The 131,746-nt window shown below is 41.4% G+C and overlaps 3 protein-coding genes across 4 annotated transcripts; 1 reads left to right on the top strand and 2 right to left on the bottom strand.

Annotated features, from left to right (window-relative positions):
• The first annotated feature begins 2,681 nt into the window (after window positions 1-2,681).
• Window positions 2,682-54,108, top strand: peli1b (pellino E3 ubiquitin protein ligase 1b). Its single transcript, XM_012872831.3, has 7 exons — window positions 2,682-2,958; window positions 33,043-33,348; window positions 43,850-43,979; window positions 46,617-46,718; window positions 47,145-47,342; window positions 47,480-47,668; window positions 50,465-54,108. Exons 2-7 carry the CDS (start codon window positions 33,266-33,268, stop codon window positions 51,032-51,034), a joined length of 1,272 nt encoding a protein of 423 aa, XP_012728285.2. The 5' UTR covers window positions 2,682-2,958; window positions 33,043-33,265; the 3' UTR covers window positions 51,035-54,108.
• An 8,653-nt stretch (window positions 54,109-62,761) lies between these two features.
• On the bottom strand, window positions 62,762-97,283 carry ugp2b (UDP-glucose pyrophosphorylase 2b). 2 transcript variants are annotated; one of them, XM_012872792.3, is made up of 10 exons: window positions 96,995-97,283; window positions 91,741-91,868; window positions 87,821-87,928; window positions 81,658-81,843; window positions 73,662-73,795; window positions 72,036-72,333; window positions 71,705-71,902; window positions 66,369-66,611; window positions 65,992-66,096; window positions 62,762-64,504 (listed from the first exon to the last, which is right to left on the bottom strand). In XM_012872792.3, exons 2-10 carry the CDS (start codon window positions 91,837-91,839, stop codon window positions 64,397-64,399), a joined length of 1,479 nt encoding a protein of 492 aa, XP_012728246.2. In that variant the 5' UTR covers window positions 91,840-91,868; window positions 96,995-97,283; the 3' UTR covers window positions 62,762-64,396. The 2 variants fall into 2 exon arrangements, with proteins under 2 accessions (XP_012728246.2, XP_012728245.2); XM_012872791.3 differs by lacking the exon at window positions 96,995-97,283 and adding an exon at window positions 96,241-96,801.
• A 2,009-nt stretch (window positions 97,284-99,292) lies between these two features.
• mdh1ab (malate dehydrogenase 1Ab, NAD (soluble)) lies at window positions 99,293-106,389 on the bottom strand. Its single transcript, XM_012872793.3, has 9 exons — window positions 106,288-106,389; window positions 105,710-105,808; window positions 105,159-105,255; window positions 103,240-103,415; window positions 102,911-103,033; window positions 102,648-102,824; window positions 102,087-102,200; window positions 99,996-100,085; window positions 99,293-99,876 (listed from the first exon to the last, which is right to left on the bottom strand). Exons 1-9 carry the CDS (start codon window positions 106,288-106,290, stop codon window positions 99,754-99,756), a joined length of 1,002 nt encoding a protein of 333 aa, XP_012728247.2. The 5' UTR covers window positions 106,291-106,389; the 3' UTR covers window positions 99,293-99,753.
• Window positions 106,390-131,746: the final 25,357 nt, after the last annotated feature.

Consider the following 131,746-nt stretch of genomic DNA (forward strand, 5'->3'; position numbering starts at 1 on the left):
AAAGGTGAAAAAGGTTCTCTGATGTTTCAGTCGAAGTCACGATCCTGCCCTGTTCATGTTGGATCCAAACACATTTTTTAACCAGGGTTTTGCTTTTCTGAGACATTAAAGTCCACTACTTGCATGTGTATTGTCACTTCTGACAACATCCTCCTGAAACTGGTGCTGCGAGTGTTGCTTGTGAACTTTAACAGTAGCATTAAGATGTGTTAAATCTTTCTGAAAATACAAGTAACAGCAATAAGCAGCAACGGCAAAGGAAAAAAAAGCACCTTTTTTAGTTCAATCGTATTCTGGATCTGGGGTTCAGTGGAAGAAGTGTTGAATATTCTCACTCCTTCATTCAAAGACAATGTTTACATCAAAGGTCAGTAAATGATATGGACCTAAAAGAGTTGTAAGAATTCCCCATCAGATTAAAACAACAGTTTGTGATGTTTAATCATGGGCCACAGTAAGGCAAGTTTATTTGTATGGCACATTTCAGTACAAGGACAACACAAAGTTCTTTACATCACTAAAACATGGGGAAAACAAAAAAAGCAAGTTAAAAAACGATTTTTCACTTAACAGTTTAACTAGAACAGTCAAAAGTAATCGTAAAAAAAATGAATTTTTCATCTTGATTTTAAAGAACTTTTGACTAAATCTCTCTGAAACACAGAATTTGGACAGTAAGTCACTGTCCAAATTCTACTGATCAAATTTATTTGTAGAATGTGACCGGGATGAGAGCAGAGATCTTGGGAGGTTACAACTCTCCATCATTCAGGTGTGTTCATAAGTCACAAGAGAGGAGAGTCTTCAGCAATGACCTGGAGAAGTAGATGGTCCTCACGCCGCTTTGAGTTATAAGACAATACCCATACCGAATAGATTTCAGCATCTAACAATGAGGATTTTCATTAAGAACAAAGAATTGAAACCAGTTGTGACTCTTACCCACGATAGACTTCCAAATGGGTTCACCCCAAGGTCAGACCACATCGTATTCGGATGTGTGAAGTTAGAACTCTATCTCACCCTGCAGACCTCGGTAAACGTGTTAAATGGTAAAGTTCATGTCACACCATTAGAAAAAGACAAGAGCAAGTGTGGTTTGTTTAGAAGGGTTGCCAGGGGGCATACTCTTCAAAAAAGGAAAACAAAGCCACATCTGAATGAACCACAACACTTCTGCAACAGTCTTCTTTAGACGGATGCAACCAAACCAAAGAGGCACAGTAGCACAAACACCAGCTGTCATGCATGGTGTGGAGGGGTAATGATTTGGGCTTGTTTTGCTCACTCAGGCAGGTAGGCAGTTGTCCACATAGCTTCTCTTCCTATATAATTTCGTATCCTTTCTCACCTACGCTGGAAACACAAAAAAGCAGAAAAAAACAAAACAAAAATAACATATAGTTCCTCGTGGAGCCAAAGATAAACTTCCTAGAGTGCCAGATACGTATCACTGTGTTTCTGTATCCGACCACATGCTGGTATATTTCTACACCTGCAGCTACATCTAAAAAAAATCTGAATTTCACGAAAATGCACAATATTTTTGTCACTGGTTTCAGAAAGTGAAACTGATAAGTTGTATAGATTCATCACGCATACTGTAGAGTGAAATGCGTCCAGGCTTTGTTTCTTGTAGTTTGGATGATAATGGCTCACAGACAGTGTCTCAGAAAATTTAAATATTGTGAAAACGTTAAATATTGGAAACTTATGGTGTCCCACCCTAATGAGCCAAATAACCCTACAGAGGTTTCCTGAACACAGTCCTCAGGAAGACTGCTGTCTGGACAGATAACCAGAGGACAGTCACTCACACCCTGCACAAGGAAGGAGGAGCCGCGAAACATCACTTTGCTGAAGAAGAGAATTCTGGACATTCACAAGTCTGATTCATCTTTGGGTAGAGCTTCCAGATGCCTGAAGATGCCACGTTCATTTGTTTAAATATTAAAGAATATTAAGTAGAAATACTGAACCAACATCTCAAGACAGCCAGTGAGTTAAAGCTTTGACCCAAATGGGTTTCCCAACTGGGTAATGCTCTAATCATGCCAACATGAATTATTTACATAGTGGCTATTCGAACAATAAATGGAGAGGTCATCAAAAATGCCTACAGTCCATAGAAAATTTGCAGGGCTAAAAAGATGTGTGACAAATTAGGCCAACAAAACCTTACTCGGTTACACCAGTTCTATCAGGGCAAATGGGCCAAAATTCGAATGTGGCAAACCTGTGGAAGGATGAGGGAAATGGTATATTTGTGTCCCCTTAAAAGTAGGAATTTGGAGAATAATTGTCTAAAAATCAAATAAAGTTAAATAAAGGTTTTTTTAATGTATAATTTGGCCGATAACAGGCCATGCTGCAAATCTTATAATTTCAGTGTTTCAAACGTAGAGATAAGTTAAAACCTTAAAAGAAAAAAAAACACACAAAAACAACACATAACACGTGAAGGTATCTGTGGATGATCAAACCAACTCTAGCTCTATAAATCTTATAATAATTTAGTTTTCTCCCTGGCAAGCACAGATTCCGAGTTCCTGGTGTCCCTGAACGCGGCGGCAGCCTGGTTGCCTTGCTGAGCTTAGAATACTACAGCTCCCAGCATCCTTTGCCGGGCTGTCCTCCTGATGCGCACGCTCACAGAGGCAGAGAACGACTCCGCTCTGTGTTTACGTTGAGATGCTCACAACAAAGGACAGCGCAACACGGAGAGGCTGCTCTCTAACATAACGCACCGCGGGCGCACATTTCTCCAAAGCTTCGCTCATTTTTACTGCGAAGAGAGGCCAACAAATAATAATTATATATATTATAATAATAAAACATTGCCTTCCGCTTTTTTTTTTATTACGTGGTTTATAATTTCTGGCTAACGAGCTCAGATAGGCGGAGAAATTAATGTGAAATCTCCTTCGGAGCGCCAAGGACTTCATCATCCGTATCGCAGTAAGTATACGCTGAATTATCCTGGTAAAGATAACAGGCGCGGCGGTGTAGGAGCGACCCGTTTATCCCTCTGTGTTTTCTGAGCGTCACCTGCTTTGTCCAGCCAGCCTCTTACCTCATTTGGTAATGTCCTATCACTCTGCTGGGAAGTCATCAGGCAGCGCTGCAGCTGCAAACAACTCGCCTCTGATAAGTGTTTTCTCCACAGAGACGCATGCATGAGCATGCACCTGCTTTGATTGGTGCTTTTTAAATATATATATATATATATATATATATATATATATAATTTTTATTTTATTTTTTTGCAGAGGTGAAGCTTTTATATGTTTATGTTATTGGCCGGGTTTGCGCCATATATGCATCCTTTGCACCGGGCGATCTGTGAACCTTCTGCAGGAACCAAAGCAAATGCTTCCCTCAGCCTGCTTCAGTCTGTCCTGGTTTGTGACTGAAGCTGGTAGACCTTCCAAGAAGGAGGGCCGTGTTGTATTTGGATTGCCTGCTTGTTATGAAGCTGATTGTTTACTCGTCTAGGATTGCATAAAATATTGGTGCTACCCCTTTATCCAGCACTGAATTTCAATGAAGCAATTAGGGCGACCGAAGTAAAGTAGCTGTAGGATGTCAGTGCGTGCTCAGAGCATTGTACACAGGAGGATGCAGTGGTTATCTGATAACTTCTTTTGAAGTAATTTGGGTTAAAAAGAAAAGATGCATGTTGCAGAACACATCCTGATAAAGGTTTGCGTTGCATTGGGGGAGAAATTATCTGCAGAGCTCTGAATAAAAAGGCTGCACAGGGAATCTAGTGATGCTTCTTTGAAAGATGAAGGAAGTTGAGCGGAGTTTATTTAATTTTTTTTTTTGCAGAAGTTTAGCATTTCATCTAATGAGAATTTTAAGGGCGACGGGCTCAGGTCCCGATGTCTGTTGTGTAGGTGTTGCTCAAACACACGTTTGCACATTTTTGGGAGGGCGTGTTTCCCGCAGGCCTCTTTGCGGATCGCCTCCATGGTCGGTGCGGGGAGTCTCAATTTCAGGGAGGAAACTCGAGTCGGTGGTGTCAGTGCGGGCGTTCAGAGGGAGGGAGAGCTTGGATGTCCCAATGGAGGCTCAACGCTGCCCTGTATCCTTAGTAACCCTGTCTGTTGGGACACAGACGAGCCTCCCGGTCCTGACATGGTCCGAACTGGCCACGAGAAAAAAAAAAAAAAAACACATTCCTTCTCCCATTTAGTCAGTTTTATTTCAATACATTTAACGTTTCAGCTTTGTCCAATTACAACTTCAAAATTTATTGCACTTTATTAGGATTTAGTGACAGAAAACTCTCAAGCTCGGTAAGGAGCGTCGCACTCAGAGGCCAAGAGGTCGTTGGCCACTCTGGAAGAGCTGCAAAACTCCACGGCTCAGGTGGTAGAAGCTGTCGACAAGGTAACTATTAGTCTTGCACTACTGAAATAGTTTAAAGAAAGCCAGATGAAGTCCTGTTTTAGGTTTACCACAGGCCATAGGGACGGGGCAGGCATGTGGAAGGGAGGTGCTGTGGTCAGATGAGACCAAGATGCAGACCAGATTCAGCTACATTTGCTGAATCCCCGCTCAGACGGATGAAACGCGGGATCAGCTTTCTCCGTCTACAGAATCCTATGAAGATGAACCATTTGGTGTCTGCTGTGTTTCTGTCGGCGCGTTCTTCGTTCACTGACAGTTATGAAAAACATCTACTCGGTGGATTAAAAGCAACCTGTTGGAAGTTCCAGGTACATAAAAGAATGGACCATTACGTGAAACCTAATCAGGTTTTTGATCTTTACATCCACGCCCTGGAGCCAGCGCCTTGCGTGGTAGTGACGTTATCGTGGACTGTAGCGCTCATACGCGCTCGTCAAAGAGCTTTTTGGTCTCCGCATTCAGCTACGATGACAGACTTGATGTGCGTGCACTGGGCCGCAGCAGCTGATAGCGGGTCATTTTCCCTGTAAATTGTGTAAAGTGAGCAATAACCTCTACTGTTTTTTAAAAGAACACATGTTAAAGCAACAGTAAAGAGTTGCAGGGTCGTATTTTTTTTGTTGCTGAACTGATTTAGGTGGCGTTTGTTGTGCGAGGGTTTTGCAGTAATCTCTGGGTGTGCATGTGCCTGCGCTCTGAGGCTGCTTGTCGGAGCGCTGGTTGTAATCGTGCACGCAGCTGAGCAGCAGCTTTTCTCCCGCTGAGTTTAGAGAAGCTTGGCTCGCTGCGCCCGGCCCGGCCCGGCTTTACTCTCCGCCGGGCCGGGGAGCAGGCTGAAGTTTGTGCAGGGGGAGATTACGTCTGTCATGGAAAGTGGGTCAGACGGTGGGCACGACTTTATAGCCTTGTTTCTGTTCAAGGTGGTGAAGGAAAGAGGAGTCAGGGGTGGGAGGGTTGGGGGGGGGGGGACCATTAAACCACCAGTCCTTTTTCCATAACGTCGCTCCAGGAGCCTCCTCATGTTCTCCCTGTGTTGTAACTCCCTGTACTGTACGTTCTCTGACTAAACATTCGCGAGATGGTTCAGTGATGTGGGGGGGGGGGGGCTCAGCTGGATGCTTCAGGGAGAGCGGGTGCCTTTATCTGACTTTATAAGCCCTGAAAAGAAAGAGGAAAATATTCCCCCAGACACAAAATATAATTTCTGTTCAACAGAAAACGTAGAGAAAGGGATAAATTAACGCCGCCCGTGATCAGATGTCGAGGATCTGTGATGCTGTGGGCCTTTTTTCTCCTCCGAAGGCCCCAGTGACATCGCTGCAGCACATGGCATCCTGATTTCTTTAAAAAAAAAATCAGGAGATTCTAACAGTCTGTGAGTGGGTCTTTTAGCGAGGTAATCATACTAAATGTATGGTTTTAATCAGAGCAGAAATGCGTCAATAGACACAAAATAAACTTTATTTCAAGATAACCACGGTTGCCAGACTGAAATCCTACAGGAAACCCAGGGGAGTCGATCCAGAGAGGTTGTGCTTAGAAGAACGGTCAGATTCTTCTCGCTGAATCCTCCAACTTTGTGAAATGTTCTCAGAGAAAAACCAAGTGCTGGCCCGTTTGCAGAAGGCACCCCTGCTGGCAGTACCAAGTATTTACAGAATGGGTGCCAATGATTAGGATTTTGTCCAAAACAATAATTTAAAATCGATGACTTTTTCCCCCTGCTGAATAAATGTACCCAAATTGAAGGCGGGATTTTCTTCCATTTTTTTTACTGTGACATTATGCTGCTGCATTCGGAAATGGGGTTTATTTTAAGGAGTGCCACTAAATGTGCTAGACACTATATGTGTCAACAAGAACATCATTTAAACATGGACAAAATAGTAATCTATGCAAAACTATGCAGATGCTAAACCTTACATATTAGTCTCCTGTTTCTTTCCATGCCTTATTTTGCTTATTTGCATACAGCGCGATGTTACTATTGGATAGGATGCATTCCTCACACTGCAGATGCTAATTTGGTATATTTTTAGCACAGCTCAGGTCAAAATATCTAAAGATAAAAGGTTTTACCTGTAGGTTATTTAAGGAGCAAGTTATCCGGCTTATGTAAGACAGATTTGGATAGAAAATCAGCCTTTTTTTTTTCTTTTCAGACTCAAACTGTTTCTGTGGGGACCCTCACTTTCTATTCGAATCATCAGATTTTGTTTTCTACAGAAACAGCTGAGACAGTGCTGCTCAGGTTGTGCAAAATAAGGTTGTGAGATCGTTGAGATGTCATCTCTGTGGTTTCCTTGTTTCGCTGTATGTTAGAATGGCCTAGTGGTATTTAGCTCCCAAAAAAAAAAAAACAAAAAAAAACCAAATGTGCAGACACATTTTCTTAGGCACGGCCTGCATTTCTCAAAGCCCCTGTGATCATGCTCGATAACCATTTCCTGCCTCTCTCCCCAACCTTCCTGTGTCAAATGAGCTTGAGTGAACGCTGCTAATCAGTCTCTCACACAGATTGGTTGAGTGTGGAGCTTGTTGACGTTGTGGCTTCCCCGCTGAGTGCTGCTGCTTCTGCTAATGCACAAAGACACTGAGCTGTAATGCCTAAACAAACCCATAAATTAGTCAACCAAGCAAATGCTCAGAGAATGGCTCTTATCATTTAGCTTCCAAGGATTCCAAGGAGTTTCGTGTAATATTTTAATATAGTAGTGATCAATATTTCTCCAGGCTTTCAGGAGGAAAGTTTCTTAGGACATTAGCTGTGTTTCCATCAATGTTTTTTTTATTCACATTTTTAAGTATCACCTTAAAAAAGGTTGAGGGAAACGGTCAAATTTGAAATAACTCGTAAACAGTTTTTACGCTCACTTGAGGTGGTTTTTGGATTTAGCGAAGAAGAGTTAATGCACAAAACCGGAGATGGAAACACATTTGCAGAATAAGTTCTGATGTAGCAAATATTTACCTCACATGACAGATCAGCTGTTTCCGCTGTCAATGTCCTCGCGGATATTTCCATTACATGGACAGAATTGCATTTCTTTCTATACGTTTCAGGACTGCAAGTAACATCAACGCTAGCTGACATGAAAGAATAATTACGACTTCCCGGATAGCAGCATGTTTCTTCAAATCTCTCTCCTTTTTTTCTCAGATGTGTGCTCCATGCTAGTTTGCAACTTCTACCTCCTGTTTATTACAGTCTTGCATAATGTCAACTTCTGACTAAATTACGTTTTGTGTAGCCTGGTTAATTCCCTCCAAACCAGTAGATGGAAACATGCCTAATTTGCATTTTCTTTTCTGCAACATTTTAAAGGTTCGCTCAAAATTTGCATGACTATTGGATGGAAACATGGGTATTGGCTGTTTTTTTTTTTTATTTTTTTTTATTTTACTAATTTTCAGTTCAGTATATGACTTGTTAAGTCTTAATCTCGGCAGCTCCTCCAGAGTTGTGATCGTCCTTTTGGGTGCTTCTCTGCTTAATGTTCTCCTTGCTGAGTCAGATAGGTGGATATCCATAATGCTCTTTGTACTCTAGTGTTGTCTAACAAACCTTGGAAACAGCTGGGTTTATACCGAGAGTAAATTACACAAGGGTGTACCATATTTACTAGAGGATTTCCAAAACAATTGGTTGCACTGAATTGTGTTTAGTGGTGTCAGAGTAAAGGGGGCTGAAAGTTCTTCAGAGATGATATATGCAAACAGATTATTAAAGCAAAGGTTCATTTTAAGGCCCTGTTTACACAACTTTTCATGAAAATGGAACAGTTTGGTTGTGTTTGTACTTTTCATTAACATGACAACAATAGATGTCCAGCCCAGAAAACAGATTTTTGTACACATGCAAATTTTGAGTTTCAAAGAACATAGCATCGACTAGTGGCAATAAGAGGGAATTACACCAATTTCAGGTCTCTTCTGTTGCTCTGTAGACAGAGATTGCAATTAGAACGTTGTCGTCTAAATGTGTTAACAGGAATGGGAAATAAACCCCTTTTTCAATGGATTGTTGTCATGTAAACGGGGACTAAGTCCCACTAAAACTTAGTAAACGGAGAATGAAGTCATTCATCTTAGTTGAAATATTTTGCATTCACTCTCAGAGTTTTCTGTAATCCTTTAAAGTGGTCCTGATCAATAGTTCTTCAGGCATCTTGGATGTCTTTCAAAGTTTTCCTTTGTACTTTGGCTGCCTTTTAACTTAATTTCAATGCAGCGCTAGACCCATTTGTTAAACTACCATCTCTGACCTATGAGTAATCCAAACATAAACACGCTCAAAGGGATCAATTAGTGTTACTTGTGTTTGTAACTCAGAAAAGAACCAACGCTAAATTGGAGGTTTGGAAATTTAAGTAGTAGCCTGTCAGAAAGATGCAATTTGTTCAAACCAAGAATCACAATCCCAAGGAGCAATAAGGTGAAAACTTATCAACATATTATCTACAGAGAAATGATGCCCCTCTTGGGTCCTGTGTCAGACCCTACCTGGATTTCTTTTCCTATGTTTGATAAAGGCATGACTTTCAGATGCTGCTTATCATATGTTGTTTTGTAAAGCTTGCCAGTTGTTTAGGTTGATCATTTCTAAAAGCAGGGAGCCAAAAAGAAAAACTTTGGAAGCCTTTCTGAATACCTGGTGAACTATAAACTTCTTTAAAATATCTTAATATCATCTCTAGCCTGAAAACAATTAATTATGGGTCACTAACATAGCATTATGTCCACACATATGAACACTTTCGGTTTGAGTTGTTTTAAACTGCTAAATTGTGGCATAATATTCTCTACACTTTAGCTGTTTATATTTTCAAAACCCGTAATGTTAAAGGACATCAGTTTACTACATTTAAAGCTATAGTTGGTAATCCTGTTCAGAAACACTTTTTGTTGTACTGGGTAAAATGGTCCATCCTGAAAGTAGTAAATACATTATGTATTCACAAAAAGGAGCTTTAAAATCAATCTCTGTGGGAGCTGCACGCTGCAGTGTAAAAACTATAACCAATCTCTGCCGTTCAATCCGAAGGGCATGGATTTGTCAGAGTTTTATTGCTGCTCTCACCCATAGACGTTGTATACTCTCCCCCTCTGGTGTTCAAGTTCAGGGAGTATCGCCTTATCTATTGGTTGTCCCACATTTAAATCATTCTGACGCGTTCACAAAACACCAGTGTCCGTGCTCTTTTCTTCCTGGTCTCTGCTTGCTGGCTGCACATGTGCACTTCTGGTGTTTATGTATCTGGTTAGCTTAGTGGCTAGGCTAGCGGTTAGCCGTTTTCTGTAGCTCTGCTGCTCTCACTGTAGACTTTGAACATGGCTGAGAATCAAAAGAAGCAAACTGCATTCTTGTTTATGAGAAGAAGAGGAAGACCTCAGTAGAAAGAAATAAGACCAGAGTGGATTTGGGAGATTTATTTCATGCGATCCCCCTGAAGAGCGGAAGAGCGATGTAAGACGGTCTTGCGCATGTATTCAAAACGGACTTGAGGAAACTTCCGGAAAAATCGCAGACTCTAGCTTTAAGGTAGCTATTTCTGAAAATAACTTCAGAGAACCTCACGTCAAAAATTCCAACCTAACCCGTTAATTGGGCTTCAGTCAGCTTGAGAGTTTCATGGCCTTTTTGTAGCCAATCTTTTTGTAGCTTGAATGGTTTAATCAGAAAAGAGCTGAATGATTAGTTTTGTGTAGCAAAGCAAGCTAGTTCGGAGTTTCGAGTCAACTATGCTGAGGATCAAATGGCAGGACTTTCTGTCAGTGAAGACTACAGAACCAAGTAAGCTGAAAAAGTCCTGCTGGGGCTGATGTATCTGACCTTCTTAAAAAAAAAATCTCAATGCAAGATAAAATTAAACTTCCTCACCAAAATGAACTTGCCCATTCTTCCCATGACCTAGTGAAAGGAAATGACAGAAAAACAATGACGTAACTGTAAGAGTAGTTAGTTATAGGTCAAATCTCTGGGAAGAAAAGTTATCTAATTACAGATAAAACTGATGGTTGCTTGTATCATTTAAAATAATAAATGTTTTTTAAAGAAAAAGTTGCAATACCCTATTCCTGAATAGTAAGGTTGGTCCATTTGGCTTAAATAACTTCAGCAAGATGCTTCATGCATTTTATATTGCTTAAATGTTTTTATATTGTTAGAAACATATATAAAATGTATCCAAATAGGGTAGAAAGACACAACAGCTATCCCATTTTTTTCAACTTCAGCTATAAATAGGGTATATTATTCAACACAGTTGAATGTGTCCTCTTGAATCTCTCAGACCGATGAGAATTGGCTAAATGTCGAGGTGAAACAAAGCAGAGTAGTAGAAGAACACAGCAATCACTGTCACATCCATCTAATACACAATATCATCTCAAGCTTTTCCTAAGAGACAGCAAAGGGGTATCACGGGTGTCTGTTTCAGTGATTTCAACCATAAAACACTAAGAACTGTGCAGAGAATCAATGAATCTGTATTTAGAAAGGTTTGTCAGACTGTAAGAACAGACTCTCACACACAGCGCTGCCGCTTGCTTTCAGGCCGGTCATAGTGCATATTTTAAACTGTCTAAAGATGACGCTTGGCCTTGTAAGCGGTGCTGTGGGACATATATGTGCTTGTATCATGTGTAAACTCAAGCATCCCATGTTATTGATATTTGTTAGAGAAGCTTTGCAACATGCAGCCACTCACTGTAAGTTGATGCTTGATTCGCATCTATAAGACTGGAGAAAATAAGCCTTCGAAGTCAGAGATTTTTCACGCTCACCATTGCAATGTTCACGACATGCACCAGGGTCTGAAGGCATGCAACTTACAGGCACCTGGGCGCTTCTTCTGCGCTGTAACAGTGTTATGATTTTTGCTTGTGCCGATCCAAGACCTTGCTTCTTTTCGTCATGTCCAACAAGACCATTAGTTGTATGTGTACAGTATACAGCAGTCTGCGTTCTGCCTTCTGAATCATTGATGAGGCTGTAATTCGAACACCAACCCGCCCTGCCGTCTGTCATCAGATCGTCTCCTCCAGGCGCAGCTCTCAGGAAAACCAGTGGGTCGTTCTTTCAAAGAACCGACTAGGGAAACCAGCCCCGGAAACTGCAATCAGAAACTCTTTGTTACAAGATGGACACGTTACAAAAGACTCACTCTCTCTGAAACATTTAGAGTAAATTGCGTCTCATCTTTGGGTTATATCCAGACATGAACTATAAATGCTCACATTTTCTCCATGAACCCCCTTCTCCCTCTGTTCCATTTAGTCCAAACATCACGGTATCTGTGCTAATGGTCAAGGGGTTTTGGTAAATGGAATTGCAGCTCAAGAATGTAAAGTAAAATCCATCACTGTGATTTTTAAAAACGGTTTTTCCTTTGTTGGAAATATTTGGCACACAACAAGAAGAATAAAGTGCAACCAGAGTCGAACCCAACCAAGACCAACCAGGGTTCACAAGCTGCGAGCTGCCACCCTCATCTGCCTTTAACACAAACATAAACCCAAAACATGAACAAAATCAGGCTGGAAAGTCATTATCGGCTTTTAAGTAATGAAGCTTCAAGTTTTAAAATGTCCCCTGAGCTCCAACAACACTGATGTAATGTAATGTATAAACAGTATTTAAGAAAAAATGGAAAAAAATATATATACATATATGAATAATCACATATTTTAAACAAGGAAGAATTTATTATTCTATGGCTTCAAACACAATGTAAAACGCATATGTGGCCACGGAAGTGATTGGAACACCTGATTTAGATTATTTGGATGGATTAGTGGATACTTTTGACAGTACAGTGTATAATTGGTCACAGGTTCACAATCAAACACCAAGCCATGCAGACTGTTTCCACAATCATTTGTGAAATAATGGGTCACTCTCAGGAGCTCAGTGGACTCCAGCGTGGTTCTGTGACCGGATGTCACTTTTGCAACAAGTCTACTAGTGAAATTTCCTCACTCCTAAATATTCTACAGTGAGCTGTCAGTGGTTTTATAACAAAGTGGAAACAACTGGGAACGACAGCAGCTCAGCCACGCAGCGTTAACTTGCGTAAACTGAACGAGCAGAGGCAGTGGATGCTGAAGTGCATGGTGCGTAGAGGTCACCAACTTTCTGCAGAATCAAACGCTACAGACCTCCAAACTCCATGTCGTCTTCAGGTTAGCTAAAGAGCAGAGAGTAGAGAGCTTCATGGAATTGGTCTCTGTGGCCAAGCAGCTTCATCCAAGCCATACATCACTAAGTGCAAAGCAAAGCGTCAGATGCAGTGGTGTAAAGCACGCCGCCACTAGACTCTAGAGCAGTGGAGACACGTTCTCTGGACTGACGAATCACGGTTCTCCATCTGGTAATCTGATGAACGAGTCTGGGTTTGGCGGTTGCCAGGAGAACGGTACTCATCTGACTGTGCCACGTGTAAAATTTGGTGATGGCCGTTCCTCTTCCAGCATGACTGTGAACCAGAGCACAAAGCGAGGTCCATAAAGACATGGATGAGAGAGTTTGGTGTGGATGACCTTGACTGGCCGGCACAGAGTCCTGACTTCAGCCCACAGAACACCTTTGGGATGAATTAGAGCGGAGACTTAAGAGTCAGGCCTTCTCATCACAGCATTGTATTGTGTTTGGTTTGGTGCTCCATATGGCTTGGAGATTGTTTCCCAGATGTTGTTTATTCTCACAATGAGCTTTGTGTCTATTTTTTCCTGACAGTAGAGAAAGGTGCAGGGAGTATGCCAGCATGATGAATAGTTTACTTTGTTTTATGGAATAAACTTGTATTGTGTTTTTTTTGTGCTTCTCTTCCAAATATCTACAACGTTATTCATAGAGAAACAGAAATAGAACCACAAATGTTTTTAATAACTCTTTCCGAAGCGGAGGAAAGGAAATAATTAGATGACATTAGTCACGAGTCAGATTCACCTCTTTGCTCCACTAATTTAGCCTCTGACATCTGCTCTCATCCACTCAGCTTTCCCTCAGTCTGAAGTTGAACACCCACCTCCTCTAACAGGGAACCCTGTCTTGGTGGTGTCCTGTTCATGATCCTGGACACTGTGGAGATGCCAGTGCCACGGTGGCTCCAGAGCAACCGGTAGTTTGTTATGAAGAGTTAATTTAATGCCCAGCAGGAATTTGGCGCCAAAGGGTCTGACTCCAGTCTGTCTTTTTAGGACTGGTGGGTGGAGATAAGACTAGTGACACTGAGCGTTGGGAAAGGCCTTGTCCTGGTTGAATTAAGTTGAGGTTAAAGATGTCTATTTCAGAGCAGCACCGATGGGTTACTCTGGGCTATAAGACTCCAGGCAGCTTTTGATGCCACTGTTACAACCTTCACATCAGCTTTCAGCGCTGCGGCTCGGGTTTACATTCCTCACCTTGTTCCTAATGTCCAAGTCCTTCTCCTGACCTGCTCGACATATTTCATGTCTAGTGGTTCACAGTTGACGAGAATATTGTTGTGGCAACGCTTCCAGGGGTCAAGTTCCTGGAATCTGGCCCAACTGGGTCCGTTTTAATGTTTCTTCTTCTGAAAGGTCTTTTTAACGTTTTTTGTCCTTGGACTCTGGCTGCTTTTCCCTTAATTTTCTGACCCTTTTCAGAGGATTGTTTTTTTGCTTATGGCTTTTAACTCTGACCTATTCAGATACACAAGGGCTCCTAAACACCAAGGATAAACTAGTGTGAACTGATTTTAAATACTATCTTTAGGCACTTTGTTACAAGCAGCTTTTCACAAAGCCCAAATTGTGTTCCCATTTATTCAACAGAATCTCTGAAAAAATACAGAGTATAAAAGTTTGATGAACCTTTGAGTCTCTGCTGGTTTTTCCTTTTAAAACGTATTTTTCAGATCCTGTTTATGTGCTAGAGAAAGCTCATTTCAGGCCTGACACTTGCCCTTAACTTGTCCACTTTCCTCACATCTTCAGCGCGCACCGAGCACTTTGGTCTCATATTGATGCACAGAGAAAATAATAACTTTGAAAGACCTTCAGAAATCATGAAAATGTACTGAGGACATTTCTTAATAATACCCAGGTTTGATTCTTTGGAAGGAAATACATTGAAAGGAAAGGCGGTTTGAAACATTTGTACAGCGCATAGAGTAACTGTTTTGGCAATAGCATGTGTAGATATGTTTTTCTTGTTTCTGGGAGTTTATGAGATCCCTGGTGTGGCCTAATGGCTGTCCCAAAGAGCCCTGATTCCACTGACTGTGGATTTCCTGTAAAACTATGTTTTCATTAAAGTCGGGGAATTTAGCCCCTCAACGCATAAACATGACAAATGATGTAAGGCTAATTGAATTCTTAGTTGCCCTTGTGGAGAACATGTGCTTACCATCATGAGCGAACAGGATGTGCATCACTCATTTCCCTGAAATCAACCATTTTATTAACTTTTACATTTATGGCATTTGACTTTCTGATGAGTAACAGCTTTGCTCAACTTTCAGACAGAACGGCATCAGTCCACTGTTGACAGATTTGTGCATGTGGCGGTTAATGAATTGTCCTTTAGACTTTAAGCGGCTTCTCATGGTAGAATATAAAGTCTAGACATAGGACACCATCATGAATGCTAGAAGCTGCTTTGATATGTATTTTATGTTTTCTGACATTCAGTAGACTGATAGTTCTCAAGCTTTTTACTATAAGAAGCACCTCAGTATTTTAACAAGAGTTCAGTTTTTGTTATAAAAACAAAACAAAAACTCTGCAAGGATGTGATTTAATTCTATTTTTTTTATCAAAATTTGAAATTTCCAAGTTTGAAGTCGAGAAAACAATGAAAACATACAGAAAGTAGGGATGATGAATGGGAAGAAAGTTTCAGGACCAAATCTGTCCTCAATTTCCAATATGGGCGCCCTGCGTGTGAAAGTTTGCAATGGTTGCAATAAAAGGAACAGTTTATTGGTATTTTTGACTATTTGTATCTCATTAAGTCTTTTACACACAGTGCTAGCGAAGCTAGCTAACACTATAGCGACATGTTGCTAAAGTGTTTGAAAGCACAGAATACAGAGAAATGGGTCTAATGCATTGCTAGTAGAAAGTAGCTCGGTCATTGAGTGTATATTGGTCGCTGCTCTTTGGAGCCGACAACACGCAGCACACGAGAAAATGAACATTAACAGTTAAGATTATGTGGGAGTAGCTTTTGACGCATCACGAGGGATAGTCATTTTATTAGCTTGCGCTCCCCTCACTTTGTTTTGGTATCATTGCAGTGCGCGTGGTTCTGTGTTTCAGTGAAGTATCTTTAAGGTGGAATGTTGTATCTAAAGACCAATCCATATCGCTAAAACAATGATTCTCAACGACTCTTGATGGTCAGAGATCTTTTGCGGTTATAGTTGGAATGAGCTTCGTAATTAGCTTCACCTTTTCTGACTTAGTCAGAATCTTTAGCATCGCTGTTTTAATGAAGTTCTGGTTTCCCGTGGCAGGAAACATCCGCTGTTTTCCTTCCAATTCTGGGTCAAAACCTGTAATCTAGTTCGTCCTGAAAAGAGATTTGCTCTTAATTTCACACATCTGGCATATGACAGATGTTTTCTAAATGATTTTCTTTTCTTCACCATAAACACAAGATAATCAAGTTTTGATGTTTGTTAATCGGGTCAGAATCACCCTTGTCCGCATCTCTATGTAATCCCCCCACCCCACCACCACCCTGTTATAGTGCGAATGAGGACTACACTTTTACTAGTTTTAACAGATTATCTTTTTGATCATTATAAAGTATTAGTTGTGTTGCATTGTCAGTGTTTAATATTTTAAGCCTATAGTAAGAAGAAAAATCTCGAGGCACTGTGAAACGTCCCGTTTAGTCTCCAGTGTTCTCCAAAACTAATGTTGATCCCTGTCGGTCCACATTTCCTCTTCTCTTTCAACCCATGTCTAATCAGACTTATGTAGCTGATCTCTGTGTCTATCGCAGTGCAAATAGAAGACCTCTTATAGCCGCACATTCAGAGGCACAGTAGAGACCACCTCCGGGGACCAGTGAGGATGAGAGGAGAGAGCGTGTCCGAGAGTGGGCAGGGAATTGGGACTTCCTGTGTGCATCGACACGCTGGCTCGGCGTAAATCACCTCTGAGCAGACTGAGCTCCAGGGAGAAATGTTGGCTTTAGGGTTAGGCTTTCAGAATCATGTGACGATAATCTAAAAATGATGATGTTTTTTAAATCAGTTTTTCATTTCTTGCTGCTGCACAGCAACACGTCAGGACTTCACACTTAGATTTGTGTCCCTAATTAAGTCTTATCAGTCTGTGTACACCAGGCGGACCTTCAGGAGTTTAATTCACGCTCCATTTATTTTCTGTAACCCTGCATGAGCAAGCACGTTTTCTTCATAAATTGCTCTGCCGATCTAAGGTTTCTTTGGATCAGAAACTGCTGTATACTGTACCAGCTCACCCTAAGACTGTACATCTGATGTGGGAGTGAAAATGAGTCTGATCGTGTCTCTGTGGATTTAAGACTGTCCCTATTTAAAGACAGCCGAACCCATAAAACATCTCTATATGCAAAGATGAGGAAAATTGGATTTTAAAAATGTAGGAGGTGTTGCAGCCTTGCTTCTGAGATCCAATTCACACCAGTAAAAGAAACCGTGAGCAGGATGAAGAATTAACACAAGATGTTTGCCAGAAACAGATTTGAAATGTTCGGTTTGGCAGAGAACCACCTGTTCTGATGGTAAGAGCTGAAAAAGGGTCATCATTTCTTTATTCTTTATCGCCAGCATCATTGTCCTTTTGGATAACGTGCGCAACATACCAGAAAGTGAAGGTCATATATCTCCATAATACCAAAAACAAAAAAAAACAAATGCTACATGGTAAAAGAGGTCCTTTTCTTTCATTCTTTGAGTTTCGTTCCATATATACCTTTTCTTTCTGGCAGAACGAGCTGCTACTGTGTCAAACACTTCATCACAGTAGCTCATAAAAAAAATAGTGTTCTCACACATTTTAGTGTTGAAGAAACAGCCAGCAGCAAGCATGTGACAAAGTAACAGGCTTTTTTTTTTTTTTTTTTATAATTGTGATCATTTCTGCCTGGAAAATCCTACTAAAATAAATCCAGGGGTGAAAAGACACTTGCCAATTACCACTATTAAGATATACAGAGGATTTAAATAGAACCGGTTTTAAAAGCTACTAAAATGTTACGTACAGAGTAAAGCAAAGCTGCAGCTCCCTCACCTGTTGCTGTGCACTGACAGTCAGCTGGCTCACAGCCGCCGCTCTTATTCAGGCACCGCTTTATAAATATACAGCTGGTGAACTACGAGCAGCAGCTCTGGCTATCAGAGCAGATAGCACGACTAATCAAGCAGCGAATATCAGCTCTTCTACCCGTTTTAATCTATGAAGAACTTGAAAAAGGTCTATTTTTTCAGTTTAATAAAAGATAAAAATATATATATAAAAAAAGAAAATGAGAATTGGGAAACTACTACTTTATTCTATACCTTTATTGAAATAGCCATAAATATATGGTTGTTGTAAGTACATTATACTAGTATAAAATTATTATTGTTTCCTGTAGCAGCAGTAGGAATACTTGTTTTTCAGTTAAAATAAATAAATAAAAGGATACATTTTTCCTTTAAGTCAGAATATCCCGAGCCTTTTGTGAAGCTGCACCTATCAGGCTTTCCCTCGCTAATACCGATTTTGTCAGATTTTAATTTCCTTCCTATAGATTCACAACACTTAAGGAGAAAAACATGTATTTCGTCTTCTTTGAATGAGATGCGCAGTTTAAACAAAACATGAAGGCATTAAAGATTATCACCATATATGCATTAAAGCACAGTTCTGACTTATCTGACTTTTATCAAACTCAAAAAAGCTATTTCAAATGACATCATACATTTTTTACATTTTAAATGGTGGGACTTCTCAGCTCCCATATATGGCCACATGACCGGTGCGTCTCTGGACTTTTCTAACGACACCTCTAAGATTTTCAGCTTAAATCGCTTGGAATGACTGCATAAAAAAATAGAGTAGTAAAACTAAAACAACATAAAAAAGTAGCATGACTCTTTATTCTCATAAATAATAATAATAAAATAAATGCTAATGTCAAGGCCTGTATCCAGACAACAGGCCCTGACACTCATCCTTTCTCCGTGTCTCGGGGGAAAATGAAGTCATTGACTGAGTGAGCTAAATCAAGAAGACAAAATGGAAGGTAAAAAAAAAAGGGGGGGAAAGAGGATCCGGCTTCAGGTTTGTCAGACCCACCTCATGGATCAGTTTCCGAGGCATCAGGAGTCTAATCTACCAAATGTGTAAAACAATCCCTCTCCCCTGACCCAGTGCTGCAACCCTACCCACAGACACAAGACCCAGAGAGTTGGAAATCTAGCTTGCATCAACACAAATCCTTACACACGTGCATTGTATCTAAAACTCTCTTCTTGTTTGCAGTGTGTACCGCCTCCCACGCTGAAATGGGAAGAAACTGCCCAACGGTTAATTGTAGGGTTTGCAACTCAAGTGTTGTTAGAGTTAAACTGTTTGAAAGACCAACACCAAGCATGAGGTTTGTGGTCAGACGGCGTAGGCCGTTAGCATGATGCGCTGCATAGTGCTCCATATTCAAGTCCTTTTGGAAAAATAGCTAAACCTATTCCAAGAAATTGTAGGAAGCCTTCTATTCCAAGTCCTCACACAGACGTCTGTCTCCCACATTCATAGAAACAGCTTTGTCCTCTTCCATTTGCATAACGTTCTATATAATATTCAACATTTGGCAACAGTCTGTTGTAGGTTTAGTTTTGTTGCTACAGATTAAAGTTTATTCTCTGATCACAAATAAAAAAAAAAATCACATATTTTCTGCTTTACTTGAGAACATGAGTTAGTTTTTAAGTCTAACTAACCATCAATGACGACAATGCCAGCTCTGCGCTTTAAGGCAGCAGCTATAACACGTCCAGAATTTGAAAGGCGGCACACTGGGATCGGCTGCTGCTTGACGCAGGAAGTTGAGGTTTTTGATTCGGGGCGCTGACGTAGGATGGGCTCGCTTCACTTGGAGCTCCTCTCCTCTGAACAACAAAAAAAAAGAAGCTTTAATTGGAGGTATTTTAAGTTAATTATAGATGGTTACGCCACCATTTAAGTTGTGAGCATTGGGTCTCTTTGTAGTCGTTTGCAAAGCTGTTTTATCTAAATATCCCCTCACTAATTAAACTATTTTGCAGCTTTAAAACTGGCAAACGGGAAAAGTTAGTTTAAACCTCTGGTTCTTTTTCCAGAGAACGAAAGACTGTTAATGTTACTGTAGAAAAGTCGTCGAACAGGAAAAGCTCAGCAAAGTAATGAAGCAGTTGATGTTTTTGAAGTCGGCTCCAATTATTGGTTTTTGTGAAGGTCTGACCTGCCCATTTAGGTCTGATTTCATTCTCAAACTAAACCTGACAGCGTAGATATGTTTGTTCATTCATTTCTGCTCTAATAATCATTTTGACATCATCATACATATTTATGGTAAATAAGTTTATTTAATCACATTAGGTTATTTTCTTCTCCTTCACTAGAAATCTGCAAATAATGACCTCCAGGTTATTGGATAGAGTTATTAACAGAAAAAAAACAAACAAATGAAAACAACGAGTGTGTGTCTCACTTCAGTGACCTTTTGCTCACTGGGTTTATTTTTTTCCCCAAAGAGTTTTTTTAATTCTCAGTGTTGTGAGGTTAAGCACGTGGAAATGCCTTTTTTCCCATAATGAGCAGGCTCACTTTTTGCACTTTACAAGTGGGACATGGTTCAAGTGGATTGGAGCTGCTTTCTGAGGGATTTTGAAAAAAGGGAGCTTTTGTTTAGGGTGACGTCCGTTCTCAGCGGGTGGTGGCAGCTGAGCACGCTCCTTTTCCTGACATTGAGCCTTTTTATGATCTGTTCAACCTCTGAATGTGTGGAAAATATGTGTGTGTGTGTGTGTGGGGGGGGGGGGGGGGACAGCAATTTCCTTAAGTATTAGCTTGACCTCTTTAGTTTTAGACATTTTGGTTTTCAATTCCAATTTTTAAGTATATTTCTTTTTGTTAATAGATTTTATTTAGCTGAATTTATTTTTGTTTGTCTTTTTTGTGTGCGTCTCCCATTTTATTTCAAGAAAACCGCCTTTAATCATTTACGATGTGTTTGGTGTAAACAGTTGTTGTTGTTTTTTTAGATTTACAGATGTTAAGTAATCTATCAGGAGTAATATTGGTTTGATTAAGGGTTACAGTCCGTCATATTTCATGAGAATCAAATAGGGATCTGAACCACAATCAGTCTAAATAGGCTGCAATACCAGAATACAATACGGGAATAAAATTTAATATACTTTAGATTTCAGGATATTTACGTCACATCAGGGATCTGCAGCCTGTGGCTCCGGGGCCACCTGTGGGTCTCTAGGACTCCACGGTGGCTCCTAATAACGTTTGCCAATAATGATGCAGTCTTTTGATACGCAAAAATTACACATTTTTCAGAATTATTAAACATGCAACTCAGGAAAAATGTGTATATGCTTTCGTTGTAAAAGTCCAAATTTTTCTTCTTAGTTTTAAAACAAAGGAAATTTATGAATTATGAATCATAAAGGCACATCTAAGTTTTGCAACTGCAGGCCAATTATATTTAGTCAAAGTGGGCATAAAGGGCAGTTAAGGTTGTTGATTCCTGTTACAAAGCCTGCAGAGCACATATGCCCACTTTTTCCTTCCCAGATGCAACAATCCTTAACATGATGTTATTACTATCTCAGTGAAAGCAGATTTTAAACTAATACCAGATGCTAAAATGTCACACACATTATCAAGAATCTTTGAAACTGAGATTTCTGATTACCATAACGCGTATGTGGCTCCATGAAGCTGTTAGAGAGACAGGAAAAAGCGTGTCTCGTGTTTTTTAATATAACGCAAAAAGCTGATGTGGGTGAGACTTTCTTACTACCAGATCCTGGCAGGAGAAAATAACTGCCAGTGAGATCATTCCTGAAATATTTATTTATCATCTTCCTGCAACACGGCCTCCTAAACAGCTGTCAAAAGAACAAGTCTGTAAGAGGACCTGTTGAATCACGCTAAAACCTTGAATTTCCATGTTGTTAGATGGGATATTCAGACACACTCCCGGCTGCGCTCCCAATCATTCAGCATTTATAAACTCTGCCTAACTATTTCCTTTCTGACCCGCACACGGTTCTGACGTCCAGAGCATTATATGCTGCTGTTCAGAGCCGCCCGTCGCTGCTGACGGCTGGGTCAGAAGAGACACAATGTTTGGAAGTCTGATTGGACATATCTGGACGGGAACGGGCCGCTCCGTCCTCTGCTTCCAGCTCTCTCTCCTCCTTTTTCCATTACACTTTGCTCTGTGATTGCCTTCAGTTCGCCCTGACTCACATCAGCAGAACACATGTTGGCCTTCCCGGACACGCGGACCTTTGCGGACCCATGATCTGTAGCGTAGCGGCGGAGAGCGCGTTTTTCACGTCCTGTTCTGTCCCTCATTGCCATGTTAGCAGCCTTGAAGGGAGCTGTGGGCAGGGGGGCCTGGGAATATGACGCTTTCCCTTCATATTGCGTAGAAGATGAAAAAAAATGTAGTAAAAGCCCTATCTTATCAACGGCTCGTAATAGCGGGAACAAAGCGGCAGTCGTGGGACGCAGAGATGAGAAGATTGCAGAGGAGGGCCGACGCAGACTTTCTGTTTTGGGAAAGCGGTTGCCGTGAGCTTTTGAAGCGCTTTCTGGCGCTCAGCAGCTGGGGAGCTTCAGAGCCTCGGTGTCGCTGCGACTCATGCCGGTGACATGAAAAGGTGCGAGATGCCTTAGAGCCGCAGTGTTTTGAGGATGTGGTGAAAGCCAGCAATACCGGGATGATTAGATATCTGTTGGGCTTATTCATAAAGGGCTCTGACAGAGATCACAGCAGCCACAAGTCCGGAGATGAGCTTGTTGTTTTTTCCTCCTTCAGATTTCTGCTTTTTTTTTTTTTTTTTTTTTACGCAACCGTCATCCGCCCTCAGCTTAGATTGTGCTAAATAATGCCAGATTTCAGCGCAGCACGCAGAACTTCAGTAGCTCCTTGAGTGATGTATTGAAACTGAAGTATATGAATTCATCACCAGCGCGTTTCTGCAGATGGTTAGGAGACGGCACCGATGCTCCAGTTAAGCTGTTTGTTTGCAGAAAGCAGTTTGCTGGAAACTTTGATTAAAGTAAGTGACAGATGCTGGGTCCAGCCGTAGAATCAATTCCAACCTTCGTGGCATTTAAAAGGAAATACTATGTACACGAAATTATAACTTTAAAGTTTGAACAAAGCAGATCAGAAACATTGTTATATTTAGTATTCTCATCCTGTGTTTTGTAGTTTTTACACAGCGACAAGCCCATTTCATCGTGAATCTATCTGCATGCCCTGTACACCAAACTAAAATCATCACCTCTGAACATCTGTAATTATTTATTAATCATCTGACCCACTTTAACATGAGGAAACGTTTCAGCGATGAAGACCAGAACCATGTTGGAGAGCTTCTCGTCTAACTATTGTTCTTGTCGTTTCTGTCGTTTCTTCCTTTCCTTGCAAACGTGTTGTGAAAATTAAAATTAATGATTTTGGGTGTGGACATATTTATTTTTTAAAGGTTTTTATCAGAGATGAGTTATTTTTTCCATTGAAGAAGTTTGATGTCTTTCTGTTTCTATGATAAAATTACCGCGGGTACAAAATCTAAACCAAATCGCACTTGTTGAAACTAAATGTCATAGTAGATGATCATGTTTTATACCAGAAACGCTGTTCTTATTTATGCGTGACTTTAGTGCCAAACATAGTTTAAAAGTCGTTGCACCACTGTTGACCTTTAAAGGTTTTGCTGAGTTTTATATGTGGGTTAACCCCAGCAAGTATCACAGCCCCCAATATTGAAAAAGCAATCACATTTGGTTTAAAGCTTATTTTACAATTAATTTTCATCCATCCATCCATCCATCCATCCATCCATCCATCCACCCGTCTTCTTCCGCTTATCCGGGGTCGGGTCGTGGGGGTAGCAGCTTCAGTAGGGAGGCCCAGACGTCCCTCTCCCCACCACTTGGGCCAGCTCCTCAAGAGGAATCCCAAGGCGTTCCCAGGAGCTCCTCACCCTATCTCTAAGGGAGAGCCCAGACACACTACGGAGAAAACTCATTTCAGCCGCTTGTATCCGGGATCTCGTTCTTTCGGTCACGACCCAAAGCTCGTGACCATAGATGAGGGTAGGAACGTAGATCGACCGGTAAATCGAGAGCTTCGCCTTTTGGCTCAGCTCTCTCTTCACTACAACGGGCCGGTACAGCTCCGTTAATTTTCACTTGAACCAAAAGCGTAAACCACAAGTTTTCTGCATGACAGACCGCAGATTTTGCTGTTTCACCAGCGCAAGAGTTTGTATTAGAGGAGCTCTTTCTCTAGGATCTTAATGAATTATTCTTAGAAATACATCAAGAAATTGTCTTGAGTTTATTTTTTCCAGGTTGACCCGCCCTGACTGGTGATGAGCCTGACAGCCTTCGGTGAGGAGGTTGTTACTGAAGGAAGTAGGCATAAACCTGACCCATTTTCTATATCAGCCTAAAGGGACGTCAGAACAGGCTAAAAGACTGTAAGAAGTTCTTTAAAAAAATATTTTTATCGAGGTATGTCAGCCACTCATTCAGACTGCTAATTAAGAAGGAGAACACGACACCAGCAGATAACAGGAATATTGAAGGAATATTGAGTACAGCAAAAAAGAATATCCATGTATCTGACTTTTTATGGAGAATCCTGCATTGGCTTATGTTGGAAGGCTTTTGCAAAGCTAAGCGTTAAGATCTGTTGAGTGCTGCCATTGCCACTAACTCAGTTAACCGTGCTAATATCAGATGCTAAAATTTGTTTTAAATAACCGTAATATTTTAGTCTGTTTTAAAATGTCAGTAAACCCCTGCTGGAAGTGGAGGCAGGGGTAGCAAAACTCCGATCAGCGAATCTTATGTCATTTTCTCTCTAAAAATTAAAACTGCATACAACCTCCGTTCACCCTGGCTTTACGCGCCAGGCAGCACCGTCCGTGAACTCATTTTGTGACATTTTAAGCCGTGCACGCCTTTTTAAGCTAGCATGAAAGCATTGGACGAGAAACCGCAATCCAGTTAAGAAACTGGACTGAATGCAGTGTTTGTCTGTATGTGCTGAAGAGGATAGTTGGACGTGTTTGCAGGTTGGCATGGTGATGCAATAAACAGAGGTGCAGCTGCTCCTTCCTTTCTGACACGAATCAAGGTGTTTCCTCCTGCGGCTCGCGTCTGTGCAGCACGAGCGGTCCAGTCAGGTGCCGAGCTCCGTCGAAGTGGCAGGTGTCACCTGCGCCCGCTGGCGTGGCGGTGAGACACCATGAAGGTCTCTGCAGGCGCGAAGTCGCTATCTGTGCTGTCAGCAGCTCGCTGCTACAGTCTGTGACCTCAGCCTGCAAGCTCAGCCTCTCTGAGCTGCGGCGCGATTGTTGCAGCGCTGTGTGTCTCTGTAGCTTAGCAGCAGTTGGCAGGCGGCCACGCCGGGCTTTAGTGTCATGCAGACCTGCAGGGCTTCGTCAGACGCACTCTTCAGAAACTGTGTACACACACCCAAACACGCAACACGGTGGATAAAAACCATGGGAGAAGAGATTTGTTTTGTGATCTCCCCCCCCTGTTTTTAATAATCAAAAGGCACAGTTCTTCAGATTCTTTCAACCGCATATTGTGGGTGAAATCATAATCATAGGTTAAGCAAAAAAATAAATAAAACGTTTGTTGTGATTCCTTTATGGATATACTCTTTGGTCATTTATCTCTTCGGCTTTACATGACGTTCTTTCCTTCTGATCAGCCGACTGCCTCACATTACTTTCGCATCAACATGTTTTGAGTTGATTCTGAAAATTCATTTCTGTTTTTGCTCCTGCTGTGAATGTACCTCGCTACCAACCAGACTCGTCGCACTGTCTACAAACAGCGTGTAAAAAAACAAAAATGGCTGTAAAAAGGAAAACGGTGCAATGTGGATTTTTGTTTGTAATCTTTCCTAAAAAAAAAAAAACTTACAGCCCAAAGAAGCAATGGGGAGATGAAGGAAACAACTTGTATTCCTAAACGGAAATGTAGACAAAAAGACTCTGAAGCATTCTGGCTCTGGTGTTTGGTGCGGGAGTCGCAGCAGCCGCGTCTATTAATCTTTTTTCCCTACGCTGTCTGGATCCATACTCAAGCGATCAATTCCTGGCAAGTCAGCTAAACGGCTCTATCCAGACCCCCATGTGCACTCACGTGTGTCTACATATTTATACACACACACAGTGCAGCGCATTATGTAGTGTAGATCCACTGATAAAGCTGCGTGCATTTCTTACTAAGTATTAGTTTGTGGGATTAAGACCTTTTTTTGTAGGAGAAGCAGCTGAGGTGTTTCTGCCCTCCCCCAACCATCTGCTGAACTCGGTTACACGCTCTTGAAGGTGCTGCTGCGGAAGAGCTGGTTTCAGTTTGAACGCGTTAAACAATGGCGTTATCTCTGTGCGCTGCTAATTGTTTCACCTCCACCTTGTTGTAAGAGGAGGCTAGCTCATCGCTCCATTGTCAACAGTGGCTTTTAAAAATAGCTCAGAAGTGAAACAAGTGTTAAAACTCAAGTGTTACAGCTTCATGGCGTTTAGTTGTCTTGTCTGGAGAGCTGAACGTCTCAATAAACTGCTGACCGGTGTTTCAGCCTCATCATTAACGCATGTTCAGACATATTTCATTATGCATATGGTCACATTAAGAAACTGATCACAGAAGGCAGCACTGCAAAAACGGAACTAAAAATAAATAAAAGAAGGTAAATAAGATGATTTGCCAATGGAATACGATTTTTGCACTTAAAATTGGAACAACTCATCTCCATCATCTTATTTCAAGTGCAGGATGTCTAATTATCTTATTTTAGGGGTTAAAATACTCATTCCATTGGCAGATAATCTTATTTACCTGCTCAAATCAAGGACAAATACACTAATTTTAAGAATATTTTACTTATTTTTAGATCCATTTTTGCCATGAGAGAGAAAGGAATCCTGACAACTATCTTTAACCTCTAAAGCCTGAGGGTCTATTTTCCAAAATAATACATACTCCTACTTTATAAGGCATTTCTCAACTTGTGCAATGCCTAAAGTGCTAATCGTGTTATCAACTTACATAAAGGTCCTGGAGGATGATGTGGATGTGGAAATTTGAGAGTAATTTATTCTGAGCTTGAGTAAAGGAGATTTAAATGTCCAAAAATAAATTCAAAACGTATTAAAAAAAACAGATGTTTACATACAAAACTTCTTACTTTTGCTGTAAAGAAGGAAATAAGCACAATAGATTGTTATGAGATCTTGTTTACATCTAGGAGTTTGGTGTCCACACAACAAGCAATTGAGAAGTCATACATGTTTAGATTGAAAATAAGACAAACAGACAGAACCCATACTGTTTTGTGCCATTTTGGGCACAGTTTTTGAAATTTGCAATATATTCTTGAAATTAAAAAAGTGGGGCGTGCTCCATATACGGAGGTCTTAGTCCTCGACGCAGTCGACCCGGGTTCAAATCCGACCCGCGGTCCTTTGCCGCATGTCTCTCCCATTCTTCCACCCCCTTCCTGTCAGCCTACTTTCATAAAAAACAAGCCACTAGAGCCGCAAAAAAATCCCAAAGGAAAAAAAATGTTAAAATTAAAAAGTGGGAAGCTGTTATATATTTTGTTAGATACGGTGTGGATATGATCATAAAGGCGCAGGCACAAGGCAACCTTTTAGGTGAGTAGAAACTGCTCCTGGTCTATAATTAATGATAAATAAGGAAGTTCTTTTAACCTAAGATGTAATTGAAACATAAAAATACTCAACACTGGTTCTTAATCTTCATGTCAGAGATTGACAAAGATAAGTTTAAAAAATAGCTACATGTAATGGTTTACCTCAGGGATGGAGAGAAGAAGTGGTTATTGGTTTGGGGGTGCGACCCTCCTACGTGTTGATTTAACCTGCTCTGGAGCACAAATCCAGCACTGCTAATTTCTTCTTTTTGCCTAAACCACTTAATTTCAAATAACAATTTATCTCCACTTTCTCAATCTGAATTTTGAAAAACCTCTTTTAGTCCGATTGGGCCCACCTCCTGCAGTAAAAAATCACATTGTTTTCAAATGTAACAACATAAAAAAAAACAATAATTAAATAAATAAATACGTATGTAGTTTCTGGATTCTTTCCCAGATCTTTTCAGGTTCATTACTGATATGTGCTCTTGAAATCATCTCTGGAATGTGTTTTGTCTTCTCTCTCTCCTGAGGGAACGATGAGATGTTTATCAAGAGAACGTTCGCCGGGGGGGATCGGTACTAGAGCCGAGACATTTTAGCATCACAGGGTCAAGTGAAACTCTTCTGCTGTGATTATACCAAAACTAGTCAACCTAAAAGCAGCTGCTAATGTTAACACGCTCTAACTTCCTGTGTCTGTGTGGGAACCTTTCAGGTTCACTCGCACAGCTCAGTGAGTCATCATTTTGAAAGTGAACCGCAAGATACTTTCTAAATGTCCCTTTTAAAATAATAGTTGTCTTTTTTTTCTCTCGAGTGGGGCTTTTGGTGTACCAGTGCTACATGCCACATTCTCACAGACATCCTTCTCCCTAGCCACATCCTTTAGCTCCTTCTGAGGGATCCCCGGGGTCTCCTCCCAGGGGCACACGCTGTAAAACCACCCAGGGGGCATCCTGATTGAATGCACAAACCAACTCAGCTGGCTTCTTTAGATGCAGAAAAGCTGCACTTCAACTTCAGGCTGGATGTATCTGAGATCTTGTTCTTTTGATCATGATCCATATCTCGTGACCATAGGTAAGGGTCAAAATGTAGATGGACCATTACATTAAGAGCTTTGCTTTTTGGCTCAGCTCTCATTTCACCAAAACAGACCTGAGCACCGGTTGTGTTACTGCAGAAGAAGGCCCAGTCCACCAGTCCACCTCCCGTTCACGAAGAAACATTTAAAGGTCCACGTTTACCAGAAAAACCTCAAGCTTAGAGGAGTTGACTCTTCTCCCGGCCGCTTCACATTCTGCATTGAACCGCTCCAGGGCTCGCTGTAGGTCATGGCCTGAAGAGGCCAACAAAACCACATGGAAAGGTGTGTGCGTGTTTGTCATGCCGTTTGTGGGATTTTGTGAGTAATAGCCAAAAATCTGTATTGCTAAATCACAACACAAACCACAGTGAACTGCATGGTGCAAAAACATTTAAGTTGTAATTTATATTCTTTGCGCGCGTCTGACCAGGACAGCTGGTGCTGTTGGAGCTTTAGTGCACATTTGGCATACCTCACAGGTGTCACTGAAAAGCACTATTTATTGTGGTTTTTATTACTTATCAAGTGCTTGCACTGCAAAAACGTATCTAAAAATAAGCAAAATGTTCTTAAACATAGTGTTTTTGTTCTTGATTTGAGCAGATAAATAAGATCATCTGCCAATGGAATGAGTATTTTGACCCCTAAATTAAGATAATTAGACATCCTGCATTTGAAATAAGATGATGGAGATAAATTGTTCCTATTTTAAGTGCAAAAATCTAATTCTATTGGCAGATCACCTTATTTACCTGCTCAAATCAAGAACAGATACACTAATTTTCAGAAAATTTTACTTATTTTTAGTTCCGTTTTTGTAGTGTGGATGATTATTTCATCCAAAATGTTGTGGACTTTAGATGTCTGAAACGTTTACTTGGAGGGCCCCTGCATGAACTTCTCCCACTCAGTCTGGTGGGACTGCATCACTCTTCCTGCCCCCTGCCCATTCTCACTCATCACAAAAACACTTTACGTCCTACACTTGTGCATTTGTGGTGGTGGATACTCCCAGCAGATGAGCACTCTGGGAATCGTAGGAGAAATATTCTGCTTCGCCTGTTGCAGACTGCCTGTACAGCCACGATGATGTTGTGTCGAAAGATAGCTTAAATTAAAAATGTCTCCTTTTTTTCTGTCACGTCAGTGGGGGAGAAAGGAGGGATGTAAAATAAAGGTCATGAGTTAACCTTAAACCCGTGTAGATCTTCAGAGGTTGCAGCAGGAAATCCATCGCCTTCTGTTTGCCATGTCCTCGTTTCTTCTCTCTGTGATTTCCTGCCTACAGAAAGTTGTGCATAAATGCCGACTTCAGAGGATGACTCAAAAACAGCCCCTGCAAAACAGCATCAATAACTGACTATAGTTCTTATTTAATAACCCTATTGAGTCATCTGGTCATTTAAAGCTGCAGTTGGGGGTTCTGAGAAAATTTGAACAGGTCCCTCCCCCTTGTTCTCTGCTGAGCTGCAGCCCTCCCTCCCTCATTTTAGTTTGGGCTCCATCTAATTCTTTCTTTTTATCGTGCTCTTCTTCTGTTTACCTGTTTTTGTTTTCTGAGCAGATGCCACTAGAGAAGTGTGCAGTTTTCCTGTAACGTAATAGGCCATTCAGACAGGACGCAGTTTGCGCTTCGCTTGTTGCGGGGCTCAGCGTAGCGATGGGCTGAGCTCCACACTGCCTAAGCGCACATGTTAATTATTTTGTTGTCAGCAGCAAATACGTATTTGTCCCGTGCTAAGGAGCTAGCGCTAGCTCTGCTAGTTAGGAGCAGCAAGGAATAAAGGTGTGGGGGTACGGTCTAGGAATCAGCCCGGGGAGTTAGGACTTGATAAAGAGCTCCATTTCCACAGCAATACGGTCTCAAACTCGGGTCATACAGTTCAGGGAATTCTCCCCCATTTTGCTTCCTGGTCTTTTCGGCTGACGGTCGGATGGCCCAGTTTCTACTGGCCACACGTGCATTTGGCCACGCGGGCATTTTCACAGCGGGGTGCTTTGCTGGACGCTGGGCTTTTGTGCCGTTGCACGACGCATACTGCTGAAAATAATGGGTTTCGGAGCGGCTCATTGGTTTTGTTTCTCTCATCTTGAGCTGAAACGACACGGTACACGCTGTGTGGCAGAAGAGGTGTGAGCAACACGTAGATGACCGTGACTGACACTGCTACGACCTTCCTCCTGGCTCTGATTGGTTGTTTCTGTCTGGGAGCGGTGGATTTCTGTAAAGCTTAGCAGGACCACTGGGAAGAGCCAGAGGAGCTTGATTTCCCCCCACAGATTATCTGGCTCATATTATACTATCAGTGCACAGTGATAAAAAATGTAAAAAAGAAAAAAATACATTTTACCTACGGAAGCTTTAAAGGGGTAAGGTATAAGGGTTGCAACATATATATAGTACATTTATCATTGATGCAATAATAGTTTATGCAACATGCATATCTCAAAGAACTGCTTGAACTGAATTAAATGTTAACTAATTATTTAAGTGCCATGCTTTTAGGCACTCTATGCCTGTAATTGTGTTTGGTAACTCTACCTGTTTAATGAAGCATGAACAGTTTTAGAAGGCAAAGAGGTGGTGAAATCATTAAGAAACTACGACTAAGTTGTTTTATTGCCAGAACAACAGACATCAGCCAGAAGCAGCTTTTTTAATCAAACCTTGTTGTTGAGATGGAAATAATGTTGTTTTTTCCCCAGTAGTTGGATAGACTCCTTATTATCTGGGGTCTGGTTGTGATAAACCCATACCTGAATGACAATAACAGTTTTTAATTATTTGTTTATGACAACGCATATATTTTTGGTAGCAATCACCAATATTACCAGGCATCGAATGTTTTCCTAACATTATGCAGCACTGTTATTAATGCAGCTTCAGGTATAACATAGATCTAATTTCACTAATAGATCTTTGCTTAAAAGCCTGTCAGATGTTCAAACTCTGCACTAGAGATATTAGAAAACCCACTTTTGGAAACTCTAGACAAATCCTACTGACAAAATCAGTGAAAGGAAAATATAGACCTAAATAAAAATAACTTTTCATTAGGTTTCCTTAAATAACTTAACAGCAATGTATGAAACAGAAATCTGAAAGGCTCTGTCACATTGATATGATTATATCATATAATACATTTATTTGGAGGCATTGTTTTCTTTAGAGGTAGAGCTGTAGCACAACAGTGAAGGAGCAGGAAGAGCCTACTCGGTGTTTTATCACATTTTTATCACAACTCTGTTATTTAACTGAACAAATTGTATAGTACTTGATTTCTAAGCCTATTTATATCAAATTAGCTGTGGAGCCACAAATAAACTTATATCCTTTCAGATGGCGACATCTCCGATGCAGATCTTGTCATTTATTTGGGTTTAACTGTTTATAGTCAGGTTTGAAACAGCCTAAGTCTAGATGCAAACATTTTAAAATTATTTTTAAGAAACAGAAACTAAAGCCAACCCAAGAATAAGTAAACTGAGCTACTGATTGGCTCCCCCAGGTCAGCAGGGGGCCACCATGGTTGGTAAGAAAGCAACAACAAATAACTCTTTACTTTGTTGTCATTTGTTCTGTTTATTCAAATTTGTAACGAACTATTTTGTTACCTTTAACTTCAGATAAATCTAATATTTATATTTAGTTGGGATTTCGGGAGTTGACAATTGTTTTATAAATAAATGCTCAAAGTAAACATTTAAATTCAGTTTAAGTTTTGTTTATCTCTGGTCAGATTATATTTCATGCACACTGCAAAATAATCTTGATTGTATATATTAATTTAACCTTTATTTTTACAGGAAATAAGTCCATTAAGATTATTAATCTCTAACAGGGATGTCCCGTTTAAAATTATTTTTTACAATTAATGACTCCTTTCTATGACTATGAATCTGTATAAAAACTGTTTAAAACTCTTACTTTCTGAAACACTTTATCTCAAGTTCAATTTATGTAATAAATAATGCAAACTGATTTGCATGATTGTCATGATTGCAGTCAATTTAAGGATTTATTTCTTGACTGAAAAACAACTTAAATGCATGTAAACAGCTAAACAGGGTGGTGTTGGGTTGGCCGGTGGCCTCTCAAATCAAACTCTGCCCGCGGCCACATGCCACCTTGGACTGGCCCTGCACTTTTAACTGTAGCAGTGAAACTGTTTATTTTGTGTCAATATTTAAGGCATTAATACGGTATAGAGTGGGCAGCAGTGAGTCGGACCTACTGGTGTTGTGTTTGACCAAATGTAGTTTACACATTTACTAACCACAATTCATTTGTTTCTTTTGAAAAAAACAACAACATAAACAGGTGTTTTTGTGCATGAAACATTTACACATATAAAACTAACGTTAAACACACAAAACAACCATGTAATGAAAATGTATATAGTAAATAATTGAATCAGCAACAAAAATCAGAAACTTTCAAGATTATTTAATTGCCACTAAATATTTTTTTTGAGGCAGGTGAAATTGCAAATTGCAAAGTACTGTATTGTCTGTAATCCAAACGAGAAATCAGTTTAATTGTGTCCCTTCCTTTCACGTCAGTGTAAATGAAACGGCTAATCTTTATTTGCGTCTGTCCTCTGTCTCTCTGCAGGGCAGGATAAGCGGCGCTGCGACAGGCGAACACATGGAGCATGAAAGGGTGGAGCTGAGCTTCAGCTGACCCCTCTCCCCTTCCGTCTCCTCCTCCTCCCCCTCTTGGTCCCGTTGATCAGCGTCTCCCCCCCTCACCTTCCTTCTTTAGCATTACCCCTTCCTGCCTCACCCTGTTGGATCACATCCAACCTCCCCCTGCAAGCCTCAGTCAGCAGGGCCCCATGTATTCCCCGGAGCAGGAAAACATCTCCACCACCTCGTCCACCAAAGTGCCAGTGAAGTACGGGGAGCTCATTGTGCTGGGGTAGGCAAAAACAACCAAACGTCTTCTATTATTCACTCAAAAGTACAGTTTTACAATTCTGTTGGGTCATTTATCACAGTAAATATCCTGAAGGGTGAAAATTCAAACAGCCCAATCAAATGTTGGAGGAGCGGACAAAAACAGTCTAACTCATATGTGTGGGGAATATTTCGATCCTACGAGATCGGTAGGTTGCAGCCTAAAAACAGAGTATTTATACTCACTAAAGTCACAAAATAAAATGTTCCCATGCTGTTTCTTACACAGGAGCGTGATATATCTGACCATTTATCAGCTGGCTGAACACAATGCCCCCCGCTCACATCCAAATGTTTTAAAGGAAGATTTACCAGTTTTCTGCTGTGGTCATGGTTTGCTGTCAGTAGATGGTGGCGGGTTATTTCTAAACGGTCACGATTTGTGACGTTGCTTTCTCTAAGGCTGCAAGCCCTTCTTGTGCTTTCCTTCTGTTACTGAGGCACAGGAGAAAAATAGGGGGCCTGATTTGGAGAGTGGCGCAGCGCTGAGCACCGTTTGATTGGGCGATGCTGTTGAGGTTGTTGGAAAGCTGACGTAGCGCTGTGATGTGGTCACAACCTGAACTTTGTCACCCTAACCCATAACACAGGCAAGCTTTTCATCTGCTGACCCACAAAATAACACTCATGGTAATATTATGCTAAACAGATCATAGCATATTTAATGTCATTTAGATTTTAATAAAGATGCTCCCAATCCCAACTTTGGGAAGAACTGTCATAGCAAACAAGCTCCTCCCTCTACTTGGAAATACAGAAATATATTGCTAGTGTGTATATGTGTACCTATGGATATATTTCTCTCAATTTGAGAAGTAGTTGTAATTAGACCAAACTAAACAGTTTTACTATGGGCAAATTGGCAGGAATAAACTTAACAAAGCACAACAAGATATTAGTAATATATTTGGGGAAACAAAGAATTTCCTATTTCATTACTGTTTTAATGAACCTGTCAGTTTTGCTATTTTATATTTCAAAGATAATGAAGTGCTGTCCAAACTATTTGAAGGACAGTGCCGCACAAATGATTTTAGCGCTGTCCTGACAAGAATTACCAACCTTTCTTTTTCAAAATAAGAGCGTCAAACATAGCCACAGGGTGGGAAGCTTAAAGGTACAGACCTACCTCTCTGGGCCTCGTCGCAGCAGCTTAGACTGCTGCAGCTACTCTGTGGCGCCTTGCCAGACAGGTTTCACTTTGACCGCAGTCGCCGTGGCCTTTTATCATCACTACGTCTTCTACCACAACATGCCAGCATGCACATTTCCAGACTCAGGGAAAAATGTGGAGCACTCGGAGAGAACCCAAGCATGTATGGGGAGAACATGCAAACTCCACGCAGAGATGTCCAAGGTCGGGATTTGAACCCAGGACCTTGTTGGGTCCAAGGCAAAGGTTCTTGCTGCCAAATGGCACACAATAATTGCACATTTTTAGATATGTCGGTTCAGTGATGCTCTCATGGAACCAGCAGTAGATAAAATGTTGGAAAGTGTTTGAATGAGCTTGTTAGTTTTGTCGACCTGATCCGTTAAAAGTTTACAGTCAACAATAAATTTCACAGTCCCTGGTGGTGGTTGCTGCTTCCATAATTGACCTTCCCGTTTACAACATGTGTTTAGGCTTTCTGACTGTGGTGCTAACTGGTCACTTGTAAACAATTATCTCATTAAACTAATAGGATGATGCTCAGCCAGTTCTCTCAGGACATCCATAGACATATGATAACTCTGGTTGGCTTCCCCACTACCACCTTTCCAAATGATAAAGTGCCTCCATGTAGCTGTTGTTTACAATGCTCACCTAAGGGTGATGAGAAATACTATTAGCAAGCAGATTTCATAGTAATATCTAACCGACGGCTACAAGGAAGCTGTTTTCTATTGGTTTTGGTTTGCTCCATAGATCCAAGACTTTCATACTCCAGGCACGTATCACGTATCACGTCACTACTGAGTTGCACTGATTGCCTGTAGCAGTGATGGAAAATGAAAGCAGCGCGTAGAACCGCTGCACACACTGCGCTTTAGAGAGAAGCCTAAACGGCAGCTTTATTTACATTTCTTCACTCGGGTAAACAGCCTGATGCAGACACGATCCGAACAATATGTGGGACGACGGCACAATTCTAGCATTGTTCCTTTGTTTGCACCGAAGGGCCAAGACGGCTCATTATACATTCAGAGGTAGTCGCAGAACAATGGGGGTGTGGGCAGCGGGCTACGCAGTGCCAAACGCAGCGACTCTGCTGCCCTTTGGGGGCGATGGGCGTGTATTGAGTCAGCAGATTAAGCTTCTTTAGGATTGAGTTGGACGCTTTGCCAAATAATCCAGCTGGAAACTGTTCCCACATAGGAGAGAACACACACACACACACACACACACACACACACACACACCGGGGATATTTTTGTCCTGTTGCACAGTCGTGCTCCAAAACAGAACAGTTACTTCTGCAGAAGGAAATGAACTTCCCTGCAAGATGAGATAACTTTTGGCGGACCGCGGCACCGGATACGATCAGGACAACTTTCTTTCTCTTTCATCAGATATTTGTTTTACTTTCATGGAGGTTGGAACAAACCCTCCACTCCACCCTTCTTCTCCTCGGCACAGAAGACGTTTAGCGTCACGCTGACCCAAACGCCCAGACAAAAGCCGACTGTGACGGGCGTCCGCAGAGATCTTCCTCCTCCCTCCCTGTGCAGAGCCTCTCCACACAGCGCAGCGTCAGAAGGTCTCCTGGTCGTCCTGTGTGTGCGCACGGGCCGCTGTTTCATGTCTCGCGCAGACAGTCCGTGTCACAGCTGACTCAAAGTTTGTTGTTCTGGGTTGTGCTGGAGCAGCATTGTCAGGGGGAGCTGACCGTGGAAAGTTTCCCTTGTGGAAAAAAAAAAAAAAAGAACCCATTAAGCCATAAACGCAGTTCCATGCCTTTAAAAGGGAGAACCCCAGTTTTCCGTTTGCTGTGCTTTTTCCGCCCATGGTTTTTTCATTCTAGGTCAGGCCAATTCTTTCTTTTTGTTTTTTTTTTATTCTTCCGAAAAACGATTGAGGGGGTGCGGGTGAGGGGGGGGGGGCGCTTTTTATGCCCCGCAACAGGAGGCGTCACCGTCCTGAGCTGAAAGTCAAGCTGCTCTTTAAAACTTTAAACGGTTCCATCATGTGAGTCGAACCCTTAACCCTGACCTCCATTCCCTGACCTACTGCGGGGAAATGGCTCCATTACTGTGCTAAACCAGACCGGCCGCTCCCATTAATCTGTCCCATCTGCAACACAAGCCCTCACTGGGTAATGGAAACTGACACGCTGAGCTGAATTGTAGGAGGTGCACAGATATTTGTTGCTGTAAACATTTCAGATTAGCGCTGGACTTCCAGCGAGAAGCCTGCTGTGACGCTCAGAGAGCCCAGCAGCTACTGCGCATCAAGGTAGAGATGCTGATGAAGGTAAATAAAAACCTGCTGCTTTCAGCCAGCATCAGTGGGAAGGACAGACTTGATCACGTACAATAGCAGCAGTAGTGTTGGATGTTATTTAAAGTTTTAATCATTATTCATGTTTATAGAGATGTGCTTACCATCTTTTATATCCATTTTTTACATGTTGAATAGCAGAAAAATGTGAAACTAATGGAAGTGTGTGTGGAATCTATGTTGCATTGTCCACATTTACTTTATAGCATGTTTCTGCTCTTCCTCCTCACACATGCACAAGAACCTGCTCAGAAAGACAAACTTACCTTCAGGCATAAACGATCTTAGACTGTCACAGAAAAGTTATTGGAATCAAAAGAAAAACTGGTTCATAAATGAGCTTTAGAGACTGACTTTACGTTTCAGTGAAGCCTTTTATACAGTGGTAAAAAAAAAATAGATAAATAAATAAATAAAGTTATGCTAAAGATTTTTATAAGCCCCCGATCGCCAGGAGACAGACAGGTAAACAATATTGACCATACAGGTTTTAGCTGATATGTTGAAAATGTGGTCGCACCTATGAGATGCAAAACCTGCAGTTAGGTGGAAGAAAACGGACAGAAAGCTCTAAAAGAAGGTTTCCTGCTTCCTGCGACAGGAGAAGCTACGTCTACTTTGTAGCTTCTCCTGTGTTACCATGGAGAGGTTGATTTTTTTTTTTTTTTTGATGGCGATGAAGGCGCCATTTGATCAAGTACGGAGGAGGGGTTGGCAGCTTGTTGTGGATGAGAAGTTTAGTGGCACACTGCTAAGCGGAGGGGCCAGCCAGGCAAAGCGTGGATGCACGGGATGCGGTGTGCTGGCAGAGAGAGGCTGGGCAACAGGTTCTCCTCCCTCTACTGTTCATACTTTGGGTAACAGGGTAGATGTATCGTGTAGGCCCACAAGTAAGAGAGTGGAAGGTTTTTGACCGTCTCAACAACAACAACGTCTGCAGCAGAGCTGAAAGCTAACTTCCTATCTTCCAGGCCACAGCGCAGTGGGTGAGCCGAGAGCGATCCTGGTGCTGTGGTGCATCGTGGTATGTGGTACCAAGTCGTGAAGTTAACGACCGCCACTTTAGTACACCAGTTGTCTACCACTGAAACTGAACACAGGCCAGAGAGGAAGCATTGCTGACAGAGAAGTCAGGAGTCTTCAGCAACTGCAGCTGCTGGGGCAGCGGTGCCAGAGGCTCATTGATCCCATAAGATCTGGAAGTCCTCGCCATCCTCACCCATTGCTTTCTGTTGCCTGAGCTCTGACTCTGGACAAGAGCAGTACCAAAATGTTGGGTAAAGCGAAGGACTTCACTTCCTCTTTACTGCCCCTGCTCTGGAACACGAGACACATGATTACATTCAGTTGTACCATATATATATATATATATATATATATATATATATATATATATATATATATATATATATATATATATATATATATATATATATATATATGTGTATATATCTGTGTCTATATCTGTATATATGTGTATAATATGTATACTATATGTATCTCATTCTCCTCTCTCTCTCTATCTCTCTCGCTCTCTCTTATCTCTCTTCTCTTGTGTCTCTCATCTCTCGTCTGTCTCTCTATCTCTCTCATCTCTCATCTCTCTCTTCGTCCTCCTCTCTCTCTCTGTGCTCTCCTCTCTCTGTCTGTGTGTCTCTCGTCTCTTCTCTCTGCTCAGTGTCTCTCTGTGTCTCTATCTCTCATCTTCTCTCTCTCCTACTCCTCTCTCCTCTCATCGCTCTCTCTCTCTCGTCTCTCTCTCTCGCTACTTGTCTCTCTCGGTCCTCTGGTCTCTCTCATCTCATCTCTGTCTCTCTCTGTCTCTCTCTCTCTCTCTCTCTCTCTCTTCTCTCTCTCTCTTCTCTCTCTATCTTGCTCTCTCTCTCTCTCTCCTCTGCTTGTGTGTCCTTCTCCTGTGTGTCTCTCTCTCTCTCTCTCTCTCTCCTCTACTCCTGTCTCTCTACTCTCTCCTCTATCTCTCTCTCTCTCTACTCTCTCTCTCGCTCTCATATATATCTATATGGTCAACTGAATGTAATCATGTGTCTCGTGTTCCAGAGCAGGGGCAGTAAAGAGGAAGTGAAGTCCTTCGCTTTACCCAACATTTTGGTACTGCTCTTGTCCAGAGTCAGAGTATGTGTATATGTATATGTATATATATATGTGTGTATATATATATATATGTATGTATGTGTATATATATATATGTATATATGTGTGTGTGTGTGTGTGCATGTCAGTACACGTTACCTTGAGTTGGACTTAAATTGAGTTATCATATTTTTAATTTTCTTTCCAAAATTGTTGACGAACATGTTCGTGCAAAAGTCTGTTTATCCATCTGAGTCAGAGGACTCGTATTTTAAGTTCTTGCAAAGATTTACAAATAGAAAGAACACTGTTAAAGTATCCATACGGAAAAAACAAAGCTTTTTTTTGTCATTTTTACTATTTCAATGTATATTTTAAAAATAAATGTGAAGACCAGACAGCCTCTGCCTTCGGTGTAACATCTTTGTCACCATAACCATAACCTCTTTGTCTGACAAAGAGGAAAGCATGAGCAGCAATATCCCAAATAATCCATTTAATGTTCCTCCACAGTAGTTGCGTATTGTTGTGTAGCAGACTTCAGTTCCTTTTTTGTGTGAAGGAACACGCTTTCATAACATTACTGGTTATTCTAGGACAACGTTGTGCATTAGGAGACAGCGTGTGTCTCAGCTCCAGGTCTTTCCGCCCCCCCCTGAATGAGCATGAACAGACTGTGGGTTAACGCTGACAGACTTCCTGTAAATCTCTGGTCCCTCCGCTTTGGGGGAAGTTTTGGATACATGTAGGTACACAGTTCTGCTTCCCACCACAGCCCGTCTTTGAACTGCCTGCATCCCTCTGGGCTCCGCAGCAGTCCCCTCTGGCCTCTCCGTGGATACCAGCTAAACTTCCCCATGGTTACGCTCTTGCCGTGACAACTCTTCCCAAACGTTGCTCTCTCACCATGGTTACACATAAATCCTCGTGATGTTGTTTGATTTTCAGTGCCGCGGCTCTCTCAGAGGAAACGTTTAGCCCCGTAGGCTGGGCGTCCTCACAACATGCCTGAGCTACCTTTACTGGATCTGAAGGGGGGGGGCTCAAGAATCTGATTGGCCAAAGACTCGCTCCAGCCACACTGAAGTGTGACACACGATGACTGGTACTGGTACATTTTACCCCTTGCCAACAGAACATTTTTTTTTTTTCACATTAATGCTGCGTTCTTCATTGCTGCCAAAATGAAGCTGTCCAAATCCTTGTCAAGAGCGCTCTTGACGAGGATTTGGACAGCTTGTTTTTTGGGAAGTCCACAACTACTGGTTTTCTGTTATTTAAATTTTTTAGCACAAGGCTTAAATTTGCTATTTCTAAACTTTTTTTTTAGTTTCAGGCACACACAATTACAAATTTTTACAAACACTACTAACAAGTTGAGATGATCAAGAGCAAACCTCCTCCTCCCACCCTCACCGTTTTCTACTGAGGAGCCGTCCAGCTGCATCTCCGTCTGGTCTGAGGCCTGCAGCGCCTCAGACTGGAAACGTGCAGAGCGAGAGGTGAGGAGAGGACAGCAGGGAGACGCATCGTGACGGCGCTTCCCTCCAACCATGACGCTGCCTGACCAGGGCCCAGACAACCCTAAAAGACCCCTCACACCCCCCCATCAGACTGTCCTCCCTGCTGCCCTCTGGCAACAGGTTCAGCAGCTTCAAATGCTGAACAACCAGATTCCACAGCAGCTTCATTTCACACGTCATCAGACTGCTAAACTCCCAATAATGCCCTCTTCCCCATACATACAAAGCTATTCACTTTACATGCTCGCTGTGAACTCTGTTGCACTGATAACTGTACTACCTGCAACATCATATGTCCTGTTCCTAGTTGCAATACTCCATATATTTGTACTATTCATATCGTCTTATACATAACTTCTCTGTGCATGTATAATGACGTTTTGATTTGCCGTTACATTCCTGACACATGACAAATGCTTATACTTATGTTTCTCTTTAGTCTTGTTTTTACTCGGAGCCTTGCAACAAAATTTCGCTCAAATTTACATTGTGAATGTGCTGCTGAATGATAACATAAAGAAGCTCAACTATTTATCAATTTTAAAATTTCTGGTTTATCTCAAGGCCCAGGCTGGGTTCCAACCTCTTAGCTTCCAGCAATGTTACAGCCAATATTTTATAAACAGATATTGTATTTCACCTCTACATCTGTGCTGAACGTGCCATTCGAGTCAAAAATGCTGTTGTACCTACAGTGTCAGCAGGTGGGGATACCGTCAACATTAATCCCAATAAAATTCAAAACTAGACCATCCAGAGCATTGCTAAAGCGGATTATTTAAAACATTAGTAACTGGTGATTCCTCAGATACCGTTTAACCCTGAATAACTCAGCTTGCATCTGGTGGGGATCTTAGTAATGTCTTTAACAACCGCCCATTACTAAGGGGTGGACCTGTTTCTGTTGAATTTGCATGTTATTTAACCCATTACAAGGCCTTTGTTTGGCAGTAGTATAAAGCTTGGTACTGCACATTACTCCAGACTTTTTGAATTGAGAAAACTTCCTGGAGAGGAAGCGAAACAAGTCCAGTTGCTTTGTTTTTCACTTTTTTTTTTGGAACTATCAATAGGTTAAACATGCGTAGCAGCCATTTTGCATTTTGAAGCTAGGTCTGATTGTCAGGATTTGTTTACCGATGAACTCAGAACACACACGGGACAAAAGTTTAAGAGATTTATTGAAGGGAAGATGATGAAACCAGAGGAGCAGGAATACAGAGGCTCAGGTGATGGCAGGAGCTGACGGCCCGGAGCGAGAGTCTTTGTAGGCAGAGACTGGTAGCTGGATCCACAGGAGGCAGGGAGACAGTCTGAGCCTAGCAGGGTTCACAGGAGGCAGAGGGCTAGCCAGAGCACAGCAGGCTTCTCTGGGACACCTGGGCACAGAGCAGAGCTTCTCCAGGGCGGCTAGTAAGGTTAGCAGTTCTTCAGCAACACACAGCAAAGTTCAGAGTCTTACAGAGAGTCTGGCAGAACTAACCTTAAATGAGAGCGCAGAACATAACTTCCAAGGCAAACGAAGACTGAAGACGGACCAGCACTAGAGTGAGGCAGAGGGAGGCTTAAAGATGAAGGCTAGCAGGTGAAATGTGTCTGATTGATTAATTACAAACAGGTGTGACTGACTGCAAGGAGAGTGAAGTGAAGGCTGAGTGGAAGAGAAGGAGGAAACTAAAAACTAACAATGAATAAAGTCAAAACCTAACTAAAAGCCAAACAAGGTGGAAAAACTGAGAACAACAGTAAACCAAAGCCGAATCAAAACTAAACCATGACACTGATGAGAAACATTCAGCTTTTCAACTTGGAGCGCTGACCTTTGTTGTTTCTTGGCCAAACTTTAAAACTTGCGGAAAAAACCAAAACCACTTAACTAAACCGCATCCTTCGATCAAATAAGCAGTGCCAATAAATAGGAACGATTGTTTTCTTTTCTTTTTTGTTTTTGGACAAAACTCAAGAAAATGAAGTCCACACCCTGCTGTACTGCAGCTTTCAAATGTCTGGCTTGTATTGTTGTACTCGGAGAGCTTTATACTGTTCTAAAAGGATAAAGAACAATGGTTTGATTTAACAAGTTCGCACACGTTCACGGCAACACGTACCGTCGAGGATCCACACTGAGGCGCAAAACTTCCACCAAAAGTAAAAAGTAGGACTGAGAAAGGTTTTCCTCATGTTTACTTTCTGCTGCTTTTCTGCCTCACAGCCAGAAAATTACTCAACAGGGTGGATTTAAAAAGAAACTTGCAGGGAAAAAAAAGTGCCAAAAAAAAAAAAAGCAATAGATGGAAGGATTTCAGAATGAAACAGAGAATCAGGAAGAATCTAAACAAACATAATGTAAATGGAAAAGACAGATCACTACAGGACCTGCAGAGCTGGAACTAAAGAAGAAAATGGACCAAAACTAACCTTATAGACCAGAACATGGCAGATTTTAGACTGGATACTTAGAATTAGTTCAAATAAAGGTGAACTAATTCCTGTTTATGTTATCATAATAACATAAATGGCCTCTTTTCATTATTACACAGCTAAAAAGACACACGTGCATGTGAGCCAACACATAATGCACATTGTGCCCTCTAGCTATAGCTAAATGGTGAGATTTTATTCTGCTTTAATAAACACACACACAGTGAAGAGAAAGTTGTGCACCAGCAAAGCTGTTGAATAATTCCCCTCAGTCCAAAAACTAACTCGTTTAAAGTTAATTGTCCTGATGAGATCGAGTCGTTGGAGCTTCTCTCTCCATTTAATTTGAATTCTCCGGGACGTCTTCACCTCCATGCAGCAGGTTCATAAAGCCTTGCTGCTTACAGGAATACGACTTTGCAACGGTCAGAGCTGAAATTCAACACTTCTTCTTTGCAATGAAACATTCGGAAGTTACCAAAAAAAAGAAAGAAAAAAAGGCCTGGAGTCTGGTAGATGGGGATGAGGAATGTTTTCTGAAAGTTTTCATCCTAAGGTTAAGAAATGATTAACTCTCCCTGGCTGCACAGTCGGGGTGTAGCTGAGGGCCAGAGACTCTGCTCTGTTTGTTCTCCTTTCCTCAGACAAATATGAGGCTAAATGAGTCTCTGTTTATATTCCCAGCCCCCCTGGTCTGACACTTGGAGCGGACTTTGTTGTTTGTAATGACATGCTGTGCTTTTGTTAAAATGCATGCATGAAAACTGTAAGCACCAGTTTGTGGATATGTCTGAGTGCACGAAAATGCCTCAAGCCTTTTCCACTGTGACTGTTATTCCTGCGTGTTATCCAGCTGCCCAGACAATAAACGCCCTGTTGTTCTCTGTGTGTGTGTGTGTGTGTGTGTGTGTGTTTGTGTGTGTGTGTGTGTGTTTATGTGTGTGCAGGTACAATGGTTCCCTGCCCAATGGGGACCGAGGCCGACGCAAAAGCCGCTTCGCACTTTATAAGAGGCCGAAGGCGAACGGGGTGAAGCCCAGCACAGTTCACGTCGCCTGCTCTCCACAAGCAGCCAAGGTAAAAAAAAAAAAAAACAACTCCCACACTCAAACACTTTACTGTGATCTAACTCCTCAGACTCTGAAACACTGATGTAATCTATGGCCTCGTCGTCATCTGCTTCAGCTTTTCTCCCCTTCAGTTGAAAATAAACATGGTGATACAGCTAAAGGTAAAAATGATTCATACCCCGGGCAGATTGAGGATTACAGAGTTCCAGTGTTTTCATTCATACGGAAGGCCTCCTTGCCATCACCCTAATCTTTAGCTTCTCTATCAGATTCAAGTCAGGGTTCACATTAGGAGACTCGAAAACCTAAAAATTCATCCCGGTCAGAAGAAACATGTTTGTAAAAAAAAAAAGGCTGCTCAGGGGTGTGAATCCTTTTGACTGCATGTAAAGATTCACAGATCAGATTTTTGTGGCCAGTTTCGTGAAGCTTTGATCTGCCGGTACGACCTCCCGATGTCTTTTTTTAGAACGGTAATATAGAATATATATAAGGGCTACATGCAAAATATTCTGCTAGCAATCCTCTCCTTCATTCAGGCAGAGGCGACGTCACAAGGAGAAAGTGGTTACTGCAAGTTTTTAACACATTTTAAACTGTCTTTGTTTTCTTATGTCAGCGGCTGGTGTGGCTAGCATAGCCAAAAAACGCTTTCTCTGTGTGTATTTGTTAGGGAATAGAGACCTTTACTCTGAGACTTCCTAAAGCCTGTCAAAATTTCCCGTTATTTCCATACATTCAGTTTTCCTGTTGTCTGCTGAACTGCTTGCTCTCTCTGAGCCTGAAAGAAGCACAAAGACAGCTTAGCTCGCCATAGAAAAGTGGCTGAAACTGACTCAACTTCAACCTAACAGCAGTCCTGTCGGTGCGGCCTGGTGGCTCTTATGGTTCTTTCAATGGTCTAAAGATGATCCTCCAAATTCCCCACGAGTGTCATGAGTCAGGAACATTCGACGACATCTGTGAGATACTTACTCTTCTGCTCCTCCCTGACTACCACGCCTCCTTTTGGGAGGCATCTTGAACGTCTTTTACCAGATGTGGCTGAACACCTGATCCGCAGTTTCCCATCTAGGACAGAAGCGGCTTGAGCCTCGTAAATCTGACCTGGGACGAACAGCCCCCTCCTCGAATCGCCACCTTACCGTGGTGGAGGGGTTTGAGTGCCTCGAGGACCCCAGAAGCTATGTTGTCGGGGGCAGGTTTGCCCCTGGTAGGGTCTCCCATGGCAAACTGGTTCTGGGTGAGAGGCCAGACTAAGTGCGATTCAGTGGCTTTTTGTTTTCCAGAACAGAAGGGGAGAGATCTGGTCATCGACAGCAGGGCCTTGAGCCATTCCCTGGGGACAGACTCCCTGGTGAGGAACCACCAGGTCCTGCAACTGAGGAGTACAACCAGGCAACAGTCGGAGGTCGAGCCTTTGGCAATCCAGTACCAAGTTGCTTAGCATTCTCCCAGCAATGTTTGCTAAGACGTCTAAATCTGACCTGAAAATCACTCAAACATAAAACCTCAACTAATACACCGGTGTTGTGTCAACAGCAGACAGACGATTTAGCAAGGAACCTATTTTAACTTGGATATTTAGGCCGTTTATTTCCAGCTGAAAGCGACAAGGACACCATTTTCTGCCAGTTCTTCAGTGATACTTATATAAGAAACACCAAAGATAACAGTTTGACAGAAGAGAATAGGATTTTAGCTCCGTTAAGGTTATTCTCAAAAGAACTACATGCTGGAAATCGTTTTGTTTTTCCTGTTTCATCTGCCGTGGATCGATTTATAATCCTGACATTGCTCCTTTTGTTTTCCATCTGTCCTGTTTCTCTGTTCTTCAGCACAAACTGTGAAATGCGCTTTCATTGCCAGGTACTGCGTGGGTGGGTTGGGGGGGGGGGGGGCATCCGAAGTTCAAAGAAAGACTTTGGAAGACCTTCAGAAAGCCTGGAAAACTACTAATAAAGGCCACTTTTAAGAGGATAAGAAGCGGGGCTGCGTGGAGGAGAGAAATTAGGGACAGTTTAAGAGTTTTGGCCGTCACTGCTCAGAAACACACAAAGCTCTGCGGGCCTGGATTCTCCACCAAAGGTTTGTTTCTGTGATACTGAAGAGCATCAACAAGACAGGAAGATTGAGCAGGCGTTTTTTATTTATTTTATTTTTTTACGCAGCGTTTAACTGGAACACTGTGAAGGTTTTATAAGAGAAAGCCGTGTGAGCGGTTCAGTGGACGGTAACGGTGCGTTTTGCTGCTGAGTCGGGAAGCACGTGTTTCCACCATCCAGATCCTCTGAACCTATGAAACGGCCAGAGAAAGGTCTTTAAGTCGCTTTTCTAATGGTTTAACATCTGTAAGCTGTGTGCTGACTGTGAACACGGCTTGCTGGAGCAAAACTCACAGGCTAATAAGAGGCATCGTGGTCCAGTCGTGCGGGTGGTCTAAGGTTTGGTCCACTCACTGACTACACATCTGAAATCTGTTCTTCTCTGTAAACTCTTTAAAGCCCTTCTTTTTTTTTTCTTCCATCAAACCGTGTTCAAATCTAACGTAATACCGTGACAAGATCTGCAGTTGTTTTCCTCTCCTTCTCTCTCTCCACTGCCTCTGTGGTCATCCATCATCCCTTTCATTGTGTCCCATCAGGCCATAAGCAACAAAGACCAGCACAGCATCTCTTACACTCTGTCCCGAGCCCAGACGGTGGTGGTGGAGTACACTCACGACAGCAATACCGACATGTTCCAGGTAAAATAGTCCAGATTCCATCACCCGGCCTGTGCTGGGGCTTTAAAACGCGAGACTAAAGCTTAAGAGGGGATGGCGTTTTCATTTACATCTCTTTACAAGAGCCGCAGGATTATAGAAGGTCATTAAGGCATTGTGTTTTTAAAGAGTATGTCGTTTTAAGCTGTGTGTTTAGAAGTAAAGCACGGCAAACATCTTTATTCCAGTGACGGTTGGGGATGGTGTTTTCTTAGATTCCCCTGCTCTGTGCTCGGGTAGCGACACAGCCTCAAATCAAGGTTACCACTCTACCACTCTAAGCATTAAAGCGTTTATTCTCTGCCTTCATCAACGCTAGCGTCTCCAACGGGGGGAGAGATGAAGAAACGCTCTTCCTCTCCAAGGTTTACTTTATTTCTTACTGACTACTCCATCCACCGTCGGCAGATCGGCCGATCCACGGAGAGCCCCATAGACTTCGTGGTGACGGACACGGTGGCCGGCAGCCAGAGCAACTCGGACACTCAGTCGGTCCAGAGCACCATCTCCCGCTTCGCCTGCCGCATCATGTGCCAGCGCACGCCGCCTTACAGCGCTCGCATCTACGCCGCGGGCTTCGACTCCTCCAAGAACATATTCCTGGGGGTAAGCTTCCTCTTCAGACACGAGTCGGAAAAACACAAACTGACTCCTTATATAAATGTTGTTTCTTTACAAGCTCCAGCTCTTACTTCTGTTCTTCAGAACGAACCTCTGACTTTCCACGTCACTTTTCCCGTCAGGAGAAAGCTGCGAAGTGGAAGACGGCCGACGGACAGATGGACGGGCTGACCACCAACGGCGTGCTGGTGATGCACCCTCGCAACGGCTTTACGCAGGACTCCAAACCAGGAGTCTGGAGGGAGATCTCAGTGTGTGGGAACGTCTTCACCCTGCGAGAGACCCGCTCGGCGCAGCAGCGCGGCAAAATGGTGGGATCATTTTTACCACTTGGCGCAGTCATTGTTCCCCAAGTAATTTTCCTTGTGTGTCCATTTGCAGCAACTTTTCAAACTATTTACGCTTCAACTCTTACCTGGAATGGTTTTAATTATGAGACCTCGGCGGTAAACAACTAGTCCAGCTGCAGAAAATTCTGAATAACCCAGAAAAGGCCTGCTTGGTTGTTGAATCAATGATGACTCTATCCCGTTTAACTTCTCTTCCAATCCCTTGTCACCATCTTTTTTCACACTCTTGTGCGTGACTGTGCCCTGTTGAACCCTTACGCCATCAGAGGGTTATCTGGATGCCATCTCCACGGCAACAGTTTGCCAGTCAAAGCTGTGAGTAACACGATCCAGCATGGGATCCTCCAGCTGTCTCTCAGCCTGTCACAACGCCGCCTCTGCCTCGTGAGTCACTTAGGCGACTGGATTCAAGGCGCTGGTGCTTTGCTTCATTGGGTTGTTTTAGGCAGAGGAATGCGTTGTGGTTAGATCGTGGTGGATATCGCACATGCAACGCTTGGTAAGTTCCAGTCAAACCTCTACGAGGTCGCACCGACTCCTAGTCGCTTATTTTATGAAGAAATGCAGCTTCACAGGATTGAGACTAGAAGAAATTGGCCTTTTTTACGACTGAGCCGCCATGACCTGCTGACTGGTCAGCAGCTGACAGATGCAGTCTTTTTCCAAAAACTGAACGGACTGGACTCATGTGCTGCAACACGGCACTGACAGCAATGCTTTGTGTCGGCCGATCGCTGCGGAAAGACCCAGAGGCAGCTATTTTCTGTGTTCAGTGATTAAGGATGAACTCAGACACGATGTCAGAAGCTGTGTAAAGTAAACTGAGTTGTCTGCTGTTCATTCTGGCTGCAGCGGAGCGAGAGAGAGCAAGGCTTTACGTATATGCTAATAGGTCAGTCTGAACAGAGTTGGAAACGTTGCTCTTTTATCCGTTGACTTTTCAACTTCTAATGACGGCTCACGGCAGTAAGGCTTGAAAACATATTTTGACTCGCGGTCCTCTATTTTGTTAAATTATAGCTCCTGAATAGAAGTTAAAATCGGCCTTGGTGGGTCAAAGCATTACAAAAACCCACACACTGTCAATTGGTCATCAAGTTTATATAGGTTAATCTCTAATTCAGATGTTTTAGCCAGTGCTTTAGATGTAAAATGTTTCTTTTTAAGATGTTGAGCCACATTTTTAAAGATATTTTCTTTCCCTTTTGAGACAACTCCCAAATTATTTACAGCCTACATGCAGACCTCCCACACGATTAGGCGTCGCACATAGCTATTTACGTACTGATCTGCTCCTGCACTGATAACGCTACACCGTACGAGAGCAGCTCATTTGCATTTACCCATCTCTTTCCGTTTTGTAAAACGACGCCCCACCCGTCTCCTCATTAGATCGTGTTCCAGCTAAAAATATCAGAAAATGTGTTTGAGAGATGTCGTCTTCAAAAAGGAGGTAATTTTAGTTTTTTTTGCAGAATATATCACACAGGGAAGCTGCAGGGTTTCATACAAGCTTTGAGGTTGGTAAATAATTTGTTTCCGTCTAATTTGATAACATGTTTGAAAAGGGGAGAGGAGCCAAGCTTTAAACAGATCCCAAATGTAAAGGTCTTGATGGACAGATTGAATGTGTGTATCTTGAAGGACTGACACACGCTGTGCAAACATTCCCTCTCACACTGAGATTTCTGCACAGTCACGTCGGGCGCGTCCGCCAACGTTCCCCCTGAGTGGAGCAGCAACTTCAACACAAACACCTGGAAGCTGCTCCTCTTATCTCCCCATCGCCGTCTCCCCTGTGATTCATGCCTAGCTTTTTCCACCCCGCTCTCTGTTTTTTCCCCCCACTCCTCGTGCAATCCGGTTATCTAAACATGGAATTTCCCTGCTCAGTCCGATCACACAGAGCCAGGCCGAGTTCTGCCTCGACGCCCAACTCATTGGAGAACTTTCCAGCAGCTGTCCGCGCCGCCTTCCAGCAGCCCGGACATCAGCTTCCTCGTGCTGTCTTCCCTCCAGCTGCCACTCTCCTGCTCCTCTGGCAGCCGCACATCTGTCTGCAGAGAGGGGCGGCTTTGTTAGGCCGCCTCCTGCTGGGCGCAGAGCGGCTCTGCAGGAATAACGTTGGCGTCTTTTCAAACTGCTGCTAAATTCTTTACTTTTGATTCTAGGAAATCCGATTTTTCTGCTTCAAGGTGCAACTGGCAAGATAAAACATTACTTATTTCTGATTTCTCTTTGAATTTGAGGGAGATTCATTAGTTGTGGACTCCAGCTTGTAGATGTGTTGGTACGTGGGCTTCAGTCGTCACGTTTTCTTGTTGAGAGCCACTCCTGAACCAGAGACAGTGTCAAAGCATGTTTCCTGAGCCAAGGAGAAAAATCTGAAGACTGTTGCTCAGTGGTCCGAAGTCCACTCTTTGGATGTAAATAGATTTTGTGTGGAAATCAGGGTCCCAGAGGAGAAGGAGTGGGGAAGCAGGGAACAGAGCTGCTTGAGGTCCAGTGGGAAATTTCCCGTAGCCAACAATGTGAGCAGGAGTTAGTTCTTGAGCTGATGCTATTTTATGATGGTAGCCACTGGGTTATTGGGAGGGAGCAGTTTTGAGCTTTGCAGAGCTCGTTGCTCGGGCCCATGGGTCTGTGGTCCTGTTTCAGCCATGCTGCTGAGCCGTGGCCCCCTACCTCGTCCTTTCTGAAAGTCTGCATTAGGTGGAACCATGTCAGGGTGTGACCCGCTCTCATCTCGTGTTCCAGGTGGAGACGGAAACTCAGGAGCTCGTCGACGGCTCGCTCATCGACCTGTGCGGCGCCACCCTGCTGTGGCGCACGGCCGAGGGCCTGTCGCGCACCCCCACCCTCAAACACCTGGAGGCGCTGCGGCAGGAGATCAACGCGGCGCGGCCCCAGTGCCCCGTGGGCTTCAACACGCTGGCGTTCCCCTCCATGCGGCGGAAGGACACGCCCGACGAGAAGCAGCCCTGGGTCTACCTGCAGTGCGGCCACGTGCACGGCTACCACAACTGGGGCAACCACCGCGAGGAGCGGGAGGGCCGCCTGAGGGAGTGCCCCATGTGCCGGGCGAGGGGCCCCTACGTGCCGCTGTGGCTGGGCTGCGAGGCGGGCTTCTACGTGGACGCGGCCCCGCCCACGCACACCTTCAACCCCTGCGGACACGTCTGCTCGGAGAAGACGGCGGCCTTCTGGAGCCAGATCCCGCTGCCGCACGGCACCCACACCTTCCACGCCGCTTGCCCCTTCTGTGCCCAGCAGCTGAGCGGCGAGCGGGGCTTCATCAGACTCATCTTCCAGGGACCCCTCGACTAGCTCCTGGGGGGGGGTGACTCCTCGGCATGCTTCGGTGGAGGTCCCCTCCTGATGGTTCCCCCTGATGGTTTTCTCTCTGGACCTTTTTGCCTCCTTTTTAAGTGACCTTTGTATTGCTTTTTTCATGAATGACAAACAGATTTCTATATTTTCATGAAACCAGAGACACAAAAAAAAAAAACAACCAAACAGAGAACACTGCTGGGTAAAACTTTGTGTCACGGAGAGGACTTTCAACAGTATTTATCTAAATTGCCGGCACGCCGTGGTGCAAACGTGCGGCCCTCGTTCATGTATTTGTTGCAATACACACGTGTACATCTCTCAGAGCTTATTTAAAGAAATGTGTTTATTTATGACCCAGGACATCGCTTCGACCTTTATCTGTCAGAAATCCCTAATTCCTATGTGATTACCTTTTGAAAATCCAGAGTATTGCTAATCAGACATGAAGTTTTCTGTGTGTTCCAGCGGTTTCCGTGTTTTCTTTCCCTCTCTCTCCACGTCGACCTGTCAAAGCCATTTCATGTATCGATGCAGCCCATGTCCTGGTGCTCGCTCTGGTCGGTTACTGTCACGGGCGTTTTCCCTTTCACAGCAATAGATCTGCAGCAGAAGCCTCCCCACGCATTAAGGGAGCCTCTGAGGCGTCTTTGTCTATGCCTGCACAGCCGCTGCCCTCCCTTTAACGAGCGAGTCTCTCCTGATTACCTGTTAGCCATAAAAACGCAACTATGTAGCGGTGGACTCCCACTCTACCCTGAACTGTTTTGTTTATTGTTATTTTAAGCATAGAGGGCGTCTCAGACAGCAAATCGTGGTACTGACCTCTAAGTGATGCGCATGACGTCGTGATTCAGCCTGCTTGGCCGCTGTGATGTTGGTGGGGGTCACGAATGTGTCGGATTCTGATTGGTCGTGTGAAACTTAGCACTGATGGATCTCCAAACGCTTTCGGTGCCTCTGTGAGCTCCAGTGCGCTGTGCTGGTGGCTGGGAACGGCGCGCTTCATTTCCTTCAGCAGCCTTCGTGTTGAAACAAACTCAGAAGTCTGTTTCTCTCATGTCAGCTTCAGAGATGCACCGATTCGGCTCGTCATGGCCGATACCCAGTTACGTTTTTCTTTGATGTCGGACTTTCGATCCCAATTTTGGCAGATTTTATTTCCCCCGGACACTAATACACGTAAGAGGAAAAAATTTACCACGGGTGTTTTGATAGGGGGCCGTAGGTTTTGAATATAATAGAAGATTAGAGAATTACCAGCTCATTCCCATTTATACATTAGTATATTAGCCCGTTTTTCCTAGTAGTTGATGAATTCAATGACCGAAAGTGAGTTCTTAGTTTTGAGGCGTTTGATGGATGGGGCGGGTCATTTTTTTTTAGAACTGATCAGAGAAGAATAATCTGATCCGGTCCAATCTAAGGCTAATTGATTGGTGCATCTCTTCTTGGATTAAATAATCCCAGTGCAGGAATCTTGCTCATCTGATGGACTGGAGCCGACCAAGGTTCAAAGTCTGCGTAGAAGCGTGCGTTGATTTAATGTTTTTTTTTTTTTTGTTTTTTTTTCAGGGCTTTGTGACAATGTGTGCTTTTCAGACCGCATCTTGATGTGATTTTCTGTAAACATCATAGGGCACTGGATATCAGGGCTGCCTGTGCTGACATTTCTTTTCTTTTGACCAAAACAGCTTTTATTAAGGCTAGATGAGAATAACAATGACAGAAGTGACGCGGTATTGACCAGTACGAGAGTCCTAAAATACAGAGAAACCTTAGCAGAAACACAACAGTATTATGGATTTTATAACAATTTCTAACTTTTTATTTAAAACTCAAAGTACATCAATGTACAGTTATATTAGTTATAATAAGGCTATTTATTTTTTAAATATATAGAATGAACAGCGCCTGAGTTTAGTAGCCATTTCTAATTGCTCACTGCGTAGGATATCAGAAAAGTTTGCTGTTTAGTTCTTTATGTGAGAACACGAGGTAGATATTAGTTACACGCCTGCAGCCTGCTGCTGGTCGTTTGCCAATTATGCTTTTGAAATAACGTTTTAACCAGAAGTATTTCCCAAAATCTGAATTTGTCTTTCTCATAAGCAAGGAAAAAGTGTGATAGTTTAGTTTCAGCCAGCTGAAACTAAATCATTAAAAGTAACTCACGGCATAGGAATGGTTGAGGAAAAATGTGAACCAGGAAGCGTTATATCCCTGTGAGCGGCCCATTCCTACTGTTAACCACAAACTCTCTGTTTTGATTATGCATTTATCCTCTTCCAGGCAGCCTGGAAAACCATCCGTGGTTTTAACATTGAATTCAATGAGTGAGATTTTAGCAGCTGTGTCGTCACACACAGCGCGTTACACAGATACGTCTCAGATCAGGCAAAGAGGGAACTGAGGCAGTCCTGATATGTCACTTATTTTAATTCAAGCACAGATTCTCCCAAACCCCTACTGCCACACACGCGCGCGCACACGTTGGTGCGGCTTACATCGGCGAGACACACACTGAAGCTGTAGATAAAACTGAGGCGTCTCTTCCAAACTGCTCCTGCAGATCTTCGGGTCCTGCTGAGGTCCTGAGCTCTCGCAGGTCATCGGGTGTTTTTGTGTTTGTGTGCGAGAAAGAGCGAGATTGTAATTTAACGGGTTGATTGTATGTGTTCAGTTTCTGTCCTCGCAGTAGCTCTCCTCGTATCCTCAGACTGCGCCACACTAACTCACCTCAGGGAGAAACCGATGACCCCGTGCACGCGCTTGCACACCCTATGCTACAGCCATCTGAGGATACATCACGGCGAAAAAAGAAAAGGCGTCCGTCCTCTCCTTTCAGCTCTCGTTTTATGGACTCTGTGTGAATAAAGGGCTTCCCTCTGTCTCTCCACTGTAATCTCAGCCCTGTTTGTGACGCAAACACCTCCGCATCAGTTCAACTTACCATCCTTTACTCACACTTCTTCTCCTGTCTTTGTGCTTGTAAAAGGCAAAATCAAAGAATGTTTCCAGCGAACACTTTTTTGTATCGACTTTAAACAATAAAGTGTAAAAGTGACACATTTAGTTGTGTTGGGTCTCACTTAAATATTGTCCGGACACGCTTCCACTTCTTACACTGCAAAAATGGATCTAAAAATAAGTAAAATGTTCTTAAAGTTAGTGTATTTGTCCTTCATTTGGGCAGGTAAATAAGATTATCTGCCAATGGAATGGGTATTTTTAACCCCTAAAATAAGATAATTAGACATCCTGCACTTGAAATAAGATGATGGAGATGAGTTGTTCCTATTTTAAGTGCAAGAATCTCATTCCATTGGCAAATCATCTTTTTTACCTGTTCAAATCAAGGACAAATACACTAAATTTTACTTATTTTTAGATCCATTTTTGCAGTGTAGCGACCAGCCTTCTGCTTTTTATGTTCTCCATTGACAATGAATGGAGCATTTCAAGGATCACTCTCCCCAGTTGAGGTAAGATGTCGGACAAAGATGGCGTCCGTGGCAGAGCTCTGAATCCCCAACCGATGCTGACCAAAAACAACATAAAGGTCCATTTCACATTTCCCCCTAAAAAAAAACAGCAAGATTTTGCTGACATTTTATGTGCCCTAAAGATATATATGTGGAACTTTATCTCACCACTTCTGGTAATACTAACAGAATTTCAGAAAATCAACATATCACAACATGGTGGTGGTTTTGTGGTTTGTTGCTTCAAGACTTCAGGAGAACTTGTCCTAATTCTGCTCTCTGCCAGCAAATCCTGACGGAGGATGTTTGATCATCACCTCTTCACGGGTGGAACAAAGCAAAATTAAGCTGAAGCTCAGTTAAGTGTGGCCCAATATTCCTCCACAGCAGCACAACGACTCATTGCCACTTAGCAGAAACGCTGGACGGCAGTCGTAGCTGCAAGGGGCGGCACAAGTTTTTCACCTAGGGCCAGATTGGCTTGGATAGCTTTTTTTTTTCTCTCACAGTAAATGAAATCATCATTTGAAAAGTGCATTTTGTATTTTCTCAGGGGATGTTTTTGTGATTAAAAATGGGTTTGATGATCAGAAACACTTTTCTCACGCACATTTTTTATTGCAGGGCAACATACGTAGGAGTACCAGTTGGATGCACCAACAGTAATATACTGGGTTTTAGGTTTTAAACATGAAAAAAATATCTTCATACAAGAAATTATTTCTTACTAAATATTTCTGCTATGGACCTACAGTAGTTAGCTCTGCTGACCAAAAGGAGTCTTATGGCAGCAAGGATTCAAACTTAGCTTTTGTTTATTCACAGCTGTCCATGTGCTCCTCAGCACTAAACATTTTACTCTTTTGTTTAAAACCCCAAACATTTCCCAGGATCCTCACGTTACGCTTCAGTAACGCAGAAACATAATGTATCTTTGCTAATAACTGCTAATGCTAATGTGCTAGGACTATATGGTCACATGAGTCGATGCTACTGTAGCAACACAGCTTGTTGCACATTCATTTAGATTCATCACACAATCCTATATGTAAAGTAAATCAATTCAAATAAAATGAAAATAAATATATTATTGTCCCCATGGGCATGCCTGGGTTTCCTTAGTTTCTAAGGAAACCCAGTCCATTTATTTGCAGTGTTCACTTGTCTTTGATATGCTTGAAAAGTTGATTTATTTCAGATACATAAAGCGAAACACATTACGTAGCCAGATCTTTTCAAGCCTTTATTTCTATTAACTATGATGATTAACAGTCAATGAAAACATGACTTAATATTAGAATATCACATTAGACCAATAACAAAACCTTCATCCAGAAACACAGGATTTTAAAAGCATATTAATATCTGCTTAAAGGTTATGTTCAAAAGATACTTTAAATCTGACAAACAAACCTCACGGGAACACATACTCCAATTTATTGAATTTAATTGTAAATCAATCAATACTTTTGATTTGATGCCTGGGTGTCAAACTAATTTCTATATTGGGCCACTTTGGCATCATGGAGACATTAAAAGGGTCGGTTGCATGTGTATAGATGACACTTTTGATTTCATAATTTCATTTCAGTTCACATAGAAACATAAAAAATGCACAGGAACATAAAAGTAGCACCCTTAGGCCCAGTTTATCTGCAAAAGAAATTTTGATTTTGGGGTGAGTTACACTTTAAACTCTCATCATTCTGCATCACTTTTTCTCTTTTTGGACATTTCTGTGTTGTTTTAATGTGTTGTAGGAAAACTGACATCTAGTGGCGGGTAGATGTTACTACACAGTAAAAACAATCAACATTTGCAACGGGAGGCACAGTTTTAGCCATTTTATACAATTTAAAAGGATATATGCCTCTACCTTATGATGTGAAATGTCTTCTTTGGCTCTTGAGGGCCGGATAAATTGCCTTGATGGGCCGGATTCGGCCCGCGGGCCGTGAGTTTGACACGTGCTCTAGCTGAACAGTGATGATCCTGCACCTGTCAGTCAGTCAGTCAGTCTGAGTCGACTGAAAGAGTAGAACTGACACCAGAAAGTCCAAACCTGCGTTAGAAGCAGGCCCTGAGGCAGCTAGATTATGTGAGTAGTCTATTTCAGATTCCAGCCCGGCCATGCAAACTTATTTCTGAAAGTGCACACCTGATCAGGTACATTTAGTGTGATGCTGATTGGGTCTGGGTCAAATGTGATTTCCACGATCTTCTTTCAGCTTCAAAAGTGAGATGGCAACTTTCACACAAATGTTTTAAAATACAGTCCTCTGTGCTCCACACTGAGCTGCATTTATTGTCATGCACCATAGTTTAACTAATAAAACTTTACTGCCAATCGCCCTTAATGTCCTGGTTATCAATCCAGAATGTCTGTCTCAGCCATGGTTCTTCCTATATTAATTGTGTCATTTATGGTCATTGTGAAAAATGTCTTAAAGCAGAAAGGTTTCTAAATATGAAGAAAATACAAGCAGACCAGATACATACTGTCTATCCTAAGTTCAAGTGAAGCAAAAGAAAATGTACAAGAGAAGGATTATAGAATTGTTATTCATATACTCCCGGGGACTGTTAGGAGTTTAATAGCTCAATATATATATATATATATATATATATATATATATATATATATATATGAAACAGAAATAATAGGAAATATTAAGATAGTGAACTTTTACAATTATTGTAAAAACCGAAATAGTGACACATTTCATAAAATCTCGAGAACAACATTTAGGAGAGAGATATGGTGTGGAGATTTTAATGCAAACAACAGTCTTTGGGGAAGCAGTCAAACAAATAATGGCATAATTGTGGAAGAAATGATAGATGAAAAGTAATTATGTCTAAATGATGGTGGGGTACAAGAATGAATATAAGCAAAGGTTCATAGATATCATGTTATCATGTATAGATCTCACTTTAGTGTCTGGTTGCAAACTCATGTGAATGGAGAGAAAGGGGAGATTTAACTTTAGGGAGTGATCATTTTCCATTAAGTATTATTAATTATGATAATTTATCCAGACAATGAGAGTTTGAAGTTACTTGATGGTGTTTAATAAAGCAAATTGGGAACATTTTTTTTTTAATTGCAAGAATATGAGTCAGATGGTAACATTGATAGGAAACATATAAGAATGCAAAAATCAAATAAATGAACACATTAGAATTGCTGCAGAATTAAGTCTTTTTTTTAAGAAAAGACAAAAGTGTTGCTTGAATGATAACTGCAGCACAGCAGTTAAAGATCGCAATAAAGCACTCAAAACTTTACAGAAAATATGACAGGAGAAAATGTGAGAGAATACAAAAAGAAAAGGGCAGTAGCTCATAAAGTTATTAAAGAGGCAAAAAAGAAAACTTGGAGAGATTATTGTCCTGCCATGCAATCTGAAATTAAGATATATATAATGTATGGTCAATGTTCAAGAAAATGAGCGGGAGAAGAAATCCAGTTAAAATCCCAGATAATAACAATAGAAGAATTTTAAAAAGCAATTAAAGGGACAGGGCATTCAGGAGGATAATTTGTGTTATGCTATGTTCAGACAATTTACAGATGAATCATTAAATTTAGTGTTAAAATGATTCAATAAAATTTGGACGAAAGGAATTATTCCTAGAAGTTGGAAAAAAGCAATAATTTTACCCTTTAATAAGCCAGGTAAAGATGCTATGGACCCAGAAAGTTACAGGCAAATTGCTTTGACTTCTCATTTATGTAAAAGGATGGAGAAAACAATAGTTAACAGGTTAATATTCACCCTTGATCAAAAAGAGTTTGTTAGTAAATATCAGTGTGGTTTCAGAACAGGTTGCTCCACAGCAGATGCTCTTGTGAACGGTGTGTAACGAAACTGAGAAAAGTTTGAAAATAATGATTAATGTATTTTTAGACATTGAAAAAGCATATGATTCAATGTGGAGGGGAGGACTATTGATAAAGTTAGATCAAATGGGAATAGGGGGAAAACTGTATTACTGGATAGCTAGCTTCTTTAAAGAAAATTTGGGTGAACATTGGAAAGGACTATTCAAGAGATTTTAAAATAGAACACGGTACACTACAAGGAAGCGTAATCAATCAGTCCAGTACTGTTTAATATTATGATATACAACATATTTTCAAAATTAGATGGATGCATTAAATCTGCATTGTACATAGATAATGGGGCAAAATGGATGAGAGGCAGAAATGAGGCAGATGTAGTAAGAAATATTACAACAGCAATTAGTCAAATTGAGAAATGGTCTTATGGGGTTTTACACTTTCAGTAAGCAAATCATGCTACATGGTAATAATGAATAGGAGACAGATTAATATTGATAAACTAACACTGTATGGTCAGCAGGTGGAATAAGTGTCTGAATTCAGATATTTAGGAGTGTGGATAGATAGGTGTTATACGTGGAAAACTCACATAAAAAGTGAAAAAAGTAATACATTTAATGAAAGCGGTGGCAGGAAGTGACTGGGGTGCAGATGAGCAATCATTACTAAAACTCTACAGGGCTCTAATGAGATCAGCTCTAGATTATGGTTGCATTGTGTATAGCGCAGCAGCTAATTCAGCATTACAATAAATAGACAGGTTACAATACAGGGCATTAAGGGTATGTTCAGGAGCAATAAAGACCACTCCAATACATTCATTACTAATAGAAAATGGTGAGACTTCGTTAGAACTGAGAAGAAATAAAATGAGATTGATATATTGGATTAAATTAAAAGGAAGTAAAATCCAGCATATATAGTATTACAGAATTGCTGGGAATATTCTGAGTTTCAAAGGAATGGGTTTGGAAGGAAAGAAAATCAATGGGCTAAAGAATATGAACTAGATAATAAATATTCTGTCAGAGTAATCCAGTTAGTACAGTTCCTTATTGCCTGTGTCCACAGATAAAAGCAGACATGAGTGTAATAGAAAAGAAGAAATAATGAAAATTAAATGAAATAGGGGTGAAAACAAGTATATATATATATATATAGACATCCGTCCCTCCATCCATTTTCTGACCCGCTTAATCCCTCATGGGGTCGCGGGGGTTGCTGGTGCCTATGTCCAGCGTTCACTGGGCGAGAGGCGGGGTACACACTAGACAGGTCGCCAGTCTATATTAGACATACTAATATAGACTGCAGCAGAGAAGGTTGCAGTCATTATAAGTTTGCAGTGGGTGGAGGAGGTCAGACCAGATAAGGTGGTTATGTGCACAGATTCAAAGGCAGTAATTGAAAGTATTCAGTCTAAGGGAAACAATAGGAAGTGGAGTACCTTTTGATCAGTACTTAGCAGAGCTTCACACGCAAAGTAAAACATGTGAATTTGACACTTTGAGGGATTTGTTCGTGAGAGACAGGATTGTGTGTGGCACAGTGGATAATGCACTAAGAGAAAGACTGCTCAGAGAAACTGGACTTACACTAGATAAGTGTGTCGCTATGTGTAGGGCTGCAGAAAACACTCGAGCACAAGCAAAGAACAACACAGGAAGGATCTTATGTTAGAAATCTATCACAGTCTGTTTAGATTGCACAGTGGTGGTATGGATATACAGTTTTGTTGGGTGCCAGGCCAGCACATGGGGGGGTATAAGGAAACGAAACGGCAGATAAACTGGCTAAAAAGGCGTTAGGGAAGGAAATAACATTACATACTGCATTTGGCAAAGGTGAGGATAAAGCAATAATCAAAAGAAAAGAAGTAGAAATATGGCAGAAAGGATGGACTGAAGACAAGAAAAGAAGAGACTTAAATAAAATACAAAAGTCAGTAGTAACGAAGAACTTAGGGGAAAAAATAGAAGAGAAGAAGTGATAATGATGAGACTATGTGTAGGTCATACATTAATAAATGACATTCTATATAGAATATGGTAAAAAACTAATGAACAGTGTGTTGTTTGTGCAGAAAATGTTGAACATAAATTAATGAAATGTGTAGTATATTTAGATGAAAGAGAGAAATTAAAGGAAAGGGTGCAAAAGGCAGGACAAGAATGGAATTTGAAAGGAATATTAGGCACAGAAGAGGACAAAAAATATATTTTTAATGTTAGAAAAGCATTACTTACATGACACTAAACTGAAGTTTGTGGAGGTGGTGAAGTTACATACTGTTGGACAGTAGGTGGCGGTATGCACCTTGAAATTGTTTGCAATCCACCAATAAAGGAAGAAGGAGCTCTAACAGTATTGGCTAAAAGAAGAAGGCACTAAGTAACGTTAGTAAAGTTTCATACATCACACTTTCTTTGATGCAAAATAAACTTTTAGATTGATTGTAGGTGAGAATGTGGCTGTTTAAATCCGAAATATCTGCTTGGTTTATCAAGATATGTCTGACTAGAGCGCGGGTTTATTTGGAAATGAATGATTCAATCGTTTTTAATATTGTAATAAAACTGGTTAATTAAAGAGAACAAGGCTGACTGCAAACGTGTTAATACGCTCCCCCTTTTTTTTTTACACTTGGCTATAATTTTAAATCTTTTTAAACAATAAGCAACGTTAAAAGCGTTTTAAAAACATTTTATGGAAAAAATAATCTAATTTCATAGAGATATCAAAAGTAAACTAAGTTAGTTAAATTTCAAATATTTTCTGGAGGATCATTTATAAGGCTAACTTATAAATAAATTATTCAAGGTTATTTGAGTATTGAAAAACATCTTTTATGATTTTTCCACACTATATTTACCTCACTAGAACATGTCTCACCACAAATAACATCAATTTGTACTGTATTCCTTCTACTAATTGAAATCCCTTTTACATTAATTTAGCATTTACACATAGCAAAGGAATTTGAAGAGTTCTACTGTATATAGATTTGTTGCACGTCTGGATGCAGAGCTGTTTCTATATTTGTGGTTGTGTGTTTGGTATTTCTACCTGTGTTGATCAGAAGGTGAGGGGCAAACAAGAGGCCACCAAGCAGGTATATAAGAAGAAAATCCCCAACAACATAAACAAAACCACAATCATGAGTCCCCTTTAAGGTTAGAAAACAATTAAACTACATTGTATTTAAAAGGTGCCTTCCTGGTCACTCAAGGTCACCGTACAAAAAGATAAATTACAAAGATTACAGTTTGCCCCATTTTGAAAGAAAGTAATAAATTCATGGTGTGAATAAATGACAATTTATGTAAATAATTTAATTCATGTTGTTTTCTGGCTGTCTAGCTTCACATAGTCATGTGTTGTGAGGGCAACACACCCATCTTTCCGTGTTTAATTCTCGATCTCTCCTGGACCAAACCACTGAAGGAGCTGCTGCAGCAGCTGCCACTGTCTATGTAAACTGCATTATCACCCGATAGAGTGTGTGCTGGTCTATAGATTATTTGTTTAACAGGTTTTTTTTTGTAATTGTATCTAAGATGTAGTGACCAAAAGAGCTGCTGCCACCTTTAAGTCATTATTTGTTCTTTAACACAGACAGTACTCTTGGATCAGGGTCTCTGCTCTGTCATCTCAAACCATCAGTCACTGCAGATTTCTAGCTAGCGTTCCTTCCTGTCATTCCTTTCCACTGTCGCCACGTGCATGCTGCAGAGTTAAAGACCCAACGCAATCCACAAAGATCCCTTAAATGGAAAACATTTTACCAATTGGAATGATGAAGTTGAATGCATTTTAAAACCAGGGTTGAGCTGGAGTGTATATAATTGAATTTAACTGTCTTCTACAGTATATGACAAAATGGGTTTCTTTACTCCTGTATAAAATTGGATTTGTTTGTTGTGTAAAGTGCCTTTAGTTGAACTTTGTTGTATTGGGTCTATCTAAATAGACTGAATTGAATGAAACAGAGCTGAACAGGTGGAAACCCGGACTTTGAGTTAAATCTTCTTTAGGAAAACTTTCTTCACAGCAATTAAGCTTCTTCCATATCAGCATCGTTGGCCTGAGGCTCTGTTGATGTGAAGCGATGACATCTGCACACGTTTTCAAGGAGACAACCACGCATGACAAAAAAAGCCCGACTTCAGGCGCTACAATTCCACCGTGATTAACTAGTGACATTTAATCACCTCGAGGTACAGAACCAAGGTTTGTCTTTGCTTTAGGGAACTCAGGGAACAAATACTCTTTTCTACATCTTTAATTTACCAAGAAGCTGAAAGTCTTCTGGAGCCCATATAATATCGGCAGTTCCACTGACCTGCCTCCCTGTAAAGGAGGATTATAGCTGAAGAGACGACAGACTGCGTGTTCGGTACTTCATATTGCACTTTATTCAGCTCTGAGGAGGCAGAACTGGGCTGGGACCTTGTTGCTGTCACAGATCAACATTTATTGCTTCCAAGGATCTTGTGCGCACCAGCCAAAACCGTCTCAAGTATTCCCCACGTAACGAGTTTGTGTACATGATTTGGAAATGAATAAAAACCTGTTGTAAACCAACACAACAGGAAATACTGCACATCCTGTCCCACAGCGGAAACAAACAAGCATTTGGGTGAGTTGGGTGGACAAAGAAGCTTCAGACCACACAACATGCTGCAATCTAACACATATAATGCTCAAAGCTGACTTTTTATAATCTCATGGGGGGAAATAAAGGCTTTTCTGCAAACGTATAAAGTTACAACATGCCTGAATATGGATGCTGTCAGGTCCTCCTTGTGCAAGAACATGAAAACAGGACTTCAGCTTGTTCAAGCAACACCTTCTGCTCTGTAGCACACACTTCATTTGAGCATGGTTCTATGGGACACTGAATATTTGCAATGGAAGTACACAGGGATCTCTCACAGTTTTTATGGTTTTTAAAATAAATCAAGCTACCAACCCGAGGCATCTAATTTGTCCCCTCAGGTTTATTTAATGGCTCCACAATCTGAAAACTGTACCTTTGTTGGGCCAAATGCCGCTTCGATTATTAATTTCATATTTTAATGAAGTCCAACGAGCACCTATGTATTTAAATGTGTGTGTGTGAAGGTAAATGTAGACAGAAAAAAGTAAATCACAACTTGCTCTCTAACCCAGCCCTACACATTAAGCTTCTTTTCTCTCACAGGAAGTCTTAGGTGTACCGTAAATGTCACAAAGAACATTCCTGGTACATCTGAGCCAATTACCCACTTTTTTTTTAATCCAATTTTTATTTTCACACTTTTTTTGTTTGTTTTCTCTGGCTGTAAGATGAACTTTAGGAATGCTGTCAGTGTTTTATATTTTATCAGTGGCATCCCAGGTAAAACATGTAGGCACTGAGCTGTGAACGAACTTGAACTACACCTCGCTGTGGCATGCTGCGTTTAAGTGCGCCCTGTTAAATTCTGTAGAACAGGTTTCAAGTACTTTCAGTCTTGTGTGTCTGTCTGCCAGGGTGACATACATGTATCAGTTGCAGAGCCAAAATGTAACTATGTCTCTACTTTTAATTAATGCCTAAAGCACCGCCCTAATCGAGCTGACTTGACTTTCACATTAGTACACCATGAGATTGCATCACTACTGCTAAGAGACAATATCCATTAATATTTGGAGTCCTAAATATATTCTTAGTGCCATCATTGAATCTACTAATGCAGATTTTATGTCAAGAACAGCAACAGTTTAAAAAAGGTATTCCTTTTTTTTTTTAGGTTATTTCGGTTAAGTGTTTTTTTCTATCTATAAATCAAGGCTTCATTAAGGTCATAATTATGATTAACTCTGATGAACACTTTCTAATGGTTATATACTAAGCAGCCAGAAGAGGGCAGTATATCCTAGTTTCAACTTTCAGGGGGAGAAGTCGTGTCCTCTGCAGCTGTTTTTTGGTGGCTGAACAGGACAAAGGGGCACATGATGAGGGCTGCACAGTGGAGGGGAGGTGGAGGCGGGTGAGGAAAGGCCTCAGTGGTCCAGGATGCGCAGGTTGCCAGACACTATTTTGTTTTCCAGCATGGAGCCGGCCGGAATATCGATCCGATCTCCGTGGTTGGCGATGATGATGACGGTGCCCTGGCAAGAGGAAGAGCGATGAGTTTCATTTTTAATTCAGAGGGAGGCATGATGGCAGTCATACCTTGCAAATATTTGCAAAACCAGAAAGGAACTGAAGCTGCGAGTCAAAGACGGCCAGCAGAACCGGTTGCTTTCACGCTGTGAGCGTGAGAAAAAGCAGCTTCTAGTGCGACACCTTGAACACTTTCCAACCACCTGAATTTTTTTTTCACAATTTCGGACGTTGCAACGACAAACTTTATTTGTTATTGGGATTTTATGTGATAGATCAAAGTAAAAAGGGGAAAATATCAAATAAAAATCTGAAAAGGGTAGCATGCATTTGCAATTACGTTGGTACACCTAAATAAAGTCCATTGTAACCAGTTTCTTTCAGACGTGACTTAATTTGTAGATTTACGTCTGAACTGATCTCAGCATAAATCCAGCTGTGAAGGCCTCAGAGGTTAGAGAGCAACAAGCAGCACAGAGACCAAGGAGGCAGCAGACAGCTCAGAGAGAAAGCTGTGTTTTAAACCCTAAGCTTTGAACATCTTACAGAGCCCTGTTCAATCCATCATCTGCAAACGGGAAGATGATGGACAAGCAGCAAAGCTACCAGGACATAGAGCGCTGGGAAGTGTTCATCCGAGGCGCGGGTGGCTAATGTTCTCCCAGCAGGGAAGCCAATGAGCTGCAGAGATTACGATCTCAGACGAGAAAATCTGTTGGCAGGGAAACCTTCAGTGGTGCCCTATAAAGAAACCACGGGAAAGTCCTCTTTACAGATCTCCTCCAGCCATGAGGGGGAAGCAGCAAAAAACTAAAACTAACAGTGCACTTCACCCTGGAAAAACACTGTGGTGGCAGCATTATGATGTGGGAAATTCTCTCCTTTAGCAAAGAAGGGGAAGCTGGTCAGAGTTGAAGGGCAGATGGATGGAGCTAAGTGCAGCACAATCCAGGCAGAAAACCTGTTAGAGGCAGCAGAGAGCATCTGCATCTCCACCTGGGTGGAGGACAATCTTCCAGTGGGACAGCAGCCCTTAAACATGCAGCCAGAGCTGCAGTACAACGGTTTAAAACCAAGAGTTTTTTTGTGATGTTTATTTGTAAAAGACTGGAAAAGCTTCAAGGTTAAGCACTGCATTAGGCTGCTCTATTAGAAAATCCCAACACAATGTATCAAAGCTTTTGTTTGTAATGTGAGAAAATGTGAAAAAGTTCAAGGGCATAGAGTATTTCTGAAATGCAGCGCAAATAAATAAATGCCACTCATTACAGTACCTTTACCATATTAAATTAATGAAAGAGTTAAATTAATTTAGACTATTGTGCAATAAAACAGATTAGCAGGGGGAGTAAACCCCATGTTGTCTTGTGTATTTCTTGTCTTGATATCAGAGGAAATATCAAAGGGATCTTTTCCAGGTCATCGTGTTCAAAGCAGCCGACTCAGAGTGTGAAACATTTTTGCTCCGTGTGAACTTGAGGACCAAGTTTACCTTCACCGAGACGTTTTTGCCAAACGTGACGTCTCCAGAGACAGTCAGGTGGTCCAGCTCCAGCATGTCAGGGATGCTCTCAAAGCGCATCAGGTACTCCTGAACCTGAACACACAAACAGGGTCTTATCTTTATTGGTGAGACATAATTCAGGCATTCTCACGGTACCTTAAACAGTGTGCCGAAAACATTCATGCAATTTAAAAATAGCTTTTTGTGGAAAGCGCATCTTATGTAGAATAAAAAGAACTTAAAACAAATAAAACCACAGCTCTTCTTGACTGACTGACAGGAGATTTACATTTTCCCAAGAAAATAAGCCTTAAAAATAAATAGGAAGGTGACACGATCAACAACGGGAGTCTGTGCGTTCCCACCTTGGTGAAGGAGCTGCCCAGTTTGACGTGAGGCGTCGTTGGGAACTCTCTCTTGGGGCACATGGTGAGGGAGCCGGCCTCCAGTCTGTACAGGTTGGACATGACCAGCAGCAGGTCCGACGTGGTCTTCACGGGAAGGAAACGGCTGCGGGGGACATTTATTCCCAGGGCGTTGTCGAAGCATTTGATCGCCGCGCCAACCGCCGTCTCCAGCTGGACGACGTTGAGCCCTCCATCGAGCGTCTAGGGGTGAAAGGGGGGGGGGGGGGGGGGGGGGAGGTGGAAGTGGTCAGAGCTACGATCTTTAGGACGTGACTAACAAAATGATTCTCCAAACCTTTACACTGAGAGCAACATTTGTTTTTATTTGTGGTTTTTGTTCTTTCTGGACGCCGTCACTGTGCTTACAGTCAGCTACACACTGGAGCTGATGTCTCACTGGGAATAGATGCAAATAGCTTGTAAATCTTAGCCATTTTTAGCAATGCGTAAAACTAATTTGTTTTCAACTGGGACAAGCCAATGTGTGTAACTACAACCAGGCATCTTTAGAAATCAGGCACAGGTTAGGTGTTCCTCAAAGGTCAATCTTGCTACATACTTTTTTTTCCCCCCTAATAGAAATCTGTTCATGTTAAAATTGCTGTCTAAAAACATATTTTTAGTAATATTGTCTATTGTTTCTAGGCATTCCTACTCATTCATTTCTAACCACACAGTTACTGCATTCGCTGGCGTTCATACGTGGAGGATTGCGTTTTAGGAGTATCTGAGCATCTAAACTAATCGTAACTTCATATTGGAAGTCCGTTTTGATAACTGATACATTTTGTTGTCAGGGAAAGAGCAGGAAAACATATCTGCAGTCTGCTCAAAAATTATTTGAATATATTTGAATATGAACAGCACTTTAGACAGTTCCCATAGTAATTAAGAAATACAAATATAAGCGTTTTAGATGTTTAACAGTTTTAGAACAAAGTGACTGCATTTAAATAAAGTAGTGTACAGGATATTTTGATTTATTTGTAATTTATGGCTTGTGTATTTTATCTTTGTTTTGCGAATATTATGATTACGTTTTGCAACATCTTTTTCCAGTCAAAATGTTTACAGTTCTTGTTGCTCATTCTAACCAGGTCTCCCAAATGGAAGAGACTTTTTATTACAGTTGAACATTCCTGGTTAAATAAAACAAAACAACGTAATACATTAGAACTGAAAGCAGGACTGCACGATATATCGGTTGTAACATCGGTGTCGGCCAATGTTAATCATTTTTTAACATATTGGCCCAATACGTAAAACTGTGCCAATATTAAAAACTAGGGCCGGATGATAATTCAACGGCATTATATATCAATCAATAGATGTTTGGTGCAATAGAAAAAAAAAGGCCAATAAAAAGTGTGATGGAGGAACCATTTTCCTTTCTTCTACATTCTAGTCTATGATTTAGGGTAATACTAAAGTCACTTTGTCCTCCCAACCAATCACAAAGGCAGACCCAGGAACGCTCCGTCACTAAGCTCCACCTCCTTCACAGAGTTCAGACTGCATGTGTTGTTGTTTCTCTTTAAAAACTTGCAGATTTCATTAAAAGGTTGGTTGAATAAAGGGTTGAGTTTGAATTCAGTGTTCGTGTGTTCTGTATCTAAAAATGGTCATTAAGCAACAGCATAAAATGGCCAAAATATGTTTTCATTTTTTGATCATTATTGACATCAATCAATATGATTGATTTCTGTTTTATTGATATGCTTTTTTTCCCTCTATACTATGTAGCCCTACTAACAACCAGAGTTTTTTTTCCCTCTAGTTCCCCTTTGTGCCTGTGTTTCAAGAGGGGGAGGGGAGGGGGTTGGTCATGAGGTTTTGATTTGGTCATGTGACTGATGCATCATCGCCAGGATTGTGGGGTCTTTAAACGAAGCAGAGATACAACGTCAGCAGTGTCATCATTTTTTACTGTGTCAAAAGAAGACAAGTCTAGACCACAGCTGAGAAGCTTCTTCTATCTAAACCATCTCGCACAGAGCCATCTTTGACTGTGTTTTTTTTTTAGGAAAAATGTCTGACATGCAGATCAGGTTACAGCTCATCAGCGTTCAGACATTCAACATGTTCACTGGGTGTAAAAAGAAATGCAGATAAGTTTTAAACTGAGCATACACCGTATGATGATTTTTTTGCCCTTTCCGATTCTTCAGTCGTGCGAGAAACTTTTGGATCGGGCCGAGTTTCAGCTTCATCGTGTTTAACGAGGGGCGATCAGCCTTTCACGACCACCTCTTGATCAGGAAGCGTACGGTTGGATTATAATTAAACATGTTTGAAATTCAGTCGGCCCCCGTGAGCGATCGTGAGGGCATCCTGCTGTTGAAGCAGAGCTACAACCTCGCGCACTGCGCATGGCAAACAAGGGAATTCTTCTTCTTCTTCTTCTTCTCAGACGAAAACATAGGAGTGGAGAGAAGCATGGTGGCGTTACGTGTGACATGGAGTCAAACTACGGAGGAGTAACTCTTAGAATTGCCAAGGCAGCGCGTTTCGTTCCAGTGAGCCTCATGTTTAACAGTGAGCATTCACACTTCTGCCTTTTTCTTCTTCTATTGTCTATGTTTGGCTTCCGGATAGACGAGTCCGACAAGCAATGACTGAAAGTATCGTACATGGCATGCCCGGCTTTAGTGATGTCACACACTGGATGGCTGGTGCATGGATCTGATTTTTTTTTTAAGCTGGGTTCTGTTAAGATTTTATGAGCATTTAGCAACTTGCCATATTAACTTTGAGACAACAGATACATTTTATAGTTAAAATCTAGTCAGAGCAGGAACTTCTCAAATAGGAGCATCACAATGATTATACTGTTCGTTTATGACTACCGTAATATCTTTTTGTTTAAAAAAAAAAGATAATTAAATATTATGTTAATAATCATTGATTAAATGTATTTGATTTCTGGAAGTCATCTCCGAGTAACGATCAACTTATCTTCACGTGTCACGTTCCACAGCAAGAACTGGAACATGATCCAAGTTTTGAAGATGACTTGAAGTGAAAACTTGTCGATTAAAACCCACGCCCATAATCTCTCATCACCCCCGCTCCAAACTAAATGTGCGTCCCATTTAATCTAATAGGCAGCACTACAAATTCATTTAAAAATGCTGCCTGGGATCACATGTGAGAAAATAAGTAGACATTTTCCCATTCAGGAAGGAGAGGTCGCTGAGTTTAAAGACGCTTTAAGGAGCTTCTTCAGACCACCGAGGTGCCCATAATGAACTAAAATTACCCTCTGAAAGGCTGCTGTGATGTAACACATACAAATATAACCATAAGAGACTCAGGTACACGTCTGTGAGAGGCTCTTATGCAACACCCTCCATTTCAGGGCCATGTGCATCTCTACAACTAGGTGTAATAGAGTCCTCTGGCTTAAGGAGCACCATGATGCTCTGCTCACTGATTCCCCTTTGTCACAGTGTGAGCGCCGTAGAGTAATGAGAGTTACATCCATATATTCTGACCAGGCAGAGGCAGCAATAATCAGGAGCCAGGCGGCGCTTCAGTGTGAATTGATTACACTGGTGGCAGATTTTCATATCTTGAGGCGATGTCCGCTCAGTGAGGATGGGAGAGGGTTTAATCTAGTCGAGGTGAACGTCACGATTGAACTAACATTTAACTTTACAGCTAACATTTCTGTTCACATCCATCCACCATCTGATTTAGAAAAGGCAATCCTACTAGCATAGGTTCTTTTTTAAGAGAAAATGTTTGTTTGTTACAAAAAAGAAGAAGAAAGGGATGGGGAGGGAAACTGAGGGAAATAACATTTTAAAGGGCCCAAATTAATCTGCTGAAAAATTCAACAATGACCTTTAAAATAAATAAATAAATAAATAAATATATATATATATATATATATATATATATATATATATATATATATATATATATATATATATATATATATATATATATATATATATATATATATAATTTTACATTATATATTAATTTAACAAAAATGGAATGTTCTATTAAGAGTTAAGAGACATTTGGAGCTTTTCCACATATTCATCCTTTGTTTCACACCAAACCTCCATGAAATCCCAGTAGAGCCGTTTTCCTGCCATGTCTCCCAAACACTAGCTTGGCATGTAGATAGTGTCTAATTGTCGGTGCAGGGACTTGGTGACCCCATGATGTCACGGTTTGCTGCAGCTTTCCAACATTGCGCTTTAGAGGTTTTTGTTACCTTCTTCAAAATCCACCTCGCAGATCATGGGGACAAGATAAAAAAGCCTTCTTTGCCACACCTCCAGTTATTTAAAGATTTTTAATATTGCTCTGACTGCATAAATGGGCAAAGTTTAGTCATTTCCTGACTTACGAACACTAACAGACCCTCTCTTTTATTTACATGCTATGGTCCCCTTTGTTTCCCATTTTGAAAAGAGGCTAAAGGAAATTGGGCATTGTTTTAAAATAGCAGGGAAATAGGAAGTCATGGACTACCAGTTAAAAAGGCCCCTGTCTGATTATCTTGAAATACATGAACACATTTAGAAAAATGCTTCACATACATTTGTTATTAGAATTTCTAAATGATGTAATAATTGTGTACTGGTGGTTTGGGGGGAAGACTATTTACGGTCTTTCTTCTGGAGTTACTGTCTTTAATGAATAAATAAAGAAACTCAAAATAAAGTTTGGACTCGTACATTTTTCAGTGTAGGACGTTTTGACCATGCTACACATCGGGGTAAAACTGAACTGATGACATTTTTCTAGGAAGCTGCCTTCACTCAAACTGTTTGCTCTCTTTCACACTTTGTAACCACGGCGATGGCTATCTATGAATCGGCCATTGACTGTTACACGGATGTCCAACGGCATCAATTTAACTTAAGCAAAGAAAAGAAGACAAACAGCAGCTCATTGTGTTCTTCACTGAGCTATAGGTCCAACAATCTAAAAGCTAGAGTTACTTCAAACTCCAGTTTTTTTATTTATTCACATCAACACATATGACTCAAAGCTGATTTTAGCTAAATTTCTCCAGCGTTTTTGTTTAACAAGTTTATGAAAAAAAAGCTCATGACGCCAATTTGAGCTAAATTTCCATAGTGTAGAGCGGCTGCTGTCTAAGATGGTGAATGAGACATTACTAGATAGAGATAAGAGACAAATTAAGCAGTTTAGCTCTTAAATTCTTCAGTAACCAACCAGTTTTGATGTCTTTTCACAAGCGTTAGCTAAAGGCCCCCAGGGAGAGCAATAGGAGCAAAGTAACTGAGTTTAATGGGCTCCTCCTGGCCTACCTTCGGGTTGACGATGATCTCCAGGTCCATGGCATTCTGCTCCTGCAGCCTCTTGATAGCAGGCAAAGAGATCCAAAGATTGTTTGTGTTGAAGATCTTGAACTTTGAGACCGACTTGAATTCGTCCACGTGAGCTTTGGGCACCTGGGCGATCTCAAGGAGACGAAGCTTTCCTTCGTACTGAATCAAGGTGCCTCCCTGGAGAAACAGAACAATTTAAGTTCATACATTATATTCGTCAAAATAAACAAATGTCGTTTGTGAAAGCAGTCAAGGCACAACAATGACTTTCACGTTGAGCTGCCCTCTTCCTCCTCCTCGTTGCGCCTACCTTGACGTCAGCGCGCGTCTTGTCCGTGACCTCCATGACGAACTCGCAGCGCTTGCCGCTGGGCTGGCTGACCAGGTGGTGCAGGATGTGCAGGTCCACGGTGGCTCCCAGGTTGTCGATGTTGGACACAAAGATGTACTCCTTTCCCTGCGCGATCAGCTGGTCCAGCAGGCCAGAGTTGTAGAAGCTGGCGTAGATGTCGCCGTGGCCGGGGGGATACCAGCCGTCGGCGTTTTGGCCCGTCATGCTCAGGCTGGCGGCCACGGGAAGGAGAGACTCTTTGTGTATGCGTGGATACCTAGACAGAGAGGCACAGGCACGATATGATCGGGATTTATTCTGGAAGTATTCGTTTGTCGTTTTATTGTCTCCGTGATGAGCAGAAAACCGATTATTCAAGGTGTGATATTCTTCTTAAGTTGTATTTGTTTAGGTTTAATGGAGACGACAGATGAGGTACAAAGCTAAGCCCTCTGAGCCATCATGAATGGGTACATTAGACAGATCAAAGCGTTTCCACAAGGGATTTGGGTCAGTAACCCTCATCATCAGCAGCTGGCCTGAGTGGGAACTGGCAGCACTTCTGACACAAGGAAATCCAGATCCAGATGAGCTAGTTAGGAGAACAGATTTAAAAAAGTAGAAGAACAAAGCTCTTGTTAGAATGGGATTAACTGAAGTTCTGAGCCTGATGATGGAGCAGCTTGTTTTTTGGCTGGTTTTACAAATCTGAGCAGCCTTTTAGAAATCTAGGTAAAAGATAGACACCTTCCAAAGGAGCTAGACCATAGTTTTTGCACTGCTGGGCGAGATAACCATTTATTGCTAATATAAGATGCTAAGAGAGTGTTAAAATTTCCATCCAATAATTATGTTTGACACGGAGTCAGATAACGTTCAGAATGTAGACTGACTAATCAGGAAATGATTGCCAATAAACCTTGCCTGATACAAACCAGTCGCTTGAAAAAAAAAAAAAACCTGACTTACTGGCTGCAGGGTTAGATGACAGCTTTATCACATGGAAGAATTTGCATTGATAAACTAAACGGATTCTCCTGTTTTCCTGAAATGGCGGTTAAAAAGCTTGTTTGAAACATGAACAGAGCCCTGAATGTAGTTAGTTTGTCTAAGCCAAAACCTAATGAATGTTGCTGGAGAGTTTATGGATTTGTTTGGTGTTTAAAGGTAATTGCTTTCTCTCCTATAGCTGTGGCAGTGATTTTCATGAACTACTGTTATGGCCTCAACGTTTCCTTGTCCCCGCACTGATTGACATTTAAAACAGCTTCTTTGACATTAAATCCTTCAGCTAGGTGTTGCTGCTGTCCCAGAAAAAAAGGCTTTGAAAAACACTCCCTGCAGCAGACAGAACACCCGAGGCTGATGAATAATTGTAAAATGAAAGTCACGCTCGGTTGACAAACCAGAAACACCACGGCGTTCAGTACGAGCAGGCTTACAAAAAGACATTTACAGTCTCTTCCTGATGGTTTGCATTTAGAAACACAAGTAACGCACAGCCGTGACTTAATAAATGTTCATTCACCTGCTAGTCTCAGCACTTCTTAGAAGATTACATTTAAGATATGAAAGAAAACTGATTTCCAGCTGCGGTGGACTCACCTGCTCTGATTGAAGGTGTGGATCTTGACCCGGTGGTGCGTGTACTTCTGCAGGATTTTCTTAGTGTCCTCATCTGTGTTGAAGGAGTTCATGAGGACCAGTGGAACGTCAGTGTTGTACGTCTTGTTCAGGTGCTTCGGGACATTAAGAAAAACGGACACAAACGTCATTCATCCAGCAAAGAAGGCACATTTCACCTTAACGATCATCACACCAATCCCAGCACAGGCTAAGGGTGTAAATCACCAGCTTTATCCCAATCATTGTTATACCCATTTGTTTGGATGACGATACAATATTTGCCGACATCGCAAATATCAAAGTCTGCTACGATACAATTTTGATTTAATTCAATTCACCTATACGATCGATATCATGCAATCTCATCTGCCCATCTAGCAGTATTATTTACATTGATAAACTCATAAACAACCCAAATATGTTTTGACCATTTTATTTCTGAGCTCCTATTTCTAAGTTATCAGGCATTTAAATCAAAAGCAACATTCTCCTAATTTCAAAATATTAATAGAACAACTGTTCACTATAGTCTCATGCCTTGGGAATTTCAGGATTTCAAATTTAAAGGTGTCTCTTAAAAATTATAATATGGAGGGATAATTTCATTTTGCGTCGTAATTGGATCATTAATCATTTAATCGATATATTGATGTGGATCGATGTATTGTTACATCTCTAGTGTGGACTGATGAAAATGCTAACACGTGAACACAGCCACCCTCACTGCATCATCAGGACCATACCAGTTCACCTACTGCCTCAGCTTGAACACAGAAGTTGCACCGTGCTGCACAAACTACTTGCTCATCTGGACAAAGAAAAACAGCTATAAACAGAATCATGTCCACAGCTTTCTCCCAGACACCAAACACACAGAAAAGTCTTCTGCTTGGCCTGAACCCTGCTTTCTGAACTTCCTGACTGAGACTTCAATCAACTAGGACTGAAAAACATCTCCAACCCCATCACGCTGAGCACTGGAACCCCTCAAGGCTGTGTGCTCGGTCCATTGCTGTTTACAGTGTTAACTTGTGACTGTGGATAAACATGAGGAACATTTGATCACAAACTCTGCAGCTAATACAACAGTAGTTAGACTCATTCATGGGAATTATGACTCAATGTACATAAAACATGTCCAACAGGTAGAGGCTGGAACTGAGACTACTATCTAGTGCTTACTGTGGACATAATAAAAGGAGATGATCATCAGCTTCCTCAGGTCATGATGTGAGCAGCAGAGAGATTCTTCTAGCTATTTCTATTTTCTATTTGATTTTCAATTGCAGAGAAATCCTGTCTGGTTATGTGGTATGCTATCAATAATATAATAAAATAACTTATTTGAATTTAAATTAAATTGTTAACTGATTCCCAGAACAGAAAAAAAGTCTAAAGCCAAAAAAAAAAAAAAAATTCTGTTGTCTTACAAAGTGTAAATTTTGGCCACTTATTATAACGGCCGACTGAAGAACTTTGTTTCATTAAGACTGAGCTTTTATTATTTTGCAGATCTCAAATTAATTTGTTCAAAGACTTTGCAACAAATCAGATGGGAATTAATTGCTGTACTAAAACTAATACAGAAAAACAGAGATTAAGTTTAAAACCAAGACCTTTTGTTGTTGAGTCAGAGTGTGTTTCAAAATCCAAAATCACAAAAAGGGATTTCTGGTCAAACTCTGAATGCCAAAATAAAACTGTTTTTCATTTGTTACACAAAAGAGAGGGAGGAAAAAACTGGTGTTCTGAAAGAATTTATTTAAGTTGACAAATACTACAGTAATAAATAAAGAAATAGCTGAGGTGACTAGGAGAGAAAATTAAAATGACTAAAAGAGGCAGAAACCTCTGTGAGTCAGTAGGGTGTGAAGCTGGATTTTTGTGAGGGACGGATGTTGTACATCCAAGAGTCACTCTCCATGTATAACTGCTCTTTTGTTGTTAGCTGAGTAAGTGGGTAAACGGTCCATCTTTCTGTTGAGTTTTTTCAAAGTATCGTGTTCCTCCCCTATACACAAACACTTTTCAATGTTCTGCAAACATGTGAAACAAAGGCTCGATTTACAAACTTGCTCTACAGCTTGTTGACAGTGGGCGTATGTGGAGGCAAATACAGGAGAGACACATATGGCCACATCTAGAAACTGGAAACTTTATATCCCGTTTAGATGTTTTTTAATGGATTTTGTTTGTAGCCGTTTAAGCCACCACCATTAAAATAGCATTTTTCATCATATTTTAGTGCCACAAACAAACAAATCTTAACTAGTACTAACAGAAATATCGCTCAGCCCAGTTGGCCATTGCTTTTCAAAGCATACATGTGCTATTGTGATAAAAACAGATCCTCTGGAAACACACCATTATAAAGGGGAAAGTGTACTGCCATACATGAATAGTAAAGTATCGCCTGGAAAGGCAGGCGACCACCAAATGTTTTAAACACAAATCTATTTATTGTTTGGCAAAAAAGGCGTTTCTTAAAGCTAGATTATATACTAAACCCCTCTCTGTCCCTTAAGTTCTGTTGGTATCACCATATCTATTGGTTGTCCTACATGCCAATAATTCTGACGCGCTCACTTCTCGCATTTATGTATCCGGCTAGGTTAGCGGCTAGGTTAGTAGTTAGCTGTTCATTGTAGCTCCACTGCTCTCAGTATATTTTGAACATGGCTGAGAATCGCCGACCCTAGCTTTAAGGTAACAGATGCACGGTTGCGCCTAACAACACAGAGGAATACGGATGGAGCCCTCTTACTTCCCCCAAAGATCCTGCTATGCAGTAAAAATGGAGGAGATTTAGGGGTGGGGTGGGGGGTTACACTAGAGCGCACACTATGGTGTAGACGCACTCTTTAAAGCTCCTGTCGGATACGCTATTATTCATGCAATATAACATTTCACATACACTTCTGCCAGCTGGAGGGTCAGGCATTTCTTGTCTCATCACTTATGGCTACCAGGGGAGAGCAAACACAGCAGATTAACCCCAAGAAAGCTCCCCCGGTGAAACCAGAGAGATACTAATGCTAGCGCTAGCCTCGAGGGTCCAGAACCAACTCCACTGGCTGGCGTGGGAGAACACCCCTCTGACCTATAACGGGAGACAGATCCTGATGTTCCCAGATTTTCTGGCATAGATAATGAAGCGACGGCAATCTTTTGAAGACGTGAAAAAACTTAAACAGTGCCAGGATGTGCACTGAATTCCTCTATCCAGAACAGCTCAGAGTTTCCAAAGGTACTGACATAGATCTTCAACACCCCAGAGGATGCTGATCGCTTTCTGCTCACCTAACAGGATGCTGAGAGATGATGGCTGTGCACCGGTCTGCTTGGTGTGCACCTAGTTATTTCATCTAAGTGCCTGCCTCTTTACTGTTGAGCAAGAAGATCAGAGTTGTGTTGGGTTGATTAACCAACAGACCAATCTTGCTTTAAATGATCTTATACCATGACCTTTCTAATTGTTGTTGTTGAGATGTTGAAATAATGTTCAAGTTCAGTTATCAGAGGGGCCTCTATGTAATTTGTAAGTTGGCTATTTAGTCATATTACTGGTTAGGTTTAACTAGTCTAGGACCCACAAGGACTGCAACTTAAGATTTTTTCTCTCGCTTTGTGTGGCGTAGTGGGAGCTCAGGAGGGGTAAATGTAAGTTCACTTTCTGTGTTTTTCTTCTTTTTTTAGTCAGTTTGTTTTTTTCCTTTTTTCACACTTTTTATACATTTACCGGGCACTTTATCAAGTCACTGTCTATATAACTTAACAATTCAACTATTTATGACACCTAGAGCTGGAGCTGAGGGTATTAACTTGGTCAGCTGGAATGTTTGAGGTTTAAGGCACTCAAGATGTGTAAAAGCCTTAGCACATTTAATTAAGTCTATTGCCGCTGATGTGATGTTCATTCAGGAGACTCATATTAGGCCATCTGAATATAAGTACTTGCATTATAACTGGGCTGACAAAATATATCAATCCATATTTTCTCAATTCCCATTTTAGTACCCAAATCAAGTTTAGGCGTATAGATTCTATCATTATGCTATTTATTTGGGGTTACAAATCACATCGAATCACTTCCTTAGTTAAGCATCTTCCAGACTTGATGGACAGTTGTACAGTTAAGATTGGGACACTGCTGTGTATAAGTATAATTATTTTGTTTAACTTGTCTTTGTTATTGTTGTGACTGTTGTATATTTTATTTGTTTATCTCCTATCAGTCAGCTATTTCTGTTCTCCTATTACTGTTTGGAGACTTAGCGTTGTCTCTGTGTCTTTTGAAATAATTAAACTTAAAAACCTTCATAAATAAAGTGTTTAAAAAAAACAGAGGTTTGTGAGAATTAATTAATAAGGAGTGATAATTTCTCGTCACTCACCAGACTGGTCAAATGTACAGAAACGAAACTTTCAGGTTCTTGTACTCACCGCTGTAACAATTTATAAAACTACAAGACTTCCAAAATTAAAGCCCTTTCATAAACAAGTCTCAGGTGAAGGAGCTAGAGCAGAAATCTATAAATGCAGCATTAAACCTACGAAAGGTGTTTATTACAATTATTTATTACAATCTTTTGTTTGTAAACATCGATTAACTCCTGTCACGGTGCTAGTTGTTAAAAAGGGTACATAACAGGGGACTGCAAAGCTCCATCTGGTCCTTATAAAACTCCTGCTTTATGAGGACAACTCGTGTTTAAGAGGTCCAAATAGTCCCAGTGTGAAAAACTGAAACTGCACCCAAAACGGAACAAGTTCCAAAACTAAAGGTTTTTAGTTCTAAGATTGTTCCCAAAATAACAGATATTGACGCACAGCATGAAGGGAAAATGCTCTTGATGCAATAATGATTATTCCCTGACCATGGATCTACTTTCTCGGTGATTATGCGTTCTAACACAGGGGAAGCTGTTTTCCGGCTGGCTTGTGTGTGTGTGTGTGTGTGTGTGTGTGTGTGTGTGTGTGTGTGTGTGTGTGTGTGTGTGTGTGTGTGTGTGTGTGTGTGTGTGTGTGTGTGTGTGTGTGTGTGTGTGTGTGTTTGTGTCTGATACAGTTTCCTCTTCTCTGAACAGGCGGATTCAGTCTGCAGGAAATCTGACCCGACCTGGGCAGAAAGCTGGAGGTAGTGTGCTTGCAGGAGAGCTGAGCCCCACGGATCTCTTCTGAAACTGACATGAACACCAAACACCCTCACTGTATTTTCAGTGATGCTAATTTTCTCCACACTTCACTATTATCCAATGCTGATTCAAATGAAAGCCGAGCTCAGGGTCTCTGTAAAAGCTTGGGGAAGATGTGATTTCTGTTTGTGTAATTCACAATGTGCGTCCATTCAGGGGCTGGGCGTAGTCCTGCAGCAGGAGATGAGGTACATGATGGGGTCTAAATAACTGCACACTTCTCTCAGGCACACTGCCGTCTCTGTTCCCCAGCCAGGCAGCACACCAACCAATCCCCTTTCACAGCAACTCTTCACAGACATCACACTGGAGCCTTTTCAAAAAATCTTCAGCACTCTTCCAACAGGCAAGCACTTAGAAACTCGTAAAGGCCTGGAGACAACTAACCCAAATCCTCCACACATACATGTGCTGCTTTTAGTTTATACAATTTGATTCTCTGAATAAAGCTGGGTTATTAGTAAGTTTTCTTTGGATGAAAAACCAGCAAATCTTTCCAGAAGCATGAACAAACACGTCACAGTATGAGACATGGAAACCTGGAGAAGCTGATTCTGGTACATTAGATCATACGAGGCGCTCTTATCGCAGCGTCAGTGTTCTGCACAGGTCTAAATACATCAGTCACTTCTTTATATTTTCCTTTCAAATGTTCTTGTAATCTTTTAAAGAGGCTCAGAGCAGTAGGTTTCAGGAGGAGTTGCTGGAGGTCTTTCAACAGGCCCATCTTCCTCCATTTTAGCCGCATATACCAGGAAAAAGCTGATTACTCACATAGGAATAACAAATGCAAAGGACGCAGCTTTTCTGATATTACTCTGAACCATTTGGCCGGAGCTTTGTAGAGGGGGGAGGGCTTAATTCAGTTTCAGAGTGTAGCCGCTATCAAATAATCAGAAGTTAATGTTTGTTGCTGCAGAAGACCAGGTGATCATCCTGAGAAGCTATTCATCTCTGCTCTGCCACAGAGGCAGAGACAGAAGAAGCTTTAATCCATTAAAAACATTTAAAACTCGTTACATTTACACAGTTCTGCAGTCGGGACGGGGCGATATAGTGATATAATGATCAGTAAAAGGTCTGCTGCTGAAATTCACAAGTTATATACGTATTTTGTTTCCTCTAAGAAAAGCTGTAGCTAAGTGGAGCAGCTGAACAGCATGTCAGTATCGGTGCAATTACATTTTCACATCTCCGCAAAGTTTTTCTTTTATTCTTTTTTTAGCCCGCAGCAGCCGAGACACAAACTTGGATCAACGCTCTTTTTGGTCCGGTTCCTCCGTTTTCAGGAGCTCTTTCCTCCAACGCAGCAGGTAGCGTCGTCACCTCAGATAACAGCCGCAGTAATGTCCCAGATTGATTATTGAGTTTGCAAGTAACTAGTTTGGAAGCTAGCAAATAAACAGGCTAGATAGGAGCTATTTTGGCTGTTGTGCACCTCTTAGTTTTAATATTTGTCTGTCAGAACAGCAGATTCATTTATACCAACATCACAGGAGTCAGAACCAACAATAGAAACACTGCAACAGAGATTAAGAGCCCAGGGGATAAAGGTTTGAGCTTTTCTATTATATTTAAATGTTTGGAAATATATTTAAAGTTTCTCTCAACACTTTGTCTGCTTTTTAAATCCATTTTTCTGACCAGTGTCTGATCATTATGGAAGACTCCCAACCCCTGTTTCAACCATAAAAAGGAACTACTCAATTTAAGGGATGAACCAGTATTATGTCAACACAGAGCAGGCAAGATAGAGAAGAACGCATTTAATAAATTGATTAATTTGAGTCTATCAAAGCCACTAAAGATAAGAGTTTGATAGAAAACAGGATTGTAGCTCCAGGGGCGATTCCTGAAGACGTATGAGCTTAAAATTGTATTTCAGCCAGAGTGGGAAGGCTGGTGAGCGTGTTTGGAAGAAATTAGATAGTCTGAAAGCAGAAAAGGTTGCGCAATAATAAAAACAACAGCAGAGAAAAATGAGTAACTGCTCTCATTCACCGTTTCTCAGAAAAGGAGGATCTGTAACAAGCTTGTTTGGATTTGGGGCTTAATGGAAACTTGTTTTGTGACTGCAGACGTTTGCAAGAAGGCAGAAGAATTTCAGGCAAAAGGTGAAGAGGCTGAAAACAGCTCATCCTACTTCCCGTAGCACCAGGAAAAACATCCAGCAGTGTAGCTCACCAGTTCAGCACAATCATGCTAAATGCTACAGAAACATGATTAAACAGAGCAGCTGAAGCCTGATGACAGCAGTTTGCTACGTGCAGAAACACCGCATCCACAATGTTTACATCACCGACTGAGCTTACCACAAAAAGTCACTTTCTGACAGGTTTACAGCTAAATCCACATATCCAAATGTAATCTCAGCATCCAAAATAACCAGCAGAGATAACCCTGATTTGACATCTGTTTTACCGAACGGACACTCTGTTTGGTGCGTCCGACATGTCTAGTTTATCAAATCAGATGGTTGGTATTTTCTATTCTAATGATCTTTTCTTGTGCATGAAACAGCCAATAAACACCAGAGCGGAGTTGGTGGGCAGATACGGGCAATGGATCCTGATTTTAAGCATTCACAATGTGTGGTTTATTATTGGTGCTTAAATAATGTGCTTAATTACAGATCTACAAGGAAAAAAAGATTCTCCTGCTCATGGCAAACATTTAAGTTTTAAGGTTTGGTTCCTTAATGACAGCATGCAATAAAAAAGTAAAGACCCAGAGATGTGAGGGAAATCCCTGTCTGTGGCGTAGCTGCTGAGATTCTGCACCTCTATTTGCTGCACGGTGAGGTCCAGGAAGGTGTTCTCGTTGCGGACGCTGATCAGGCTCTTGGGGCCCTTACATCCCATGCTGGTGCCCAGGCCTCCGTTCAGCTTCACCACCACCAGCTTGTTCAGGCTGTCGGCCACGCTGTCCGGCAGCCCCCGAGCCGCGATCTTATCGTACGGCTGGATCTGAGGGAGAGAGATGGGCAGAAGATTGGACTCGGCGGAGACAGAGATAGTTGCTTTTTACCTGAGGTGACGGACTGCCAACTCTGTGAGCTCAACAGCACATGCAGCGACAGCGAAATGTCTTAGAAAATATGTCACGAAGGGCTTATTACAACAGAACAGTCTGAACCTCTTCAACCGTAAAAGAGTTACATTGAGGGATGTTTTTCTAAATGAAACAATCTATACTTGCTCCTATAATAAACCAATATTTTTATTGGTATATTATAGGAGCAGCAGTCGTGTTTAATGACTGTTCTTATTTCCAACATAAATAAAGAACAAAGGGATAACATTGAAGCCTAACTGGTTTCTCTGGATATTTTGATATTCCAAGTGAAGCAAAAACTGTGAAATGTTTGATCAGGCTTGACCATTTCCTCCTTTCGCTATTTGTTTTCTAAAATGTATCCTGCAGATATATATATATAAAAAAAGATCTAATAATAACGAGATATCGTGGCACGTTTCTGTCAGCATGAGAAGAAGCCCTGAAAGATGTGTGTTGACAGATCGCACACCTCCTCTGCCTTCTGTCCAATCAGTTTAGAATCTCCAGACAAAGGTGTGAAAGCATTTATGAGTGAGTCCTATTAGATTAGAGCAGCTGCTAACGAGTCTCTCTCTGTGGTGATGGAGCTGTGAATGTACAGGACTGCAGGTCCTGTGAGGTCAGCCAGACGCCTGACCGAACACGTCGTCTTCTTGCACTTCATCCTCCCTAAATGGTTTTGTTGTATCTTGATGTTAGAATCATGATGCGTTTTATTTTTCCTTTGCTCATTTTTTGGGGGCTGGCCTAAAAAGAAGTTTTACGTGGTGTCAAACACGCGTCCTGACGCACACCACATAAAGAAGATGAAGGGTGAAGATGTGCTGCGTTAGGAGTGAGTCAATCACTTCCTCTTTCTGTGCCACGCACACAAGCCCCTTTCACCACACGCTTCTCGGCGGGGTTAAATCGCCTTGTTGCCTCGTCTTTTTGCGTGTTCTGTGCCAGGAGCGAGGTGGCGGTGTGAGGCCTGTGTTTCGGCGTTTACACGGCGCTCTGTTGGCACGGAGGACGACTCGTTTGCCCGCTGCTCTGTGGCAAACAGCACGAGCATCAGATTAAACTCAACACCAGACAAGAAGCTCTAAGAAGCTCATTTCTGTTTGGAAAATGTTTGAATTTGGGTAAAAAAAAAACAAAAAAACAAACAGGAATTATCATCCTCTTTTACGTCTATTTATGATGTTTCACTTCATGACCTTCTTTATCACTCCTGAAAATAAAAATAAATGAAAAAGTTTTAATCAGCTGAAGGCTGGTTCACACGGCAGGATTTTTGCCCCGATCTTCTGACAGGCCCTGATTACCACTGTGGCTTTTAGGATAATCTTAAGAGATATTCCTGCCGTCTAAAGTGTGTTAAGAGTGATCTGGTCTGCTCGGTGGAACGTCAGGACCGCTCTGACCTCAAATCAGGGATATTCAACATGTTGGATTGTCCTACCCTGATATCCTAGCGTGTGAAGTGTTCCCTGAGGAAAAATGAGCAGACAGCTTGTTTTAATGGGACTTGTAGCCAATCAGAAAGCGAGGTGAGGAAAACCCACGCTCCTTCATATCAGTGTACCAAATGTAGTGTAGAGTTCCTCGGTCCCGTTGTCTCCAGTCCTTTAAACAACAGCTGTTGTTTCTGTTTTTTCTCTGCTAAAATCAGCCCACAAACCATCCATTCTTCCTCGCCGTCCATGTTTATTTACTCTGAACTCACGTTTGATCTTCAGAGGTTTAGCAATACCAAATGATCCTGAGTGGAAACTCTTGGCGTGTGGTGTGTTGTGCTCGCCGTCTGACCCCACACTGTACGAGCAAACCTGCTATAGCTACGATGTTTTATCGTCACCTGTGGTGTCTCTCAGGCTTTGAAAAAAAATCGGCCGACTAATTTAAAGTCCTGCCGCGTGAATCTAGCCTCGTGAGACCATCCTGATCTCGCGAGTTTTCAAGGTTTCACTCGCAGATCAGTCTGGATACTCTCCGTTAAATAAAATTTGGAGCCGTTCACCAAACGAACGTCCAATCAGCGTTGGCTTTGAGGCGGGTTGAGGTGTGACGCAACGGGAAGCGCGTCAGTTCAGTCTAAACAACATGGCGGCTTCAGCCGATGAAACTAGCGTTAGCGTGGCTATCGAGCAAGTTTTATCGGAATTACAGAGTATTTCTCTGCTGAGCTAACGAGCCTTTACCTGCAGCAGCAAGAGTAGCTTGGCTTGTGGTTGTGTTTTCGTCGTCGAATCTGATTGGTTTATTTGGCCCGTCTATCACCAACATAGGCCAATCAGCTAACCAGTATTTTCGCCCCTTCCCAAAATTACTTCAACGGAAGGTTTCCAGATGGATATGCGGAGCAAATCTATCTGGCGGAGTCAGGTAAGCGTGAATCAGCCTCACATGTAAAGTACCTGAGCTGCGTGTAAAAATGTTTTTAGCTGCAGGCACATCAATTAAACCTTATTACCTTTCAGGCATCTCAAGAATTATTTATGGTCTTATTTTGACTCAGACATTGGGCCGTTTTTATTGTTACAAGAGCAAAAGCATCTCTTTTGCTGTAGGGCAGGTCCGGGCGCAGAACGAAAGAGCAACAGCAACATGGGTTTTGTGCTACAACAGGTTGCTCGTTATTGGCTGCGTCGGGTTTCCTCGCTGAACGCCGCGTACTTCGAAGATCAACGTTCCTGTAACCGGCAGCTCAGTTTGATGATTTAAACTGGAAACCATCCTGGAAAACAAAGAATGCTGCGAGTCCTGTGAGTCCTGTGAGTCCTGGGCCTGTGACGACAGCGTACAGCTATTTATCCACCTACCTTCCCAGTTTTATTGCATTGAAAATTGTCGGCACAGCTAGTAGCTGTGTTAAAAGCCCTGATATAAATGATATAACATTATTTCATTTCATCAACTCAGTCCGCTAGAACCCAGATATCGAAGATACTGAAAACCTGACTGGTTTAGTCCAAGTTTTTTGGCTCGTTGTTTAGCTTGCTTTAATCCTCACTGAGCAGCTCCTCAGCTCCACACCGTCCTTCCCCAGACTCCCACCCGCCCTCACTCAGCTCCTGGTCCCCCTGTGGAGCCTCCTGTGTTCAGCCGTACTTCGCTGCTCGCCTCTTCAGCTTAGATCGATCATCTAACGCTGGCCGAGTCTGTTTTCTACCTGTGGCTTGGGAGTTTGTTATATATTAAAAAAGGCTAGAGAAGGGAGTTTATGTTTATGTCGAATCTAAAAACGTGTATAGTTGAACAAGTACAAAAATGAGTTACAAATTAATAACAAATGTCAGCAACATGGAAGTTGGCTATATTTTACAGGAAATGTGTACTTTCAGGGGGATTAACTATTTCCTCAAAAGAAGTGAAACGAGATCTTCCAGGGACTAAATCTCCTTTATGTCATTTTGTATAGGAAGTGAATATCTGCAATCAGGCTTTGCAAGTATCTGCTTTTAGTCACCAGAATGTCCATCAAAGGAGGGCGGAGTGCATTTTTTAATACCTGGCCATGAGGTTAACACTGACAGTGAGAGTTTGTGAACTCACAAGCCTGACTTATTCAGACGCCCTCCGTAGGGGACAGAAACTTTCTATCAAGCTGGGAAAAAATCCCTTTTGCCTTTAATGAATCAACCTCCACACATTAGCGAGTGTTTTTGTCAGCCACGCGTCACACGTCTGGCTGCGCTCCACACAAACGTCCACCGTCTTCCGCGTACACTCTGTCAATCGGTTGTCCGGCGTGTCGATCACTTGGCCGTTCATCGGTGCTGCTGCTGAAATGTTCAAGGACCCTGACAACAAAACGCAGAGCTCAGACTTCAGATGCTCCCTCCGTAGGGATACGGCCTCTTTTGGCTGCCTCTGAGTTTTGAACATTGTGCTCTGAAGCTCAAACAAAACCTAAAGAGAGAGAGAGCGGTGAGGAAAGCAGTCCAAGGCTGATGTTATAAGGGGAGCAAAGTGTGGCAGCGTGAAAACGACACTTTGGTTTTCTCCAACAGAGCTGCTCAACGTGCACTTAAAGGTTTACTACGCATTGTTTTAGATTTACAGAAGAAAACAGCTTTATAGAGCTGGCTATTTAGAGGATAGTCGACTCTCCTCATCTCTCTTCTCTTCTCTCGGACACGTATCAATCTAGAAAACGGGTCCAACCGGTCTAAGTTAGCCATAACATGCATGAATAATGGTTCTTTGTGATGTGCAGCTTCTAAAAACGGATGTTTTATCATCCAAACCTGACGAGGGACAGAGGAGCAGCAGAAGGCTTAAAGGAGAGCTCTGTGTTTACGGTGTCTGCTGGTCTCATAGCAACAGTTTTAAGGCCCATTCATACCCTACGTTTGGCCTACACGTCCGTATTTCTGTCCGTACGTTCTATCCGTTGATTCCTTCATACCTCCGTCCGTTGAGGTGCGCAATAACCAATATTTCCTCTAGGTGGCAGTGCTGGGTGCCAATAATTCGTCAAACATGGCGACGGTCCAAGACGTGATTTTGTTATATTTGCGTAAGTAAACTTTTTGTTTGTCCCTGTGCCCCGAACACGACACAATATATATGTGTAGGTAGTTGCGGACAAGCTCCGCAAGTCGTTCCTCGAATCCCGCCATTGTTTAAACCCCAGAATTCTAACCTTCTTCGTGATTTTGTTGACATTTTGTACTACAAATTTAAAAGCGCCACCCACCGTTTCCGGTAGTGTTGCTCCGTATTGATCCGTTTCGTCCGTAATCGTAAGCTCCCAATTTTCGTGTCAAAATACAGATGAAATCGACGGTTAGAACGTATGAAACACTCCACACGTATCCGTCTTTTACGTGAGGTATGAATGGGCCTTTAGAAATGCATCCTAAATGTCCCAGAATCAGACTGACGGGGAAACCTTGTCAACTTGTCATTTATATACTCATAAGTCTCTCAGGGGATACAGCAAGAACGTTGTCTCGTCTCCAGGAACCTAAAACTGCATCGTCCCATCTCGTGAGCTGGATAATTGGTAACACTCTTAAATCCTACAAAGTACTTAACGTTTCTCCTACTCGTGCTTCTGTACCCTGAAATAAAAGAAGCCAAATTTATGACCTGCAGTAATGTAGCAGCGTTCTTCGTCCTGCAGAAGTCCACCAGGGTACAAAGTTAGGTTTCTAACTCGGTGTAAACGAAACACAACCAGACGTGTTTTAAGTGTCAACGTCGCATGGCCTGTCCTCGCCTTTTCTGCACAGCTAAACTGATCCAAGCACGGTGATCACATCCACCGCTCCAGGAGCTCCCCGGCACACCTCTACCTTTCTTAGAGAATTTCCACAAAGAGGGCAGCAGCACAGATCAACGGGAACATGTTGGAAACGCTGAAAAGCGTTTAGCAGGGTTCAGGCTTTGCTGATGTTTATAAAGTGTTTGGCTATTATCAAGAAGAAAAGCTGAGGCAGCAACAACTAACACAAGGCCTTGCTGATACGATCCCGTCAGGAGCCCCCCCCCCCCCCCCAACACGCTTACAGGGCGGACAACGAAGAATAAGGACAAACAATGACTGGTTGAGTCAAATTTCAACAGGAAGAGATGTAGTTGCATTTTTTGGTGTGATAGCTGCTAACTCTCTCTGTGGAGAAGATAGCCGCAGTACAAGATGTACCGGGTCTTTGCATCTCACACAGCTTACGTCTACCTGACTTGGATTTGTACTGCCTGTGTTTATATAGTAATTTTCTTTCTAACTTAATCCGTCTTTTCATGAAAAAAAAACACTGAGTGCTTTTAAACCGTCACCTCAGAGCTTCTACTTTATAAACTCAGTAAATAAAGACTTGCTCCAAAATGTGATCCGAGGAATATACTTCCAAAGTTTTTATTTTCTCAGAGAGAAGCAGATCAAGCTGGGCTTACCGAGTCTTCTGGAGGCCTTTTTATCTTGATCCATTCCACAGACGGCCCCTTCACCTGCAGGAACCTGTGGAAGAGGTTCTTGAAGCCCTCAAAGTCCTTCTTGCAGACCTGAAGGTGTAGACAAAGGTGTAGAAAAGAAAGGCAGGAGGCGGATTTATCCACTGCATTTACTGTGTTTGTGATCATCTAAGCCATTTGATGTTATTACTTTAAAGAAACAACCGCTCTGGTTGTGGAAAAGGTTTTTTTTATGTTTTCAATGTGGAGTCTTATGAGATTAAAGGTTTGCACAGGAAAAGGAAAGGCTCTTTATATATAAACAGGATTTAATTTACATTTTTTAGGAAAAAAACATTTTCGCTCATAGAAAACTTAACATTTCAATTATCTTTTACCACAAACTAAGCGTTTAATTTAGTTGTTTGTGTCTCATTCCTCTCTAGGAAATTCTTCCCCATTTTAACATGGAATAGAAAGAAAGTACGTCTAATCTAGCCTGATGACCGAAAAACTGATTAGTTGAGATAATTTTTTTATTTTTCATTTTATTTATTCATTTGTAGACTGAAAAAGATAACTAGCTAAAACAATGTTTAAAGAAATCACAAACAACAAATTATACAAACTGTCTTTTTGTATTTATAATAATAATAAAATAATAATGATAAATAATAATATGCAATTGTGTATAAAAACTAAAAATATGCTAAACAACATTTTACAGAAGAATGGAGTCTGAAGTCATCTTCAGCCACATGGCTTAAAAAAATGAAATCAGGTCATCCAAAATAAATTAAAAGAAATAGATAAAACAATGTAGATAAAACCAGAAGCGTTGTCTGTTTTACGTATTAAACGCCTGCCTGAATAGAAAAACGTGTTGAGCTTTGATTTTAAAAAGGCCAAGTTCAGTTAAAGACTGAGGATCTAGTGGAAGCTGCTTTGGGAGTCGAAGCCGCAGAAACTTTTCGCTCACACCAGCGAGTAAATGATGGCTGTCTGACCTCAGGGACCAGGGCTCTCATTTATAAAACTTTGAGTGGAATCCATTCAAAAATAGTACATACGCCAAAGAAAATTCAGATCTATAAAGCCATGCCCACGCACAACAGCACGCAGTTTCCCTTTATAGATCACAGCTGTACTTGAATGTTTGCGCCCAGAATTTAACCATAAATGGTCAATGCAAAGCACCTTATCAATGTTAACGTGTGTTAAAATGAGTCAGCTGATCTTTTTTTTGTCTTGGTGAAATGGCAACCATGTTGAAAAAAAAAATGATCACAGAGAGTTTAATAAATGTGAAAATCAGAGCTAAAGGCCCATATGTTGAACACATTAAAAGAATTTGTTAAAAGGTTAACTTGATTGCAGTTTTAAATGGATGTCCGGTGATGTGAGGCTGTGCGTTCAGATGGCCGTTCAGAGGACGGACGAAGACCAGGAGGAATGAGAGCTTTCCCCCCAGCATGATAAACAACCCCCCTCCAAGAAAACAAAAAAACAAAATCAAAAACTGCAAAAAGCAGTTTAGAAGCTGACAAGATGTTCGGCTGAGCGCTGCATGGTGAGCGAGCACCTGTGCGCTCTGGGCGTTTGGAGCCAGAAACAGGGGCGTTGTACCACTGACTGTCCCCTGTATGTTGTAGCAGAATGCAGTGCTTGGAGTCTAAAGCAGCATATTGGCCAGTCATCATTAATCAGAAAAGCTTTGATCGCTGATCAAAGCCGTGTCAATGCATCCACTACGCATTATTACGCATGAATGTGACAGCAATTAGCGTAATTGTGGCACACCTTGTCTCAACTATCTGTTAATCTGTGGCTCATGTCACCCTGGTGATCAGTGGAGAGAGGAATGTGATGGTGGAAAATCCCGATGAAATGTCCGGACATCTATTTCAGATCTCAGACGGCTTAGGGATTCTCTGGTTTATATGTTTGAATGGTGCTTATGTGTCGTCAGTGCAAGCATGAATAACACTGGTTTTGAATGATGTAGTCGATCTATGATTAAAGTCAGACATGGAGTGAAATTCAACGTCTGAGAGGAATCATCCCGCAGTTTGGTTGCAATTCACCACTTTGTCATCCCCCGTCTCCAAAATAAGTGTACGCCTGTCAGAGTTACTGTCTGGCCGCACATTTTCCCATCAGGTTTATTTTAAATTATTATTAAATAGACCCCAACTTTTGCGTAGAAAGTGATGAACATAAGTTTCAGGCCCCGTTTTGTGTGTACGTAAGCTTTATAAATGAGACCCCTGGTGAGAATAGAAAAGCTCGATCATTTTGCTAAAAAGGGAGGGGAGTACTGTAAGGAGCTTTAAAAAAAAACAAATAGTAAAAGTTTAGAACCTCTCCTAAAACGAACGGGAAGCCAAACGTCGTGAAAATAATACCGTTATAAAGGGTTTAGGCCTGGAAGTGCGGGTTAAAAGGCGCGCTGCCCTGTTCTGAACTAGTTGGAGCTGACTAAGGGATGACTGGAGGATACTGACATAGAGGGTGTTGCAATAGTCGATTGTGGATAAAATAAAAGCATAAAGAGCCTTCTCCAGGTCACAGCAGTTTAAAAAAGGCTTGACCTTAGTTACAAAGTATAGATGATAAAAGCCAGAACTAAAGAGGGCAGTTGTTTATATTATTTTTTATTTTAAATCCTCATTGAAAATGACCCCCAGGTTTTTGACACAGTCGCTGAAATCAGCCATCAGAACCCCAAAGTCATCCTGTCTGTTTTTGTTCATTTAAAAACAAAATACTCTGGTTTAGCCACTGTTTGATAGCAGCGATGCAGTAAAAGATACAACGGTGTGGATCGCTGCATCTTGGCTTCAAGGGTACATAAATCTGCAAATCATCTGCATAGCGATGCAGTTTGACATTGTTCTGGGTTACAGTCGATCCAAAGGACAAACTTTTATAAAGAAAAGAAGCAGAGAGCTTTCAATGGAACCTCATGGCATCGCGTACAGAAGATGAGCAGTAGAGGAGAAGAAGCCATTGAGCAGGACAGAAAAGATAAGAGGTGAACCGATTCAAAGTTGTGCCACGGATACAATGACAGTCATGTATTGTATCGGTATTGTATTGGTCCAGAAGAACCAGAGCTACAGGGCCATCAGTCAACAGACAGAACAATGTCATTATGAGCTTCTAATAAAGCACATTCAGGACTATGCTGGGATCTAAACCAAGGCGGGAGTTTTTTCTAAATCAGAATTTTTCTCTAAAAATGGTTGGATTTGCATAAAAACATTTTCCTCTGAAACTTTGGAGCGCCGGGGCAGGTTAGAAATGGCTACATTGTAGAGTTAAAGGCCTGTAGCTGTGTATTCAGCCTGCGTTATCAGCGCTCACTCAGAGGCGCAGAAGCCTTTTCTCTGTCAACACACTTGAAAGTGTGTGAAGTGCCTCCAGCATTTCCCTCTGCCTGACGTTCATTACTGCCACCTGAAGGTCAGAGAGGCTGCGGCCAGCGCCGTCGTAGTTTCAATCCAGTCACCACGGCTTCACAAGATCATTGTTTAACACCAGAAATTCTGATTAAAAACAAGAATATTGGCAAATTAGTTTGTTTGGTTTTCCAGCTGCCATTGTATTAACTTGCAGCTGTCGTGCGGCAAAAATGTTTCACTCCCAACATCTGACTTCATTACAATTTACAGACAGATCTGGTCAAAACGCCTCGATGAATCCCTGTGATTTAAAGCAATTAAATGACGGTTTATTTTTATTCTATTACGTAAACCGTGTCCGTAACTCCCGTAGGTGTAACCCTGCTCGGTATTATGCTCCGCCGTGCGTCAGATTTGAATTTTCCCAGCATCGCGTGCCGTCAGCCCTTCTAAATCACAACCAGATGGCCAGGAGGGGGAGCGAGAGAGGCGGAGAGGGAGGGAGGGAGGAGGACGTACATCTCTGTCGGCCCCTGTCACCGTGTCCACCAGCTTCTCCAGCTCGGCGTCCATGGAGCTCTCCAGCTGCTGCCGCATTATTTCCTGAAACTGAGCCATGCCTTTGTGGGGCTGTCTTTCACTCAGACCTGAACAAACGAGACAGAAGAGAGAGAAAGGTCAAAGTTATTTTCTTTCCACCGACGCAGAAGACGTACGGCTGCATCGTGTTTCAGACGTCCACCTCATTTTATCAGCTCGCCGTTCTGCCGCTCAGCCCCGACAGAGACTGCATCCCTCCTTTTTCAGGGCGCTTTTGTAAAACCATTGAACCTCTGACGTATTAAAATGTTGCCGTGAACCTCTGCTGCTTAACATAACCGGTATTTTTCTGTTGAAACTTGAGAAAACAGACGTAGGGCTGTATGATAAAACGGTTACTAGTCTACCTTTAATAGGGAATTCGATTAGCAGCCAAAGCCCAGGCTAGCCATCTGAGCTGCTCTCAAATCTAAAGTGTGATTGGGATTTAGATTTTTTAAACCGGTCAAGAACAACCATTTGAATACTGCTGGTCTGTCTGGAAATCACGCAGAGGGGAAGTCGATGTAGAGCGCCACTTCCCACAGAACACAAAGAAAGTTACATTGCGTTACATAGTGTTTCATCCATCTTTTAAAACCTGCGTCAAATACGTAAAACGGGACAGTCATCGTCTGATTCATACAGCTATGGGAAAAGAAATGTTTCCCTGACGGTCAACACAGGCCTGGGAAAATCTGTTTATCTAGGATCTAAGCAGACAAGCAGCAGCCGTGTGCTGCTAATCGAGAGCGCCTGAATCTTAGATCAAACGTGGGACCACCGCTGAGTTTATGCCATTTCCTAGTTTGGAGCATTCGGCTCTGTGTTACTGTAATGTCAAGCGGGGCAGCCATAAAAAAAACAGAATTAAAATATGTAAATATATAAAACTGAAGAGCTTTATATCACAACTGGAAAGATGCTGAAAAACCTGGCTTGTTTGAAAGGTTTGCTAGGAGGAACAACGTGAAACCCGCTGCACCACCGTCTAGCACGGCGGTGGAGAAGTAATGACTTGTTGTCAAAATGCACTGAATTGAGAGGTGATCTGAATAAACAAAGCAGCACCTTAGTCTATGATATAATGCATGCTTGGCTAGTTTGACCATTACTGTTATATGATAAAGAATTGGAAAAACGGTGTACGGTTAAATCTTAACAGGGGAGAACAAAAAGCCTTGAGACCAAGCCATCAGGGTTGAGTGTGTGAGACGTTCAGGGTCGAGTCCAGTCGCAGTCCCGACCGGGACCTGACTGAAACGCTTTGCTGGGACCGCTGGAGACGGAAAGAAACGCCCGCAAACAGACAGGTACACTGCAAAAACAGATAAAAATAAGCAAAATGTTCTTAAAATTTGTGTTTTTGTCCTTGATTTGAGCTGGTAAATAATATTATCTGCCAATGGAATGAGTATTTTTACCCCTAAAATAAGATAATTAGACATCCTGCACTTGAAATAAGATGGTGGAGATGAGTTGTTCCTATTTTAAGTGCAAAAGTCTTATTCCATTGGCAGATGATCTTATTTACCTGCTCAAATCAAGGACAGATACTCTCATTTTAAGAAAATATTACTCATTTTTAGTTCCGTTTTTGCAGTGTAGACAGGTAGACCTGGAAGCTACCGAATCCTAAGGCAGGTTTTGTTTTTCCCATGACGGTAATCTTGTCCTTTCAAAGCACAAGAAATGATTTTAACACTGCGATGAGGCAGGATTAAGGCCCTGAAGGCAGCAGATGGCACTTTACATGGGTCTTCATTTACATTACGTATTACGTTTTCCACCTGTAACAATATTTATAGTGTTTAGACTTTTTATGTAAAATAGCCGATTAATCAATAGATCTGTGCCTCTGGTAGAGAAGCTGTTTTGCAAGAATGTTGATTTTATGAGCTGAGGAGTTAATCTATAACTTTTATAATACCACATACAATGTTTCTAGCGTCATTTCACTGCTTTTATGGCATCCGGGCCAATTTAGACGGGCTATATTCTTAGGTCTGTTTGTAAAGCTTGATAGTTGATACATTTATTCTGGGGGTTTTTCCTTTTAAAACATTTCCTAAAAATAGCACTTTTTAGTGCCTTGTTTCACAATTTCAACCCGGTTTATGAGCCGACAGTGTAATTCAACCTGGATAAAAGGTTGTCTAGAGACACAGAGGAAGCACTGGGGTCTTTGTCGGAGATCAGACTCAGACAGCAGTGCGTTCTTTGGCAAATCCAATATACAGCATGTGAAATCAATATAAAACTAACTAAAAGCCAGTGCTTTTTTAAAATGGGCCATAATTAGATCTGTGTTATCTGGGAGAAGGAGAAAAGTCTGGAAAAATCAAACACTTTCCCAGATTCTTTTAGACCTGGAAATCATACAAGTCAGTTTCATGCTTTTCCTCGTCATTCCTGGTCGGGCAACAAATCTGGACAGTCACAGGGGGGGATCCTAACATTTTAGCAACGGTTAAAAAAAAAAGCTAAATCCTGACCGTTGACAGTATTAGTGGCCGTTTTCTAACCCGCAGGACTAAAGTGGACAGATCGTACATTTTACATCCTGTGTCCCTTCACAGTCACTCGAAACTGGGAACCAATCTCTTCCAGGTCAAACTTTCAGGAAATATCTGTGAAAGAACGGCAGGAAGAGACGGTGTGGACGCAGAAATGGAGCCGAGGAGAAATGTGAGAAACAGGTCGGTTGCTGAAATGTAGCTTTATTCAGGCGTCTGCGTATATAAGAACAGGGAGTGGCGGCACTCTCCTCATTATATAGGCTGACAGCTGACCTTAGTTAGCCATTATAGGGCCACAACATGATGCGTGTCAAAGGCAGCTTTAGCAAGTGAAGCGCCTTAAAATGCACTCATTTCCATCCCTGTCCGTTTCCCAACAGCAGAAGTAAGAAACGGCTGACGTGTGGAGTAAGAAATCAAAAGATTTCACAGCTTCTACCGTGGCCTCGGTTAGTTAATGTGGCGTTTCAACATCCTTATCGCTGCCAATCAGAGAGTCCCAGGAAACGAGCACCACGCCGTGCTCCATTAGGGGTTAAGCTGCTGCTTTATTTTTTAATCAGTGTGCTAAATGAGAAGAAGAAAAACACGACTACTTTGCCAGACATCTAAACACTCTTAAAGGCAAAGGAGCCGCAGAGATCCGCAGCTCAAGAGGGAGAACCTGTGTCCTGTTGGTTGTGCTCGGCGTTGCCTGGCCTTTATGGAAGAGAGGTGACGGGAAAGCCATGGGAAACCCTGACTGCAGCATTTAACAAGCCATGTGGAGATGTCACCCAAAACCCACCATTCCAGCGGTGAGACATGGCGGTGGCAGCATCATGCCGTGGGGATGCTTTCCAGCACAGACAGAGAAGCTGACTAGAGCTGATGGGAAGATCTAAAAACAGGGCAGCCGTGGACGATACCCTGTTAGAGGCTGCAAAAGACTTGAGACTGGGACGGATATTCACCTTCCAGCAGGACATCAACCCTAAACGTACAAATTTTTGCTGCCATGTTGACAGGTGTTCCGTATCCAATTAGGAGTTTAACGCAAACGCAAGAATCCCTCTTTGCATTTATGCTCGGACGCTTTTGAAAGGCGCTGCTAAGATAGACTAAATCCAACACTGTGAGGAATCATCTGGTAGCTGGCTTGCAGTTAAAACAAGCGGTTCCCAAGCTTCTCAGCTTGTAAGCTTTGTAAGCTTCACTACAAACGGACTGTGTGGGACAAAAACATTGGCAACCCCAGGTACGGCTCTTTAAAGGATGTAAGCGTAGTAATTAGTCAATTAAGCAAAAGGCATAACAAATATAAATAAGTAAAAATGATGATCATGTCATTTGGGGGGGGGAAAACACACACATTATTATTAGTTCTTTTTGAAATGATGATTTCTGGTGTTTTATGATGAACAGTGAAGGGCTGTCACAAACACTGGGAACTTTGAAGCTTAGACTGTCTAAAGACGGGCAGAAAGAAAGAAACTATCCTGGCAAACCACCAGAAAATGATCCAGAAACCACTGACCTTAAGATTATCTGAGTGAAAGAAGTGACTGATAACGGATACGGAACAAAGGCCGGAGTGAGGAACACGCAACAGCCAAAGCCTTGTGCTTTAACGTGAAGGAAGGTGTGGGACTGAGAGGAATAAAACCTGGACCTGGCAGTTACTGTAGTGGGTTATGACTAAGCCCCTCTGTATGTGGAGAACAACTTCAGCGCTCTGTCAATTACAAGTGTCCAGAAAAATCTTTTTTTTTCTCCTGTTTGGAGTAATATCAAAACAGGAGACATAACTGGGAGCCATTTAAGACACATTACAGGGAAAACAGCCGTCCCAGCTGACTTAAAAAGACTAAAAATGAAAATAAATTAAAACAAAATCCCGTTTTATAAACAAAATCGAATTCAGACCAGAATAGCTTCTTACCTTTTATATAAAGTGACATGATTAAGCTGCAAGGTACAATCAATCCAGTCAAGTAGTTTCAAGCAGATAAAGTGCTATTTTCAAGTTGTTCTGTCCTCTCCATGAGATTCACTGTGAAAAGCGACGGGTCATTGAACGCCACATCCCGTAAATCAACGCGAACGTGCGGAGCCCGTTTTCTGAACCATCCGAGGACCTGGGCCACCCTGTCAGCCTCGCCGAGTGAATCACATCGCAGTCAGACGTCCCTCCACAGAAGACACAGCGCGAAACGTGGAACCGAGCCAAGCAGGATCTGTTACTCTGCCTCCCTCTTTCACATGCCCGCGGCCCGAAACCTGGCTGTGACATCCAAACACACCTCTGCTCACACTTTATCTCCCTCTGCCTCCTCCCCCCTTCCAGACACTTTTTTTTTTGTTTAATCACTTCTGTTCAACCCAGAGTCCACGTCTACGGCGACACTGTCAATTATTAACCGCGAAGGTTAAAAGCGCGATGAAACCATCCTTCAGGGAAGAAGGAAAGCTGGATGACCGTCCTCCAGGAATGCCGTCCAGCGGGCTCAACTATCTACGGCGCTCCTCTGAACGCCACACGGGAGAAAGCGTTCTCCTTTTTTTTTTTCTCCGCAAAATGCGTTCGGTTAACTGGGTGCTAACGAGAACCACCGACTGACGTCCAGCTGAGCGGCGGCTTTCAGGGATAAATTGATTTTAAAAAAGCAGCATTTAGTACAAAGCCGTTTGCTTACTGCGGGATGCTGCTGGTGGAAGGAAGTCAATGGTGTCTCGGCCTGGAGCCCAGCAAAGGAGAAAGTGAACGCAGGCTGGATTCTGTTTAGAGGCGGACCACCTTAAAACACCATGCCGCTGTTTCCTTTGCAGTTCAGTATTTGGAGGAAAAACTAAAAGCGTAAATAGTGACAAAAATTTTTAAAAAGGTAAACACTTTTGAGGTATTTTACAATACACTGCCATTCCAAGCAAGGGTAAATGGGAACCAATGAGAGGGCTTCTCTCCTGTGATGAAAATTTGGCAACCAATAGCTTTTTGCGACGTATTTTTGATGGTTTCTTGCCGCTGGTGGAATGTAGACGTACACGAATAGACGCCGCGATTGTACTTCGTTGTCAATCAGAGGCGATACGCCAGGGACGCCGCCATCTTGAGAGTGGCATGTTTGTCTCGGAAACTGACACAAGTTTTCTAAATAAAAGAAACGCTAAGGTTTTCTCCAACCACACATGATAGTCATTTAAAAGTACGATAATGCATGTTCCTTTCAGCACTACCGGTGCTGGTAACAGATAAAATCTGGCAATATCTGTATTCATTTTAGCTTTTTGTGAAGAGAGAACTCCCAGTTGGATGATGAAACGGGGTTATTAATAAAACAAAGATTTGACTGTTGTAATGCTAAAAAAAATCCCCATTAATATTTAGAGAAGGGGAAATGTAATACTTGCAATGCTATTTTTTAATAACCCATATATGATCAACGATCAGGTATTCTTTTCAACATTCAAACTCTTCGTACAATGGCTTGGGGTACCTGTCAAAAACGTTCTTACTTGAATGAAAACTATTACATTAAAATCTGCCCAAGGTAAAGAGTTCCTTACTAATTAGATAAATTGTGGTAGCAATTATATTTTCTTTTTTCCATTTATTATTTTCCTACCCAATGTGAGACAGACGCCTTGTGCATCTAATGCCTCACAGCATCAAAACAGAAAACACAGCCTCCTAAAAACTTTTGAAATAGAACTGCCATGAGCAACATTTTGCATCTTTTTGCAACAAAAATGCCACCCAGACAATGGCGGAAGCGTTGATACAGCATCTACTCATATATGTCTAAGATCCGGACCTTTTGATTTAGCAATGCAAGAAAGGCTGTCTTCTTTAAGACTCCCAAACGACTCTTGGTATTATTTAGAAATAAGCCAAGCGCTGATTTTTAGTGGTACAAACATGCATACATTATGAGGGTCCTGCTGCATTGCAACTTATTTATCAAAACTTCAAATCAACCAAGGGCACATTTTTGCAATTGCGCAATAGTGCTGGATCAATATTCATGATCAGCATCAGTAGGCTATTTCATACCGTCGGGTGTTAAAACTGAAGGAAAGTTTGTACAGTGTTCTAAACATAAATGAAGCCAAAGGAAAGCAGCTCACATTGACCTTTGTGTGTGTATATTTCCACATTTGTGTGCCAAACTTTAACAGTTTGTAAATATTTCTGTAATATAAAATGCAGGAAGTATTAATCTTCGAGTGGTAATTTTACGTAGTGGATTAATTTAGAGGTTTCCTGACTTTAACAGATCCCATGCAGGTGAGACGAGATGAGGAAATACTGCCCCCGTCTGGTAAACCTGCTTTGTTTCACTTCTCGCAAGCACGCTATTAAATAAATAAATAAAAATAAAAACTCTATGGGATCCACGTTGAAATATTAAACACAGTGTTTCTATATTATTCAATTATTAAGATATTTTTTAAAGTAAAATTACCAGACATTTCATATATATACTATATATATACATAATATATATATATATATATATATATATATATATATATATATATAATATATATATATATTGGGTTTAGTGGCAATGTTTAAGATGGTCCTTTTAAAACAGAACAGTGGGATATGACTAATTAAAATGCGTTTATGATAATGTGGCCCAACAAAATGGATAACGTGGCTTCTTACTATCAGGGACATTTGTAGTTAGTTTATTAAACCATAGGTATTGCAGCAACAGCTGATGCCTCCAGTTACTGTAGATGCTTTTTCTGCAGCCACCAAAAACAAAAAGTGGATTGCCTTTATAAATATGACCTTAACCTTTTGATATTTGTACAATAAAGCAGGATAATAGTAGTGTTCGAAGTACATATAATTACAATGAATAGGCCATCATGGTTCTAACCAGTCAGACTTCATGATACAATGCCAACTTGGTCAGTTAGGTCATTCAGAACAAAATAGGAAAAACAAGCAAGTTATTATAGAAAACAACAAGAAGCAGTCATATTGTCTTAAATAGATTTTTAATTGTTAACACTGAGCCATCAGTTAGAGTTTGGTGACTTTAGTGCATCACTGACCGTATGGAAGAGTCATCCATCCTTTCACTCGCCTCTAGAGAACAAAGCCTGATAAGTAGCTTATTAAAAGTTAGGAAGAGTTCAGGTACTGTTTGCTAAAGATAGAGTTTGGCCAATCTGATAAGAAGCAGATCTGCTGTTTCTCTGACCAGGTAAACCTCCATTTTACCTGGTCAGAGAAACAGCAGATCTGCTGCCTAAAAATAAATAAATATCTGGCTTGTATCCAGTGGACAAATATAAATCCATCTAAACGCTCAAACCCTGACTTTCTTTTTCACACAAACATCTTCAGAGAGTGACGAATGGGGCTCATGGAGTGCTGCGTCACAGGCATGCCTCTGGGGTTTAGGTTCGGTGTACGTGCCGGCCCATTAGAGTGGGGTCATACTCCGAGGAAAGCCACAGCTGTGTCTCTCTCTTCCAGCAGCTCTGCTGCTGTGGCCTCCATCTTGGACCGAGAAAAGTCATTGATCGTCAGCCCCTCTACAATCTTCCAGGTCTTATCCTAAAGAAGAAGAAGAAGAAGAAGAAGAAAAAACACTCAGTTTTGTATTTTCATGCATACAAGAAGAACAATCATGCTAGGCTTGCTGAAATGGGAAAGCAAGGTCAGCTCAGGGCTACCTTGATCTGGACAGGGAAGGAGTAGATGAGGTCTTCTGGGACTGCATAGGAGTTTCCAGTGGAGTAGATCCCCATAGAAGTGAACTCACCCTAAAAAAAAAAAGGGGAAAAAAAAGAGGAAATGGGTCAAAACTGTATTTTTATTAAAGCACCCAAACTGACAAAAGGCGCAGTTCACCACAATTTAAGGGTGAAGGATATCCAACCATATCAGATTGTCTAGGAGCCTATAAATAGACTAGGACTTTCCATTACCCCGGGGTATAAATATGATGAGACACAGGGGTTCCCATTTCTCTAGATCATTCTTAAAAAAAAGACAGAAAACACAAGAGCTCCTTAAGTAATGCCAGAAATACAACTCTCCTCAATATGTTCATATCTACTGTCACAGCGAATACATTTAAAAACCAGGCTGGATCAAGATCCCAGCTCATCTTACCATAGTGGGCAGGATGGTGAGGGACACGGATAAAGGTTTTTCCAAAGCTCATTCTCAGAGAACAGCAGCAAAGAATGCGCTCTTTGGCTTGCAAAATCCTTTTGGCAGCCACTGAATTTAAAGTTTTTCTGCACATCTTTACCGGAGACGTGAAAATTGCACAGACCTCTGTTCTGACCTCTGAGTATGAAAATAAAGACCAGCTGACAGCTAAAAGGGGAACAGCAGGTCATCTACGGCCAAGATTTTGTTACAACCTTAAATTCATCAGTTTGTTTTATATTGATACACAAAATAAGAAGGGGTGGGGTCAATAAATTTCGAGTGCAATAAATGTAAATTGTGAGGATTTAGGGAGCATGAAAACATTCTTAGCTGAAAAACACGCAGCTACGATAAAGCAGCAGCTCGGCAGTCTACATTACATCCATCTTTCTTTTTTAAATAAGATCTTAGCAGCTTCCATGGAACCCCCCAACATCATCTTTTAATTGTGTCCCTAAATGAAGTCATGCTCACTCTGGTTTAATACTTTGACCATAAAAGTCCCAGAGTAAATCCTGAGTGAAGCATGCATTATAGCTGGAACCTCTTGATTATTTTACAGCTTTTTTTCAAAGCTGTTTTGGCAGGAAGTAATCGATGACGTTGATAGGTTGTTCCTCAGCTTCAGCCATAAACTGACTCTAATTGCTTCAGATGCCTAAAAGATAAGCAGCGTCTGAAACAATGTTTGATAAGCACTGGCATAGTTGGTAGCATTACTGCTTTGCAGCTAAAACTTCCTGGGTACGTCACAGTACTTGCTGCAGAGCTGCTAAACAAGGTCATAGACTCCGCGCTTACCAGTTTCATGAAATCTGCATTTTTATTTCTCACTCTGATTTCATAGTCCAAACTGCCGAAGCTACAGGTGTATAAGTCAAAATGTTCGGTTGTTCATTGCATCGTCCCACAGCATACTACAAAAATGGCCGATTGGAGTGGAACGCTCTGTGACCTGGATGGGGTGGGGGTTTAAAGTGCCTCCTTTAGACTTAAAGAGACAGCACCAAAACAAGTTGCTCTGAGATGCACCAGTCAACGGGGAGGGGGGGGGACGTGGGGGTAAATTAATGAGCAATTTAGACCAAAGCATTGCAGTTCCACTTCATATAGAGCACAACTGATTGATTTCAATGTGAAAAGGTAGGCATTAAAGAGCATGATATGCACCCTTTAATGCATGGAGTGTGGGTTTTCTTCAGGTACTCTGTCCTTCTTCCACAGTCCAAAAACAGGACTGTAAGGCTGATTGATTATTAGCATGTGTGAGTGCATGGTTGTCTGTCCTGTGTGTCACTGTAGGTAGTACCCCGCCTCTCACCCAATGACTGCTGAAAATATTAGGTCATTTCTTTTCAATTAAAGAAAAAATAAACACATTCTATACCACAAAATTAACTAGAAAAGTAAACTTCAAATAATATAGCATAGATTTATATGCCTGTGGTATAAGTTTAGGTTTTTTTTTTTTTTTTGGATTTCTGTAAAGGGTACCTATTGATTCTAACAAATTTCTCAAAAAAAGAGACTGTAAAGCATACTAAACTAGACACTATTTTTCCCCCCATAAACAGAGGCGTAGCATTAGGAATTAAGACGTTTACCTCTGGGGTGCCAGTCCAAATGTCCCTCAGGTGGTCACAGATGGCTTTGGCTGCAGACATGGCGCTGGACAACTTCCTGGCCTTGATGACTGCAGCACCTCTCTGTTGAACTGTCTATAAAGAGACAACAAGGACTTTTTGATGAAAAAAAAAAAAAGAACTGAAAATTCAAGTTTACAGAAGGTTAAAGCTAAAACGTTTGGAACCTGAAGTGATGAAAGTTTTGGTAAAAAAAAAAAAAAGAAGAAGAAGAAAAAAAGAAGAAGAGAGACATCAAATAGGAATTTGGGAAATTGTCTCCAGTGTTTCATTCTGCAACATGGGCTTTTTCTGTAAGAAGGAGAACCTCTAAAAACTCTCACTGTGCTCTTTGCAAGGTCTCTTAAAAAAAACCAAAGCAAAGTGAGATTATATAAAAAATGTCAAGGCTATATAACAATTTCAAGTGTTTTTCCTCAGGGGCAAATATAAGCGTTAGAGATGCTCCAATTATTGTAGTCCTATGAACATGTCAGAAGGTATAGGTTTGCTATGGGCGGAACAGAGAAGTCATAAACTCACAGCTATAAAGTCTCCTTTGAGCCAAGCGTCATCCTTGACTACGTCAAAGCAGGCGAGCTCGCTGCCGGACATGTTGACCTTGCAGTGGTGCACATCTGGGTACTGGGTCGAGGAGTGGTTGCCCCAGATGATAACGTTCCTCACCTGAGTGGCGGGAACCCCGCAGCGGATGGCCACCTGCAGTGGGGGAGGGAGAGTACGGTTTTCAATCGCTGCCGAGCGTCAGAGCAAACAAACTGAATTGCTTAAAAAAGGTAAGGAACCTGGGAGCGGGCCCGGTTGTGGTCCAGACGTGTGAGGCAGGAGAAGTTTTCTTTGGGGATGGAGGGAGCGGACTTGGCTGCGATCAGGCAGTTTGTGTTCGCAGGGTTTCCCACGACCAGCACCTGAAAATCGGAACATTTAAATATGTTTTCATGTTTCTCCATGTGAACTCTGACTAGAAATGAGTGTCGCCACAACAACAACAAAAAAACGTTTAAAACACAAATCTGTAACTTCGAGGGAAATATTCAACATTTTGAAGAAGCAACATATTTAAAAAAAAAAACCAAACAAACATTTGATTCTTTCTTTGAGCTGTAACTATTACCTTGACAGTCTTCTTGGCATACTTATCCAAGGCGGCTCCTTGGCTTTTGAAGATGGCCACATTGGCTTTTAGAAGGTCCTTCCTCTCCATCCCCTCCCTCCTGGGCATGGAACCCACCAGGATGGCCACATCAAGGTCTTTGAAGCCTACCTCCTCCTTGTCAGTCGGCACAATGTCTGTTGAAAGAGAAAATAAACTACTGGTGGGTTTTTTATGTTCTCTGTGGCGCCTTTGTTGTTTTTTTTAATCCCAATAAAATTCCAAATCAAGAGAATGACGAGTTCTATCTTATGAAGACACATCGCCGGCTCATCCCTTGAGCTTGTGTGCCATTTTAAGGGTAAATTATTCCTAGGTCAGAGTTAAAAGTGCTCTGCAATTCAGAAACGGAAATAAAATTGTTCTATTGACCACGGTCCGGTACCGGACTAGAAAATAAGCCTAAATAGAATGAATGTTTCTCATGAAGACCCAGAACTGTATCTATCCATCTCTGTCGCTGTCAAAGCGCTGTCTTTGCATTGCAGCTGGTTGTTACAGGGCCTCTCAGCCCCCGTCTAAACAAAACAATGGACAGCACCGTTTCACAGTCACAATGGAGTTGGGACATAATGGCCCCTCACAGCCGATGTCACGATGAGGGTTAAAATGGCGACACCTGAAAGACCTTTACGCATGAAGGTCAGGTGGCCTGATCAAAGGTCTCCAGAGGAGTCAAAGCAGAGCTGTACACGATTCCTGGGGTGAACGTTCAGTTTAAAGAGGAGAAGCCAAATTAAAAGCTCCTCTAAGTGGAACATGGGACGGCTGCTAATTTAGCCGATTTTTGCAGTACCATCTGTAAACCTGAAATAAGAACTTATTCGATCCAATTTAACGAAGCTTTGTCAAGACTACAGTAGCTAAGTTGAACCACTCTCTGGTTTTGCCCTGACCATGGATCAGTCGGCACCTACCTTGGCTCTGTTTCTTACCCACTCTGACAATCGAGGATTTAAAGATAATTCTTTATGTAATCTACTGTAAATAATCTACTGTAAAGACTTTAATAAATGATGTCTACCAACAGGAGTTCGCTGAGGCCATTTAGGCACGTTAAATAAGATTTGACCACCCTAAATGGGGATTAGGACTAAAACAAAGAGAAATAGGGTGTAATAGTGTTTCAGGTCAGGTAATAGTAGGCAAGATTTTAGCAATTTTATAACTGTTTACCTCCTTAATTTGTCAAAATACCAAATTGCAAATTGTAGTGAATTAGTTTAAAAAACAAAACAAAAAAACGTGAAATGGAACTAGGATGGGGAAAAAGTGGCAACATGTGAATACAAAAAGTAGCCCATCAATTGGGGAACCAATATCAATAAAAGCCTATTTAAGAAAGTGTTTTTTGTGATTTCGTATCCCCAAACAGAGTTTAAAAAAAAAAAAAACTCAACAGTGAATATTTTGGGGCTTAAGATAGGGGAAAAACATCACAGCTCTAACAGAATTAACTATACTTCTCCAATTTCATACGATTGGGGTACTGTGGCTGCAATGTAGCAGAGGAAGGCTCTGCAGGGGATAGTGACGGGAGCTGAGAAGGTCGCTGAAGAGTCCCTGCCCTCTGTATTGGACCTGTTTTAGAGCTACAGGATCAGGACTCTAAACACTATGAGACTTCTCATGCCCTCTCCCTTAACGTGTTAAACTGCTATCTTTAGGAACCAGATCCCACAACAACAACAGCAGAACTGCCAGACTGCTCCACAGCTTTCTGCCATTCACTGCTAATTTATGCTTCATCGACGTGCTTCTAGAAATGTGTGACATATTTGATTCAATTTATTTATTTGCTTATTTAATAACCTATTATTTTATTGTATAACACTGATATTACTACATTGTTACATTTATTTTCTCTTTGATTTTTTTACCTCTCAGAAGTGGAAGGGCACAGTCCTGCAGCTCCATGACCACCCCCTCCAAGACCGGCAGCATGGGAGTTATGTCCAAAAGAAGCAAGATGACTGGCTAGTAGTAGAAAGGGGGGAGAGACATTTGGATTTAGATTGAAAATAATTAAACATATCTGACTAAAATGGTCTGTATTTAATTATAAACTGTAATGTCAAAGACTTATTTCAGAGACGCTGAACGCGTAAGCCTCTGCGACAAAGGCGTGTGCCAAACGGATCAAGTGGTTTTAAAGACGGACTAAGACTCTTGGCACAAGATCACCCTCACTGACTTCAAGGACAATCCTGTTGACCCCATGGGTGAGTGAGTGAAATGTGTTCAAGTCCAACACATCCAACATAGCTCGGTACCACCCCCTTCAAAATATGGCGTGGGGCATTCTCCACATTCACAGCAGTTTACACACACCTGTCAATATCAGTCATACAGTGACGCCCCCCCTTACACCACCTAATGAGATAATGGTTTTGAATGGGTTGTTAGGGTAGGCTATAGAGTCCATCTTTACCTGATCTTTGCCAAAGACATCTCCCTTGGCGATGCTCAGCAACAGGGAATATGCAATCTGGCCAGCAGCGCCGGTCACCAGAACTCTGATAGGCTCAGACTGAAAAATACAAAGTGAAGACACACAAGGACGTCAGTGCAAATCCTTTTTAGATAGGCAGCTTCCTGACACTGGCAGCAAGATTTTTCAACACACATGGCAGGGGGGTGGCTATTTTTTGTCAACTGGATTAACTAGAACAGGGGGGTCAGGGTATAAATAGACCATTCGGCCTCCAGTAGAACCCACTGTTGCATGACAAAACCAGGATAAATTTAGGTTATCAGCTTACCCACACCTCTACCATTCATTCATTACCTTACAAATACCCCCTCCCTTAAATAAATACCCCAAACACATAATTCTAAAAGAGAACAAACAACTACAAATTGGATCAGAATTTTTTTATACTAATTTATTTTAAGTTAAACATATTTATTTTTTACAAACGACTAAAGGAAGAATTACAAATATTTCACTCGACAAGTTAAACGCATAAACAGTCTGTCAGTTGAGGATCTTCGGTCTCTAATACTCACCATGCTGACAGGACAGGTCCAACTGTGCTTCCACCGCTTATAACTACGACTGAATCCTCATCCTGAAGTCACTCCCATTTAACCTAACCCTGCGACACAATAACGAGTCATACGGCAAGGCCGAGCATGCTGGGAATTGTAGTTTCGTAATGTACCCGAACTGAAAGAGGCTAACTCAGCTCAAGAAACGACTCATATGTTGATTGAAGTATTTCTAGAAGTTGAAATGTTCTTTCATGGAGGTATTTGATTGGCTCAACGCCATAAGCGACGTACACTGAGTCAAATACCAGCTCCTTTTACAACCGCAGATGAGCTAGCGGGTTAGCATTAGCCCTTTAAGAGCTGCTTGTGGTTGCTTAGCGACGTGATTGTCGCAGCTGAGGGAGCGCAGCTAGCTGGTAGCCTAGCCGTTTGTCATAAAGATACACAGAGCAATGACTGGAGGGACAACAATTAGTAATGACTTTAATATAAATTGTCCATATAGGATAAAACCGTAGAGATATAAACAGTTCTAGTGAGAGGCGGGTATTAAGACTAGATAAGTGTCGTTCACGTCCTTGTTAAAGTTGCAAGCCGGGGTTAAAGTGAAAAGTATGCGCTAACTGAAGTATCTAACAAAGGTAAGGCAAGCATTCAATTTCTCTTCTCGTCGAATTTAAACCTCTTGTGTTTGTGTGTGGGTGACATTTATTTTCACGCCCCATTTGTTCGTAAATGTATAAAAACGACTTAACTTATGTCCCATGTTTCTTTAGTGATATGGCATTCCACTGGAACATGTAACCAAACCGAAATACATTTCATTACCTTAATATTTAGTAATAGATATTAATATCTTTGGCAAAATGGCGTGCTTAGAACCCAGAGCACGGCTATTATAGACATTTATACTGTGAAATAGATTGACTGGTAAATATTGAACATTTCAACGTGAATGAAATAGCTGACAGCTTTGACAACCTTTCTGTAAATCTTGGGTCAGAATTGTGCAAAGACATCCCTCAATCGTCCAACAGCGCTGCTCAAGAATTTGAAATGAAATGAAATGAAATGTATTCGAACATGAACATGATACAAATATAAAAATAAAATAGTGCACAGTAACAAGAAGTGCATAAGAAAGAAGAGAAATTCAAATTTGACAAATAAATAAACCCACATTCAATGTTCCTCACTGCTGTAACAGAAAAATAAATAACTCATACTAAACAAATGTAAGAACAAAAGATCTACTCACTTACATGGTATTGATATGTCTTTGCTAAACTATGTTCAAAACCACTACAATACATCAGTAATCTGTCAATTCAAACCAGTTTATTTCCCCAATAAATGAAAATAGCTAAAGTAATCCCATGATTCAAGAATGGGGATAAGCATCAGATTCATAACTATGGTCCCATACCTCTGCTACCACAATTCTCTAAGATATTGGAAAACTGTTCAATAAAAGACTGGAATCATTTTTAGAAAAACGTAATTTTAAAAGTGAAGCAATATGGTCTCAGTTCCAAACGAACAACAAGATTAGCCATACTTGAAGTGTTAGTAGACATTAAGAAAGCTTTTGATACAATAAATCAGGATTTACTGATTTAAAAAGAAAAACTGTACTGCACTGGGTTAAAAGTTATAGAAGTGGCAGGCAACGATATGTTAAGCTGGGAGATGTGTCTTCTAATTGTTTGGACATTCTTTGTGGGGTCCCTCAGTGGTCTGTGCTGAGTCCAGAATGTTTTATACTGTATGGAAATGATAACTGCAAAATATCTGAAATAATGAAGTTTGTGTTATTTGCTGATGACACAACCATTTTCTGTGCTGGAGATGATTCAAAATGTTAAAGGATGCTACTGCTGAAATTAACTAAAACGATGGTTTGATTGTGATAAATTGTCCTTAAATTTAATCCATGTACAAACATAACTAATTACCTAACAACATTCAAAAATTGTTGAAGAAATAAAGGGGCTTCGTGAGTTAACTTAAGGGGTGTACATCATTAACAAACACAAATAATCAGAACAAGAAAAGGTTTCTGTATTTCTGTTTGTTGGGTGAAACTTTTGAATGTCCAGACATTAAAACAGTTTAAATACTGATAACAAAAGACGAGTATAAATGGATTAGGCTAACATTAATATTATTATTAGTATTATTATTGTTATTATTATTATTATTGGTGTGCTATTGCTATTCCTATTATTTCAATAGTATTATTGTAATTATTGGTGTTGTTGCTACTAAGAGTAAAGTTGCCTCTATGTAAAAATATAAATTTTATCTATCTATCTATCTATCTATCTATCTATCTATCTATCTATCTATCTATCTATGATTTGTATACGGTGGGGCATCGTGTAATATACTCTATATATACAGTATATTATGTATGTATGTGTGTGTGTGTATATATATATATATATATATATATATATATATATATATATATATATATATATATATATATATATATATATATATATATATATATATATATTCAAAATCAAAAAGATGGTATGACAAGGACAGGCTTTCATTAAATAATTTTTTTTTTTTACGAAATTGACCTGTTCTGTGTTTTAATAATTTTATTGATAAAGGAGGCCCAAATTGTTCTTTGGACCACAAAGTTTTTTTTTTTTTTACCTTTTCAGCTCCAACATTGCAGACATCTCTTTTCTTATGTGTAATCCATGGAAATGTGATGGTTATTGGTTGGTAGTTCTGAAGAGATTTCTGATCAAAAACCTCCATCTGATTGCTCGCAGCTTGATTACAAAAATGGCTCTGACCACCTCATTTTTTGTATTTTTGTGCAAGATAGTTTTCTTCCCTGATGCTCAGTCCTATACCCTTCTTTGGACACTTTCAGGAGCTCTGCATCTTTTTCTGCTACAGCTTTTAGATGCAGCTGAGCTAAACAAACCCATTTTTCCACCTGCTTTGGTAACTTTCTGGAAGCAGTCTTTAGTTATTGTTTTACCTGACAGCTCTTGTGTTGGAACTGTGTTCCCTGCCATAGATTCACGTTGACTTGAATCTCGATAAAGGTCAAAACTTTATAATGAAATGCTAATTAAACAAAATTCCTTCAATTTCCCTAATTTTTGAATAACTAGTCATTTTTTGGCTGGTTTGTCTTAAAAAAATTTACATTTCAGAGAAAACGTCATATCTGTGGTTGGTCTTCTCCTCAATGTTCGAATTAAAACAGCTGAATGAATCTTATCCATAGTGTTAATTTGATTAATGGACAAAAGGGATTTTTTCCCTGTGCGTCTCTGCTGCGTCCAACATAATTTTCTCACCCTAAACTACTATTAAAATTTTCCTGCGGTTCTGTTTTTAAGATTAACTGCAGAAAACTAAGACAAGCTTTAACCTGGCCTTGGTTTGTGCGTCCTCACCTGCCAGTGACAGAGGCTAGCATGAATGCGTCCTGCCTTGAGAGGCTCTGTGTTTGACGGCTTCATTCAGCGCTGTATGGAGCAGCTGCTGTAACCTGGCAGAGCTGCTCCACGCTCCTGTTTAGTTTCTGCCTTTCTGTGCGACAAACACTAGCTGCCCATTGGTGTTGGTGTGAGGAAAAGCAGGAGTCCAAGGCTTTCAGATGATCCCTGTGAACGTCAGATAATGGAAAGAGCAACTAAACATGCCACGTAAACTGTAATTAGACAGTTACAGTCCACCTCAACCCTTGTGCAAACCTCTCCATGCCTGGCGTCCTTTCATGACTGGACGTTCTGTATAAGATTTTGATCCGGTGAGTTTGCTGGACAGTACCCACTATGGTGCCATGGTTCTGCTGGAATGAAACCAAATCAGCGTTTGCATACAGCTTGTCAGCGGAGGGAAGCCTGAAGTGCTCTAAAATCTCCCGGCAGACGGCTGTTGTGACTTCAGACTTGATGAAACACGGCAGATCAACACCAGCATCCCAAATAATCTCTTATGTTGAGAACCTCACACTGGACCTCAAGCGATTCGCATTCTGCTCCTCTTCACTTTTTCTTCCAGACTCTGGGACCTTGAATTCCCAATGAAATGCCAAATTTACCTCGGTCACTTCTGACGTTCCTGTTTCGGGAGTGACTTAACACGAGGAATCAAGCTGCTGTGGTCGTGGATGCGTCTCTGTGTGGTGAACAGTGAAACCCTGACTCCAGCCTCCAGCCACGCCTTGTGAACCTTCACGATCTGGTCAAGGATGTGGGTATCCCTGCACTTCTTTAAATTAATGAAATGAGTTGACTGACACGTTTGTGTTGGTCACCTGGTCACGCTGCTGCTGCTGGGGAAAACTGGCAAGTGGAGACAAAATAACCCGTATTTTATTTGTCAGGATATTTATGTTCACACATTGAGCCACATTTCAGTGCATGGTATCTATTCGGTCAAATCACCTCAGGTTTTTTTTTTTTTTTTAATGTATGCGACGGCAGTGACTGCGCGTATTTGAAACTGTTATTGCCGTGAATGTTCTTTGACCCCTCTGACGGCTGTGTTTATTTTCCTCTCTGACAGAATCCACAGTCAGGTTGACATGAGGGGATTAGGCCTACTTTGTCTTTGGGGGAGAAAATCGGAATGAAACCAGAAACAGCAGCGGGGCGCCCGATGATATCTGGTGGCAGTTTGCACACTGGCTTGATCCTCTGTGTGTGTGTCTGCGTGTGTGAGAGTGAAAACAATCGGCATTGTGGGTGTTTTTTTTTTTTTTTTTTCTGTCCCGCATGTGGGATTAAAGGGGAAACCCGGAGCGGAGGGCCTAAAGGAGGTAGAAAGAGTTCATGTATGTATAAATAATGCACGTGATGGACGTTCTTGTACGCACCCACACGCCCATCCTCGTTTAATGTATATGCTGAGGACCGTACCTTGACTTCTATACACTCCACTCATCTTCAAGTCTTTCTATGGCCTAAACCCTGACCTTAACCTAATTGACACCTTAGTCCTAAACCTAACTCCCAGCCCCCCCAAAAAAAGCTAGAACCAAAAACAGGTCCTCACTTTACATCAAAGTCCTCACTTTGGAGGTAAAATACAAAAATATTTTCTCACTCTGCTGCAAGTACAAGTACGCACACACTCACTCCTGCTCTGAGCTGCAAAGGTCCTTCTAAATGTTTGACAGCATGTCTCCTTGTCCACTCCATCTCCCCCTTGTTCATCACTGCAGCTCTATCTCCTCTCTCCTATTTTATCTCCTCCTGTTCTACCCCTCCACTTGTCCCTGCAGAGTGCAGCTGAGTGACCCCGTTACGTCGGCGCTGGGAGGCAGATAGGCCTCCGTATCACCCCGTCTTATCTGCCGTCCCTAGACCAAATAGCCCTTACAGACTATCGGCGCACACAATGAGATTGTAGGTTCCATTGAAACACAAAAGCCCACGAAAAAAAAGACACAAGCTCAGCAGATAATTACATTACTGTGACTGTTATCTCGCTCCCAGTTCAGGTTCTCTGTTCCTCTGACACCACTTTATTTACTTTGTGGTGTTCCAGGGACTTAGGAGCATCATGTCCCTGCCTTATATTAGTTGATGAAGCTTTAGATCAGATGGGATTTTTTTTTGTCTCATATTATCTTCTTCGCAGTAGGTATGTACATAAACCCCAGTGAACCTGTCCTTTTTATTTACTAATCCTTGCAGTAACAATCTTAATTCAGTAGGCGTCAGTATGCGGCCAGTTTTAAGCAGTACCTGCCTGGCCGTCGCTTGTTTTTCTTTTTCTTTCAAGAAGCTCCTGTAGCACTTGTTGCCACAGCAGAAGCTCTGTCTTTGAGTAAGGGATTATAAGTAGGCAGTTGTCAGTTCAAAGTCTCATACTGAAATTTGATAACCATGAAAAAGCAAAGGATTTTAACACCTCTGTGCTTCGTTTAGGAAAAATTCGACTGCTTTAGTCAGTACAGACAAGACCGTTCTCACTGCTCTGCTCCGTCAAGGTATTTAAAAAGACATAGACGTGATGTCATCTCTAGCTTTATTTGGATATTGAGGCTATAATGTAAAAAGACAAAAAATGGGTTCAAGCACTGCCTTGCTTGAATGGTACTTCTACCCCTGCACTGGAGCTAAGTGCAGGACAGATGTTAGTTGAAAACCTGTTAGAGGCTGAAAAAGACTGGAGACTGGGTCACAGGTTCACCTTCCACACCCTAAACATACAACCACACTTTCAATGGAGTGGTTTAATCAAAGCATGTGTACGTGTTAATGGCCCAGTCAAAGCCCAGACCAAATTGAGCACATGTGACAAGACTTGAAAGCAGCTCTTTATAGATACGCTCTGTCCAATGTGACAGAGCCAGAGAGGTATATATTGCAATCTAGAGATGTCTACAGCAGCTTGCTGCTGCAATCCCAAAAGGTATGCAGCAGAACCTTCCCTTCGTTTCTTTTTATTTCACATTTATCTTCAGATTTGTTGTTCTATCACATAAATGCCAATACATTATGATAACATTTGTGGTTGTAATGTGTCAACTTGTAAAAGAGTTGTAGGACCATAAATACTTTTGCAAAGCAAACAACAACAGAAGTGTCCCCCTGCGTCTCTTCTCCAGGTCGCGATGCTAGGGGCTGGTTGCACCCAGAGGGAACCTACCGCTTGGTCTGAGCGGTTGTTGTCTGTTTTGGGTTTGGCACCTACGGGACATGGCCTTGAGGGACGTGAGATGTTTCCCGTGGGGCTTGATGTGCCTGCAGTGGCCGTGATGGATGTCGGGGAACGACTGTGTTTCATGCCCAGTACTGGCACGCCGTAGGAGGGAAGGGAAAGAAAACACTACTCCATCGCAAAGAACACAGACCTTTGCAAACAGAGTAGCTAACTTCTTGGCACTGAAGCAGAACTATTCAATTAAATCTCACGGAGGACACACACACACACACACACATACACACACTGAGCAATCTGAGGTGTGTCCCTGCCTCACTGCGAGCTGCTTTGACTACACCCTGCAACTCTCGCTATGCCCCCCCCCCCCCCCCTCCCACAGAGGTGTTTGCATAGGGAAATGGTCCGTGAAATGGGTTTGATGGAATCAAACTCAATATTAAGACAAATACATATTTCATAGCAGATGATGGACTGATTGACGGGGCCGCGTCTTCATTTCCTCTGCCAGAGAAGATCCTTATCAGCAACAGTAATGTGAAGCAGGATCATGGGCTGGTTGGCTTCAGAAAGGGGGGAGAGGAGCTGTTGACTTGTCACGTTATGACTTTGAAACCATTCTTGATTTGAGCAGTTGTGCGGTTTTGTAGCCGCCGCGGTACCGACTCGGACCACAGGGGGGCAGCAAGCTGTCACGTGTTGGTATTCTGCAACTGTCCCAGCTGAGCTCGCTCTCTCCCCTCTGCTGTTGACAGCGACCAACACACTCGAAACTTAGCGAAGGATGACCAGAAATGCAGCAGCCACAGCCTCCTGAATCCGCAGCCAAATGATGTGGCGGCAAACTTGCACAGAGTGGAATGTTGTCTGTGTGGGGTTTTTTTTTTGTCTTTTTTTTTCTTTCTTTCTTTCATTTTTATCAATGTCACAGTTGTTTTTGCATAACAAGGCTGGCTGACAAACCGTACCCCCCCCCCCCCCCCCCCCTCCCGACCCACCCACTCACTCACATCACTGTTCAATAACTTCAAAACCCAAATCCATCCAACTGGGTCAGCAATGGCAACTCGCTGCTAAAGCTGGCGGTCACAGCCCTCTGCCCAGCCATAAAGGCCTGTGGCACAACTGTGGAAAAGGGGGGGGGGGCTAACCGACAACATTCCTGGTCTTTCCAAGAGGCCGGTTGTCTGCAGGTTTACCAGCAACGCCGCTCGTCTCTGTTTATCTGCAGAGTCTAAAAGGAAAAGAATGTTTTCCCCCACAACACGGCTGTGTGGGGATTAAAGCCCATTCTGAGTGGCCCTGGGTCGTGCAGCAGATGTTAGCCAGGATAGCGCTCGTTACCGTGCCAACGGCGGGCCTGCGGGATTGGCCCGACCAGGAGACGCTAAGCCTATACATGTAAAGAAGAGGATGGGGTTGCTGTGGATAAAAGGGGGACCTGACGTACGTCAAAGAGAATGTCGGTGGGAATTGTTTCACCGTCTTCGTCCGTGATCCCCGTCGTCGTCACGTTTAACAAACTGAACAATGTCTTTTGGTTGCTTAACCTCGTGAGAACAGAACTTTGATATGCCTAGCAGTTTACATTTCTACTAGCTTTTTGTTTTTTTGGTGGATGGGGGGTTCCAATAAATATGACAAAATATTAACATAATTATTGAACATGGATTGCATTTAAAAAAAAAATGTTTCTCAAGAACCTAATCAATATGGCATTGTGTAACAAGGGGAAGACGTCTTTATTTCCCACTTCAGCACTGTGTTTGACATTCTTCATCACCATTGTTTCGCATATAACCAAATATGGATAAGGAAAAACAAAATCAGCAAAAATACACTCAGCGCCTGCAATTCAGACCATGTTTTATATTTGCTTTCATGCTAACAGATACAAGCATGCCATAAACTGATGTGTTGAGCCAATACCAAGTTCTAGCTAGTGCTGTAAGATTGGACCGTCATACAATTGGTTAAATCACATCTTCATCGATATTTTGTATTATATATCCAGAGGGGTCCAGCCTTTTTTGTCCATCCCACTTTCGTTCTCTGGCTTACACTAGGTTAGGTGTGGGCTGCTCTCCAGAACCGGCAGAAAAACAATCAAAATGAAATAAAAATGATTTACTTCAACACATTTACCAATGTACACATACATTTAACCAATACCTCTAACAATGCACATCAGGTGTATTGTTAGAGGTATTGGTTAAATATCTGAATGTGTTAGAAAAAGTACAGTGCCTGAAGTTGTTCTTAAATGGAATAGTCCATAATTTGAGTCTGATTATGGTGGGTCCAACATTCTGGGAATGTGAGAAATCTTAATGTTTGGTATGATGGATTGCATCTATGCTCTTTTTTTTGTCTCTGCTTTGTTTTCTTAAAGAAATCCAGTCTGTTGTGGCAGATGGCCGTTCACGCTGAGCCTGGTTCTGGTTCTGCTGGAGGTTTTCCTCCCTGTTAAAGGAGAGTTTTCCTCTCCACTGTCGCTTCATGCTTGCTCAGTATGAGGGATTGCTGCAAAGCCATCAGCAATGCAGATGACTCTCCCTGTGGCTCTGCACTCTTTCAGGACGATTGAATGCTGCTTGTCAAAACTTAATCGGTCTGATGGGTTTCCTTAGGAAACTTTTAAACCAATTTGTCAGTATGATTTGATTGAATTTGACTTTGTAAAATGCCTTGCGATGACATGTTATGAATTGGCGCTATATAAATAAAATTGAATTGAAATTAAACAATAACCTGTAAACAGGTGTTGCAAATTATTTCTTTCCAACAGCACCACAGTACATGGAATCAGAAATTATAAGTCCAGTGTTAGATGATGTTTTTGTGAAACAAAACTCGGGCTGGGCGATATGGACCAAAAATAATGAATATTTTTAGGCTGAATGTCGATATACGATATTTATTTCAATATGTCTTCTTTTCATGAAGTAATTATAAAAAGGCTTCTCTGAATCAACGATTTATCCCAAATGTCTCAGGCACAATTTTTAACAAACAGCTGTAGATAAATATGAGATTAAATAACCTACTGGAATGCATAAAAACATAATTCCAATGCAACATAGACTATATTGATATAAACCGTATTTTCTCATCTTATGCCTTTTTTGAAAATCTCAATATTATTTTAAAAATCTCTATATATTGCCCAGCCCTAAAGCAAACTAAACAAAACCTAACCACTGGCTCACTGTAGTGTCTCCAAAGAGACATTAAAATCTTCAAGGGGCCTCAGTGGGCTGTGGAACAGGGTCCTCATTCCCAATGTCTTCCTCCTCGCTGCAGCTTGACTCCTGAGGTGGAGGATGTTTGATCAGTATCCTCAAAGGGGTCACATGAGTCCTCTACGTCTGAGTAATCCCCTGCAATTGTCTCCAATATCAATTCCAGTGTCTTTGTCAATGGAATGGGCTCTTGAAATTATAAAAGGAAAAAAAAATACAGATGTAACAAAAAAATGATTGACCAAACATCCAATGTCACTTTATAACTGTTGTAAACTATAGTAACTAATGTTTTACATAAACATCTTTTCGAAACTACTTTTTTTTTTTTATTCACATTTCTGTCATTTTTCGACTAAAACTTAGTTTCCCAGCCCATATTTAGCTCTGAGTTTGGAGTGTTTGCCTTGAAAACAGATCTTCCAGCTTTATTTAAAGGTATTCAGTGGCAGAACGTCGTTGTTTAGCATTTTATTAAAACATTTTAGTGGGACTGCAGTCAACGGCGATGTAATACCTGTGCCTTACCAGCAGCTGGGGATAAATTGACATTGACATTAAAATTAAAAAGAAGATTCTAGGTGATGTTAACATGTCTAAAGATTATGGGGCTTTATGCTTTATGAAAAAGTTCATTAGTTTGTTAACTCTACCACCTCCCACAATGCAAGTCAAATTTGGCTACAGGAAGGCTTTGGTTTAAGCTTGCACATACAACTGGTACCTGTGTCTGATCGAAGTCGGATCACATTCGCACCATAAATGAACCGCCCTAGAGTTTGTTTGGAATCTTGATTTGGCCCGCTTCCCTTGTTTGATTGCTGTGCTCATCTACATAAACAAACCGCGCCAATGGAGGAAAAAAAAACACAGTCTGTTTTTAAATGGTACCTCAGGTGTGAAAACACCCGTAGACTTCTACCTTTCACCTCCAGAGACGGATTTGAACCAATGAACTCTTACAGTTAAGGCCCGAATTATTCTGATTTAGTTTTAAGTGATACTTTAATTTTACAAACATAGATACTCACAGGATTTGGACTGTCTAATTAGACAAAATATGAGCTCAGGATTGCTAACACCTTTTACTTGCTTTTAATTCAAATCAATTAGATTTAGTCATTGTAAGGTTCAAAACTAGATGTAAATTCTGTCAAAGTTCTAAATGTTGAACTGCTTTTTTACATTTATGTGTTTGTGTTAAACCTTTAATGTGCATCAGACCATTGGTTTCAGGTAAAGGGGGGAAATATGTTTGACAAAAATCTCTCATCTGTGAAATGATCTGGTGGTACAGAGGAAGAATACGGAAATTGGTCGGTTCTGTTTTCGCTTTAGGAAGATATCCCCTGATTCTCATACTACCTAAAAAATCGGCCCCTGATTGGGTGCCACGCCAACACGACTGTTTTGCATGAGACTGTTTTGAATAAAAGACTCCAACATCAGATCAAAGCTTTCATTCAAGCAAAAAACCCAGACCCAATCGAGTCAAAATGTTTGTTTTGCATTAAATGCTACACTACTTTGTCTACTTTAACTGACACTCTCCTAGGCTTTTCTTTTGTTCTTTACATCTCGGATGTGTGTTTAAGCCTCATTCAGTAATTTTGCCAGCACACGCTCTTTGCATTAACAACCTGGTTACGAGTCTAAAATAAAAACCTTCAGGCGTCTTAACCCAGGGCAAAAACAACCAGCACTGATGTGCTCTCTAAAGTTTCCTCGGCTGCACACAGAAGTATTGCTCACCTGTGTCCTTATGTATCTCTCAGCGAATGAGTGAAACACATATCTGTGGGTTACAGCCAGTCCCATGAAAGGACCTAAAATGTATCTTTCTCCATTCAGTCCGCTCTCTTTTTAGATATAATGCATCAAAATAATTTACTTCTTGACATCTTCTTGAATTGGAATCTTTCATTTCAGAAACAGATCCCCTTCTGTTCTAGTTCAGGACCTGTTAACCTCTGAGAACCACCATGTGACTCTCAATATAGTGAAGTAGGAAGTTCTTAAGAGCAACAAGAGCTCAACACAACGTAGAGTGTGGAAGTTTTTTTGTTTGTCCGGTTCAATAATACCACTTCTCTGAGAACAAGTGTTGGGCTGAGCAGGGCAGTTTCACGCATGGCTGCATGTTTGGGCTCTCTGACAGGTGGAGAATAGCCAGATGTGTGTTTGTTTGCTTGAGTGCATGTGCTTTCACATGTGTATTGTTGCTATTTTTCCAACTGAATTTAAAAGTCAACAGGAGTCTAATTGATTCCTTTACAGCATGTAACAAGAAAACAAAGAGTCCTCAGATTTTCCTTAATGGCAAAGCTTAGACAGCATTGCTTATACTGATTTTTATAAAATAAAGAAACCTTTCTGTGGAGAAAGTGCTAAGAATGGATATACCATACAATTGTGGTAACTAAAGGAACCTGTAGTAATCAGAACTCTAGGGAGAGCCAGAAAATGTTTTATCTTATATTTTAGCAGTGGCATTAGTCTTTATCTTCACAGTTTTGCTTTTGGATTGATTGTGTGTGCAACTTTTGGTAAGATTGGCAAAAAGTTTTTCTCTTTTTTTAGGTAATCATCGTAGGCTGTATTTTTAAAGTAACTGGTATGCATATAGTGATAGTGAAACTCATAGCGTTACCAGAGGCATTTTTGCCGTATCTACCAACATTAAGGCATAGAAGACGGGGAAAGAAATGTTATGAGCTGTACATCGAGTCATTGAAGTTATTTCATGGTAACCATGGACATGCGGAGGTGTCAAAAGTACTGTATAGTTACTAGGGTTTAAAAATGCTTAAAAGTTTAAGTATCAAAAAACTTTTTCTTGAGTAAAAGTATAAAAGTACCAGTTTTAAAAGCACTTAAAGGTAGTCTGTGATTTTTCCAGAAATGTAGGTAGGAAAACAACTGTCCCTTTTTTGAAGAATTCTGCATGCACAAGACCAGCTACCTGCTCTTCTGCTCCTCAGGGAGATCGTGTGAAAAAAATCTCCCAAATCCACTCTGGTCTTCTTTCTACTGAGACCTTCCTCTTCCTCTCATAAACTTGTATGCGGTTTGCTTCTTGCAACTCTCAGCCATGTTAAAAGTAGAGCAGTGGAGCTACAATAACTAACCAGTTAGCTAACTCCAAAGCTAACTGGATACATAAACACTAGAAGTGCACAGCCGGCATGCTGCAACTAACAAGGAACGAGCGCGCTTATTGGCGTTACGTGATCGTGCAACCCCAATGTACGTGCACGTTAGTATATGTTAAGATATGTTTGCTGCAAGTGGTATTGCACATCTAAATATGAAATAGATAATTTTTTTCCTTTCTAGTCCCACAGAGGGAATATTTGTCTCTGTGTTTAACCCATCCCTTAGGGAGCAGTGTGCTGCCACACTGAGAGGGTCACGGGGAGCAATCTGTGGTCAAGGGTCTTGCTCAGGGACCCAGAATGACTGACTGAGTTTGAACCGGTGACCTTTGTGGCCTCTACTAGGCACAAACAGCCAGGTCTCTACCAACCAGGTCACCATTCCCTGCGGGTAGGAGTGGTGGTCTAATCTAAGAACAGGCTTTGATTGCATAACTAGCTTAAAAAAAAGTAAATGAATAAATTAAAGTGCCTCGTGCAAAATTTCATGGAAGCCCAAAAGAGTGCATTGACAAAGAAAATCTTGATTTTATTTTTCTAGATTTAATCTTCATGAGCTGCAAGTTTGATTAAATCGATAAAATCGATTTATCGCCCAGCCCTACCTATATCCCTTCCTTCTGTCCTTTCTTCCTTCTGTCATACAGCATTTTTTTTCTCATGTCCTACCTCCCTTCGTTTCTTCTGTGCTTCCTTCTCTTTCTTAAAAAACTTCTCTCGTTTTTTCCTTCAGTTTTTTTCTGTTCCTCCTTGTGTCGTTACTTTCCTCTTCCTTTCTTTCCTTTGTCCTTTTTTTCCCAATACTTTCTGGTTCTGGCAGTTTCCACGTTTAAAGCCTGTCTTGATTTTCCGTATTTTTTTGTTTTAAACTGAATGTTAACAACTAAGAACTTTTGAAATTAAAGGTCTTGAGAAGCCTTGAAAAATATCCATGACGAGTGCATTTGTGCCCTGACAAACTTGAGACTTTACATTACAATAAAGGCAGAAATATAGTTGTTTTTTTTTGTTTGTTTGTGTAAGAAAGACTACTAGAACTGTTTTATTTTTCTTTCGTTAAAAATATTTTTGTTTATTTTCAGGATTTTATTCATAATGATTATTGAGGGCATTTGATAGCTTGGTCCTATTTTGGTGAAATATAATGAATGAAAGCCAGATGAATTATGCAAACAAAAAAAAGTCCACTTTCTAGACGAGGGGGGGGGGGGGGGGGGTTGTGGTAAGAGGAAAGCAGTGGTATGACCATCATCCATCTCTGAGGTCACATCATAGAGAACAAACCTCTTGGTCTGACTGGGATTGATCTGTAACCACTCTGTGCCACGTCAACCTGTCAGAGAGACAGATGGGCAGAAGGAGTTCTTGCCCACTGAGAAGTGTCAGAGGTGTCCTGGCCTCGTTTGGGAGGTGACAGACAGCGTGTGTGTGAGTGTGTGATGGGTAAATAAGACCACTGAGAGGTCGCGGGGACGTTCATCCTGACCTTTCATTTTACCAGGGTGCATTTCACTCTGTGCATCTGACAACAACTTTAAAGGAGTTCTTCTTCCTGAGCTCTTCACGGGTCCTTTTGTATGTAGCTGGAGGTGCATATTGGCTCTGAATACCCCAGGAAGACTTTAAAGGGTAGCTCACCTCCAAATCGTTTTTTTTTTTTTTTGTGTGTGTGTGTGTGTGTGCTAATAAACTGCATACATACATTTCTTATAGTGCTATCTACAGGTCCTGGTCATTATTTTGACATATTACTGCACAGTTGTTGAAATCTTGTTTTTGTGTCTAAAACCGTCTGTGGCGGCAACCTCTTGTTCAACGGGTGTAGTGCATTTGAATTTCAAATCCGTTTTCGTATTGGTTCAAAAGTTTTTCTGTGTTATCACCCAGAAAAACTGACGCCAGTAGCTCTGTAGAATGTCAGCTGAAGTAAAGATTGCAGAATGAGGAGACAAGGAATATCACAAAGTTCCCTTGGTGCCTTTGAATTGATGCGTAATTGTATGAAATATCAGGCACATCATGACCAAACTACAAGGTAGAGATGACCGACACAGGTTTTTTTTTTTTTTTTAAGGCTGACACCATTATCGATTGTTCTGCCATCAGTCTAACTGATACCCGATACTTACTGCCGATTTTTTTGTTGAGATGATTCTTAAGGTCGATATTGTTTTTTATTCCTCCATTTACATGAAAAAAATTACAATGATTACAAATGTTACACAAGACTCAAAACTTGATTTTAAACCAGCTGATATTAGCAATCAGCTTCAGGCTGCAGTTTGAAAGGTATACAGAAACAACATGCATCACAACTCTTACGGCAGCGCTTTGCTCGCACTTAATGAACGCATCACAGCGAGAAAAGAGCTTCTTTAGTTCAATGGGGATGAGGAGGGGAAAAAAGCACTGACCACCGCTGCAGTGTATGGACATTAGTTTATGTAGTTAGATGCTGTATGTGTAGTGATTGGTAATTATTTTTATGAGATGCATAATTCTCCATGGGAACAGCAGTGGCAGCTCGCCAGCTGGCGATCAGACGTGGCTTTTTAGATACAGAACCAGAAACACGCCACGGTTTCTTTCCGCTCCGAGAAAGAGACAGACTTTCAAAGATCAGATCAGCTAAACGAGACAGTTAAAACTGCATCAAAAGTTAAAAATGTACCCTTGTTGTTTGCATCCGGTCTTACAACATTACCAGCTCCTCTCTGTCAGAGATGGAGTGGCAATGTATGTGCTTCACGTGATCTCAACGCATTGCTGCTGCATATGCTAATGAATCGGCATGGGCTGATTCGCATGCGAGTCTTTGTGACTTACTATGTGGGAAGGTTCAACAATCACGTTTCAGGCTAAATTAATGTTCAAGGAAAATCCCTTTTGCTCAAGTGTAACTGTTTTCCAATCTCAATAAAGTATAAAAGGTTATTTGAGTATTTAAAAAAAAATAAATAAATTTCCACCCTATATTTACCTCAGTACAACACGTCTCACCACAAATAACGTCAATTTACATTGTACTGTATTCATTTTATTAATTGAAATCCCTTTAACATTAATTTAGCATTTACACATAGCAAAGGAATTTGAAGAGTTCTACTGTATATAGATTTTGTTGCACGTCTGGATGCAGAGCTGTTTCTATATTTGTGGTTGTGTGTTTGCCACAGTGTGTTTGGTATTTCTACCTGTGTTGATCAGAAGGTGAGGGGCAAACAAGAGGCCACCAAGCAGGTCTATAAGAAGAAAATCCCCAACAACATAAACAAAACCACAATCATGAGTCCCCTTTGGCGTGACGAGGTCAGACTCCTAACTCCTTGAAGTCTGTCGGTAAATGCGCTGCTGGTTTGGAAGTATTGTCTTTCCTGGCTGCAGGTTGTGCCGCAGGGCGGATACTCACTTACTGGTACTTTTAGTAAAACAATTCCCTAGATTAGACCTATTAGCTCCACAGGTAGTCATCGCTGTTGAAATGAAAACCTATGTGCAAATGGAAAAAATTGCCATTATTACAGCTGCCTAATCAAGACCTTACAGGAGTTTTTCCTCTGAACATCTCTTTCACCAAATTCCACTCGCTTTCAGATAATTCTAAAGGCCTCTGTTTGTGTTTCTGCTTCAGGCATTGGGTAAATAGCTTTAGTGGAGTAGCTGAGGTATTTACCCCCCTTCCCACCTTCCTCCATCCATTACCTCCTCTAATGACGTTTACACATCTGCTTAGAAGGAGGTTCCGCCCATCGTTCTGTCTCCTTGTGACTTTTTTTTTAGAGTTGTCTTGTAGTTGCAAGGGAAAGTCTAGGGGAAGAGATTTGCATCTTGTACTCTTTCTATCACTGCTTTTTAAAATTTAAATGTACAGTACCTTGCAAAAGTGTTCCGACACCTTAGAGTTTTCCACATAATGCCACATTACAACCACAGTTAGGATTTTATGTAAGAGACCAACAGAAAGTAGTGTATAATTAAGACGTTGAAGGAAACAATGCAAGACTTGAAAACCTTTTTAAATAAAAATCTGAAACATGTTTTTGACTTCATCCTCTCTTAGCAAATACATAGCTGGACAAACTTTCACTGCAATAATCGCAGTCTTTTGGGGTATGATACTGCCCCCCTTGGACACTTAGAGGCTGAAGATCTTGCCCATTTTTGCCAAAAATTGATTAATTAGGTGACTTCTTAAGGCAATCGGTTGCACTGGATTTTAAAGGTAAAGGGTTAAAAACAAGTGAGCACCACATCCCAGCTTTTATACCAATCATTCAAAATAGTATGGATAGGTATACTCACCCCTGTCTTACAGCCTTTCTTACAATAGACCAGTTCATTGTTATTGTTTTGATCCGGGTTTTTCACGCATGCGCGCCGGACTGGTAGGCAAAAGGCGAACACAATGGCGGACGCAAAACAGAGAAACTGACGAGTTCTCCGCGTATTTTTCTTCTTTAGATAACGTATCACAAGATCATTTTAAGAGTAAGTTGATGGTTGATGGTATCAGACTGCCAGATCCACACAGCAAAAGCCTGAAGGGACGGAGCGAGTCTGTGAAATGATGCCAAGGGTTCCCTACGGCAACACATACAGCTGCCTTATAAACATGCAGGCCAGTACACACGAGAGAGCATGAAAGCCCCTGAAACCACTGGACGGCTACAATTATTTTATATCAGGACATAGACACCAGCAACCCCCACGACGCCATGAGGGATTAAGCGGGTCAGAAAATGGATGGATGGACGTTCAGACATGTTTGTGTAACATCAGAAAGCGGCGTCGGACACAGACCGCGCCTCAGCAGAGAGGAAGACCCGCCCGGAAGGTTAAAAAAAAACCATTGTTCACTGAGGATTATTTTGGTGTTTTTGTCTTGTTAAAATGGGTGGGGGTGTTGGCGACGTTGCAGCGTAAACACAGACGTACTAGCGTGCGTGAACAGGGGCGTAATGCTGCAGCTGTCTGGTGAACATTATTGCACAATGATTGCACGAAGAAAACTAAAATGATGCGACCTGCTGCTGCTGCAGCGCATCGACTCCGCTTCTCCCAGCCCCGTCTAGCGATCGCCACCTCCCCTCCGCCGCTATTTAAGTAGAACAATGACTAGAGCAGAATTAAGTTGTATTTACCGGAGATGAAGTGTAGACTGCAAATTCTGTCGTGGTTTGATGGCTACCCCAGTCCGTTCGGATTGTCTGCCTGCGCTCTTTTCATTGAAATTATTCATTTCTTTCTTCTTTCTTCCTCCTTCGGTAAACGAAATAAACGTACATCCGACGATTTGGAATGCCTCTGTGTGCAACCGGGAGCACAACAAGTCGTAGACATTGTTTTGATTCCAAAAATAAACTAACTAAAAGTACGCTCTGAATCACCCGTTTTGTCATGTAGTAGACGAGAACAGTTCTGTTTTTGCCTACCAGCGGGACCCGGATGTAGCGCTGACGTCATGCGTGAACTGGTCTATTAAGTTCATTTTAGGGATGTACAGTAGAAAACGAGGTAAAATGACTACATAACAATTACTGTTTCAGTGCACTTCTGGTGTGTATTTGAGCCAAATAGTCAGCCTGACATAATTTTCTTTTCTACTGGATTAATACCTGTCATTACCTCACGGCTCAAGTTTGCTGATGATTTGCATGTATTCTTTTAGCTTAGGTTTAGTGAGCCAGAAAGGTTTTCTCAGTTTTTCCTTGAACTTTTCAACTCCTCACCCCCTCACAACTTTTTACACCGAGTTAGTGTTTTCGGTGATTTCTGAGTTCTTTCAGAAACACACGCTGTTATTCAGACATACTCAGCTGACACCCTCATTCTCTCTTGACACTGACGCTGCCTAGCAGTCATTTCACTTGGCTTTATTTTCCCGTTGACTGGCGTGCAGTGCAAAAGACACAGAGATCTACACACATGTAAATGCATACAAAGGTGCCTGTACCTCTCATCTCTGTTGAATAGAACTATCTTTGCCTCATTTTGTGCTGTATGTCCATCTCCTCCATTCTTTGTGATGATGACTCTGTGGGCTCCCGTGGGACTTCATATGTCGGTGTGAATGAAAGGTTTTCGGCCCGCTGCCTGGCGCCACTTTGCCCGCCCTTTATTCTCCTCTGCCAAACACTCTTTCTTTTAATGAGACAGTTGAGAAGATTCTCTGTACTTGCTTCTGGGCTAAGGTTTGTGGTGTGTGTATCTATGTCCATGTGTGAGTGCATGCACAGCCCCAAGGCCTTTAACAACTCTTCCACTCTGTAGAAATGGGTCTTCACAGCGGGTCGAGTTCTGTATTGCCTCGGGTCGTTGAGAAAACCACTGAAGTAAGGCTACTTAAAGAAAGTCCGAAAGTTGGGATAAAAAGAAAAAGAACTTGACCTGAACATGTCTCAGAGGACACATTAGTGACACTTAGGAAGGGGTTTTCCTCCAAATTGATTCCTGTGCCAGTTCAGATGTAGTACTTGTTTAAAAGGAGTTCCTCTTTTTTTGAGCCACCAAAGTGTTGGCTTTAGTTCCAGAAGCAATCGTACTGCACAACTGTTTTCTGGGCCAGAGCAACACCGTTATTAGAGGCCAGGGGAAGCCTAATCAAGGCCAAATGTAAAGAAAATCCCATCTGGGACCTACTCCTTTATGACCAAATCTCTATTTTTGTATTTGCACAAAGGCTTTGTTTTTTTTCTGTCTCTGTTTATTTTGTCAAGGATTTTCAAAGTATACATTTGACTTTTCATCAAACGATGTCATTGTTTTGTCTTGTTCTTTACATACATGTGTTAAGTTTTTGTTTGCTTTTATTTTCTGTAATCACACTTATGGACTTGGTCATCTATAATGTAAGCCTGTTCATGTTGCGATTTTATAAAAAAAGTAGAGATGTAGATTCCCTAAGCTGTTTGTCTACTTCTGCATATGTACTTAGTTTTTATGTGAATTCAGATATCATGCATGGAACTTCAATTTAGGGAAAACTGAATCCATTTAACTGCTTCACTTTTAAGAATAGTATATACATTGCCAGTATAGTAAGGACATTTCAAAAGTGTAATGTTAGCCTGCTGTATGTTTTACTAAACCAGTTTTGATGTATGGAAGTGTTGCCTCTTCTAAAATCTGATAAAATCAAGGGAGACTGGAAAATCCACAAAGCTGGTAATAAATCTAACATACATCTGGGTAAACGTAACTTACTTGGTTTTAGCCTAGTAGCTAATGCTAAGGACTAATTACTTAGTATTAAAACATGGCTGGTGGAGAGAGAAGACTATTGGAGATGGACTATTGAACAACCTTCTAAGAGCCTTTGTGTACGTAGTTACCAACTCCAGAACAGCGTATCTGGGACTTGCCGCTTCTTTTTTTTTTTGCTTTTAAAGCTTTTTAGATTACTGACTTACTTAACACTTCTCAGATAACTAGCCTCCCTCTACCGTGTAGCCTTTTGCTCTAAAATGTTTTTCGTTTTGTAAAATTCTGTTGTCATGGTGTGATAGTGAAGCATCATTTGAAAATATACAGAGGCATTCAGAGATTGGACAGATGGTTCCCTTGTCTTCTGGGGTTTCTACGGAGACAAATCATAAACAAACACTTTCAGATAACTGTCAGATGCAACACCTACTCTGAGACGGAAGAAAACTGAATTCACCAGCCAGAAATATGGAGGAGAAAATCAAGAACCCTGACAAGAATCCCTCTTTGCCTTCATACAAATTGGCCAAGCTGCTGCATGACTCTGAGACTGAGAAGAGGCTGCTGGCTTCACAAGTTGCGGAGCTGAAGGTTGAGCTCCAAACTGCCAGGAATCACATGGAGAACAGCAAATATAAAACCAGCCAGCTTGCTGCCAGGCTGCAGGCGCAGAGAACAGAGATGGAGCATCTCCACCTGCAGATAAAAAAGATCGACAACATTCTCCAGAATGCCAGAGGAGAGCCTGATTCAAGTCAGCAAAGAGGTAGATGCAAGAGTTATATGACGGCATCAGGGAAACACAGCAATGCAAAGGTGTTCAGTGAGCCACAAGACAGGTTGGTGAAAGAACTGAATGAGAGCAGAGATCAGTTCAAGGAGTTCCTGGAGACCAGGGCACACGTCGAGCAAGAAAGGATGCAAGAGCTCAACAAGCTCTTCAGCAACATGAAGATGCTCAAGGACCTGGAAGATTTAAAGGTTGCCTACGAGTTGCAGAAAGAAAAGAATCTGTCTCTTCAACAAGAACTGGAGCAAATTCAGAAGCATCTTAGGCAAGAAGACAGATTTCACGCAGAGAAGGCAATAGCAGATATGTTCCTTATCAGAGAGCTCAGGGCTGTCATAGAGGAGCAGCGTAACAACGCCCCTGAAATGAGGCCCCTGCTTAGCACTGCTGAGGACAGCGAAGTTCTGACCTTTGGACAGGACACTCTGGAGCTGCTGGGACTGAACCTGAAGGCTACACAGGAGGAAAATGGCCCCGTGTTGGACTTACCGGTCTCCAAGTCTCTGCCATATGCCGGTGCCTTGGACGAACTTCCAACAAAAAACAAGAGCCCGTTGATAAGGAAAACCTTACACCGCTTCCTAGGGTGGAAAAAGACCAGGAAGGATTTGACGCAACCTAAGTCCAGCGGAGACAGCTACTCCAGCCCTAATATCAGTAATTAAAAGACAGGAAGCAGTCTTTCTGGTCTTTTTTTATTCTCTGTATGGACATGTTTTCTGTACTTATTATTAGTTAGTCTTGTAAAACAGCGTTGTCTTACTGTTGAAGTGAATGAAGAGGTTTTGTTATAAACAGAATGATTTGAGGCATTACATCTGAGAGGTTTACATTTATAGTTTGTCAAGTCCCTGTTCCACCAAACTAGCTCTAGTTTTAATCAGGTTGTTTAAACTTTTCTACTGCTTGCTTCTAGAGGCTGACTTTTTAGCATTATCCGTATCTTTGAAGCGGTTTGAGTTCAGCCCCTTGGTGGGGTCATTCAGAAAGCCAAAACCAGTTCTGGTGTTCATTGTCTTATTCTGGATCACCAGTCTCACTGTCCACAGTGAAGTCAGTTTAATATGAACTTATTATAAGAGATTATAAGAGTGTGCAAATAAATGATGGAAGGTAAAGGCTTGATACATAAGTCCCTGGGGAAAAGTACCAAATCTACTCAGAGCCAGGTAAGTGATAATGCCATTGATGCCTGGTGAAGGTTTGTGGGTGTGCTGTAGGGTGTGTGTGACTGCCATATAAGCCTGTGACAGCCTCGTGTCAGTCACCTTTTGGCAGCTCTTTAACCCTGTAATTTATCACATCACTCTTTCTGCTGCGATGTGCCCACTCCACCGCCTGAAATCAAGGCCTCGGACATGTGTGGCTCGCTGTGGGTCTATACATTTGTACATTCAAAGGTAGAGCTGCTCGCTGGTGAGAGGAGATTCTTGAGATGTTGTGTTAAAAAGGTCTTTAAATCTGTCTTTAATGATTCCTCTTTATTTAACGGATGCTTATTATAATGAAATGTTAACTATGTTTTTACTTGGAGAATTCTTACAATTTGGCCCCAAATCACCATGTTGAAAGTACCCAATGGGCCACATATACAAAACAAAAACAATTTAACATATTTGTGAAACAAAACAAAGTAGCCTGCTTTTTTTTGGGGGGGGGGGGATAAAAAACAAATCATTGTAGTTCCAAAACATAAAAAGCATTAAGCCCTTTCTCTGAATGTCATGTAGTGTAAGGGAGGTCCCAAATGCAGACGGTGGTGGAGATGAGCTGAGTCTCTGATGGCACAAAAAACAAACAAAACTTCTAGAGGTTACACAAGGAGAGCAGGACATGGAACAACACAGAATAACAGAAGAATCCAGCACTGAGCAAAAGAAACCAAGACGCTTAAATACAGAGGCAACTGTGGCTCAGTGGGTAGAATTGTCCGGTAGAAGGTTGTGGGTTGAACTCCAGCTGTATGCACCTGTACAGTAACACTGAAGTTACAGTTTCACAGTATCTTGTTATTCACATAAAATTCTATAACAAAAAATGTGGAACATAACCTATTTGGTGAATAATAAACAGTTATTCCTACTGCTTTATAACTAGTAATGTATTGATTAATACACTTGTAATTATATTGCCTCAAGTATTTATTTGGTACTCTGATTTTCATACATAGACAAAGGTTTTGAGTAATCCCGTACTTTGTTTTTCAAGGGTTTAATTGTGCAGATTATTACACCTTTAAGCTGTTCTGATCCTTAGATAGAGTTTCCGCGGGTCATTAAAAAGCATTAAAAGGCATTAAATTATAATAAAAAAAAAAAAAATAAAGGCCTTAATTGGCATTAAAGTCATTAAATGTGATTATCGATGGCATTATTTTTTTCTGAAAAAATATGTTCATAAATACAGTTTCATCAGATATAACTGATTCTGCGTGTTTGCACAGAGCCAAACACGCTGAACTGCTTCTGGTTGATCGTAAAACCGTATGTTTTTACAATGTTCGGAAAAGAAGCGGAGAAAGAGCTAGAGAATGGGGAAATGCAAATTTCAACAAAAGTGGATGGAAAACGAGAAATTCGGGACATGGCTGCACCCTGCCGACGGTACAGATGACGAAGGATTTTGCTGTGTTTGTAAAAAAAAAAAAAAAATTAAGCCGCACAATGGGTGTCAATGCTTTACGATCTCACATGAAGTCGGACAGGCAGTGGTGTAGTCCAGGGTATACGGCGTATACCCACTTATTTCTCAATCATCTTTGCGTATACCAACTTCTGGAGCGATATTTGTGCCTTTTGTTTGAGCGCGCAGTGAGACAGGTATTCAGCGTTTAAACATCACGCGCTCAGAACTGATAAACTCTTCTCAACCCACTATCCTCGCGCTCGGTTCCGTGTCTGCTCTCGACCTGATCCTTCCACGCTCAACACCAGCTGTGCACTTGGTCGACTCTGTCTGTGTGCTCGTGAATTCAAAAACTGTCCACCTGACCAGCCAATCACAGACAGGTTTCTTTCCATCCAATCAGAGTATGGCTTGCAAATAATGCATTCAGATGGATTAAATCAAAATGCTGCATCTTTTGGCAGAAATTACTAAACATAACAGTGGGGTGGAAGAAAAAACAACAACCAATAAACAGTTTAATATTTTAGCCTCAAATATTTAGTTTAAAATAATTCCTTGAGTTACTAAGTGATGTGTGAAAAATCTTTTTGTCTCTTTTCTTTCCAGCTTCTGGGTGATGATGCAAAAGTTTCTTGTGATCATAATCATCATCATTCTCATCATCATTTAAATAGCACTTTAAAACAAAATAGCATCTAATAAAATGACTTGGGTAAAGACTTAACAGTTTAAAACAACAATAACAACAATAATAATAAAACTTGATATCAAACATAATAGAACCAGCCGGCACAGCAACAATACGAGTACTAAGAAAGTTGAGAAAGATAAAATCTCAGTAAGGTTGAAGGCCAATGAGTAAAAATAGGTTTTATGACAGGTTTTAAAACTGGACTGCGGAGGCGCCTGTCAAATGTAGAAAGATAAGTCGTTCTGTAACTTAAGGGAGCCCAATAGAGAAGGCCCTGTTCCCTCTAAGCTTCTGCTCAGAACTGTGAATGACCGAGCGGTTGGTCAGCAGACGTGAATGAGCAAGCAGGGGTGTAGGTGAAGGATAAGATCATTTAAGTAAGGTGGACAAATCTGTTTAAAACCTTAAAAACAAACAGAAGTTCTTTAAACTGTACTGTAAGATAAACAGGCAACCATTGAAGGGAGGCCAGGATCGGGTAATCTGCTTTATTTTATGTTTTTCCATTAAAAGGTGTGCAGCAGCATTTGAACCAGCTGCAGACATTTGAGTGAGGACTGACCGAGATGAAGAGAATTGCACTAATCCAGCCATGATGAAATGAAGGCTCAGAGTAGTGTTTCCATATTTTTACCTTGAAAGAATAGGTTTTACCTTTGCTTTGTTCCTTACATGATAAAAATGACTTAACTGACTGTCTGACACCACATTAAAAACACCTGCAACCAGGAGTTCTTGTTGTTTGACTATTTTGAATAGTTCAATCGTTTGACAAGGTTCGCCATGCAGATGTCTACATCCAAAAATGTTCTATAAAACATTAAATTGTGAAATCAGCCCAAAATTGGTTTAAAAAAAATCCTAAATTCCAGAAGTTGAAAAGGTACGAGTGTTTGTGTATCCTTGTTGCAAAAAAGAGCCTAACACGGCAGCAGCTGGTAAACATAAACATATAACTTTATGTTATTCATGTTATGTATGTTATATAACTTTATAAACAGATATACATGCCCTCTTGTGCATTGTTTAAATCACTCCACACAGTAGCATATTATCTTTACTCTCAGCATGCCATTTTTAAAAACTGTAAAGTATTATTTTTTATTATGTTGTA

Source organism: Fundulus heteroclitus, chromosome 22 (genome assembly GCF_011125445.2).
Source record: "Fundulus heteroclitus isolate FHET01 chromosome 22, MU-UCD_Fhet_4.1, whole genome shotgun sequence".
In the NCBI taxonomy this organism is placed as follows: Eukaryota; Metazoa; Chordata; class Actinopteri; order Cyprinodontiformes; family Fundulidae; genus Fundulus; species Fundulus heteroclitus.

Coding starts and splice junctions, on each gene's coding strand:
- peli1b (XM_012872831.3), top strand. CDS start 33,266: ATGTATTCCCCGGAGCAGGAAAACATCTCCACCACCTCGTCCACCAAA. Junction 43,980..46,616: donor GCTCTCCACAAGCAGCCAAG/GTAAAAAAAAAA, acceptor GTGTCCCATCAG/GCCATAAGCAACAAAGACCA. Junction 47,343..47,479: donor CCAAGAACATATTCCTGGGG/GTAAGCTTCCTC, acceptor TTTTCCCGTCAG/GAGAAAGCTGCGAAGTGGAA.
- ugp2b (XM_012872791.3), bottom strand. Junction 73,796..81,657: donor TCACCGTGCAGCAAATAGAG/GTGCAGAATCTC, acceptor AATGTCCCGAAG/CACCTGAACAAGACGTACAA. Junction 66,097..66,368: donor TGGGCAGCTCCTTCACCAAG/GTGGGAACGCAC, acceptor TTGTGTGTTCAG/GTTCAGGAGTACCTGATGCG.
- mdh1ab (XM_012872793.3), bottom strand. Junction 103,034..103,239: donor ATGCCAAGAAGACTGTCAAG/GTAATAGTTACA, acceptor TCCGATTTTCAG/GTGCTGGTCGTGGGAAACCC. Junction 99,877..99,995: donor CCTTCCCTGTCCAGATCAAG/GTAGCCCTGAGC, acceptor CTTCTTCTTTAG/GATAAGACCTGGAAGATTGT.